Genomic DNA, 144,179 nt, shown 5'->3' on the forward strand with positions numbered 1-144,179 from the left:
TTCTTATAAAGATAAAAGATTTTCAATGAATTAAAAAAACCTGCCTACATATAACCTGACCAGATTTCTAATCCTATTTTAAAACAAAATAATACTTACAGAACATAAATGAAAACAAAATTGTAACCCTAAACAGCTCTCCACCACAGAGAAAACTCTGAAACAATGGGGACAAAAATCGCCAGTACTGGGGCCTCCCTGGTGGTGCAGCTATCCTCAGCCACTACAGCACAAGTTCGATCCCGGGGCAGGGAGCTGACCCACATGGCACAGCAGACCTCTCCTGCTTCACGTGCTGCTCCCCTCAGTCAATCTTCCTGTTCTGTTCCCCTTCCTGTCTCCCTCCTTCCCCCGCACCTCTGGTCTGTACCCCAGTTCTTGTAATGGCCAGTGCCCCATCACGATTACAAAAGATTTAAGGATTAGCCTGTTGCTGCTTCCCAGTTCCATACTGGTATATGCTTAAAGGATGTTGCTGAGTTTTCCAGGCTCCGTATCACAAATTGCCTCAACCAATTCCATTGAATTCAGTGAATAATACTATGGGATGTCAGGACAGCAGGGTATCTTAGAACTCAGTTTTGCTCCTCTTTCTCAGATGAAGCATTCAGGCTTAGCCGAGTCAAGTGACTGTCTTAGGCTGCAGAGTGAGTCAGGTCTCTATCTATGACATATTGGGGTTCGTATAATAAATGGGGAAAGATTATCAGAGAACAGATGAACCCTTCTCAAAACTGTCTATTTGGAACAAGGTGAATTATGAAAAGCGCTAACAAGACAGGAAAACTTGTTGGGCGGAATTCCTTTCCAGGAGAGTTGTTTGTTCCAAGGAATGCCACGATAAGTTTACTACAATGAGAACTCGGGGCCTTGGGACCATTACTAGTGCTGAGGCTATGGGATGTTGCGTGGAACCCTCCTGCACAAGAGGAGAGAATTGTATTTGTTCATTTAAAAAGGAAACATGTACTACATCTTCTTGATCCAGTCATCTATTTTGGGGCATTTGGGAATATTACTCAGCAATCAAAAAAGACAAACTCCTGCAATTTGCAGCAACATGGATGGCGCTGGAAGGGATCATACTCAGCAAAATAAGCCAGAAAGAAAAAGAAAAATATTGGATGGTCTCACTCATAGCAGGAATTTAGAAAACCTAAATAAGGGAGCAGAAAAAAGACTAATTATAATAAAGTAAAAATCAAAATCAACAAGCAACTGTAAACCAGAGACACAATACAGGGGGGACGAGGGAGTAGGATCAAAACAAGGGAGGTGGGAATTGTATGGGGACTATAACCATGACAAAAATGCATACATTGTGCAAAAATGAAAAATGATATAAAAATATGTAAAATAAAATTTTAAAAAAATAAATAAATAAAAATAAAAAGGAAGGGTGGGAAAAGAAGAAATAGATGACAAATGTTGGACATGAAATAAATGTTGATGAGTAGATTGTTTTTGTGAGATCCACAAAATATCATTGAACTCTGTATCCAAGCTGGGTGACTCATAGACTCACTTTTCTCGACTCATCCCCATTTGCCTGGGACTTCCCCAGTTTTAGCAGATATAGTCCCATTTTCAAGGAACTCCTCAGTCCTGGGCAAACCAAACCAGTTAATCACCCTCCAGGCAATATGTGCAATTATGGGAGCTGGAGACCTCATCTGAGATCTGAATTACAAAATAAATTTTAAAAAATCCAAAACACTTTCAAATTTTGCAAAAATTGTCAAGTTTTGCAACAGGTTAAATGAACAAAATAAGAAAGAAACATCTCTTCCCACATCCAAAGAGTCGATATTTTTTTATAAACCACTTCCTAACCCATGACAAAGCTTTAAATTATTTATGAATGTTAGAACTTTAATCAGGAAGCTTCTTTCTTGCCATTCTTGTGCCTGAAAACCAACGATCAGACTCCTGCCCTGCCAATTGTGCAACTCACAAACCTCTGTGATATATGTAAAAAGCACACTATGGACAATGAAAACAAACTACCATCTGTAAGATGGAGATGTTGCTGCCATGCTACTTCCAAGTGTTGAGATTTAAATGAGTTCGTGTGTGTTAAAGCCCTAAACAAATGTTAGTTTCTCTGAGTTTCACTGGGTAGAGCTGTTTGCATTTCTGTTCCATTTTTAGATCATCTGCAAGTCCACTAATGCTGAAAACAGAAGAAGGGTGAATGCAAAAGCTCAGTAATCATAGCACTAAGCCAGGAGCTGCTCCCTTGACCATACAAGATGCCAACTTCTCTCTCTCCTCTTCCCTTGGCCTGACTCTTCTTCCCAAGTATGTAGTTTTCTCTGAAGCAAGAGGAGGACAGATAGTAGCAACCCATATCCTCATTCTGGAGCTGCAGAACTAGAGATACTAAGGACAAAAAGGTGAGAGAACCTGCACATGAGGAAGCAATAAGAAGTCTGCAACCCAGAACAGGGCCCCCAACTGCCTGTACTGGCACCCTGATCTTGGATTCCATCCTCCAAAATTGTGAGGAATAAATTTCTGTTATTGATAAACTGTCCAGTTTGTGGCATTTTAGCAGGCACACACACACACACTATATATATATATATATATATATATATATATATATATATCCCTCACATGGCTGATGGGGCAAAGGATCTTAGTGGAACATCTGTTATAAGGGCTCCAATCCCTGTCTGAAGATTCAGCCTTTATGATCTAGTCATCACCTAAAGAACCACCTCCAAATACTATTACCTTAGGGGAGATAAACACACACACACACACACACACACACACACCTCTTCTCAGGTAATTTCAATGTATAGCCAGGATCAAGACCCCTGCATTTAGCTTATATGTGGTACAATGGATCTCAGACTGGATGGTTCTGAGGCAATTAGAATGCAAAGCACACACTAAGGAAGGTCGCTGTAGTGGTTTAGAGCAGAGGCTTTGGTATCAAGAGACCTAGGATGGAATTCCAGCCCTTTCCCTGTGTAATCAGACAAATTACTTGAGTTTCTATTTTCCTTAAACATAAATTGGACTTCCAATTAAATGAGTGGAGAAAGTACTTGTAAAGTGTTCGACATTGCAGAACAAGGCACAGAATAAATAGTAAAAAACTGTCTTAGCTTACTATCACTAATCCTCTGTGATACACAACACTCAAGGAGGTCATCTCTAAGGTGCCAGCCAGTGCCAACTCTGTGATAGAGTATTGTGTAAAACAGGCATTGGGAAACTTTTTCTCTAAAGGAGCAGATACTGAATATTTTAGTCTTTGTCAGCCAGATGGTCTCTGTCACAACTACTAGACTCTGCCATCAAAATGTAAAAGCAACTGTAATCAATATACAACTGAATGCAAGTGACTGGTGTTCCAATAAAACTTTATTGATAGAAACCAGTATTGGGGCCAAATTTGGCACTGGGAAATAATTTATAGTACCTTGATGTAAAGGATAAAAGGAGAATATAACTTTTCCCCACTCTGTTCTGCAATCAGAGTAAATAAAAAAGTATGTCTTCTCCTATGTACAATTTAGAATATACTTCTTCCCAATACTAAACTTTTACATAATGTTCCTGTGGTAACATTTTTCAGATATGGCCATAAGAAATCTCCTATTACTCATGCTCTTCTTAAATAAACTTTGACCTTTTTTGCGCAGGCAGTAGGATCATGTTTTCTCCCTTTAATTCTGAGCAAATTTATGACTACACACCATGTTACTTTTGAGGGCTAGGTCATAAAAGGTTAAACAACTTCCATCCTGTTCTCTTGAGACTCTTACATTTATAACCCAGACACCATGCAATGAGGAAGCCCAAGTCACCCTCTGGAATGACCCATATGGAGCAAAACTGGCAATCAGCACCTAATATCCAGTCCCATGTATACACCATCTTGAAAGTAGATCTCCTAATAGTGGATGAGCCACCTAAACTGGGTAGTGCAGAGAAGATATGTTCCTGTTGAGCCCTGCCTGGGTTGAAGATTCATGAGCAAAGTAAGTGTATATGTGACTGCTTTTTTTATTTTTTTAGCCATAAGTTTGGAAAGGTGTGTTATGAACCAATAGAAAAATTTGGGCACTGAGGATAGAAAAACTATATGTGGTATTGGTTTTAAAATTGGACAAAATTGCAGAAAACTACAGGATGTTAAGAGAGTGTTAGTGTAAGCCTAAAGGAACTCAAGGAGGCTATTAGGAATAAAAGTGAATAAAATGTTATTTGAAGCTGCAAGAAGATTTTCCTATTATGTTGTAGCAAAAAAAAAAAAATGACAATTTGGTCATTTGGTGTAGCATGATCAGTCGGAAATGTACTCAGTAAGCTAAGGGGATTTCCAAGAAGAATATTAGAAAAGCCATCTTGCTTCTCACTGTCTGTGATAATATTTGACAGGAGAGAAATGAGCTATGAACAAACTGTTACGTATAAATGAGCCAGGATTTGAAGAGTTTGGAAATAAAACTTTGCCTCTTCCTAGCCTCTCCAAGATTTTCAAATCTATAAATGGCTTCAAGGCACAGATGATCAAACACAGGGTGTGACTTTCAATCCCTTTGTTAACACTTCAGAAATATTTAAGATGCCACCCAAGTCCCTTCCAGATAAAAGGACTTCTAAGAATCTGAAGGGCCTATATCATAGACCCTCTCCTTTACATAATAGAGTTCCAAGAATCATAAGTGTGATGTCCTTCAAGAGGCTCACAGATAGCCAACAATTAAGAGCCTGTTTCAAATAGGTTTGTGGGTGTAACTTTTGTCTAATGTGTAAACAATATAATTCATAGACAACTCACAATGTTTTTAAGATTTTTTTTTTTCCTAGTGGAAGCACTGCTAATTCAGCTAGAAGAAACACAGACTATACACAATTATAAGAGACATTTGCACTGGAATGTGGACAAAGAAAATATTTGATTGCAAACATGGACTACAGTGTATGGAAGAAAAAGAATAATTGAGAGGATGGAACCAAGAGTCAGAGGGTAAAACCAAAAGCTTTAGCAAAACATTTTCTAGGAATAATGTCAAGGCCTATAAAGGAACTAACAATATGCTTCTGGGTGGACCACAGAATTGTTATAGCCCCAAAATAGTTGTGACTTTCTTATTTTTCTTCTCTTTGAATGGCAGGAGATTGTTCAATGCCTGACCTACATTTTAATGTATGTAAGGAGGGCAGATAACTTACTTCTTTAGTCACTGTCTTCAGAATGCTACTGTACATTTGACTGACTGTACCATTTGAACGGTCCTGCCAATTGACTGTACACAATAACATAATGGGATGAGATTTGGAGATCTGGAAACAGAGGTATGAGAACATTTTTCATGAAGGATTGATGTGAATTATTGGTAGGTAGATTATGGAAGATTTTATTTTCCAAAAATAGTCATAAGAGTAGCTCTGATCTCACATGTTCTTACAATGTAGCATAACACGCCTCTGTCAAAATGTGGTCCTCTGACTTCTGAGGCCAGGTCATAACAATGATACCACCTCTGTCTTTTTGGAGTGCCCATCATAGTAATACAGACACCATGCTCTGGGCAAATCCAAACCTCTTTTGTGCTTTTGTGAAGATGTCTATATTGGAATTGTCAGTTATCTAAGTGAGCCGTCTTAGAAGAGGAGCTTCCAAACTTCTAATCTTCTATAATCTACCTACCAATAATTCACATTCCTCCTTAATAAAAAAATGTCCTGACACCATGTACAGTAGAGATGAACTGTACTCACTGAAACCTACCCAAATTTCAGACTTGGGACATAAATAAATGATTGTTGGTTTTTTGAAACTTTTAAGTTTCAGAGTGGCTTGTAATATAACCATAGGTAGCTGGAACTCTAAGCAAGTGGTGAAGCTCACATTTGTGCACAGACATTCCAACTCTAAGACCACATCTGCAGTTGATACAAGGTCCAGATCCCCCTTCAGGACTGAAAGGCACAGTCCTTCAAATTCTGGGCGTGTTGCCCACCAACAACTCTCAGCTTTCAGGCCTCTACAGCAATTGCCGTTGACTGACGAGAGACACTTTGCCCAATGTCATGACTGCTTCCATTCTCCAAAGTCTGATTGATGATAGCACATTAAACTTCAGCATCCCTACCCCAATTTGATCAACTCTGAAGGAGTATCTCAACTTCAGAACTCTCTGTGGGATCAAATAAGGCCTTTCTGCTGCTGCACAAAATTCAACTTCTCTTTTATCCCCATTATGCTCCCTTCACATTTTCTATAGGTGCTGATTCTAAGAGACCTCCCTATAGATTTCTGAATGCAAATCTCTATTTCAGAATCTTCTTTTCAGGAAACCCAATCTGCACCTCGATTATTGTTAAAATAGTAAGAATAGACTGAGAAATATACAAAGGCAGTAAACTGGAGGCTTCAAGCAGACACACCCGATATGACTAGGATAAAGTTAATGTATGTAAACAAGTTTTATTGAATGCCTACTGTGTGGGAATATAAAGGTAAGAAACTGTCTTTATCTTGAAAAGTTTACCATCTAATAAAGTAGATAGACCAGAAAAAACAAAATCATTATAGTCTAACAAGTAGTATGCTATAAAAGAATTCTAACAGAGTCATAAGCCAGGGGACTAAGAAAAGTCTCTCTGAGCTTAGAAATATAGGAGAACATTAGCAAAATATAAGGAGTGAAAAGAATTGCTGAAAATACAAAAGGATGACTATGGTAATTGATGTGGTCAGAAAAAGTTGGCAGGGCCTGAGCCACGAAAGGCTTTGAGGATCCTGATTAGTGGAATGTATTTTACTTTATAGGAAAACAGGGCTCCACTGAAGAGTTTCAAGAAATGGATCATCAGAATTATATCCACATTCTGCAAAGATCACGATGGCCGCATCTTGGAAGATCATTTAAAAAGTGACAAGACTAGAGACAGGGAGAGCATTTAGGGCTGATGTTGCAATAATTCAGAAGAAAAATTATGATTTTTTAAAATTGTTAGTCAATGGTGCCAATTAAGAGAAATGTACCTCTTCCCCAACTTCCTGCCAAAGATTAAGCCATCTAATCTGGGCAGTCTATACTAAATGTGGTTGTCTGTAATGACTAAATTGAGCAATTAGTTGATTAATCCTCTCCTTCATGGAGAGGCTAGGAAAGCAGAAGAAACAGCTTTATAAGGGCAAATTAGTTCCTCTGTCCCCCAGCACTCCCAAAAAAGTACCAGTTCCTCAAAATGAAGATCTATGTTAATTAGACGATTCTGTGACACACCACTGCCCGGCCAAATGTTGAGACATTCCAGGCAACCGTCCGGAGTAGTTTCCCTACCCAACAGAGTCCTGACCACTTCAGGGACTTTCCTCAAGGATGAGAACATTTCTACTGGCAATGTTTTATTAAGAATGTCGACTCTGGAGTCAACAGAATTTATTTGGTAGAATTTATTTGCTATTTGTGTTTGTCTTAAAAAAACATTCATCAGCCACCATTTCTTTGGACCACCAGAAACCAGAGATCTGTGAAACATGCAAAAGGAAAGAAGTCTGGAGAAAGCCACTTTCATCATCGGCCTGGATTGGAGTAATCCCAACCTTTGAGTATCTAAGATCTTTCAAAAATTTCTGGAATCTTTTAGGGTTCAATGATCTTGGGATTAGAAATTGGGGAATGGAAGCAGGAGGAAAAATTTCTGTTTTGTCTTATTAACAGTCTACCCACACATACACACAACTCCCCTAATTCACTTAAATTTTTAATTTCCTCTCTTCTTGAATCTTTCTGGTTTAAGAAGTACATATTATAGCTTTATTACTGACAAAACAATATAGGCTAAATAGTACAATAAATTATAGTTAAAAAATGCCTTCCTTTTTACTTGTCTGGTTTTTTCTAGTTTGTAATTTCCATGCCAGAGAGGAATCACTGTTTTTAGTTGATTCTTTAACAATTATATATATAATTTTTATATGTGGTGTTACTATTCAAAACATTATGCAACTTCATTTTTTAACTTAATATATGTTGGAGATCTTTATTAATACAAATAGAATCTTATTTATTTAGTAGTCACATAGAATTCCAATAAAAGGTTATGACAAAATTTACCTAACAAATCTCCTACTGATAGACATTGAGATTTGCTACTATAAATAATTCTTCCATGAATACCTTTGTGTGTATGTGTGTATTTGTGCAGATGTGTGTATTAGCCAAGTGTGTAAATTTATAGAAGTGGAATTACTGCAATGGAAGAGTATATGAATTTAAGATAATGCCAAATCAGGATTGTAGTTTTGCTCCTGATTCCCCAGTATATCCATTACTCCTTCACTCATAGCTTCCTACTCTAAGCACATGTGCCTCTTTGCTTGTGGCATTTCTCTGGCTATAAGAGTGTGCTTTGTCCATTCACAAGGTAGCCCAGACACACTGTGATGTGAACATACGCCTAATGACAAATTGGAATTGATGTGTGAATACCCACTTTCTTCTTCCTTTGTTGGGGGACAATTCAATATAGTCTCTCAGAGGTCTCTGACAGAACTGAATCTCAGCTATCTGCGATGGACAAGTCTTTTATTGGCTTCCTTCCTGTTCTTATGTCACGTTCCCATCTCTTAGCAGTGCTACTTGAGATCGCCTCCTAAATCACCCTCAAATCATTGTCCCAGGGTTGACGTTTAAGAAAATGCAATCAAAAAAGATTGTAATCATTGGCACATCTCCCAACAATGTCTCTTCCTATCCCTGCCTCCATTCCATCCCTACCCTAACTCACCATCAGTTTTATTGATTATTCATTCATTTATTCATTTATCCATTCATTTAAAAAATACTTGCTGAACATTTTCTCTAGGTCAGACACATTGCTGGCCCCTAGGTATAAAGCAGAGCACTGAAGAAGAGACCTCCCCATTACCTACACTCTTTCCCCTTTAAATTGACAGCTAAACTTCTTTTAAGGAAATTTGAATCCACTATTTTTCAACAGTTGAAGCAAAAGCATTTAAAATTCATAATCTTGGGCCTCCCCGGTGGCGCAGCGGTTGAGCGCTGGGTTGCGAAGCTGCTCACAGCCTCTGCATCGCCGGTTCGATCCCCGGCTGCTCTCCAGCCACCGGAGGAGGGTTCCACATGGCCCGCAGACCTCTCCTGCCGCCCGCTGCTCCCCTCAGCAGTGTACTTCGGTCCTTCTGCCTGCTCTGCTCCCCGCTCTGGCTCTGGTGAATTCTCTCACCCTCCTGCGCTTCTGACTGTACCCGTGCATGTATAAACAAACAAACAAGTAAATAAATAAATAAATAAATAAATAAATAAATAAATAAATAAAACATGCCTCTATTAAAAAAAAATAAAATAAAATTCATAATCTTGACTAAAGCAACTCATGAGTAAAGGATTCCAACAATGTATAATCAACATCAAGACTCATTATCAATCCTGCCCATTTTGCTAAAGGATGGAGCCGAAAAGGATGTGTGAGACCAATTAGTAAGTCAAGGGGACCTTGGGAAAAAAAGATATTCTTTGGAGACTTCACCTGCGGATCTAGACTAGGGCCTGGTCCAGAATGGAGAAACTGCACCAAGCAACTTGGTTATGAGGCTGCAAATATTCTATGTTCATGATTTATGAGCATGTTTTTTCAGACTGCCTGTTTTTATAAACTCTATTCCCAGAGTGCTAATTAACGGAGGTAGTATTGTTCTTAAAAGGGCGAAAAGGAAGGTCACTCCTACCCTGAATAATCCCTTTAGAAGCCTTCTCTGCTTCTAAGCCAGGGTTGCCAGGCTTTGCTGCAAAACAGTCCTTCCAATGCGTGATGATGGAATCCAGTCACAATTGGGCTGGTGATTCTCTGAATAAAACTTATGCTTGTCTAGGCCAGCTTTCTCCCATTCTTCTCAGCAGCTGTTAATAACTTCCTCCTTTCTCTTTACAACCCTGCTCTTCTACTTTTTCTCTTGTGTTATGCATACAATCCTGTTTTGTATTTTGAGGGAAAAAAAAATTGGGCAAGCCAAACATGAGCAGGTCCTCCATCCACAACCTCACCTCATCTGCCCATCCATCCCTTGCTCTGGGTTACTGACCCCTCCTCATGAGGACCTCACTTGGTCCCCTCCAATTCTCTACTCTAGAGCTTACCTCCTATACGCCTACATCTGCAACTTCTTAAGACTTCACCACAACCCTTTGTCTTCAGTACATAAATATTCCTAAATTGCTGTCATTTTTTAATTTAAAAACTTTTCTTGTCACTCCCTATAACCTCTTTACCTAGTTTCATCACAATATTCTCCACATTATTTCTGGAAAGATTTTGTATTTCAACACAATGCTGAGAGTTGACTTGATGTTTGTGTTAAAAAAAAAATCAAATGTAAAGCTATTAAGCCTGATTATGTGTCTTCTTCAACCACATTTGAAATGTTCAAGTGCAGGTATGAAGCTGACAAGAGATTCAGATCTTGGGTTTTCTTGACAGACATCATGGGAAGAAAGATGTACACATATACATAACAAGAGGATAGATGAATGTAATGGGTCATGGATGTTAAATTGGGTAAAGAGAAAAGCAAAGGCATGTGGGGATATTAGAGAAATATGGTGGAATCAAAGAACTAGAGATCCCAATGGGGGCAAAGAATGGCTAGATGAGGACTACTGAAAGAAGTGAGCTAGAAAGACAGAAAATTTATGCACAAAGTAGGTTATTTGGAAATTTTGGAGGCAATTCATTTAACAATGTCTAGAGTATGAACATGGAGGCTAACTGCTGAGGTGGAACCGAGGAATAGATGACTTGATGCAAAGATGTCAAGGTCAAGTTATCACATGGCTCATCCACATGGATGATGAAATCCTTAAGAATGATGACAATGGAGTTCCAAGAAAGGACTATGATGAAAGAAATGGAAGAATCCACACAATAAATATTCAGTTAATGAAAGGAAATTACCAGGAAGACTATGGGCAGAGGCAACAAGTGGTAGAGATGCTGGTATATTCTGACAGCTTGTGCTCCAGAGGGCTAGAAGTTGAGTGTTTAGGGAAAACAGAGCAAAATTCTCTAAAAGTACTCAGCTAGCATAAAGTGGGTATCTGTCCATCATCTCCCAATTCTGTTGTGCATGAAATATGAGAAGAAGAAAGAAAGGAGTTCTTAGAGAGGACAGGAAAAAAATAATGTTCTGAAGGGGCAGAAGGGTTTCAGTTAGAAAAAAGGGGGGGAGGGGAAAAGATGAAGTGGGGGATTTTGCTGTTGACAGGTCATGTGTTCCAGAGGGTACAGCAAAAGAGTTTGGAGAAGGAGTATAGAAGATTAAGTTAAGTTAAGGGATGTGCAGAGTTGTAGAGAGTCCCCATGATGAAATGTGTCCTGAAATGTAAAGAGGGATCAAAAGCATAACAGTTCTTGTGGTCTTTTAGAAGAAATTTAGCTCTGACTGTAGCCTCCTTTCTGCAACTAGTATGCAAAGCAATGTTCAATGATGAGGTGAGAAATGTTGGAAGACAACATGGTCTTGCAAAAAGCATGAGAATCTTCCTTATCCTTATATGGAACCTAAAACAATCCCCATTAAGTCCTGGGTGAACCATAACCTTTCTAGGGACTGTTTATGTTTTAAGGGAGGTTGTTTTCTTTAAGTAGATGAAGGGATCTTGAGCCTCTTTATTCTGCCTCTCCTGGCCCATCTTTATGTCTGCTCCCTGCTTCACCTCAGCTAACCATTTGCACAATAACAAAGATAGTATTTCAACTTTCCATCATCAAAATCAGATTAAAAACTAATATATCATGTCATGGCTCTCTGAGTTGTAGCTACAGATAGGACAGAAAGATCAATGTGACCATTTGTGGTTTGAATGAAATTTCAGAATCTGAAATTATTTGGGGTAGTTATTTAGGTTAAATATTTAGATTTGGTGTCCAGTGAGTTTTATTACAGGCATGGTAAACTTTAGAGTAGGTGATTCTTCCTAAGTCTTTACAATCATTCATATTAGCTTGTTTATTTCTAGGCTGATATAAATATGGGAACATCCAAATTAGTTTGAAACAGGTCACCTTGACCTTGATCTAACTTTTCTATGAAGGAAAGGCCATTAGGAAACTCTGCATGCCAATAACACAAAAGTAAGAGATTCCAAATTATACAACCTCATAGGTTAATGGTTAATACTAAATATATTCTAACATCTTAATACTAGTAACATCAATGCTATTTGCACTTTTTATGTAATTGGTCTGTGAAGTAGGTATTGATATCTAATTTTATAGGTAAGTGATGTCCCACACAGTGAATGAATAACTTGCCAAAGGTCACACAGTACTTAGCATTCTGGGATTTTTAACCTCAGTCTGTTTCTACTTGTGATTATAGATAAGAAGACTCGGAGAGAATGCATGACTTGTCCTAGGCCATAGAACTATTTGGTGATTCTTCTGGGACTTCAGCCCAGGTCTTGTCTCAACTTCAGTGAAACCTATTTTGGGGGGACAGTTATTTTCTCTTCCAACATGATGCTTCTCCCTACCACATACACACTGGACCATCTTGATGCTTGGTCCATTTGCCAAAATAACCTGCTTTAAATCTTCCTTTCTTTTAGTATTGCCTCTCTTTTCTGAAGCACACACATCTAAATGAAAGTCTTTTCCTAAGCAAATTCCCACCAATATGCCCAGGAAGTCATCCTATATATTATTTTCTTCTTCTACAAAATTCTGACACCCAGAAAACCTGCAGTAAACCAAAACTGATACTAGATAAAACCAAGGGGTGACCAGTGTCCAAACCGTTAAGGGAAAAAACCCATGTTACCATTCTAGTGGTTAGTGCCACCTGAATGCATGAATGCTAAGTAGTCATACTCTAGTGTACAAAAAGATTTTTTTTCCTTTTTTAAAGATTTAAAGATTTATTTATTTATTTATTTATTTATTTATTTATACAAGCACTGGGTGCAGTCAGAAGTGCGGGAGGGTGAGAGAATTCACCACAGCCAGAGCGGGGAGCAGAACAGGCAGAAGGACCGAAGTACACTGCTGAGGGGAGCAGCGGGCGGCAGGAGAGGTCTGCGCGCCATGTGGGACCCTCCTCTGGTGGCCGGGGAGCAGCCGGGGATCGAACCGGCGCCGCAGAGGCTGCGGGCAGCTTCGCAACCCAGCGCTCAACCGCTGCGCCACCAGGGAAGCCCACAAAAAGATTTTTTTTTTTAAACATTTATTTTTTTTTTTATAGAGGCATGTTATTTATTTATTTATTTGTTTGTTTGTTTGTTTACACATGCACTGGGTACAGTCAGAAGCACGAGAGGGTGAAAGAATTCACCAGAGCCAGAGCCGGGAGCAGAGCAGGCAGAAGGAATGAGTTACACTGCTGAGGGGAGCAGCAGGCGGCAGGAGAGGTCTGCGCGCCATGTGGGACCCTCCTCCGGTGGCCGGGGAGCAGCCGGGGATCCAGCTGGCGCCGCAGAGGCCGCAGGCAGCTTTGCAACCCAGCGCTCAACGGCTGCGCCACCAGGGAGGCCCTAAAAAGATTTTTAATAGAGGGAGAGAGGAGGAGTATGGAAGAGAAGGATTTAAAATACAGACTCCCACAGAAACTCCAAAATCAACCATTCCTTTGTGGGTGCCAGTTCAACCAAATAGCACAAGAGCACAAGTGCCAGGAACCTGAATCCAAGGCACATATTGGCAGAAAGGCTAGGCAGGGGACAAAGAGCTGGGACAGAGAGACGCAAAGTTCCAAATGTATTATACAAATTGAATCCACAAAGGACCAGGATGATGGCTGCCATTATCTCTGAAGGGAGCTAGATCCAAAGCCTAAAGCTTCTAAGAGTAAAGACCAAGATCAGGCTGCCCACATGTCTTCTGTTCCTCTCCCTATTCCCCATACAAATTAGCTGTTGTCATTGCCTCCTCCTTTCTAGCAGCAGCAGTATTTCTGTTCAGGAAGTCCAATTCACTGCATATTGGGAGTTGTAGTCAGATATGGGAGGCACAGAGATGGGATGGAGTTCATAGAGTCACTCACTGACTGGGAAAACCAGGACCACCTGCCTCATTAGTGAATATATATATAGCAAAAATACACCTTTATTCCTTCTTGTTCCCCTGCCCAGTTGGGATCACTGTACCTCATTACTCACATTATCCCTCATCAGAGCTCCCTTTCTCCATTTCAATAAGATATCACATGAATAGACTTGGATCAATACTATACTTCTGATTCTTGTCTGTAAACATGGCACATTAGTCACTGGTGGCAGATATGTGCTTTTGTTGTCCCCCCAAGTCCCCAGAAAAAAATATGCATAGTAATTATTTTAAAAGTTGGATTAGTTTCTTCTACGATGTTGAGTAATAAGACTGGCTCATGAACAGAAACGATGGTTGTGGTTTTCTGTATTTGCTACCCAAGTACTCAGCAGCAAGATAAAAAGATGATATTAATTGGCTTCTCATTAAGGTTGAGGAAAAGTGTGTCCTTCATCTAGAAAGCTATAGATTGACTGTTTTTGAGATTGATTTGGCAGTTTACCAGTTAAACTTTGTCTGCAGAAATTTTTGATTTTCCATGCTTTTTCTCAAGTAGCTATCTATTTGATTTGGGTGCTATAACATAGGACTATAGATTCAATTATTCACTGCCAGTAAACTCAAGTTGCCATAGTTATAATTCAGTTATAGAAGAAGCAGTACCCAGAGCCTTCCTGGTGGCACAAGGGGTTAAGCACCACACTATGAAATAATCCACAGCCTCTGCAGCAGGAGTTCAATCCCCAGCTGGCCAGGGAGAAATCCACATGGCAAGGCAGACCTCTCCTGTCTTGCTTGCTGCTCCCCTCAGCAGTGTACTTCAGTCAATCTGCCTGTTCTGTTCCCCACTCTGTCTCTGGTGAATCCTCTCACCCCCTGCATCTCTGGCCTATACCCCAGCTTTTGTATGCATAAATAAATAAATCTTTAAAAAAAAAAAAAGATAGCAAACTCCTCAAAGCCACAGACCATGTCTTATATTTCTGTGTATCCCTAGAGCACCACCTAAACAACTAGGCACATAGCAGAACTTCTGTAAATGCCCATTACATTCAACTGGACACTGACCTTCTACCTCTCCACAATCAGAAGCTGATCTGATGTGGCAGAGTTCACAAGTCTGACACCCCACAGAAAGAGAATTTGGTTTAGGATGGTATATTCTGAGCTCCTCAACCTTTTTGACCTGGACATTTGGTCTTGGTAAGTGGGTCATGGTGAGGAAGGTGCCGACTGAGATACAAATATCCACAGTGGAGAGTCATCTTCCTCCAGGAAGGCTTTGGAAGACTTACATGTGTTCATTATAATATTGCCAGACAAGTGTGATGGAACTTATCTGACCCATGGTGAATATAGTGAAACCCTTATTTGTAGCATATAGATGAGTTTGATATTATATATATATATTCATTCATTATTTCATTTTTTAATTGTTCTGCATCATTGTTTATATTTAGGAAGTATAGGATCCCCCTTTCTAAAGCTGTTACCACCACCTAAGCACCTAAGCACCCATAGTCCACTACTGGGGCCCATTGGTCTCCCTCCCCATTTTGGGCTGCCTCTGCTTCCCTCCCCTCCCCTTTTGAGTGCTATCATGAGAGGCCACATAGCTCGAGCTGGAAGGGATCATGTAATATATTCTTCATCCATTTGCTTACTCATTTTTCAAGAACATTTAGAGATTTGTTTCTAATCTCTGCATTTTTCAAGTTGTAGAAGTACAATTTCTAATGAGGAGAACAATTGATTGAGCTTGTAATACTAAGCTTATTCTGCCAGCTAAGAGGTTTGAGGCAACTTGAGATTTTCATTTTAATTATTGCTTCTTTTAAGCATGATTACTATAACAGGTAATTTTACATTTTTAAAGAACTACCTTTAGAATCTTATATTTCTAATCTATTTCAGCTTTAAATTATCTACAATCTCTTGAGTCCAGTCTATTTTCTACCTGCACAAAAAATTACTTTGGACTCATGTTGTTTAGTTAAAGCTCACAGCAACCACTTTCCCTTTGTGTTTGCAGGAGGCCTCTTTTCAAAGTGGGTCAGTGCCACAATCTATTACTCCAGGTACTAGATATAAGAATGCAGGAAGGAGAACATAGGCTGAACGTCCAGTTCTTAGCATGTTGCCTGTTGTTCTAGCTTCTAAATGAAGGAATAAGTAAGTATATGAATAAATACTTAGACATACATGCAAGAGAAGGAGGCACAAACATGATCGATATGTCTAGAAACATTTAGATGAGAGATCACCCAATAAAATCATGGCCTCTGAAGGAAAGTGGGGGAAATGAGACAGAAATGGGCTCCTCTTTCTTACGCAAAATCATCCACTGTATCTCAAAGTTAACCCTCACTAAGCCAGACTATTTGGCTATTCCAAGTACAGCTACCCAGCTTTTATTTTCTCTTTTGATCTTATTCTCTTTGAAATTATCTTATTCTTTACTGTTTTGCATGTTTGTTTTTCACCCCACCCAAACATGCATGAGTGGCTACATGTGCATGTACACACACACACACACTCACATATACACAGAGCACACACTTGCTCACTCACAGGCGACTATGTCTCATTTAGCACTATACTTCCAGAATCTGGAATGATATCTATTATGTTGGAAGACTCAGTGTCTATCTGATGAGGGAGTAGATAATGCAAAAAGGAATAAAGAATCAAAATGTCTATTCCTCACCAATGTTGTCTCACACCAAAAATTTACTGAGTCCCTCATATCTGTTCGGAGCTCTGGGTGACAAGGATGAGCATCAAGTAACATCTGTTCCCAAGAAACATAACTCAATCCTTTGTTTCTAGATCTCTATTCTTTAACTGCCTCCTTCCCTCAGTCCACACTCTGATCATGTACCTTTGTTACAGTCTTTAAACCAATGAACAAACCAGCACAATTTAAAAAAAAAATAGCAATTTCCTGCAGGACCTATAACTCCATTTATGAATATACATAAATTAGAATGATTATTTAATCTGTCCCTCTCTCCATGATAAGAGAGGTGCTATATGGTCCTATCATTTTATTTCTAGTGCTTAGCATGTTGCCTATTAGGCTCAATAACCATTATGTGGGTGAAAGAATAAATAAACATATGAATAAATGTCTGCCCACAGACATAAACTCATACAAGAAGACAAGGCCTGTGTAAAGTGATGTGGGTGGTTCTCCAGCTGGTGCAGGGGTTACAAGTGGAAGAGATGACAGGACAATTGAGCAAGGAAAAGTAGGAAATGAGCTAAAATTTTCAGTTAGAACTGGGATGGATTTGGGGATGAAGATAGTTCAGCAGGAACTCAAACCACAAGCAGGGCAAACCATGTCTTACAGTGTCAAAAGTTTTCTAATTTGACCAGAAGTACAGATAAAGTTATATAACATGAGGTATATTTACTTATAAAGGTCAGGTCAGGCTGCATCGTAAAGGGCTTGGGATGTTTCATTGATTCTATAATGATTCCAACACAATGTTGGTGTTATTCAATATATTACCTTCCAAGATGAAGAACTGTGAAGCAGATAGCTGTAGTCTAAAAGTCAAATTACTCTTTTAGAGGACTCTTTAGACATCACTTAGAACTAATTCCTTTTGGAGGAGATTTTGAAATTTAAGCAATGCAACAAATGAAAGCATCTTTTACTGATGGCACAAGACATGAAATAGTCTGATTTTACAAAGGTCATTCAATGATAGTTGAACTGATCTAATCTGCATTTACTTTCCACGCCCCAGACCTTTCCAGCAACGGCTCAGTTTGATGGTAGAAATGAACATGACACTGTGACGCTGAATTAAGAAAGAGCTCAGACAAAAAGGTCCTAGAGTGTTGCCTCTGCTTGCTCTGCCTTTCCTTCTCTTTTTCCCCCCCACCCCACTGCTTTTCACATGTTTGTTTTGTTTTGCTCACATATACTTATTTAACTGGAACTATGGGATTTAGCATTATAATTCCGAACATATCAGATTTCAAGTGCGTCTCTGTCTCAATTACTAAAATCAGACTTCCTGGACAAGGAAAAAGCCTCTACTTTGCTCCCAGCACATGATTGGGACATAATGAACATCTGGAATGTATACTCAGCTTCTTTACATGATTACTGATAGACCCAATCCTGTTGCGTTCTTCCAGAACTATAAAAATGTGTTAACATGGTTACATCACACACTTCAGCTGGTTTGTATAAGACATGATTTTGCCACATGATATTTATTTAAGAAAGTAAATAATAGTCCCTTTCAAATTGACGCTGTAGCTCAGGGCACCCATGTCAACCCAACCCTGGCATTTCCTGCCCATTTTCGGGATTTAACCAAATTGCTTGACACTAAGCCGTGTAAACTTACTCTCCAGGCAACATAGTTTCAAAGTTCCAAGCAAGTAAAGTTTTCTCTAATTTGGGGTGACCCCTGTGCCAGAGTGAGTGGTTGGACTGCCTAACTAATGAGCTGCATCTCCCAGTCATGCATTTTCGAAATGGCTTTCCTTTCACACACACACGTGTACACACACACACACACACACACACCCAATTGTGTAGGATATCAGCATACCACAATGCTGGACTTGGGACATGGTTGCTGCTAAAATTTTTCAAAAGAGGTCAATGGAGATCCTGTGGAACAATTATTTATAAATTGCAAAAACAAAAATATACCACCACTGGGGCAACATGCTATTGTCTGATGAGTCCTAATTGCACTTAATGTCTGTTCTCAGTCCTCTTGCACTGAAAAGATCCCCTTCATTCCGTGGAGTTTTGGGTTGTGTGTGTCTGTTTTGTGTTTGGGTCTTTGGAATGGGTTAGGAAAGGACCGCAAGCGTCTCTTGCCCCACTGAGATTGTCCATGGGGCAACACCTGGCCAATTGTCAGTGGTTTGAAAACACTTGCTTGATCTGCAAAAGCCACAAAAGTAAGTGGGTTGTAAAAGTCCAGATGTTGGGAAGATTCAACCTAGATAGCCTCTTGGGAGAAACAGATGCCCTCACTCAGCAGCTCCAGGCTCTCTCCAAACTTTGCCAATGCTACAATTGCCTCTGGATGCTGTTGCTTTCCAAAGCAGTGGAGTGAGTTTAACAGCCTTGGCACCTTGCAGAGAAGCTAGCCAGTCCAGAATGTGGGATTGCTACCTTGATGGGAACCCAAGCTGGGAAGGAGCCTGCCAGTTGGGTTGGCAGGACTCTAATCCCAGTAAGATCCAAATCTGAAGTCACCATTTTCCTTGTGAAGAATCAGGGATGTAAAACCAGAGAATACTTGATTAAAGGAAACTAGTTCAGCTAGTATTTATTAGCCAGAGAAAGAAGGCAGTGGGATGGGTGGAGTTGGGGTAGGGGTGGAGGTGGGGTGGGGGAAAAAGACACCAAGAATAATGGTGGGGGGGAAGTCCAATGTACTAGTCAGTAAGTATACAATCTGGTTAAATCATTCTACCTTGAATTGCAGGAATTGTGCCTAATCCATCATGAGTTCCATTTGGGAATTGCCAGACAGGAAAAGAACCCTCAAGCTGCATTGAATTTTAGGTTTATTCAGAGAGATTTGCTGCTCCCTATCACAGGACAACCTGTACATATGCTTAACCTTTGGAAGCATAGTCACTAACGACTGAGTTCAATCTAAAGACAGTCTTTAGGACTCTAAGAAGCTGAGATTATTAAGTGGGAAATGTTAAGACCTATGTCTCATCAGAACAAAGTTTATCTAAACCCAAAAAGGATTCAGTAGAATAGAATAGAATTCAGTGCTCAACAAACTATCAAAAGAGAATGTCCATCTACTAAAGATATATAAATTATATTATGACCAACCTGAATTTGAGTCCTTGCAATGTAATTTACCAGCCTGTGACATTAGGCAAACCACTTAACTTCTTGCTGAATTTTCTCTTCAATTATCCAACAAATATTTTTGAGAATCTGGTATGTTTTAGAACTGCACCAAGCTATCTTCAGTGAAAATGGAAATAGGATATCTGTTTCATTAAGATATGTGAAAATTAAATGAGCTCAATATAATAATATGAAATAAAGAATTAAATATGGTGGTACTCAATAATGGTAATGGTTGTCATTATCAACTACCAGCTATATCTTGAGAACCAGTTCAAAAACAGGCACTATGCTGGGAGTTAGTGGTGAATATGTGAAGGGGCCATACCAGGTGATGAAGAAGTTGTGATGGGCATTAGCAGGAGAGGAAGCAGCAGAAGGAAGGTATACCTTCCTTCCCAGGAGACAGTCTTAGATGTGGCCAGGGAACTAATTCCAACACATGGAATTTGAGGAAGATGATGCCAGCCACCAACAGATGCCCATGAGGAAAGACTGGTTAGAAGCCCACACCATGATCCAGGAATCCATCCCTCCAGCCTAGAACAATGCTGGGCAAATTGAAAAGAAGAGACTTAACTTGAAAAACATTTTCAAGGAAAATGAAACAATGAAGGTGAGGTTTGATGCATGGAGATGTCAAATAAATAAGCCAAGATCAATATAATTATAGAGGGTTGGGCCTCCCCAGTAGCATATGGATTAAGTCTCAGTGCTATCATGCTCTAACAGCTGAGTCCTGAGTTTGATCCCCAGCAAGGGAACTAACACACATAGTCACAGCAGACCTCTGCTGTCTTGCCTGCTGCTCCCCTCAGCAGTGTATTTCAGTCAGTCTGCCTGTTCTTCTCCCTACTCTGTCTCTGATGATTCCTCTCATCCCTTGCACCTCTGGCCTATACCCCATTGCTTCTACAAAATAAATAAATAAATCTTTTTTAAAAAAGGAATTTTCCTTATTAAAAAAATAATAATTACAGAGGCTCAAAAGCCAGGAAGTATAAAGAGGGAAATTGAATCACTACAAACATGTGCACACATAAATGCTACATTTCCAGTCAATAAAAAGGATAGGTAGCACCTATCAGTGATTTTTTAAATACTGCTTTGTGAAATGTTTCCTAACTCTAAAAATAAAACCTGTTGAATGCAGAAACTAAAACCACCATTAGAAAAAGCACAAAAGTATTCAGAAGAAAGTTAAAATCACTTGTCATCCTGCCTCACAAAGGGTGACTGTCCCCCTCCCTGTACATACTCAGTATCTGGGCACAGAAGCAACTGGGAAAACTCTCATTTTGCCAAAGGGAGAGACCATCATCCCATCCCAAACATCCTTAGGCCTGAAACTACTTTCCATTGGTCTAAACAGCATTTTTTTTTTTAAATAAGGGGATGAATGCAATTCTTATTATCTAGAGAAATTAAGTACAGCTGTTCATGTGTGTGATTGTGTGCATGTTTGATTAGCAAGCATTTTTTTTCTTCTGCAATTAGGAAAAGACTACTGTTGTTCAGTTTTAGGGAGGAAGGGCCAGTGAGTACACCTTCTGAGAAGCACTGGTGTGAGAGTTAATTATATGTGTTAATGAAACTGGGCCATAGTATCTAGCTATTTGGTCAAACATATTTTTAAATATTTCTGTGTAGGATTTTTTTTTAAAGATTTATTTATTTATTTACACAAGAACTGGGGTACAGTCAGAAGTTCAGGAGGGTGAGAGGATTCCCCAGAGCCAGAGCAGGGAACAGAACAGGCAGACCAACGAAATACACTGCTGAGGGAAGCAGCGGGCACGGCAGGAGAGGTCTGCCATGCCATGTGGGACCCTCGCCAGTGGCCAGGGATCAAACTGGCAGCTTTGCAGCCCAGCGCTCAACCGCTGCGCCACCAGGGAAGGCCCTCTGTGTAGGATTTTTATAATGGCATTAACATTTAAATCAGTAGACTGAAGTAAAACAGATTACTTCTCATAAAGTGGATGGGCCTCATCCAATCAATTGGCCCACATCATTGTGGGCCCACATCATTGTGGGCCAATTCCTCAAAATAGATTAGATGATTGATTGATTGATAGATAGATAATAAATTGATCCTGCCAGTTCTTTTCTCTGGTGGACCCTGGCTAATAAAACTGGGTTTAAGTATTAATTTTGACCTCTGAAAGTAGCTGGGGTATGTGGAAGGGAATAAAATGTGTTGTAGGCATCTCTGCAAGGAACCCATGGCAGACTTTCATCCATGCTCAAGGTCTGTGGTGTGCAGAGGATACGGTACAATATCTAAGATATGTGCTTACCAGATGGACCATGGCCAAGGGTTCCCCTGGATTCTATGACTCCTCTTCCATTAATCGCTCCGACTGTTTGCGCAAGGTGCCCTCACAGGAAGCAGTTTGAGATGTTCGTCAACAATCACCTTTAAGTAAAGAATGGAAGCTGGAGACTGTACTCTGCTCTCAAAGAGCACAATAAATCAGCCTCAATTAACTCACAGGAACAGTGGGTTGTTCTGATAAATCCTTTGCTAGGATGTTCAGGGCTCATCAGAAACAAGAGCTTTTTGCCTGAACCCTTATTGTGGGTTTCATTTCTATTAATCTCCACTACCAAAGTATAAACACGACAATTAAATTTTTCAAAATGGAATCTCTGGCAAGACCAATGAGTAATTAAGCAAACATCACATTCCTCGTCTGGACTGCTCAGATCAACCTGGGTTAGAATGTGACCTGGGTCTGTTGCTGGGTATTTACCTTGAGGCACTAGACCACCGGAGGTGCTAATCACAGACTCAATCACACACAAATCTTGGTCTAGGAGGGAATCATGAGGATGAAGACTGTTCTAGTCTTGTAGGTTTGTGAAGCCCACTGAGGAGCAAAATAAAGAGCCCCCAGGAGCAGGACACAGAGAGTGAGCCTACAGCCTCATCTCCCACATCACCCTGGTGCAGGGAACCTCACTGCTGCGTATGTTTGCCCATGCTCTTCCCTCTGCCTGGAATAGCCTTTACTGTTTTGTTTTGTATTGTTTTGTTTTGTTTTGTTTTGTGTCTAGGAGGTGAACTCAAGTCTAACGACTTACCTCAACTATTTTTTTGTTCTTCCAAGGCATTTTTATATAAGCCAAGCCCTGTAAAAGACTAGAATGAGAGTGAACTTAAAGGGTCTCTGAATTATCAAGAAGCATACTCAGTATATCTGTGTGGTAGCATTTTCTAGATACAGGGTCTTTGTTCCCTGCTTTTTCACTGTGATTAAGTATTTTTCCCTTAACGCACAGTCTTTTTATACAACAGTGATTTGCCATCACCAGACCTTCAAACACTAATTGCACATTTTTGTCATAACATCAGTCCCCTGTCATAGTACTTCCTTATTTAAAATTATGTTTACTAAATAGTTGTTTTTAAGACTTCAGTACATGTATGTTTTAATTATGCTTTTGGATATTTATTTCTAAATCAACATCCCTTGCCCTAAATGGGAGGTCTTCTTAAGAACAAATACCATGAAAACAAAATGATTAAATTCAGAATAAAACCACAGTCTGCAAAGACTTGGGCTTGGGGTCTGCTTTTCCCTTTGTTGCTGACCAGAGATGAGCAAGTGTTGGAGATGCTGAAGACGGGGCTGGCCCCACACAAAGACTCTCCTCGGGTAAATACAGAATGAATGAAAACTCCTCCACTTGTGTGATTCTTTCAAGCTCTGCCCTCAGCGATCCGACCTCTGATGTGGTGGAAAGAGTGGAGAACAGATCCAGGGACTTGAACTTGTTTTTGTGACCCTAAATGTGCTTCATCAAACCTGGTCACTTTTTTTAAGCACTGTTGCCCCCTCCTCTCATTTTTCTTATTTATAAAATGAAGAAGTTGCCCATTTCTCTCCTAAAGTACTTTACTTTTATCATCCTTCATTTTCCAAACTTTTGCTCCATTAACCATAGGCTCTGTACCCACTCCAGGAGGCCAGCATGGAGGAGTCAAGCCAGGAAGAAAACATCTGAGCCCTCATGAAGTTTATGATGGTTTTCTCCCCCTTTTTAAAGCCACGGTGATCGAATGCTTACTTTTATTTCTATCAAAGACATTTTTAAAACTAAAGATAAGTGCAGCTTAAAGTCTACTTGAATCCATAATAATCAAAACTGCATGGTATTGGAACAAGAACAGACACACGGACCAATGGAACTGAATAGAAAATCCAGAAATAAACCCACAGATTTATGGTGGGTTTGACAAAAGGGCAAAGACTATGCATTGGAGCAAAGAAAGTTTGTTCAATAAATGGTGCAGGGAAAACTGGGTCGCTACATGCAAAAGAAAGAAGCTTGACTACCACCCCACACCATGCACAAAAACCAACTCAAAATGGATTAAAGAGCTAGACATAAGACCTGAAACCATAAAATATATAGAAGGAAATATAGGCGAAACACTCCATGATATATGTTACAGGGCAGCCCCAATATTGAACGGGCTGCCTGGCTGTGGGTCCTCACCCGCGCGCTTACAAGGGACTTATGAATACTCCACTACAGGCACACACAAAAGGTTAATAAAAGGTTTATTTACAAGGGAAAAGGAAATAAGGAAAATGTACAACTCAGGGAGAAAATAGGGAAATAAAGTCTTTAATGCGTCCTACCCGATCCGCCGACCTGGAAACCCAAAGGCACTCTCAGAGCTGGCCGGACGCTGCGAGCTGGTGGAGAGCCAAAATGGGGGACCCCTCCAAAGCCCACGTGTCTGGCTTTATACCAACCTGGCTGCTGAACCCCACCCTCAGGTCCCAGCCACCTTCCCTTTGGTGGTGATGGGATTTGGAGTTCCCAGAGTCTTTGGCTTTGGCCTGGGGTGGGGGTGGAGTCCACAAAGCCTGTATGGAATTAGCTTTAGGACATCCTTTTCCCCCTAACATAGACCCCTCAGTAACAACTTTAAAGACACATCACCCAAAGCAGTGATAGTGAAGGCAAAGATAAACAGCTAGGACTGAATCAAATTAAAGAGCTTCTGTACAGCAAAAGAGACAGTAACCAAAGTGACACCCCACCGATTGGGAGACAATTTTTGCACACAACACTGATGATAAAGGACTGATCACCAAAATCTACGAAGAGCTGATGAGACTCAACAAAAACAAAGTAAATAATCCAGTCAAAAAAATGGGCAGAAGAGCCAAAAAGAAACTTCTTCAGAGAGGGAATCCAGCAGGTTTCATCAAGCCCCCTCCCAAGTGTCACACAGGCACGGGTGGCGTGGAAGTGGCTGATTCCCCGAAGCCCACTAGAGGGCGCGCACATTGTGCGAGTCCCAGTGAACGCACGCTTGTGGGTCCTGCCCCAAAGGCTTGCAATCCGAGCCTCCTGTCCCTGCTTTGTACTTTACCCAGGGGCAAAAGAGATGCACCCTCAGCTTCTCTCACTCCAGGCAGTGACTCTTTGTCTGCCGTTATGATGCATTTTCTTGCTCTTCAAACCACAACCGTTTTTGTTTCTGTTTTCAGCATCTGCCCTTTTGACATATTAGAAGGCATCAGACCCAATTTTGATGTTGAAAAGAAGCAGGATGTCTGTAGTGAGAAGTCTGCTTCTCCCTGAGAATGTCTTCCCCAGCTGTAGGGAAAACGTCCCTTTAAGGATTTAGAGCAGGTTGTTTGAGCTAAAGATCTTTCGGAGGAATACTAGTGCCTCACAGCAGATTTCGGAACAGACATCGGTCCCCTGCTCAACACCATGCTAGTTTTGTTTTTATTTTTCTACTGAGATAACACTGATGCACATCACTGTATATAATGCAGAGGTCTAGAGCACACCTCTGCAGCAGCATGGCACCACACCACACCCACCAGGAAGCCCCCACAGACCTCTCCATAGACCCTGGGGCCCCTCTGGCAGCCTCAATTCCACAGTCAGATTTCTAGGGTTTGTTATTGGTTTGGTTTTGAAGCATATTATATTTTTGAGGTCTGGCCTTTTCCTCTGAGTTTTACATTCTAAATTGACAAGCTCTTGAACTAAATGTTACAGAATACACTCCCAGACCACCCTTGCCCACAAATCACGATCTGTAGGATGCCCCCAATGCTTGTCCAACTTCTCCACCTTGTGGGTTGTCCTAGACCCTTAGAACTCACCTTTTGACCACCCGTTCTGAGCTTTTCTTAGGTGTCAGCAGAGCCTTCATGAGCTAAGCTAATATGTCCTAGGGCATGAGGCCATGAATGTACCCTTGTATGGGCCCCTCTGCAGTGGCCATGGAAAGACCGGGAACATGATTTGAACAAAAAAGGGTGGGAACTGGATCTTGTCCATCCCTTTCTGTCAATCTCAATCAAGCGGCCCTTTAAGGAAATAAACACCTTTTCTTTTCCTTTCTTTTTGTTTTTTTTTTTTTTTTTTTTTTTTTTTTTAAGAAAGGTGTCAGAAGTCTTCTGAGGCTGGAGCTTTATGTAAATGCACTACTCAAGAAAAGGGCTTTAGGGGAGAGTTATTTATATCCCATAGTCATTACACATGCAAAAGGTGAAACTGTGAATCTCTGAATTTCCAGGAGTGGATGTTCTCATGATGAGCACATCCTTGCAGAGAGCTATTTTGGTGCCACACAATTCCCATATCTGTCAGATTGTTCCAGGCGGGAGACAACCTAATCATTCAGTAACTTTAGAATGACCTGGTCTCTCTCCACTGGCCCTTCACAGCCTGGGCATCAGATTTACTACCACCTTTACCAGAACTCGGGTAACATGTCCCATTTCTTTGTCTCCCAGGCTGCAACAGGACCCAGTCACTCCCAGGTCTTCATATTATATATTCATGGTCCTTCTTCACGCTGATGCCTGGAACCAACCAGGAACGTGCCCATTTCTCTAGGAATGCTTGCCTTGCCTTATTGCTGGCTCACCCTCCCTAGAAAAACAGACCCTTCTCCACATTGAAATATACAATAACCACCTCAGGAACGTGCTTTTCCTATTGGAAACCGAGAGTTCACAGTGGAATGTTTCCACAGCACAGCTGATGATAATTACGACTCACTGACATTTCAGTTTTCCTTGATTGGGACATAAAAACTGGGACATAAATTAAAACCCAATTATCCTGTAAGGGTAATTGGGGTTATAAAACCAAGTGACTGTGCATTGGTGTGTGGCTATCACAGGAGCACACGTCTGATGGCGCAGCATGAGTTCTGTCTCCAGTGGCCGTCACCTGCAGGGGCTGGGTGAGGTGTTCTGTGCCCAGCATGCGTCCCAAGAGAACATCTGACCTGGGCACAGCCTCGTGGACCTGCGCTGAGCTTCAGGACATCTTGGAAGGATTTCTGGTTAATCAAGTCACAGGTTAAGTGCAGGGGAGGGTGTGGGTTAAAATAAGCCTTGGATAACCTCTGAAATACAGGGGTTACCCCCACACACCTGCAGACGCTTACCTGGCCTTAATGACATGTATCTGTTTATTCTTCTCAGGTCAAATCGTCTCCACCGAAGTTGCCAACCTTGTATTCCAAAGCCCCTCCTAACACAGCCTTTCTCCCCCTTTCTGGAATTTCAAAGGGGTAATATAGTGCACCTTTGAAACTCCAAATTCCCAACTTTTCTTTCTGGAGAGCAAACATTGCTACTAACCACCCAGAAGACTCAGCTAAATTCAACCCCCTTGCAAAAATAACCTGGTTTTCCCTGGAGGACCCTCACCTTGCCAAACAGCTTTCAGGACACAGGACAACATAAAGATCGTGGGACTCTAAACCTGGATAGATATCTAGGGAAAGTGATACGTCTGAGCTGCACTTTTGCAACCTTATTTCATAATCCACCTTTTTATTTACCACCTCGCAAAACCAAAGAGAAACCAGTACAAACTGTATCGATGAAATATCAGATCTTGATTCTCCATGACAAAGGCAAGTATATATTGTAAATAGCAAAACAGCTGGCTTGGACCATATTATCGGCCACTCATCCAGTTGAGGGATTGGAATGACATCATAACCCTTGAGAGGGTACTGCTAGCCAGCTGGTGTTATTTAGAATACACAAAAATTGGAGAAAGAAAATGCACACACTCGTAGGTTGAAGTTATGCAGAAAAAATGTGAACACTGGGAAAATAATTTGCCCCTCGGGTGCCCTTCCCCTGTGGAGGTGACAGGCAGCCTAGCAGAGGAAGGAAGAAAAAGATTTTATTTTATTTTTTCAGTTGGCTTTAAACTCAGCAAAGTCTTTGCCCTGTCGCGGGCAAAAAGCATGAGACAATATCCTAAACGGAGCCAATTGCATGCCGCCTGCCCTTTTTCTAGGTTCTAGGAAATGAGCTCATTCCCTTGCTTGGCAACTAGGACGAGGGGTCGCCCTAGGGCTGTCTTCCAATTTAGTTTGTTCCGGCCATTCCAGGGTTAAATCGCAGGGTCTGCTGGAGACGATCGCGTTTTCTTTTTTTTTTTGTAAATTTTACGTTCGCTTTACCATGTAAAATTGCTCACCCCCTCCCCGTGTATACTCTTTTAATACCGATAAGGTGTGTAAGCAGAGGTGTGTGTGTGTGTCGCGTGTGTGTGTGTGTGTGTACGCGCGCTCGCGCGCGATCGCGCGCGCGCGCGCGCGCGCTTGTCTCCGTGGTCAATAGAAAGTTAATCAAAGAATAGATTCTTATATTCTGTGGCAGCGCCAGCGTTTTAATGTCTGCTAACCCTGTCACTAACGCACATTCTTTTAAGGGAAAAAAATGCTTCTGTGCTCTAGTTTTAAAATGCAAAGGTATGATGTTATTTGTCACCATGCCCAAAAAAGTCCTTACTCGATAACTTTGCCAGAAGAGGGAGAGAGAGAGAAGGCAAATGTTCCCCCAGCTGTTTCCTGTCTACAGTGTCTGTGTTTTGTAGATAAATGTGAGGATTTTCTCTAAATCCCTCTTCTGTTTGCTAAATCTCACTGTCACTGCTAAATTCAGAGCAGATAGAGCCTGCGCAATGGAATAAAGTCCTCAAAATTGAAATGTGACATTGCTCTCAACATCTCCCATCTCTCTGGATTTCTTTTTGCCTCATTATTCCTGCTAACCAATTCATTTCCAGACTTTGCACTTCAGAAGCAATGGGAAAAATCAGCAGTCTTCCAACCCAATTATTTAAGTGCTGCTTTTGTGATTTCTTGAAGGTAAATATTTCTTACTCTTTGAAGTCATTGGGGAATTTTATTTAAATTGTGTATTGTTTGTTTCTGCCTAGGAATGTTATTCACTTTAGAATTTTCATTGTTTCGGAACTGTGAGTTATTTATAAATTGCTGAATATGCATTTCTGTGGGATCTGAAAAAATAGCTCCGGGAGATGGATGCCTTTGCACAGATATCTGTATGAGCAGAAACTATTGCAAGGTACTTGTGATAAATCCTCTACTTCTGCAGGGCTTCAGTGGTGTTATTATAGAAAATTCTTTTAAATCCTCTCTATGGTTAAGGGCTACAGAGCAGGAATACGAACTTTTGGACTTGGGGCTTTTTTTTTTTTTGCAGGTGCAGATGTTTTATTTTTAAGACTATGTCCGTGTGTATGGGCACATGTGTGTGTGTGTGTGTGTGTGTGTGTAAGTTGTCAGGACTTTTATTACAAGGCATGCCTCCTATAAAGAGTTACATTTAGATTATATTAAAGCTTTTAAGTATGATCTTTGGAGCTAAGGTCCCGGAACTCTCTGCACTTAATGCTCAGTTTAGTGAAGTTTAATGTGCTCTTCTGTAAAAGAACTCCTTGACAACTCTTGCTGACCTTGCATATTCGGGGAATTTAAACAAATGCATACTGTATATGGAAAGCGGAAACTTGCTCAGCAACGGCTTGTCCAACTTTTCTCTTTTGAAAAGGACTTTCACGAGCAAAGTTTGGACTCGGGGATGTGTGTTGTAAAACTCAGATTTTATGCTCGGGTGCTGTAAAGTCTCTTTAGGTGAATTTGGCTGCCGCTGTCAATGGACCAACTTCTTGTTTTCAGTCACTGGCCCTAGTTCAAGTTTCCATTCTCAGCAAAATTATATCCTTCCAAACTTGTGTTTTTCCAATTTGCAAGCACTTTTAAGCCGCTGTCACTGACTTTCCTATGCAATTGCCTGAGTGCTCAATTCATAAAGCGTCTCTGCCACTTAGGACTGTGTTCATTCGCTGCTTTCAGATACTCCACCACTAGGATTTTTTCCTAGACAAATAAGTGGCTTGGGAGTTACAGATACATCCCTGTAAAGCACCTGATTTTGCTGCCCTTGAGCTGCCAAGACAGAATGCCGGCTACCTTGCTCTTAAAGGAAATGAAGCCAACAGATGCAAACACATGCGGATTATGTGGTCTAGCAGCTGGGGCTTCGTTTCCCTGTTTAGATGATGGTGAAAGAGGCTGTAGCATGTTATCTTGCATTAATTATAAGTTTGGAAAACTGACTCCAAGTGCACTTTGCATGCTGTGTGTGCTGAACTTTTTAGGAGGCAAGCTAGCTGTAAGTTGTTGCTTTAGCCTGTGCTTGGAGCAGTTAGTGCTTTGAGGGAGCTGTATGGTGTTTGAAATGCAGTTCAGTGAATGAAGGTGTCCTGGCTAGGGTCTGAACTCACATGCTGATTGTACTCTGGGTCTCAAGGTATTTGCAAGTGTTTGAGTCAGAGGGAAGATGATAGAGGGCTGGGGCTTGGGTCACTGTCTGAACTGGCCAAAATGAGCACAAAATGGAAATCGGTGTCTTAATTGGGGGTTGGGGGGTTGGGGGGGGAATAGATTGACTCAAATCCCAGCTGTGCAATTTGTTTGAATGGACAAAAGGCAGTTTACACAGGCCCACAGCATACCTGCCGGGTGTCCAAATGTAACTAGATGCTTTTCATAAACCCCACCCACCAAACAGCACATGTTTTTAAGTCCTCAGTTTCTATTCACATCAGCCTCATAATACCCATCCTGACCTGCTGTAAAAGATCTGGAACAAACAAAAATGGTTACACCTACAGTGAGTATTTTCTTATGACTATTGCCCTCAAATTTTGCTGGGCATTTTCGCTGTAGCCCAGACATCTGGATTCAATTGTTTTTTACTTTTTTAAGATTAAAAAAAAAGAAAGGCCTTTTAAATTTTAGCTATGTGAATGACTTTTTAATGAGTGATCTCAATTTTTTTTCATTTTTTTCACTTTTCTTTCTTTTTAGTTCTCCCTACCTATTCCTTTATTGGATTTTTCCTTTCTCTTGCTTCTATTCTTTTGTATATGGCAAAATAAAAGGCCAGGGGGCAGTGCAGAACATATGGGGCCACTTGTTTTAAGCTTAACTCCTCAGCAAGTTCATTATTGTTTTTTTTTTGTGGGGGGGGACATAATGTGATAAATTCTCTGGTTCTCTCTGGGTGACTGGACTGTTCCATGAATTAAAGGAAAGTGTACTGGAGGTTCTATTAGTCCTAAAACTAGTGCTGATATTTACCTGACAACATAGCTCGGTGGGGAAATGTCTATAAAAAAAAATCTTAAGTTCTTAAATGTTAAAGATTTATATTGTTGAACTTAAATGTGTTGTATCAGGAGTAACTATTAAAAATATAGTTTGGGCATCTAGTAAAGTTCTCAATTCACTAAAGCTAAAAATGAATGACTTTCCCCCTGGATTTCACCAGCACTGAAGAACTCGAGGGCATCTGTAATTGCAGGTGCTTGGCCATCAGCATTACTATAAACTCCACAAAGAAGAAGGAGAAATAGGAATGGATGATGCATATTCTAGCACCCACCTATTGCCAGAGTATGGGGGTATGTTCTGCAAGATCAATCAACTCCAAAGAGCTTGCTCTTTTAAAAAGAGCAATGAAATCAAGTTGGATTGGATTTATTGAAGTTTCCATTGGAGACCCCTACTGTGTATTTCAAAATTGGAAACCCCCACCCAAGATTTATTTTATAATTCTGAAAAGTGAGCACAGAATGACCACTTGGTTCCCACTGGCTTTGGCTTTATTGGGGGTCTTATTAAGCAAATAAGAAATGTTCACCTCCTCTTCTATTTTCTGTCCATTATTTATGATGATTTGCAAATAGAGGATGTTTTTCATCTTCCACTGCTTTACAAACATTAACTAAATATTTACATTATGTTAACCAGAGTCAGGCGCTTGAGGTTTTTCCCCAATTGCTGAGTTGAAGATCTAGCCACAAAAATATGGAAATGATGCAGTGACTTTGCCACTGAGGGAGAGCCAGGGCATTGAGAGTTCATGGAGGGTTAGGGGGTGGCCAGGAAATGACTGAGTCTGTTTCTCTAAAGGTGATGGGGTTGAGTGAACCTGTCACGACTGTGAGGTTCCAAGGAGTGTCTTTTTACAGTGATAGTTTTCCAACTAAAAGATAACTCTGTAACCCTGTCAATAGGATTCCTCACTTAAAAATCCTAGTGGAGACTCCAATGTTGCTGAAAGTACTTGCAGCTGAGAGAGTGAGTCTACTCATCTTGGCAGGTTCCCAAAAGAAACCACATCTTGATGCTACAAGCAGTAATATGGGAAAAGAAAACACCTCCTTAGTGTTGTGTCTCCCCCTTATAGTAAGGGGAGGCTGGAGTCACAGGAAGCCCACCTTGGTCAGGACTGCTAAGTCAAGCCAACCAAGGATCCCTTGGTATATTTTCCTATAAAATGAATACAGTGACACCTAAATCCCTCCAAGAGATGAAGTCAGAATTCCTTAGACTAAAAAAAAACCCAAAAAACCAAAAAAAAACAAAAGACAAACCAAAAAACAGATTTTATAGGATTTTGAACCCAGTGCCCTGTTCATGGAATATACTCTCCATGTGTGTTGATTCGATATTAATCTTGACACCAGGAGCTTTAGAATGTACAAGGAGTCATGTCTACTTAGCATGAGCCAATTGCATTCCTATATCTTCACATTTTTCTTATATCTGTTGTTTTACTTCCACTTGTGGTTGTTTTAACTGCTGGTATTCTCCAGGTAAGAAATCTGTGTGTCTATTTGTCTTTCTCAATCACTCTTTGTCTCTCTATTTCTCTGTCTTTATCTCTCTCTATCCCACTCTTGCTCGCTACTTAAGTGAAGAAAGAAAACAAAACTTGAACACTACATAGTATCTTCACAAGTCCTTTTTTTAGCCAGAGTGAATTCTAACTTGGGGGTGATGTTCTGTTTAATATAATATTCTGGACAATAATGAAATCATATACCATGTGTGGTTGGTCAACCTTAAGGGAATCTAAATTAATAAAACCTGTTTGGCCCCAAGTCTGGACTGAGCACAATTTAACTTTTGATAATGCAAAAGGTTTACCAGAAGCTTGGAATAGTGTGGGGTCCCATTGCAATAACTGCACTGCATCCTTCCTAGCAAATGTTCTAGCCCTTTTGTCTCATTGAACTGAATTGTAATAGAAACCCATCAAAGAGTTCAGGGAGGACTTCTCCAAGGTCCCACAGTCACAGGGGGATTAAGCACAGGTTGACTGAAGTCAAGGTGTGCTCAGGCCACGACACCCCATGGTTTCTCAGGCACTCGGTCACACTGAGTGCAGGGAGCCCCGATGAATGACAGTAATGGAACGTTGGGGATAAATGCACCCCTGTCCCCCCCTGACCCCCTGCCCCCTGACGAGGACCAATGAGGAAACATGACCCTCCTGTTTCTCCGGCAGGTCAAGATGCACAGCGTGTCCTCCTCACACCTCTTCTACCTGGCCCTGTGCTTGCTCACCTTCACCAGCTCCGCCACGGCTGGACCGGAGACACTCTGCGGGGCTGAGCTGGTGGACGCTCTTCAGTTCGTGTGTGGAGACAGGGGCTTTTATTTCAGTAAGTAGCCCTCCCTCTCGCTGCTCTGTGGATTTACAACCGCAGGGAGTGTGTGAATAACTGAATGGCTGCCCGAGCTGGCAGCCATCCTGGGCTGCTGAGATTCCTCACCTTAAAGGAAACAGAGTGTTTCGGCTGGACTGTGGCAGGTTTTGCAGATTTAGGATGGAATTTTCCTCCTTAGCTGTTTGTCTTTTAACTACTTCCTGCTGAGCTTTCCCACAACTATCTACCCTCACCATTTTCACCTTATCAGTGAAAAGAGGGAACAAAATAACCACCTGGGGGACTGAGGTTTTTGTTTCTGAGATCTGGTGGGCTCCTATATGGATCTAGGAAACAGGTAGACCTGTTTTAGGTGCTTGGTTTTTGGAGTGAAAGAGTAAGTTCTCTCCATTCATGAGGACTTGGAAAAAGAATGAGGAGGCACTTGCAGATGGCTCTGCACAATGTGAAATCACCATGAGCAGATGGAAGGTGAACTGCATTCAGAGGCACCCCTCTAAACATATGGGGGTTCTCTTTAAATGCAAACGGAAGTGCCACACCAACTTGGCCTCTATGCCATTTGACCTTGATTTTCTGTTACTTCTTTCTTACTCTGGGGTGCTCCGGGGATGCCTCCATCTGGGAAGGATTTCTGACAAATTCACTTATAAGTAGGTCTCGGGTGATTTAAAAGTCAATGGCCAATAAAAAGTAGACACCAGGCCAATGATTGCAAATAATATCACACCCAGAAGTCAAGGAGTCTACCTCCCAGGCACTTGTCTCATTGTATGTTACAGGATGGTGAGAGTTAAAGCCAGGTGTTCATTCTATGTAATTCTTTGGAATTTTAGAGAGTTCCAGGAAGCTGGCACTCAGGCCTCTGTAAGCATGAATCATTCCTGGAGTTTGTATCATTCAAGCATAGACAGATTACCTCAGTTACCCACTAAGCTTTGATTTGCTCCTATGATGAATCATACACTTCAAGTCTCTGTCATCTTCCCAGGGAAGGGGTGTGTGTGTGTGTGTGTGTGTGTGTGTGTGTGTGTGTGTGTGTGTGTGAGAGAGAGAGAGAGAGAGAGAGAGAGAGAGAGAGAGAGAGAGAGAGAGACTCGGGGGGAAGGGTCTATGGATAGTGGTCTGGGATGGAAAGGGAATATGGGAAGGAACAGGCTGGCATCATCATAGATTTGACAACAAATAACCTTTAAACAACTAGGGACAGAGATTGAGAAGTGCTTTCTACTAATTGAATGGGAAAACTCCCACCCTCTGTTTCCAATCAATGCTTTAATTGGGTGAATTCTTTTATTCTTCTGGCCATAAAGAAACTTTATCCAATTTTCTATTGTAGTGCAATGAATGAGCACATTGGGTGGATTCTTTTCAAATAGCAGACTTGTTTTAACTTTAAAACATCCTGCAAAAGGTAAATGTGTCACATCAATATCACCCAATGATAGGTTGTCATTATTCTTCACTTTGCTGCTTCTGGGTTTGAAAATTAAATAGGTGGTTCTCACTTATTATGCCCAAGAAGATTTTGGGGTTTGCCTTGATAATTCCTTTGTGCAATTTCCTTTGATCTAGTTCACTCAGTAATCACCAAACCTATAAGTGTCTTCTGTTATGTACCTGGGTGAATTATGTACAAGATCACATGTTCCAGGATTTCCATGCACAGAAACTGGAGCCTCCTGTAGGGGGCTGTGATGTTTGCATTGCATGATGAAAAATGAGAAGGAAAAAAAAATCCAGTCTCAAGTAACCATATGAAATGATATAATTCATTATACTTAATTTGGACAATTATGATAAAAACCAATTTCACAGTACTGGAAGGGTCCTTTTATTCAATTATTCTAATGATCAAAGTTTAGCAACTTTTTATTGTCTCAATATATTGAAAGGAGAAATTTATATATGGAAACTCTTGGTATTTACAATATGACTGATAGAAAGTGGATTTATAAAGTATGTATTATTATTGTCATTGGAAATCTATGTTTCATCAATTTTGCCTTATAGAATTCCATGTTTATGTAAATTCTTTGAATGACATAGACCCTCATAGACAAAAGCATTCTGGTTAATTTTCTAGTCAAGTAGACAAACATTGTTGCCCAAGAAAATTTAGCCCCTTTAAATTCTTTAAGTCAAAACATTGATGGCGCATCTGCTATGTGTAAGGCACTGTACTCGGTCTGAATGAGATGCCTAGAGATGAATGAGGTTGACTTTGCCTGGAAGGAACTCACAACTGAGCTATGGTAACCACTCCTGAGTGGAGAAATCCTGTACTGTCAAAAAATTAACAAGGGGGTAAAACAATGGTACTTAATTTTTAAAAAATGAATTAATTAAAAAAAGGAACTCACAATCTGATGAGGAGAGGAAATAAAAAATGCACATAGGTATTATCAATATCTTAAGAGAAAAATAATTCTGAGAGAATAAAGTCCTTTATTCTTTTCCTATTTTGTCTCATTTCTGAAATCACCTAACTAGGATCAACCTTCCCAATGGCATCCTTAATGCCAAAGGCTATATTATTTACCATTGAATCCCAGTATCTCATCCAAAGCCTGGCTGGTATGTAGTGCCTCATACTGGATTGAATTGAATTGAATCCAATTGAATGGGATAGAATTACTTGTTTGTCTTTAAAACCCTAAGAATTACGTTTGTCAAGTACTTTGGACAATTCTCGTCTAATATTTACCCAACTATTTGATAAAACTGTTTTTCTTTTTTCAACTGAATACAATGTATACCAGCAGTGATCTAGACACTGCATCTTCTCTGTCTCCAAGTTACTCTGATGATCTGTTCTGTATCCGAGCCAATTATTCTTAAAGGCATTAAGTGTTGTCAACAAATTTTACTGAGTTTCCTTTATGTCCCCTGAGATTTGCTGTGTGTGAAGAGATCAACTCAAAGCATTTATAGTTTTTGAAATATATTTTAGAGTAAAGCAGTTTTCCCTGCTTCTTCCCTCGCTCAGTTGACTCTGTTATTGTTTTTATCCTTATTTTCAAAGTACATGGTGGCTGACTCAAATAGACTCAAATCTATTTTGAAGGTATGGATTTTTTTAAATGGTAGAAGGCAGTTTCTGATCTTAGTCTGAAATTCAAATATCTAAAAGAAAATTGTCTTTGTATATACCTTTTTAGTCAAGACAGCAAGTTTAACAAGGAGAGGCTTTTTTTTTTTAACCCTTGTGGAGACAGAACTCTTGGGAATAAAATTGTTCCCAATGCTTATTTTGCATAGATTGACCTAAGCTGTAAATTAACTCATATTTCTCTACAAGCCCAAATTTCACAAGAACACAGTAGAATCAAGCTTCTAATCTATTTTTTGAACATCTTCCCAGCATAAATGGAATAGTTCCTCTATAATTAATGCAGCTTCCCCAGACATTTTATGAAATGAAAGTTCCAATGAAGAGCTAATTACTGATTCTTCCCTATACATCATAGCAAGAGAGCCTATCAACCAGTCTTGTGCTTTCATAGTCCTGTGAGAAAAATGGTGGCATAATAGAGGTGGCACTTTGGGGAAGAGCTAGCTATTACCAGACTTATGAGGCCCTCATGGGGGATGGCTTGTTATAACCTCATTTTGCATGAAACATAGCAAGAGGAAGAGTTTCAAGAGAAATAGGAGAAGTTAGGCTCACCATAGATAGAATTTTTGACAGTCATGGTGATTAACCATTTTAACATGTGCTTTAGGGCTTGTGGAATCTCTCTCCTTGGAGATACTTAAAAAATTGATGGACAACCAACCATCTTGGATGGTTCCAATTAAGAGCAACCAAAAGAAAGCAGGTTTCTAGGGTCCTTTTTAGTTTTAAGAGTCTATAAACAGTCCCTTAAATAAACTGTATATGCTTTACCTCAGCGGTCTGGGAAAAAGGAGAAGTAAATCAATTAGAAAAGAAAGTTGGATAGCCTTTCGGCTGTTCCAGATTTATAGCTTTTGTAAAACATAGTTCCTGTGCATAGTTATTGAGAACAGGTCTGGATGAACAAATGGCATTCTTTGTGGGTTTCGTAAAGAGTCGAAGTGAAACTTTGCAATGAATTTCATTGCTTTTGATTGCGGTAACCTTCCTAGATCGAGGTTACTACTATTAACTCAAGCTTCTTTCATTTGAAATACAGTGCTCAGAAAACTGTTCCCAGACCTGTCATTCATTAGCTGTATGGATTTGGCAAGCATTTAAAGTTCCTGGGCTGAAATGTCCTTGTCTATAAAACAAGGGGATTTTGTCAAAGTAAATGACCTCTTCTAACTTTAACAGACTCATAGTCTGAGTTGTAATTAACAAGGATTTGGTGCTATTCAAGGAAGAAGAACCTTGGATTTAAGTAGGGCCCAAGAACATTTAGTCTCCTTTATCTTCTTTACATAGTTTCCGTTCATCCTCAATGACAGAAGATTCCACCTACTCAAAGAAAGAGGAGCCAGCTTCTTTGGGGATTCTTTTTGTTTGTTTGTTTTAAGCTTGGGTTCCAACCTCTCAGGGATGGAATGGAAGCTCAGACATGACCAAAGACACGCAGGCAGTTCAACCATATGAGAACACATGCAAGCACATTGCAAACACATTGCCCTTTCTTTTTGCTGGGGATGACCAACTGACATTTCTCATCTTCAGCACAAGGACAAGCGAATGGGTTAAATTTTCAACTTCCCAGTATTAAATTAGAGGGGACAATTAAGAACTTATAGGTCTCTAAACCTTGAGCAAAACTGATACCTACTGCCTTTGCAATAAATAAGAGAGTGCACAATTTTGACCTTTAAAGATACCTTTACCCAGCATTAGTATTGCTCTGAGTAGGGCTGGGTTTCAGCTGTGCCATTTGCATTTCTTGACTTGGTACCCTTAGCCTGCACTTGCATAACAGCTGGTCAAAATTAGGGGTACAGTCACTGGCTGTGGAAAAGCTTTTCTCTTTGAAACTTACTGGCATATGTGGGATTTGACCTTATGGTCAGGCCTCATTAGCACCACTAAACTAATAGGCTACAGATATTCTTAAAGAAAAACAGAGTTTTTACACTGACCCTAAAAGCTTGCTACTACTCTTTAAATATGCCCCAAAGGACTAGTGTGTGCAACCAAAAAACTGAAGAAAATAATAGCTTCTGTGCAAAATTAGAAAATAATTTGCATTTTTTCTCAACATTTGAATGCTCTTCAAGATGATCTCCTCCCTGATGGAGAAATAAGAAACAGGAGAGCAAAGGGTCCAAGACCATGAACATGGTCTCTACTGCCAAGAATCCAGGGTTTAAATCCCAGCTCTGTAACTCACTTTGTGGGTGGCCTTAAGCAAGTTACTTAACCTCTTTGTTCCTCAATTTCCTCATGTAAAATGGGACCTGCCTCAGAGAATTGGTGTTAAGATTAAATTGAGTTAATATATTAACACACATTAACTTGGAATACCACCTGGCACATAGCACCATCTACATGTTAGTTATATTTATTCTTTTCTGGGATCAGTTTCAGGGTCTAATGTAAAGGTTAAGGTGTCTGAAATATGCCAATAAATTATACACATATTTTCTCTACTTAGGGGCAGCTGATAAAACCTGTTAGAGATAGTAGTTATACCGTAGCATCAGTAATTAGAATAGCTTAGATTTGAATAGCGTTTTTACTTTTTCAAAATCTGTTCATAATAGCTCTCACTTTGTCTTTACCCTCATCTTGGAGGGCAAGAATTATTGCTTCATTGGACAAATGAGGCATGTAAGACACTGTGATTGTTTGACTTACCTCACTAAATGGATCCAGAACTAAAATCAAGGTCTCTTGTCCCCAACAAGCATGTTCATCTGACCATTCACATTATTTAAAGGTGCAAAGAGTTATAGCATAGCATAGAGAGATCTTTCCAAATCCCAGACCTCCTCTAAGAGATAAAGAGCAGGAATCCCTATCCCTGGCTGACTCAACTGATTCTGAACACTTTGAATGAAGGCATGAGAGAGATGTCCATGAAATAACCCTATATTTTGCTTGCTAGAGAAATTCAAAAAGTACTAACAAGTAGAATTAATAAGTACTGATAAGCAGAATTTCCCCAGGCTGCACAAGTAGAATCTCCTTTGATTAGAGGTTGCTATTGTGCAAGTCTTCAAAGAATCTTAGATCCTACTCAGCCAGAACACTGTAGCACGCCTGTGAACTACCAAGATAGCCTGTATAACCAGCATCAAGTTTTCTTCTTCCTCTATCAGCAAAGCACAAATTCTTCATTTCTTACAGCTACTAATTCTATTGGTTTTTCTGAAAGACCAAATCATCCAAGCCAGATAATGTGGACCAAGCATTTTTCTCTGTGTGCAATGAGAGAAGCGGGAAGGGAGCCGTGATCACAATTTACCATAACCCAGAGAGGGAGCCAGGCAGGAAGGGAAGTCCCCATCTTGGCCACGAAAGGAGAACAGGAGCAACCATGGATGCAAGGCTACCAGCTGTGCAGGAATCACTAAACCAGGGGTTTGAAGACACTAGTATTAGAATGTCTCAGAACTCCAGTGACTGGTAGGTTGGGTGTTTTGTATCCAAAAGAGGGTTTTAGTATTCTTCAAATTCTCTGGACCCCCATATACCTTGTTCAGACACCATGTGCCATACCAGCATAACTATCCAGATCCAACTTCATCTCTCTAGCTGCCTTCCCCCCAGACTTCACAGCCCATGTCAAGGAATCAGACACCCTGAAAACAGGGACAAGATCTCTTCCAATGAGATCACTCATCTATCCCAATACTGGCTACAAAGCCTTTGTGCTTTTATGTAGTCAGATATCTTTGACAACCATGGTGGCAAAAAATCATTTTTTGCATTGAGCTGCTGCCCTGGCAGAGTTCCATCCTCCACCTCTCTAAAACATCAGCAAGCTCTTACATCACACAGAATTACTTTTGGTTGCCTCCAAAGTTCAAATTCACAGGCCTTATGAGCTGTTAGACCAAGGAGATGACAACCTAACATTTTGTTTGCCTTTATCTATATATGAGATCGTGTTTAAACTCTAGCAAAGAGCCGTTATTTGACATGCAATTCCTTAACTGCAGTTAGTTGTATGCCTATTTAATGCATTGTTTAGTCTCACATTGGCTAAAGCCACTTAAAGGAGCACTTGGCAAGCTCTGACTTTTCATTCTTGGCATAGCTGCCCCTCTTACTTTCTCACTGAACCTTAAATACCAAGAAAAACCCTTCACTTACTTTACATCTGGCATATTGCTTTATGCAACTAGCCAAAACTTTTGCACGTGGCTCTCTGCATAAGGTAATTAATGGCTTTGCAATATTTGATCAGCAGCAGCACAGACACAAAGAAAAATTGTGCAACCAGCAGAGACCACACAGTCTTTTAAATTAAAACCTTTTGCATTAAATGTTCAGGCGCTCTGCAGGGATAAGAATTTCCATGAAGAAGATGTTAAAAAAATAAAAAGGCATGCTGAAGTCCCTGGGAAGATACCTAAGAACCTGCTGATTGATTAAGTAGACATCTCTCTTCTAGCTCCCCTGAAAACTACCTAATTGTTCAAAGAAAAAAGGAAGCTGCTATGAGCTTGGAAGTCCTTGAAAAATAAGCTGGTAAAACACAAAGAATGAAACTCAGAAAGAAATTACATGTCCAAAGCCACACTGCTAATTAGTGGCAGAGGTGAAAGCAGACACTTGATTCCATTTCTGACAACAATGCAGTAAACTCATCTTTGGCAGCAATGAACCATGCCTAGGTCAAAGTTAGCTGGTATAGTCAATGACCAGGAAAGGCCACCAAACAAGTTCACCCAAAGGTATACAGATTTTAGTGGATCTTTTACTTGAATAAGCTCACCTGAGACTTAAGTTCATATTTTTGTGCCATCACTATAGAAATTTGCACAAACTAAAGTGATTCCCTGTTTCCTATATAATGCACAGTTTTCAGATGTGCTTTGAGCCTTCCAAGTCCACATAACATCATAATTTAGGCTCATTGTGTGTTATATTATTCTGACTCTTTGGTCACTTTCTCCAATGTCAACTTGGGTAGAACCACTTTGGAATGACTTAGCAAAGTTGTGTTCCTGGAAAATCTGAAAAGTTGTTGGATCAGCCTTTATTCTGGACATTTCTCTGACAGCCCCAGGCCAAAAGAAATTTACACTTGATTTTTTTACAGATTCCAACCAAGTACTCCGAACCTCTTTGGACTTTCTTCTTTCTTCTGTGGCCTTTATGAGGTTTTAGGAAGACTGTTGGAGGGGTCCTTTTAAGCTTTGGAAATGTGTTAGTCATAGAGTCAATTCTGTGACTATTGCTGGGAAGATGGTACTACCTCTGTGCCATTTACCCTGATGAAATGGGTGTTTCATCAGAGGCAAGTGATTAAGAAAGTCTGCCTTGAGCCAACCAGCTTGCAGCCAAGTCCTGATTATCTATGAAACTGGGGAAAGGAGCACCGAGAGTTAGAATTCTGGAGTAAACTGATTTCAAACCCCTGTCTTTCTCCTCCTTGGTGTCCCCAGTTACTTTGTGAAACCAAGTGACAAGTTTTTGAAACTTACTTCATACTCATCCTCCCCCACTCACCTTATCCAGGCAATGCCATTAACAACAGGGTTTCTCAACCTCAGCATTATTGACAGTTCAGGCTAGAAATTTTTGTTGGGGGAGGGGGTCTTCCCTGTTCATTGTAGAGGGTTTAGCACCACACTTGGCTTCTACTCTCTAGATGCTGGTTCTCCCAACCTCCCAGTCATGAAAATCAACAATGTCTCCAGTCATTTTGAAATGTCCCCTTTATGAGAACTACTGGACTAGTGAAGGCCCCAGAAAAGGAGCAAGTAGAGAAATAGGACAGCCATGAATGAAAGTAAGGCACAAACTCACTGAGTAGTCAGGAGTATGTGGCCCACTGCCCAGAGTTAGCAATGGCAAGAGTCATTGTGGTTTTGAAAGCTTTTCTCTAAAAATTAAAAAAATGTAGCCTAGGACCTATATGTAACAGGTATTGTGGATATTCCCTTTCTTCTTCTGGCTATGGTGCTTGTTTCTTTTAGTAGCAGTAGTAAGGGAAGGCAGAAATGAGATAGAACAAAATGTGTGCTTAGAAGTTTGCTAGAACAAATGTAAAATAAGCCAATTCTTTGACTATATTTGTGGCTCTTTCCTTCTTGGTCACATAATATGTTCTCAGTTCCTTATGAGTGAAAAACATGGTTAAGACCAGTGTCCACAATTCTTCTCCTCCCTTCTTGTGTCTTTCCTTTCTATGTGTCATCACACTCATTTTGTTCTCAGAAAGAGCCCCACTGGAGAGTAGAAAGAGAATATTAATAGAAAGAGAAGATTAATGAAGAATTACTTTGGAGATCAGATACTCAACATTTGCCTCTCACTAGCTCCCACACTTAACAGCTTCAAAGGAGTCACACCCTTGGGTTTTACATTCCTCATTAGTAAATTAGTAATAAATATATCATTCCTGGGTTGTTTTGAGGTTTGCTATAGAAGTACTTTGGAAATTGAAAGGGTCTTCCATCCATGTCACTTCTGTGCACTGAACTTGTCTTGTCTCTCATCACCATGCACAACTTAGTTTAGGGACTTGACTTTGTCCATTAGACATTGAATCATTCATTCAATGGTTCTTCAATAATTATATTCTAGAGAAGGTAATTTGGCAGTGTTTCTTCCCAACTTACTAAGTTTATAAAGCCTGGTGGTATTTCCTATTCTCATATACTTTTCATTTTGACCACCCAAGAGTTAATGAAGGGATCTTCAGTTTGCTCACTCAGTATCACTGTTTATTTCCTCATTGGCAGAAGCAGAGAAAATGTGGGGTATATCACTTTTCTACACTGAGCTCACTTAAAGAGTCTGTCTCTATGAGGTGGTAAGTTAGTCACTGTAGTATCACAATGTAGGCAGAAGATTCCCTTTCTCCCAAGTCAGCTGTTGATGAGAATCTCAAAAAGCAGCATTCAGCAGAAGGAATGCACTCACTAATCAGAAAAGTATCTTTGTGCTCTCAGATTACCCATCTAAACTGCTTCCTTATCATAGCCTGACTTAGAGGGATTGAATATTTTTGTTTGAGCATGGCTTTGGTGAAATCAAAATTGCAAGTTATATCACCATATAGACTAATATCCATGTGGTCCTTCTATCCCAGTGACTTCACATCCAACAGCAACCAGAGACACAAAATTTTGACATAGCAAAGATACTTTTGAACCACACAATTAAATGCTAGTTACTGCTGCTAGGGATTTTCATCCTCTCTATTTTGATCTCTTTCAGAAAAACAAAATACAAAGAATAGAGATAAGTTTAAAAGATTTTCTTCTGTCCTCCACAGCATCCTGTGTTGGGCACTTGATAAAACTCTTTGACTTGGTGCTGAAAAAGTCATTCCAAAGCTATTTCTCCTGCCAGTCCCCAGAAAGGGGACTTTTTGTTCTCCCCACTGGAGAGCAGAAAGAGAAGATTAATAGAAAGAGAAGATTAATGAAAAATTACTTTGGAGATCAGATATTCAACATTTGCATCTCACTAGCTCTTTCCATTTGCTACTAAAATTGAGGAGATAGAAGAAAATGTCTATTTGAGGGTGTCACCTCTTGGGACCACCCCTCACATTTGACCCAGCGAACACTTCTCCTAGCGCAATAGAAAGCTAATTCAAGTCAACAGGGACGTTTCAAGGACTGTATAGGAATCTTTACAAAGAGATTTCACTTATGGAAGTAGTTTTGAGAACAGAACCTCCACACAATTCCTCTCTTATTTCATCTGAGGTATTTACACTAAAGGGAGCAGTTGTGGGCAAAGGAAGGTCACAATATGACACACACCTGATAAATAAGCTCCAAGGTGTACACAACAGCTGGAGCACCAGCCCCTAGAGGACACTACAAGTGGTTTCTATCTGCCAAGGTATAATTGATGAATGGGAGCACTAGAAAGAACCATATGGAACAATCTGGTCAAGTGCTCTCCTACTTCCCAGATGAGGAAAGTGAGGTCCAGAAAAAAACAGGATGTGCATGAAATCACAAAGCTTGCTGGTGGGAAAGACAGGGCTACCATTCAGTCACCTCACTCTCAGTCCACTGGAAACTTTAAATTTAGTCTTGATAAAGTCAGGTGACAGTAACAGAATACAGAAACTCAGGTGAAACACTGTCACATTCTTCTGTTGTACCACAATAGAGTAGCCTTTGAAAATTCATTCCCTTGACCATGAAATCTTTTTCCCAATTTCAACCACACATCATGGAGTCTCTTTATCCCAGATCTGACTGACCTAGCTGTAGGACTGTGGATCTTCATAGACCTTAGTAGTTTGATGGGTTGAAAGCTTTTTTTTTAAAAAAGTTACTATCTGATTCCTTCAAAAAGAATCTGAATTTGCAGTCATGTCAGCTGTTGACTAGTCCTGCATTTTGTATTGCTTGTTAACCAGGAGCTACCCAAAACAAAAGGTATTATCGATGCATTATTTCTGTCTCCACACATCCCTGACTTGCTAATGTTCCATGAAGGTCTTCCATGAAGAAGCTTAAATTTTCCTACGTATTTTGAGTTTTATGTTTCTTTCCATTAAAGTTTCCAGTCGTTCATAGACATATTTAGTTTGGCAGAAGGTAGTGGTGACTCATGGAATGAAGAAATTTGAAAGCAAAGCTACTGAAAATGGATCTAATTTCTTTTTTTTGAGGGGGGGTGTAATTTGGGAGCAAGCAATTGATAATTTGTCTAATTTTTCCTGGTTTCATCAGCTGCCATACTGCCAAATATTTGTTCCATATGGATGCTTTGTTGTCCCTGCAACATATAACAAATTTCAGCTGCAACTGTATCTAATATGGTCAAAGGGTAAGACTATTGCTGGCTCATTTTCTCATTGCTTTTGCCTGGACACCCACAATCAATGGCTATTGAGTAAAAAAAACAGGATCATATTGAAACCATTTTCAGATTGTTCCTTCCTATGGATTCAACTCTTTCAATGTGAGTTTGTCAAGTACCACAAATGTTCCCCATTAAAGTGATGATTATGTTTTTGGCATAGACATGACTGCCAGCTAACTGCATTCACCTGATAATTCTACTCTCTCAATTTGGTGTAGAGATGTTTTTGGCTCTCTAAAGAGTACTTGTTTTCTGTGGATTCTTGCCTTCCAGTATGGAACAGACATTTGGGGGTAGGTTCTGAGACGATCAATAACATATTCATATAATGGACATAATTTCAGACTTACTTTAAGAGACAATCTGTGGACCCTGAGTAATATGAATTATAGGACTTGTAAAAGGTGGTATTGCCACAAATCTGACTGGAATTTCTGTAAATTATTAGTGGTTTGCACCACAATTATGGAAAGCTCCTTGCTCAGAGAAGCAGAAGAAATTTCAGCAAAATCACACAAAAATACCATGACATGTAAGCTAAAGACATAGAAGTAAAGAAGCGTTTACTTCTGGCTCATTCTGAAGTGGGATCTGGTCACTTAATATCTAAAATCATTTAGTGGGAGACTGGTTTCAATCAATAGAAATGATTTCTATTCCTTCCTAATAAAGCAGCAACAGCAATAATAAAGAACAGAGAAATCTATCTCCTGGAAAAAAACAGATTTAATGACCAAGGAAAGTGTTTCTGTGGTGGAGGGGACCTGGGGGAGAACCAAAATCTCTTGTTTATAGTGGGAAAATTTCATTTAACAGACATTCTAAAAAGACACCTATCAATGTTATTTAGGAGAAATATAGTTTAGTACATAAAGACAGATATAGAGCCTTGACATTCAAAGCAACCTGGGAGTTTTCAAGGGCCCTATTCCTGACCAATTAAATCAAATATGCATCTTTAAATGGATGCTCAGGGGATTTGTCTGCACATTAGGGTTTGAGGAGGCCTGGTGGAAAGAATCACAGGAAGGAACAGGTACATGTTGGTTGTTGATGTTCAATGGTTAAGGAAAGCACATGAATTAGAGCTGGATTTTCACTGAAGATTTGAAAAACACTATTGGGGCCAAACCTGCTTGTGTTTGTGAATAATGTAGGTGCTTGTGGGTTCCTATTGGGCAACTATGACCTATCTGCTATCTACAAATCACAGCAGTGCATTCCCTGACTACCTATGGAGTGTAGCTCATATCACAAGGCAGGCCCATGGATGCCTAGGCCGCTGTTGACCTGATTACCTTACTATTTCTGTGGTGTTCTTGGGATAACTCTGCCTGCAGCAAATATTTCACTAACACAAATGTCTCTTGACATAGGGTCAGTCCCCTTCCCTGTCCCTTGTAAAATTTTGTCTCCCATTCCTATCCCACCCTCTGGACTTTATCCCTTGTACCTCTGCCCTATGATCAGCTGAATTTTCACTGAAGATTTGAAAAACATCGTTGGGGCCAAATCTGCTTGTGTTTGTTAACAATGTATGTGCTAATTCAACTCTGTCAAGTCCTGATTCTCTCAAGTTGGTGGAGCCTTTGGAAGTCTAGAACTGCTCCAAGGCTAACCCCCTGGCCTGACCTTCGGTGAACTGGTAATTGGAACTCCTAATTGCTGTGGCTGCAATTTCCAAACCCATCACTGTGGCCAGGAACTGAGATCCAGTCCTTAAGATCTTGCCAGTTTCTTTTTCAATAGTTACATATTTCAAGAACAGCCAAGAAAGAGTTCTTTAAAAAAGGAAAAAAAATTCTAATTGCATTGAGTGGACAAATGTGTGTTTTACTCATATCAAATTGCTTCCTTTGTCATACTCAGCCAGGTTCTACTATTGTTTCTTATGACTTGAGGAGTTGATTAGTTCCATTAGGGTTTTGATTGGGATTTAAGAGAAATGGTCTTAAGTTGAGAAAAGTGGGTTTCTGTCACATAGGAAGAAGAAAGATAAACTTTTAAAATGCTTTTCAAAGAAACAGCTTGCTTTCCAGTTGAAATCCTTCACTAGACTCATTCTGGAAATCCTCAAGATCTGTGGGCTGAGCCCATCTATGAAAGCCTCAGAATCTTAAATGACATGGTTTCTTCAGAGAGACATTATCCCACAACAGGTCAGGTAAAAGTGAAAATGGCCAGCTTATAACATCTATTCTTTGAATGACACTAGAAAATAAGGAGGGTTTTGAATTAGAGGTAATTGAGGTATCATGAGGTAATTGTAGATTTACTTCAAGCTCTACCACTAAATGACTTGGTCAATTTTGTGATTAATCCGATGGGTCAGTCTCAAAATCTGTTTTATTGGAACAATGACATTAAGGTGAACCAAGACATTCCACTTCTGAAAAGGTATCCAGGAGGAAATTCTCATAGATAGAGTTTCCAGACACATTTTTCTTTAACTGTAAGTACTGCCACCTCTTGGTTATAGTCACCTCAAGAATAAGGTGGTGTTGGACCCAGCCCACCATTACATATTTAATTTGTTTAGAATAATCCACACTGTTTTTCTACTACAGTAACCCTGACTCCTTGGCACTCTACTTGCTGAAAAGAACATGAACAAGATAATCGCTAAGATCTTTTCCAGAATTAGCGTTTACTATTGTTTTGAGGAAATGTCTAAAATCTTTTAAGAAATCCAACTGGACATGGATCTTATTGTTTGTTTCTTTATTTGCATTCTTTTTAATCACTTTTGTTCCATGAAAGTAAAATTATAGCACTAATTTAATTAAAGTACCATCAGCCAGGTACCTGCTCTGTGCTAAGCAATACCCAAGAGGGGATAAAGCTGTGCCTTCAAAAGGGTTTCTTTCACACTAGGGTGTGAGGACCCATGAAATAGCCATCCTATAACCCCAAGCTTGAATCAAATAGGAATGCTTCTTCCCTTAATTATTTCAGGTCATACCATCCATTGAGTGCCTGCAGGTTAGCACAACACTAATCATGAAAGGAATGAATACAACCTCTATGCCCCCTTGAGTAATACTCCTAAGCAGATACTGCAAAATGTGCCAGTTCCTACTTCAAGCTCATGGACATGTTTTGTTTGGTCCACTCAATATATTCTTTTAAGTTTTGAATTATAAAAATCAAGAGATTTTAAATAAAGCAAGTTTTAATAACTTCTCTTGAAAAAAATTGGGTTATCTACCACTTGTGGGCCTACATTCCTAAGGGGCAGCTATTCACTGGAGCCTATATATAAGGTTTGTGCCCCTCCAGCCCACTGCAGAGCCTTACAGGGTTGTATCATTCATCCATGTACCTACCTGGTCTCAACATACATAGATCACACCACACCTGCCCCAGATATGCAGGAGCTCTCTGGATATTAATCATACACCTTTCTCTTTTATTCCATATTCACTTATTTCCTTTCCAACTAACCTCTGGGTACTGGTCTAGCCACTATGGATTCACATGAATAAGACATAAATCTTATCTTTAAATCCATAGCTCTCCTCAAAACAACAACATGGAATTTAAGTATAGAGGTAAGGAGTATTTAAGTATAGAAGTATTGAGGTAGAATTTAAAAGACAATCATATCCTTCTGGTGAAGAAACCAAATCTGAAAACATTTAGAGATCATTGAAGGGATATTTCTTCAAGAGCAAGTGGTGTTTTGGGCCAGTAACTGTGGAAAGCAGGAAAGGCCAGGTTTCCAGCCAATGTAATGGACAAGTTACACAATCACTCAGCGTGTTTTGGACAGCGGAGACCATCAAACCCCGTCTTCAGACAAGCAAGTTGTAGCATTGAGCCTTTTCTGCACCAAGATTCAGAACAGCTGTTACCAATTCACTGGGAGATTACACATGTGTCCTGCCTTCCATTCCCATCACTATTTATGTCCTCCTCATCACTCACCAAAACTATTGCAACAGCGTCTTCAATGATCGCTCTGTGCTCAATAGTACTTGACACCAGCTATCCCACCCCTGAGATTAATCTTTCTAAAGCACAACTCTAATAACTTTATCCCTTTTCGAAACAATTTCAGTGACCCTCCATGGCTAAGTAAATTAAATCCAAACTCCCCAATTTGATAGTAAGGCATTTTGTATAAGGCCTCTATCTAACTTTCCAAGTGTATTCCCACAGTGGAGTTTGCAAACTGGCAGTTGTTAAGTTGCATCCAATTGTCAGAAATATTTTGTTTGGCCAAGACAATGTTTTTGTAAAACTTTGAATTATCTGTCAATATTTACTGAATAACTCTTCCCTCTATCTTGGCACATGCTTTTTACTTTGTTAAAATCCCCACCACTCTCTAGTGTCTCACTCTTCACTCCTTTCATGAGTTACTTGGCTCTGACAGGCCTGCTACATATCCCAATATCCAACCTACATGACTTATTGCCACATGTTTTATTTTTCTGGACTTTCTTTCTGTCCTTCTCTCAAATATCACCTCCTTTATAAAATCTTCTACCAGATGTCAACTTTCTTTTCACGGAATAGCAATATTACTCATACAACACTTGTAATCTATTCTAACTTTTTCGGTGAAAGTTCATGCTTTATAGCATCTGGTTGACTCTAAGCTTCTCAACGATGAGAGTTGTTTTATTAATCTCGGTAAGATCCACAGTACAGACAGTGTTTGCATGGAATTAACTAAGTTATCCATTTTTCGTTGACCTTCCAGGCCTAGATTAGTTATGTGGGCCCATAAGAAGGCAGTAACTCATTTGAAATGCAGACATGGCTTAGTCGGAAGGCACCCCCGTGGACTTTGAGGCATTTTGAAGTAGGGAGTGAGAAAAACTGTATCTAAAAGAAACTACTGAGGGAATTTAGGTAAACAGAACGTGATCCTTTTTGTTGGAAGCTGGCTGTGATCTTCAGATTAAATCACTATTGCATGTCTTACAAGGAGATTCAGCAAGCCCTTTAGTGTCTTCCTTTTATGTTAAAATTGCAGTAATCAATTTAGTCCTGAGGGCCCAGCTGAATTAAGACAGCATCAGCTAGAGCACAAACACCCTGGAAAAAAATGAAACAAAAAGAGTTCTGCACACTACATGTGAGAGTGTCCCTTTCTAAAGTTACTGAATGTCCAGAAAGTCACTCTGGCTAGCAGAAGGGCTGTCAGCAAGTTGCAAGGTTATAGAGTCAAAACTGAGTGGCTCCAGAAATGAACTCAACTTAATGGGTTTGGATCTGAATGACTAGTTATAAAATATGAACCCAAAAGAAGACCGTCACTCTTCTAAAATATAATTCAAGTTCAGCAGCGTTTTAGGACTACCTTGTATTGTTCTAGAAATGAAGAGAAAACTGAAACATGAGGAGACAGCTAATATGAATGAGCACCTAACATGTTGTCAGTGTGTCATTTAAAATCCTGCCTCCCATTACCTTCAATCTGGTTAAGAATGTAACCTGACCCACACGTAGGAACTGTCATCAAAATCAAATGACAGCATTAAAATCAGTAATAATATGGAAAGGTGACATTCCTTTGTTTCCCCAACTCTTCATGGACATGGCAGATCTCAAAACATGTTAAGTTTCCAAATGAATACCAGGAATTTTATCGTCCTCTCTCTTTATGTAGTATTGTGAGGATTTCCACTGATGTTTAAAAGTAAGGTAGAATTTAGTACCTTCAAGCATCTTCTGTCTGCCTCAGGTCCTTGAATAGGTAGTGAGTTGGAGGAGCTTTGTAATCCAACCAAGGTCAAAATGCTATGTGAACAACAGCTTTGACTTTGAGTTGAAGGAAAGTTTGTGAAAGAATCCCTCCTTGTGACACTGCCAGGCCCATCTTTCCAACTCAAGCTCAACGATGCATCCAAATCCTACCTGGAGTCTTTTGCTACCTCTCCACGTAACCCTCTGCCTCCCATAGTTGGTGCTGATGTGGAGAACATCAGCCTCATTGATTCCTTTTCTTTCAGCACAGAAGAATTCCTCAGAATAGAGGTTTTTCTGAATTTAACAGGAATCCAGCAGTCAATGTCTGGGTATATTTGAATATCAATTTTGTGGTCGAAGATACAAAAGGAGGCCTGCAGGTGAGATGAGGGAACCTGAACCTGGCTGATGACACTTGGCTGGTTTGTTGTAAGCTTGGTGCCTTCCAGCAAGTCTCTTACCTATTAAAAAGGGTGCTATCAGGGGCCTCCCTGGAGGTGCAAGGGGTTAAGACGCAGCACTGTGGAGCTATCTGCAGCCACTGCAACATAAGTTTGATCCCCAGCCAGGGAGGTGACCCACATGGCTCGGCAGACCTCTCCTGTCTCGCTTATTGCTCCCTTCAGAAGTATATTTCAGTCAGTCTGCCTGTTCTGCTCCCTACTCTGCCCCAGATGAATCCTCTCACCCCCCTCCACATCTCTGGCCTGTACCTCAGTTCTTGTATGCATAAATAAATCTTTTTTAAAAAATGGATGCTATCAGCCAGAGCTAGCTCCCAAAAGGTATGTCCGATGAGATAATACCTGTGGAGGCATGTCAAAATTCTCAGGAAATCAAGAACAGCTGCACCTTTCTAGATATCATTGGAATGAAGGGTTGTTAGTATTGGAAGGATACTAGACCTGGCACATTCTGAAATTGTGAGTGGGCTCACACACCTTACTCTACATTGTGGGGATCATCATTCCTTTTTGGGGGTCTTGCGTGCTTTCTGTGGACAGGAACTGCAAGGGAAAATGTAAGAGTAGCTATATTATTGGTCAGTGAATTCCACACACCATCATCCCATGAGTAGGGGTAAGAGGTTAATTAAATACATCTCTTGGGCAACAGAAATGAGCGAGGCTGTCCCTGGAATGCTGTTACTTCAAAAAGTAGGCTTTTGTTTCAGGGAAAATCTCCCACAGAGAAACATGGAACACCAAAGAGAACTATAAATAGTACTATCATTTATGTCAATTATAAATAGATTTGTTCCCTTTTGATTAGAAGATTAATGCTAGCTGAAAGTCTGTAGTTGAACAGAAATGAGGGAAAAACTCCTGACAAAATATTATTACATACTATCAGATCTGATACCTTTTCCTTCTTGAGGTATTTTCTCTGATTTTCCCTAAATGAAGACTCTCTTCTTGTTTGAATTTAGAATTCAGGTTTTAGTTTTAGAAGCACATTTGTTCACACTTTATCAGCTCCTCAGGATCTCTCCTTACCTTCTAGATCAGAAAACATACACTCACACACACACACACACACACACACACACACACACACACACGCCCCTTTCTTTAAATGAAATGAGCAGATAAATTAGGTATCAGCATTAGGAATTCCAAAGGGGCAAAACTTGCCCCTCAAAAACTCCCAAGATAGTCAACGTGTCCAGTTCTCCTTTTCATGAAGGAGATTCTTTACAAAACTACTCTGTTCTGTGGCTCCTTAGCAAACGTCTGTTAGTGAGCTAATACCCATCCATGGTGCTTGGTGACCATGGGGTAAGCCAAGCTTCGGCAGAGGAAGGGCCGCATCTCATAGGCCGCACTTGCAGCTACGTGATCACTTGTTCAGGACTTACCCATGGGCGTCTGAGCCCCTTGGGTGTGCTTAGCCCACTCCTCAGCCTCTGCTCAGGTTCATGCCTCATCTCTTTCCAGGATCGGGGCGAGGGGAGGGAGAAATGGCTGCCCATCCAAGCTGCCTTCTAGGTGCATCCTGGTATGGGGGATGTTGGGAATGAAGCAGGCAAGAGGGATTGTGTGACTCTCGCCTGCTAAATTGAGGGGATGGAATATGTCACCAATGTCCACTTACCTTGCCTCCTGGAAGCTCAGCTTCCAGCTACCCCAGACTCAGCATTAAGAAAGAGGCTGCTGATAGAGGTGCTTAGGAAGAGAGGGCAGATGCCACAAGCAGGACCTTTCTGGGAAATCCCTCCCTCACTTGAAATGCCCAATTCTGGTTACACTGTGGTATATTTTAAAAGGAACTTAGCTTGTCAACTCAACTGGAAATTCACTGCCTGACCCTAGATTCAGGGGAGAATTCTGGAAAAACACTAATCGGGGATTTGGAACGCCTGAGGCCCAACACATAAAGAAATATATTGAATACTTTTAAAGACATAAAATTCTTAGAACCGTTGGACAGGTTTCTGTGTGTGAGCTCTCTCTTCCAAGTGGCATTGCTCAATAGCCCAGCTCCCATCAGAAAGTTGACATCATACTGTTGTGTAACCCTTGGCCCCTGCAATGTCACTTTGCTAACGGCACTCGCTGCAGACTCCACCACTGAGAAGCTAAGAAGCTTTAGGTTTTGAGTCAGAATTCTGAGCAGGATCATTCCTGGGAAACCTGAGTCTTTGGTTCTTCTCGAAGTCAAACTACATTTGGATCTTGCTAATTGAGAATGGCAGGGCCAATATGTTCCTCTTTAATCAAAACCCAGGAATGGCTGGTGGGTGATTGGGGCCATATTTTTCCTCCCTTTCACTCCCTCCCCTACATTCTCAGCCAAACTCCTCCAGGAGAGAGAGTGAATGGAAAAAGAAGCTCTTCTTTTGTGTTCAGTGGTAGACCCTCTGCCGAGTACTGTGTTAACAGTGGACTCTGACACCGTGGGATGTGGAAACATGAGCCTGAGATGATCAGTTTGTTCCCAGACTGAAAGATAAACAGAAAATAGGAAAACCTTTTTCCCACTCATTCCTGACTCCCAATCAAATATTTGGGGTCATGTCCAACACCCTGACTCTGCATTTAATGGTGGCCTGATTTTGTTGGCCCACTGATGGAGAATCTGCCATCTGGTTGGTTTACTCCTTTGGCTCTACCTATAAAAGTTTTCAAACTGTTGAGACCCTTTCCCATTCTTAAATAGACTGGCCCAAATGACCTTGGGAGCACCATGATGAGCTCTGAGTCCTGGCTTGTTCACAAAGGTGGCAGTGACCTTCAGATTGAACTAAGTGAAACATTGGTACACAAGGGAGACCAGGTTGATCCCATTCTTACTGTATTGCTGTCATCTTTCAGGGAAATCTAGGAATAGCAGAAGAACAGATCTGCCCTTCCCTCTGGTGCATGCTTCCCTTGGGAGCAAAAAGGGCACTCCCTGACATTCCTCTGACTTCATGAATCACTCCAGAGGGTCCAGAGTTGCTTCAGTAAATGCAAGTTTCAGGACGGGAGCTTCCAAAAATTGACCACAATGCCTGGGAAGCAGGGTGAGAGTACTCAAATTTGTCTGGAAGTCATGCCTGGTGTTTCAGATGGGCCTCGAATGCAGAAGCTTGTGATAGATGGAGAAATTCTGGGCAGAGAAACTAACTTAATGGAAAAGCACCTAGACCGCAGAATATAGGGCGTGTTTGTAGGTACAAAAGATATACAGCCAGTTGCTCAGGCATTCTTCTAGTGGAGAGTAGTGCAAAGTGCAAAAAGATAGAGCAGCATGTGTATTAGAGAATGGTAATAGCACTCGTGTGCACAGCACTGTGCTTAATGCCGCTAAGTAGTGATTCTTTTAATCTTCACAATAAACCTGGGATATAGGTATGATTTTTACCTCACCTGACACGTGAGGCTGCTGAGATGCAGAGAAATGCATAACATGCCTAAAGGCATAAAACTTCTAAGTGAAACAAAACCAGGGTTTTGTTCAGGCAGCTGACCCCAGCACCCATGGTACCTGATAATGTTAAGTGTGTACCGCTTCTATTCTTTATTTTTCCATAACTGTAGGAATACTAGGTGCTCTCTAAGACCTAGCTCCTATAGCCCTTCTTAAGTGAGGCCATTTCCAACTCCATCAGCAGAATTTCTCTTCCTAATTCAGGCTCCTCTTTATACTTACAGGAATGTTTCCCATATTACTTACATTAGAGTTAAGTATGTGCTTATTTGTGAACTTTGTCAAGCCAGAATTAATATCACTTCCCCTTTATGTCTTCAGAACCCGGGATAGTGCTCTGCATGTACAAAATGGTTAATGAACATTGCCTGGGCTGAAGTGAATATTAGAGTCCCTTGGCTGAGACCTGAAGAAATATCCCCTGATCTTACCACATCTCTTTATGAGCAGCTAGGCAAACAAAAAAAAAACTAAGAAATGTTGAGCCCCATGGGAAAGTCCCTACTCCTGAAAACCTACAGCCCATAAAAATTAGTTTGGAAAAGCACAATGTGGACAATCCCAGGCCACAGACCAAGAACACCATTCCAGGTTTAGTCCTGCTTGGCTGCAGAAGAAGGCTGCTTGTTACCATGCTTGTCAAGGCAGAAATGCAGTTCACACGTGGATGAAGTATCTCACCGAGAGCAGTGGGATTCCAGGATTTCTGAAAAGACTCCCTTTATCCTAATAAAGTTCTCAGTTTCTCGACCCCCAAGTCCCAACTCCTGCAGGAGACTCGAAAACACCCAATTTAATTAAAACCTTTTTTTTTTCACATTGAAGTCACAAGTTTTCACAGGGTGCAACGTGTTGCTAACCCAGCAATTTCCAGATTAGACTACTCAGCAAAGCAGTTGCTGTTTTCTTTTTAGGTCCCATGTCCTTAAATTGCTTTGTTCCTTAGATATCTCTGAGGGTCAAGATTATTCTGGCAAATTCCAGTCTAAGCTCTCTCCTTCTTTCACCTAACTCCTTTCTGGCCTTTATCCCGTAAGTGAGATTAGTCAATAGGAAGAGAATGTCTTACCTATTTTTTTAAACAGTATACTTCTAATGTTTGTCATTGGTTATCTCCAAGCTCACGGGGCCAATAACAACAGTAAGCCAGTTAAGTACGTCTTATGGAAGGATATCAAACCAGTATGTGGAATGGTCTATGATTATCTAATTGGCAAGAACAGTATTACATGAGTTAAGCATTGTAGTCCCGGAAAGCTGAGTGCTAAACTGTGATTGGTAATTGCACAGATAGTTACTAAATTATATGTCATGCTCCATAGTAGGTGCTGGGGATATAGTGCTAAGCCAAACTGACAAGATTCCAGCGTTAGGTGCTTAAATTTTAGCCAGAAAGGTAGAGATGGTCAGTGCTATGGATTCCTAGTGCTCTGGAATATTCTGGGAGAACTACCTAATACATTCCCTGAGCTTTCTCTCCTTCCCAGCTACTAGACTATCTCATCAATTTCCCAGCTTCTTCTTCTCACCTTTAATTCTTCTTATTGTCCTTTTCACCATTCATTGTTGCACGCTCAGTGTAATAGCCAATAGTTTTAGATTCCTTGTGGCAAAGAAGCCTCACTGTTAGATGTAGTTGGGGCTGGTGATCATTCCTCTTTTTTACCCCAACCAGCCCAGGGAGGTAACTTAAATTATGTGACTTGTTGGTTTCCATCTGGAGTCAGACTCGTAGTTCCTGTCTGTTTTCCTACAATTGTTGGGACATTCCAGAAATACTAGAATCCCTTGTTTTGGGAAGGTTCTCAATTTGTGAGGTGTTAAGAAAGGGAAACCATAAAATGCCTCTCTGTGCTGGAACCTTGCTTTCGAGTCTCTTGAAGTGCTGACTTCCTAGAAATTACTTTCCACTGCGTAAACAAGCAAATAGAGCGTGGTTGGAAATACTGGCCAGCTCTTAAATTACTTGTTTTAGTGAGAAACACTCAAATGCTTTGTAGAAGAGGAACAATGGTTTCTGGTCCTTGAAGATGAGTCCATAAGGAAGTCTTAAGTTTTGACACAATTCCATTGATAACATAAGAGGCAACTGAACTACCTAGAGGAATCCTGGGAATAGATTAACTAGCTAGGTTTGGGGAATGATTGATCAAATTCCAGATATGAATCTGTGACTCACTTGGTCTGGTATTAGAGAATTTATATTTTGACATTTGCTTGTTTTCTCCCCAGTAACATTTCCAATTTTCTAAAATCATTTGCCTTTTCCCCTCTGACCCTATCAGATTAACCTTCTATAATGAGATTGTCTGAAGTCTCTTTCAAGGTTGAACCTTTAGGATTCTCCTTTTCTAGATCCTAAGTACTGCATTAACACAAATTCAGGAGGTATGCACCTTCTGCTGAAATTCTACCTAAGGTGTTATAAGAGTATTATTAGTATCAGAAAGAATGAATCAAAATTAGATGTATAGATAGAAAGATAGAATATTGACAAATAGCTTGTAAGGCATTCTAAATTATATTTAGTGAGGTAAAGTTGATTTACAACACTGTGCATGTTTTAGGTGTATAGGTTTACATCTCTACAAATGTAATAATAGTGTGTAGATCTTAAGAAAAGGAAATTTTTTAAATAGTAACAGAATCTAAGTGCACCAAATAAGCTTGAAAGCAAATGTGTCCTTTATCTGCCAACACAAAGTAATAACCATAATCTCCAAATCAGCTGGTGCATAACCTTGGCCTTCCAATGGGGGATAGAAAGAAAAGTTCAGAAAAGTAGCATTTTTATCAGGTCTATTTTAGATTTAGATCTATCGGGAATCCATTTTTCTCTGAGTGGAGTATTCCCTGGTAGCTGTGTTTCCATTCATGGGAGAAAGCTGCTGGGGCCATTAGAGCAAGAGCCTTCACAAAGAAATCAGAAAACAGCGCCAAAAGGCAGATAGAGTTCTTGTCGCAGCCAAGAGAGTTCACTTAGCTTTTTGTGCCACTTGCTTACTATTTGCAATGGAGCCATTTCTACGAGAGTTGTGTAAAAAGAAGGAGATTTTCTAGCTTTCAGCAGCAAATGAGTAAACTGGGCCAGTAAAGTATGAAATTTAGTAAAGGAAAGAGTGGTCAAGGGATAATATAAAGTCCTGAGAAAGAAAGCTTCCCCGATAAAGAATCTACTATGTGAAAATCCACACCTCTGAACCAGACATGTTCTGGATGGATTTCTCAGGTCAAAAAAACCATCACTTTATAGAAGCACCTTTTTTAAGTCTCATCACACAACTTCGCATTCAACATGGTTGAGCGCCCCTTTTGGACACATTCTCTCTACTCTAGTGGAAGAAAAGAAAAGCAAAATCAATGAGGTGGAATCCCCTTGGGTCTCTGTGCTTCACTTCTTCTAAGTGGACATAATATGAAAAGATTTAGAAACTCCAGGTAGTCCAGAGAGTAAGCATTTCTGTCAAGAACAGAATTATAGAAAAAGACCATTGAACTCATAAAATTCCTCTGTTGAGAAAGCAATGTCTTCTTCAACGTCTTGTTGGAGAGCCTCCACTGAATTCCCCCAGCGGGAGGGACCACAATGGTAACATAACTCTACTCCCTCCCCTGTTCTGCAGATAAATCCTATAGCAATGGGGTGTGAGACTAATCCATGAGGGGGCCCTCTCTCATGTGTGGAGGTCATCCCTCAATGACACAGCAGAGTTCCCTCTCTAAACCTAAATTGTACCTAATACCTAAATAGCTTAGTCTTTATTCTGCCTTGTGTTATGTCATTTATGAATTATCTCACCCCCCTTTTGAGTCATAAAGTCCATGAAGGTTTTCACTTTGCCTTATCCAACCACTTTCACATATTTCATAACACTTAAGACAGTGTCTTAAATATGGCTGCTGATTAATAGTATTGTTGGCTTTCTAAAGTGACCTGTATTTTAAATTGAGTTACAGCTTAGTTCTGCATGAAGACTATCCAGATTAGAAATTATTTTTTCATCATAGATTTAAGTTTCTTTAAAATTTCCTTAATATTCAATTCATGAAAAGTAAGCCTGACACAAGGTAGACAGTAAATAAGTTTGTTGAATCAAGTTATGAGAGAATAAATCAATGAATGACTACACATGAAGGATGCTCCCCTTTTCAGTTGGAAAAATGCTTTATTCATCTGACCCTAACACTCCTGTTTTGGTCTAGAAATGCTGATACAAAGGTGTCATCATTGTTACTAATCTAATGCTGATGTAACTTGAACTTTCGCTTTGTGTAATCACAGATGTGGGTGAATTTCCTAGAAGAGAACAGTCCCTGAACTTAACTGTTAAATAGACAAAATATAGATTTGGGCCTTTTCCATATTGTCCAGAGCAAGGGATGCCATAATGACAAGCCCCTTCCACCTTACATCACTCCTCCTGCCAGCAGCACCTGCCACAGAATTAGATATACCTCAAGCATGCCTATTTTATGCCTTCTCCTGCTCCATTCATGCACCCTAGGTGATCTGTTACCTTCCTTCCCAGAAGCACTGTGTAAATATATCTTAATTCAATGAAATAAAGCTGTAATAAGGACATTCGGGAAACCAGTAACCTGTGGTTTCAAGAAGTGGTTATCAATAAAATTGATACTTCTCTGCAAGTAACCTAGTTCCAGGATTATATTGACTTAAACAATATGGAAGTTTATTTCTCTCTCAGGTAGAATTCCCAAGAGATGTAGTTCAGGATTATTGAAATATATGCTGACTAGAGCTGTTCTTTTTCACAAAATTCTCAGGGATCCAGGATTCACCATCCTTACATCTACATGGCCCAAAATGGCTACTGGAAAATACCACCTAGTGGGAAGATTCTTTTTTAAAACAAGGGATGCATGTTGGATGTGTTTTAAGGTTGTCTTTAAAGATTCCCAGGAGCTATCATGTGATAGTTTCACTTCTGTTGTATAGAATTTGGCAAATAGTCACATGCAAGGGAGGCTGGGATATACTAGCTGCTGAAAATTAGTGTTCCCATTATTATGAAAAGAGGGAAAGTGGATATTGGTCAATGACTAGGAATCTTTGTCAGAAGGACCATCCTAGAGCTCTTTAAGTTATATCATTTAGGTATTCTCCTATGCACTCAAAATCAAAAGTTTACCTAGTATCAACCAGATCCTGGTAGCATCAACTCACGAGTGGCGTCATCTATAAATGATGTCTTAAGTCCCTGGAAAATGATTTAAGAGGGTCAGTGGTGCCTAGAAGATTGCTTGGCACATAATAGATACTCAGTTAACATTTATTATTATTATAATTCTGCTGCATATAAGATTGGCTCTGCTGTAGGCTTTGGAACAAGATGGGAATGAGGACATTGACAAAGCTCCCAGTGGCCTTATTTCTTGAGTGACTTCATACTTTATCCACTATCCAGATATGTCAGAGCAAATGAGAGGCTGCTCAAGAGAATGTCTATATCCTTAGTTGTTCTCTCTCTGCTGGATAGCATTGAACAAGACAGAAACAATTAATAAACTTCTTATCAGTGTAAGAGATAACAACTAGGATTGTCAGAACTCAAAAATGAGGGAGGCTGGGGTCATGGGCATTTTATAATGCAAGGAGCATTCGTTTTCACTTCATTCTGTCTGTCAGGGTGTTTATCAGGCCAATCAAAGAGATAAATTGTGTGTGTATAAATCAGATGTCACCAAATATTCCACTTTTAGGGGGTCATACTTTTGTACAATAGCTACATAAAATAGCTTGTGACACCTCTCCACATTTCCTTGGAAATCCATGAGCTTCCCAAGAGCTCTGAAGATGTGGGGTACCACACTTCTCCTGAGTTAATCCAATCTAGTCATCTTCCCAAATATTGCCCACACCCAGTTGTCACTCTTGACTCCTGAAACTGCCATCCTTTGTTACCTGCAAACTTTGCCCTAGCTTGTTTAAAAGATGAATCAAGGGGAGGAAAGATATGAAGGCAGGAAAGCCAAGTGTGGCCTGGAATTTTGAGGAACAGAATGGGCATGAAGAGGGAGACCTGAGAGTTATGACGAAGGAAGCAAACACAATAAGCTTACTGCCTGGATAAAGGGGGAAAGTAGAGAGTAGAGGAAATGATTGTCAGATTTGGAGTGTAAGTAAGCAAGAGAACGATGGTGTAGACATGGCCAAATGCAGAGGAGGATTTGACTTTGGTTGACTTTAGTCAATGGCCAAGATGTTGTCTTTGGTATTTAACAAGATGGGGCACATTCAGGGTGATATGACCATAGACAACTTTGGTATTAAAGATATTGAATCATACTGGAGCATTCAGAAGACAATCCCTGTGTCTCATCAATGAAGTTAACTTAAAACTCAGAAAGGCGAGCCCAGAGGAAAAGGTCTGGAAATTTCCTTGTATGGATGATAACTGAAGCACAACCCCTTAGCCCCAACATTAAAGTTTTCATTTATTTTTAAAATAAAAATAAAATTTCCACTTTTGAGTCTCAAAAATACTGAGTATCATCCAATTACACTGAGAATCACAAATGATTTTCATAAAAGACTCATTCCTTTAGACCAGCAACTGAGATTCTGCTGATTAGTATTTTTGTAACTAAAATTTAGAATTACAGAATCATAGTACATTGTGTAGGAATAAGTTTTAAAATATTTCTGGTTCAAATGCCTTGTAATATATGGAGAAATACACCTGCTAGAGTGTGGGTTACCGATCTTTGATCACTCAAGCTGAATAATGCTTCCACATATCTATAATCTACTAGAAGAACTTCTGCTTGTCCTTGCTCATTTTTTCATCTGAAAATGAGTTACCAAATATATGTTTTTAAACTTTCTATCTTCATAAAAAAATGTTTCTCCCAAACATGGGCAACATGTAGACAGTGTAGAACAAGGAGTCAAAAGGTCTAGATTTTAATCCCATACAAAAATAATCAACTCTTTGGCCTGCAGACACTCAAGATCTCAGTTTCCTTGCTTGAACAGCAAAGGGATCTGTCTGAATTAGCTTTGAAATGCCTTGCAGCTCTCATGTTTCTTGATTTTTGGTGGTATCAACTATTTCCAACTAGATCCACATCTTCCAGTCCCACATAAAATGGAGAGCAGGCTCATCCCAGCATTTGGGGAGGCCTATCAGGACAAAAGCAAGCCTCTCTCTGTGGGAGCTGAAGAAGGGAAGCAGCTGAAGCAACACTATCAGTTTCCTTCCCCTTCAGAAGAGAACAATCGAGCTCCTCCCAGGGGAAGTTATTCGGATTTTGACAGTGTGGGGTCTGTCTTATGACGGGAATGGAGGATTACTGTAGAATGGGAGTCCTTAGTGGCCGTGACTCCGAACACAGAATCAAAGATGGAAGGAATGCCAAGAGGTCGTCAGGTCTAGTCCCCTGCCTCTATCTAAGCCTTCCAAGGCAGATGGTGTCATCCAACATTTAAAGATCTCCAGGGCAACTTCCCACAGCACCTTGGGTCCACGTGTTTCTCCCTTACAATCAAGAAATTCTTCCCAATATTTAGATGGAGACACTTTCAATGTAGCACGAGTCTGTTCGCCCTTGTCTCGCCCTTCATAGAGATGAGGAAGAATACCCCATAATAATACTAATCCTTTTTTGACTTGGTGGTGGTGATTAAACCGCCCCTTGGCTTTTTCTTTTGGAGACTAAATCTTAACTCCATTTTCCACCAGTTAATCATTTTTTTCCTTACTCCTATCTGGATCCTTTCCAGCTTCTCCAAATGAGTCTTGAAATAGGAGGATGAAATCTGAGTTTCCACTCTAATTAAAACCACAGCAATGCCAAGTTTTGTAGAAGGATTACTCTCTAGGCTTTAATTTCATAATTCTCCACATACACCCGCCTCATATTACAATTTTGTTACAGTGCTTTCTCACTCACTCAGAGCCCACCGCTATTTTGCTATAGTACTTGTCTCTACCAGTTGGAGTCTGTCTTTGTCCATTTTAAACATCTTCCTGTTTTTAATTCCCTGCCCCCTTTCTAAATTGTTTAAAGGTAACATTGCATTCTAATCTTGCCTTCAAATGTTTGACAATGTTCCCCTTAGTGCAATATGAAAAACACTCTTGTCTATGACTTCATTCCTTAGGGAAGGAATCTTAATTTATACCAATGCTAGAAGGTCCTGAATATCACTCCTTTCTCACAATACTCGCAAACATGGTTTGAGCATGAAAAATAATGCAGGCTACCCCTCTCCATTCATTTATTCAACAAACATCTTTCCAGCCATAGTGATAAACACTGGGGATAGAGCAATTGCTGTTTCTCTATCCATTCAGTACTATGTCCCTATATAGAAAATGTATTCATTAAGCACTTACTCTTTGCAGACCTGTGGTGGGTGTTGGGGTTACAGCAGTGAACAGGACATATAGGTTTGGCTTCATGGATCTCACATTCCAAAGAGGCTAGGGGAGGAGAGAGACAAAGTACAAGTCAACCAAGAAATAAACATTGCCATGTCAAATCTTGATAAATGATTTGAAAGAAACAATGGGAATGATAATCATCGGGGTGGTGGCTCCTTTAGATGAGGAAAACAGGAGAGATCTCTGCAAGGAGATCCTCCAGCTTAGCAGGGTTCTGTTACTCTGAACCAGTCCCCTTCAACAAACCAATCTTCCTCATGGTCCCTTTTCAGAGACCTAGAACTAACTTTTGCTGGGATGTTCATGCTGATAGTGCACTTAGTTAATTATTTACATTTCCAAAAGATTCTTTCATGCTCTTTAATCAAAAGAAGTGATACGTGGAAGGAATTTCAGGATATAGGAACCTTGTTTCCTTAGGGAGTTAATAGGCATTCCTGGAAAACAGGGGTTCAGTGGCCCACTAAGCATGGGTGGAATGGACTTCAGAACCATCAAATAGATTTCTTCGTTACAGAACCTCTCCCAACCTTGAATAGGCTGGTGACCCTGCAAAATGGACAATATTTACAACTGTTTGCTAAGCATTTTCCCTGTGCGCTCCAAAGAACACTCTTTGGAGGATGCTGGATGTCTTGCATCCTTGGGTGTCTTTGAACATTGGGTGACTTTGGCATTTGGAATATGATTCCCAATATGATCCCCAATCACAAGCAGTCATTGTGCAGGCCAACCCTGGAGGGGTCTGAAGGGGGCCATGGAAACAAGAGTAGCTTCTCTTTGAATACAGACCTTCTCTAGCTTCCACAAATTATGGAACCTTTTGAAAAGGTTTTGTGTCTTCATTTCCACTTTCCAGGAAAATCCACAAACATACATAACATGTCACATTATTGGTCTTACACACCTTCTACCAAAACTCATCCACTATCTGGGAGATTTCTAAGGACATGTCTAGTTCTCAAGTTCTAATAAATTTCTTCTCTGGATTATATTAATGTCTTGGTTCATGTTTTTGATTAGCCTATGGGTTTACTGGGACCCAACCAAGTGTTCTGCCCCTTCCCAAGCTTCCTTCAACCTTCGTGGAGTGCAAGGTACAAAAGAGATGCTAATAAGCACCCCTGTATTCACCTCCCTGGGGGGTCCTGTGGTGGCTGCTGTGTGAGAACAGCCACCGAGAGTGAGGAGACCCCCTTAACACAGAAGTACCCATCAACTCTGGGGATACCCAGTTGGCTTCCCAATTAGTGAATGAGGTCATTTTCCCTCTGCTATTTTCCAGAAATAGAAGGCGTGCACTGAAATGACCTAGTGAGGCAATTGGGAGGAAGTGACTAGAAAAGGAATCATTAAAAACCCAACTTTTTAAAGGGAAATGGAAGCAGGGACCTGAAGGAAGGTTATAATTGCCAGCCAGCAGTGGCCCCTGTCCCCTCCCCATGCTCCCGATGTGGATTTCCTGCCTGCGGGGCACCATTTGATTTAAAGCTCTGGGTTGCCTCACACACGCTCAAGAGAAGGGCTGGGACAAGAACTAGAGCATCGCTTGCCCTCTTCCTGCCACTCTGTGTGGAAGCGGTTGGATTAATTAACCCTGTTTCCTCGGCAGGATAGATCCTGACGTGGCCTGAGAAATTTAGACAATTCTGTGTAGGCTGATGACAAGTAGCAAATTAGGTTTTTTCCTTTTGCAAATCTGAATGTCTTCTGGTTTATAGAACCAGCTTGGTTCTACAGGCAATCATTGGCGGTGTGTCTCTTTCACGCTCCTTGAACACGTTTCTAGTGATCCATGAAAGTTTGTTTTGATGCTGTCCTGATAACAGGCCAAAACCCACCCCGCCTGCCTGACTCTTCTGCATTATCCTCGAGGTTATAAAGGGTGGAGGCTTAGAGGAGGTAGATTTGAGTCCTCAGAAGTCAGTCTTCTGAACTAAGTTTTACCACCAAGCAGACTGGCTTGAAAACCCACCAGGCAATTCTGAAAGCCTAAAAATAAAATGAACCTGGTCCTTAGGAAAGCAGCTTTCAATATCAGAGAATGTCTCTGTGTTTCCAGCTTTCCATTGGACTGGGGAATTTAAGGCTCTAATTTCCTTCCCTGTGACCTGGCATGTTATCTTCAGGTGCTAGCTAGAATTCAGAATGACACAGACTGTGCCAATAAAAGAAAATACGCAGGGAAGGGAAAAAGGTCAACATGTGTTTTTTGTTTCAGTTTAGTTTCTTACTTTGGAAGGTTATGATATTTTTTTTCCTCTCTGCAATAAAAATGGTTCTGCTACCAGACTAACATATGGATACCTTTATTAGGCAATTATCAAGAGATGTGAAGCCTTTCTGGAGTTTTGAAAGCCGCCGAGGGCTTTCCCAGACTCCTGTCTTCCTGGCCCTCTCCTCCTGGCTAGCATTCTCCTACTTAATCATAGGTTAGATGCACATGTTGGCAGTCTTCATCACACAGAGGCACCAGCATCATCTGGGAACTTGTTAAAAACGCAAATTTTTGAGTACCCACCTAAGCGCCATTAAAGCAGAAACTTGGGGTGAGGCAGGGAGCCATGGCAGGTGATAGGGATGCAGCCCAAGTTTGAGAACCACGGATATGCATCCTTGTATGGCCACCCACCCCTCGCATGTTCGTCACACCAGCCCTGGCTGCCTCAGGAACCCCTAAGGGTCTATGAATCTGCAATCCTTCCTTTCATGGAAGTTCGGGGCAGACATGTGGATGGAGAAGCTTTACCATTTGACATCAAAGGAACTTCCAGATGAATAAATCACTTAAACTGTCAATTTTCTCATTATAAAATGGAAATCATTTAATCTGCCACATGGAGTTGTTGAAATGGCCAAGGAGAGTGTGAAAGTGGCTTGTGAATTTCCAGGGACTCTGTAGTTAACTCTGGACTTTGCTCTCATCAAAAATGCCAACTTGTGTTACGGACTGTAGGTGTGGGGTGGGGAGGGGTAGGTGATGAAGGTAGGATCAGAGAGAGAACAGGGACTATGCCTCCTTTATCCCCATCTGTATTCTGAACCCTGAGACTAGAAAATAACAGCCCTTCACTAACTGTTGGCTGAATGATGGTTGCCACAAGCATTCAACACTACAAGGACCTTGTGAGGTGGTTACTCTTTCAATCCCCCCTTTCAGATGAGAGCTGAGAGGTTACCTCACTTGCCCATAGCCACATAGATAGAAATGGTGGAACCAGCATCTGAACTCAGGCAAACTGAACTCAGGGGTCTCTGCTCTAAACACCTCCCTACACAGTCTCACAAGTTAATTCATTCATGGGGATGCTGGGACCGCCATGAGCAGTGACATTCTTTTTGTGAGTGTTTGCTCAGTGCTGCACAGTGTGTGAGTGTTTGCTCATGATTTCTAGATGCCTTAACTCACCACAACCCTGTAGAGGTAACTATTAGTTAGGCCACAAGATCTATCATTCCCCCCTTAACAAGAAAGCAACAGACCTACAAAGACTAGCCCCTGATGGTGGCCTTTTTCTTTCCAAAAAAAAAAAGATTTCTTCACTCCACATCTCTCCGGGTACTGTTTGTGCACCTGACCTATTAATCCACTGATCAACGAGCATTTACAAAGTGTCTGATAAATGCCCGGTGCTGTGCTTCTAGACACAGAAAGAAGAGGCACAGCTCCCACCCTTAAGATGCTTGAAGTCAAGTGGGGGAAAAGGGACAGTCCAATAAAGCAAAAAATAAAGGATAATATATTGTTAATATGTAGTTATGATGGACAAAGCAATCGTTTTGCAGCTTCCGAGAGGTTGGTGGGAATGACATCATCAGACAAGAATTCCCACGGGGGCCTGAAAGAAATTTCTCTAGCTAGACTCAGACATCAGTTGCTCTGGGCAGTTGTCACTGACCTGTTCACCTCAGCATCGCTGCACTAGTTCTTTTTAAGGTTGTCATAGTAATCAGAGCTCTAAAGGAATATGACCTTATTCCATATTTGTCTGCCTTGTTTACTTATCCTCAGTGCTGAGAACAGTGTCTAGAACATAGCAGGTAGCCAATAAATATTGGTGATTGGATGACTACAGGTAGCAGAGGAATAAATGCAGTGTCAGGAGGAAGATGTAGTTGGCCAAATTAGGGGTTAGATGGGGAAGCAGATTATCAGGGATATTGCTCCCCAAAAGAAAGGCGAGAGACCAGGTTGCACAGGTGTGAACTATTGCAGAGGACCTGGGTTCAGATGGAACCTGGCATCGGAGCCTTTGCTATTCAAGAAATAACATCCCCACTCCAGGCAGAGGGCTTGGTGCCTTCGTGGTGTCTGTGTTCCTTGACTTTTTCCTCTCCCACCCCAGAGAAGGAAACTCATAGGTACTTTTTAATCTTGAAAATTGAGAATCAGGGTCTCTTGTCACCACTTTCATCTTCCCTGCTTTTTGGGTTTTTTTTCTGCTCAGCAAACCTTTGGATGCCAAACCCAAGTCTTGGTTACATCCCATGTTTCCTTCAGAGGAAACTGCACTAGTAATTGAAAACAGAAATTGGTTCTTTTGTTCTAATTCAGGGGATACAGGTAAGAATTTGTTTGTGCTCCACCTTGGCTGTCTCTTTTCTAACCCTAGAAGGAAATCTGGATATAATTCTCTGTTTTGTCCTCTGGGCTTCCTTTCTGCTCCTTATGAACTTTCATCAAAATTGTCTGATAATATTCTTTGACTCAATAATTCCATTTCTGAGAATTTATTCTGATAAATAATAGAAAATGAATAGAAAGTTAAATGCACAAAGACACTTCTACATTCATTAAAATAAAGATAAAACTGGAAATAGCTTCAGTGTCCAGTGACAGGAAAATGGCTAATCCAACAACTGGTGGCGAATCTACTTAAAATATTCTGTAGCTTTAAATGATAATTATGAAGATCATGTAGCACTGTGGAAAATGTTTGTAATAGAATGTTAAGTGAAAAAATACAATAGTACCTTAAATTTAGGCTGTGACTATAAGTGTGTCAAAACGATGTGTGCATCTGGATGTGAACTGGAAAAAATTAGAACAATGAAGATAATATAATTTGTTGAGATACCAAGATTATGGTTAAAATAACTTTATTTCAATTTCTGCTAAAGTTGTTATATGCTGTGCAATTTAAGAGGTCTGGAAATGGGGTGATCTGGCTGCACGACAAAGCTGACTGGGAAGAATCACAGTGTACTGGGTGACATGTGAGCATCCAATAACCAGCAATGCACCAGACTACAGGATTGCACAGATGTATCTTTCAAGGACAAAAGCTATGCATGGTATTTTTCCTGGAACTCTCCAGAATATATCTAGGTTAAAACTCTGTCTACTGAATGTGCTCAAACCCTGGGGTTGGTGGACTAACTTAGAAGACCTCGCACGTGTCCTTCAGGTGTACAAGCATCAAGTTGCCTTTGAGAATCCCAGGAACAGTATCAACTTCAGAGTTTTCCCTCACCTGGGAATTCTCCTACATTCAAGGTGTCCCAGTGGAGGTGCCTGGCTCTGTGACGTACTAGCAATTTGATTTGAAGCCTCAGTTTCCTCGTATGTGAAGTGGATATGATATGCCTCTTCCATGTAGTTGCTGCAAGATGAAAATGAGTTAAGACTTGAAAAAAAATATTATCTGTAGTTGCTTGATAGAAAGCATTCAACCAAGAGAAGCTATTGGTAATATATTGATGTAAAAAAGCTTCCATTGCTCTAAATGTCAAAGAAATAAATTTAAATATAAAATGAATGGAAGAACGGAATCTCAGGAGATACTTGTATTTAATGGAAGTTTTCAGCCTCACTGCATTATGACTTGGGTCATATGGTATATGGTAGCAACTTCTCACTTACTAGCTAATCAGTAACTCTAGGTTTGAGTCTTCTGGGGTCTTCTTGCTATATAGTGGCATTATCCTGCACTACTGGGTTTAAAGCATGCTAGGGAGCTAAGCATCAGACCAGGTACTATGATCTGAATGGTCACTTGACATTTGAAGAAATGCATAATTTCAGACCAGCTGGAAGAGTAGGAGAAAAAGACTCTGATGATGATGCCATAGATGACTAACCCAGATGGGGGAGACGAGAAAGCTGGGAAGCCAAAAGCCACCGCCAAGGACAAGAGAGGAATTTGGTTTGTAAGAAGAGTGTTAAGACATCAACGGCCTGGAAAGAGAAGTCCAGAGTGATTTGTGGCCTGTTGAGTACCAGGAAGGAAAAAAAAAAAAAGTGGCAAAAGGAGGCACAGATGTCCTGAAGAATGCAAGGAATTTATGACAGTTCATAGTCTGACAGCGGGAAATGCCTGGCGAGGGCAGATCTTGGTGGACTGGGGGAGCACTGGCTCCATGAGAAGATTAAGACTTCTACAGGTGACCTTTATCACATTGTCTTCTTGAACCAGAAGCAATGGAGGCGGAAGACGAGGAGGAGAAGTTTCTTGAAAAGAAAAAGTAATGAATTAGTAAGTCTTCAGAAGAAAACAAAAATGTTTCTAAGTCAAAGGCCCCCCTTTTCCATACCATTCCTTTCTTCAGAAGTCATCAGCAATGACTTAAACTCACATTTCAGAACTGAGGATATGAGTAACTTTCTCCACATTCTCTTGCCAAAGCTCCTATTTGGGGTCCAAAGGTTTCATTCATCTCCTCTCACCCTTCTTATAAAGAAACTCCTACAAGATCCTTAGGGTCATTCTATTCATCAACCTGAAGATGTATACATGCAGCTTTTATACAGACATGTATCCAGCTTTTATACAGATAAGTGTCAAATGGATATGGAGACGACACCCATGCAGAAAGCAGTGGGCTTGAGAGTCTCCTCTCTGTTGTGGGAGGTTTTGTTTGGGATTACAAGAAAGCAAAACCTGCTTGAAGACTGGGAAGAGAGAACAGAGGTTGCCCTGCTGGAAGAGTGTATCTGAAGAGAGAGCATTTAGCCCCTGAACTTGGACCCTCATTTCCTGCTGGGATTAGGACAAAGCTAAATATGCCTCAGGATACCGCATAAGCGGTATCTCCATGCAGTCTCCCAAACCCCGTTCTGAGCCAGAGAGAGCAGCCAGAGGCAAGTGTCAAGGGAAATAAAATGTCCCACAAGCAGTTATACTGATCCATGTTCCTGCATGAAGGAGCCTCCCCCACTGTATGACACGTTAGCCCTCAATTCACTTACTTGTGACAAGACCTACTAATTCTGCATTATAATTGGGTAGACTGGAAGGTGACTTCCAGGGCAACTGTCTCTAGTTCTCAAAAAGGAAATTCATAGCAGTGATTGATTGTCTAGAAGGCCAAGAGTTTGCTGCTCAAGGGGTCCCAGAGTAAGTTATGGGAGTATTCAGGGTATGTTTGCATATGTGAGAAGAAATAAAAATTTAAAGGTTTGATTTCTCCAGCCATTCACACAGGCTGAAAATATTTTTCTTTGCTGAATGTAGTCAAAATAAATAAGAGAGGAGGAGATTTTTCTTGATTGATAATATTTGCTTTAAAGCATTTAATGAAGTTTAGCTATGTGGACATAATATCAGTCCCAGATGGAAAAAGATGAGAACAGGATTTAGCTTGGAGATAAGCTGCAATTTAACCACACCTCTCTCTCTCATTATTCATAGTTCCCTTCTTCAATTCAGAAAAATAACATTTGGGAAAGAGGGGTGACTTTGAGAATTAAGATGGCTAAAAACTAACAAGAGTCAATGACTGCCAAAAGATTACTAAGAAACCTCTTCAATTACCTTTGGATTTGCCTATGAAATTCTAAAATATAATACTTCAGGAAAGCACTGAAAGTTTTTTGGTCATGTTTAAGCAATCAGATGTTAAAGAAAAGGGAGAAAAATTACAGCAGCAAAATTCCATTGGGAAAAAGGCATAAAGGTTGATCTGATGAGTCCAGATTTTAGCTGAAATTTCCTGAAATAATATAATCACTCTCTAAATGAACAATGCATACCTTCTTGGTATTTTAGTGACTATTACTACAAGTAGAACTCCTTATACAGGTTTTTAAATTTTAATAACCTTAACATTAACTTATTTTACCAATAAAGAGGGTGGCATTTCAAAAGCCACATTTGTAATGGTCATCTAATTTAGCCCTCTGGGTAGATGTTGGATACCAATGACAAAGACCAGTCTGGAACCCATTCACATTATTATGAGATGACAAGTAGCTATAGCCAGAATTTTCTAGGGAAATTACGCCTCTTCCCCTCTGGAAGGAATGGAATATCACACAGAGGCTTCATATACCATTGATAGATACCCAGGGAAGTAGTGAAATGAGATGTTGGCCTCCATTGAGCTCCAGAAGTTCAGCCTTCTGGTTGACAGTATGAACAGCCCTCCTAGAGCTGATCACTTATTCACCTTTTGAAGGTGCAGTTTTCTGAAAAATAATAGTAAAAGGCCACAATCAGGGATTTTTAGAAAACCTCTTTTCACACTAACTCTCGTTTCTAAGAGCCCACACAAGTGAGAGCCATTCCTCTTCCTCAAAACCTCCAGAGCTCTGGTTTTCAAAATACAGTTTGATTCTTTCAGCTTTATATAATATAGCTAAATTGAGCTTATTTCAACAGCTCCAACAAATGACTCTCTTATCTTTGGGATCCTTCTAAATTCATACCTGTATTCTGCCATGAACAGTCCCCATAGATGGTCTTGCCCTCTTCCTCCTCAAACCCATCACCATTTTGGATGTATTCCCCAATTTCCCTCCTCACATCCAACACTCTTCCCCCCCCCCTTATATACCTATGGATTTTTATTTATTTTTTTATAAAGTTTAACAAAAGGTTTATTTACAAGGGAAGGGGAATGAGGAAATGTACAACTCTGGGAGAAAAGAGGGAGATAAATTCTTAAATGTGCCCTACCCATTCCACAGACCTGGAATCCCAAATGACCTGCCAAGACCAAACCTGCCTGGCCAAGAGCATGAGCCAACTGTGCCCAACCCCACTAACATGGCTTGTTTTTATTTACAAACAGAGACAATGGCTGCTTAACTCCGCCCTTAGGTCCTTGCAACTTCCCTTTGGGGATCCTGGGATTTGTAGTTCCCAGTGTCTTGATGGATTGGGGTTGGCATCCACAAAGCCTGTATCACATCCAACACTCTTTCCTTGAACTTAGCCTATAACTCTAGTCTTCCTCTAACATTGGACTTGACAAAGAGGAAACTCCTGGTTCTCTCATCAAGTTTCTCCTCACTATATATTTCCCTAGTATTAGGGAGAAGCACGGATCTGTAATGCATACATTATTAATTAAAAAGTAGGTAGCATAACCATTCGGGTAATCCTCTGAGTCATATTGTTAGACGGAGCACTTAATATTAGCCAGGCCTTTGTGTGTCGATAGAAGAAAACTGAATATCGGAGTTTGGGTTGCCTGTGAGTTTACACAAAGGATCGGGGCTGGCGGCCAGCCTTGTTTTCAGTGCACCATATTGCCTTCTTTTCATTCCCTCTGTGCATATGGCACCATGCTAGGTGCTGTGGAAACACTCCCCAGGAACAACACTGTTGACACGCTGGCATGAAAAGGGCATCATGCACAACTCAACTGGCACCAATGTGCGCACCATGTGGTTATTTTTATCTGTAATGCATTCTCCACCTTCTCCCTCCCTCCTTCAATCTGTCACTGACTCTGGCTGTTCCTTTGCTGCAGTAGTGCCAAGCGCTGTCTTTGCTGCTGTGGAGGCTGCCTTCCAACAGTTCACTCCCTGATGCAGGCCCAGATGCCTGTCTTTACAGGGCCTCTACCTCCCTACACTCTCCCTTCAGACCTGCCAGACTGGCCCTGGCAGCCATCACCTCTTCACCTGCCATCCTAGCTGTGTCACACCTACCCCTGGGAAAATCTCCAGATGTGTCCTGAGCAAAACAGAGACCCAAGCAAGGAGAATGACAGGGAGCAGGGCCCCTGAGAACGCAGGGTAGGTGCCAAGTTGCAAAGAAAAGAGAAATGATAGACTTTAGAGTGAAACTAAAAATAAAGAGAATGTGTTTTAATACCCCTTTGGCTGATTCATCTTTTTGTGGTACCAGAAAGAGGGGCATGCCCCTCTATTCACGAGGGCCTTATGTTTTACCTACAAGGGCTCTTTTCCCACATCTGAAAAAGCAGACTAACAATAACGGTGTAACATAGGAGATAATGCTGGTGGCATGACCGCAATCTCCAGGTTGGAGCCAGACTCATCTTACAATTTCTGTCACAGTCTTTCTCAAAAAAAATGAGATAACCGAGGTCCATATACATGATTCCTCAACAGTCCGTCTTACTCTTTCTCTCCTTGTCTGTTTTCATCTGATTCAGGCATAGGTCCAAGATGGAGTAGTGATTAAGTGGGTCTGGTGACATTGTTTACCTGGTGGCTGCTTATTTCCAAAGCATGACAATCGGATCCCTAGTTTTCAGTCATTCCAGGGAGGTAACTCAACCCTAATTCCAAGCCTAACATAGTTTGAGCTTTGCCCTAAGGTCTCTCAGTGAGTAAAAAGGATGCCAATAGCTGTCAATAGATATGGAAGAAAAAGATAAAATAAAGAGGCAAGACATGAAGTGGGGAGAGAGCAGAGAAGCAATGGGGAACCTCCTCTGACCGTGCGCTGGGCCCACTTCCGTATCTTGCCTTGCTCTGAAATAAGAGGGTGAATATTAACACTGAAAGTCCAATTATTTTAACTAGTGGATTATTTGGGAGAAGTGGAAGGTAGTAAAAGGTCAAGATAAGTCTGTTTGCCTTTGCCTTGTTTGACTCAATTGGAGGGTCCATTCTCATAGAGATTACAACTATTCAGGATTGTCTATACAACCCAGAACTTAGATATCCTTTACAAAGGAACAGTTATTCATTTATTTTAATGGAGAACAGTTCTTCCTTATCTAGAGAGGCCATCCCTTTCAGCCAAACTGGAAAGGATGCATTTTTAAAAGTATGAGAGGAAGCTATGCTGCCAGCTCAACTCCACAGTAATAGCAATAGCTATTCTAATAGCTAATGTTTATTGAGAGTCTACTGTGAATTAGACATTGTGCAAAATACTTTAGGAACATCCTCACTTTATCTTCACAACAGTCCTGGGAAATGCTCTTATTATATCCACTCTGCATGTAATGTTCTGAGTCTTAGCAGATTGCATGCCTGATCCAAGGTGAACAGTGAGCAAGTGGAACCCAAGTCTGTCTGACTCCAAAACCTGTGCTTTTAACCATTCATTTCACATCTTTTATTCCATCCACATCCTTCATTGATATGACATCCATCACAGACAGATCATACTAAAACCTGTAATATGTTCAAAATAATCAGTATTATATATGAGAAAATGGTAGCGAACTTAACAAAGCAGACCCAATTCAAACATAAAAATGACCTCTTGGCATTTGATTATCTTTTACCTTAGACATCGATAAACCAAACCATTCCCTTCGGACAACATTTCTGTCCAGCAAAGCATTTCTCTTGCCAAAATATAATTTTGTTGGCTACATCTATCTCCACTAAGCCCTGGAATCAGACCTAAGCTAGTAAATTGTGCTGTCCTGGCAAGATGCTCGTCCTCCAGGGCATTGTATCAGGCTAAAGTAATCCATCACGTTACTTCCCACTCTGTCGGCCCATTTCTCCAAAGAATCCTAAAACGGTAATGTTTCTGCTCTGAATCTCTAGTTTTCCTGCCCTTCAGTCTTACAGTTAAGCTCCCTGGCCTTGGAGGCTACAGCAGACTGAATAGCACTCTATTCATACCTGCCCTTGAGCTGGGGTTTCCAAAAGAATGGAGGGTTTAAAGAAAGGGGCAGCCCACAGAATTATGCTTTTAGAACCAGAGATACACAAACATTGACTTGATTGGGTAATGGGAAGACTTTGGCCTTTTGGATTGTGGGGATTTAGTAGCTGAGAAAGAGTTGCTGAATTGTCAGGGGTGGTGGTGGTAGGTCAAACAGGGCCATGATTCCTAGAAAAGATGACCTCGTCCAATTGAGAAGTAGTGGGACCAGCAAACACTGGCAATTAAAAATTAACACAGGCCAAAGTGAAATCGATGCCTCAATTTGATAGATTTTCAAGAAAAGCTTATGACAAGCAGTTCATAGAAAAGAGGACATTTTTCTCAGTGTTCATTTTTACAGATGCCAAAGGTCAATCCTACATGGAAAAATCTTTCTGCAGAAAGGCAGAAATGTTCAACTTCCACTAGAAACATAAGGCAGGTCATAAGTATATATTTTAGAAAATCCTAATTTCAAAGTGTTTAACAATAACTTTGATATCCTGATGGAAAACCACTTAATTCCCTGCCATGTGTTTGAGTATGTGTGTGTATATGTGCAGGTTATTCTAAGTGCATACCGATATGACTTGTTTATAGTTGTGAATATATCTTTCCATAGTTTTACTAAGTATGTAACTTTAATTCAAGTGTGATTTCCATAGAATTTTGTAAAGGTAAAATATTGACCCATACAAAGGTTTTATATTAGATGTAAATCCTATGAATTCAGGAAATATTAACCATTTGATGTATTTAATTTGGGGTCTGAATAATAGTCTTATCACAATTCTCCTTATATTAGGAATTCATGGGGAAAATCCAGTGTTTCATTTGAAGGCATAAAATGTGTTGGGAAGACTGAAAAGTGACTCTCACTTTTGAACTCTTTTCACAAATGAAAAGAGCACTTAAAATAGTAAAATAATGACAACTTTAAGATTACTCACATTTTTCCCAACTTTCCTGCTAGTGTCTCATGCAAAATTATGTCAACTGAGTGAATTTTTACTAGATAGGGTAACCCATGAAGCAATGTTGCCCTAAGAAACTAACACATTCCCAAGTATTCTAAATTATCAGCATGTCTGGAGATTTGGGATAAATACTTGGTATAAGAAACCTCATTTTCTAACTTTTATATTTAACTGTAATCATTGACTGTGTCATCAATCCTTAATAAAAGTTCAATACAGATTAGATCCTTAACAGTTAATAGTCCCATTTGTGTTTCCTATCAGTCACATAATTGTGAATTTTCTAGAAATAGTTCTCAAAATCCAACTTGAAATGTCTTACTTCTTATTTCCTGTTTTCAAAACAGGATCAACTTTAGACACTCCTCCTGTTAGCAATTTCTAGAGAATAGTTTTATTACATGGAACCTAAAGAGTAACAAGTGGTTGTTTGCAGAACTGGGTATTTCCCTATTTGGAAAATGTTTGCATTTTTCTTTATTTGCATACTGTTTCTTCACATCAATGTGTCATTTTCCCAGTGATAGAGTTAATATAATTAAAACTTTCTCATTCATCAAGAGGGGAAGTTCCAAAGGAAATTAATGTTGAATACAATGTCCCAATCACTTTTCTAGAAACCTATAAGAAACACAAGTTTCTGCAGCACCAAGAGAGATAATGACATTTTTACTGGTGATGAACGACCTGAGGTCTTTGCTCTCGAAGTGATAAGCCCAGTCAAATCACAGCATTACACCTTCCCCTTCAGAAATGGAGAATGAGCTGCTTGCCTCTATGACAAAATGTAAGGCTCAGCAATTGTTGTGGTTTTGATGATGCCACAGTTCTGCCCCAAACCTAGCAAGTTTGCCCTGAAGATTATTGAATTACTCCACTGACCATGCATTATTTAAAGGGAAGTGCTATTATTACAGAAGTCAACAGTTTAACCATTGGAATTCCATCTGTTGGCCCACTTTCAAAATACAATAGTGTGATGTGACGATACATGATATCTGACCATAGAGGAATCAAGTCCTAGGGTAGCTGACAACCAACTTGTCTGTCAAGCAAGACCTGGTCAGCAGGTTCTAAGGAAATATTACTAACAAAATAAATATATAAATTTCCAATGTCCAAATTTTGTCAGCAAGAAAAAAATCTGTGGAATTTCATACATAGCTATTGATTCTAATAGTTGAGCAAATATATTGATATTTCATAATGCCAGTACCACTAACTATGGGTCTATAGCTAGTTGTAGAAAGGACTATCACAGTCACCTGTGATTATTTTTTGTTTGTTTGTTTGTTTGTTTGTTTTGGGTAGTTTTGACTGAAGAAAATGTTTTGAGCATCTTGGGGGACTTAAATATTAGAAAACAATGTTTTACTTTCTAAGTTAGAAAATACTTGAACTTCGTTCTTCAAAGCAATCTAAGTGACTTCTAACCATACTGAATATTTGGCCTAGAGGACTTTCCTCCTCTATTTCATCACTTTTTGCAGAATCTTTGGAATAGAAAGGACCCTAGCAGTCCACACTGTGTTCAGCACAAGACTATGCTCCTAGAGACTCTGAGAGTTGTTCAAACAACCTTTATTTAACCCCTTCTGTTAATGTAAATTTCATTATCTTTAAAAGAAGTCTGCCCCATTTTTTTTAACACCTTTGAGGTTAAATTGTTAGAAACATTTTTCTGATATTAATGCAGTGTTTTTTCCCTTTCACCTATCAATTCTGATTCTGCCCACTAGAACAGGATTACATGGTGCCTACTGATGTTTTAAAGGCAAGGATGGAAAAATTGATTAAAATTAGTTATAGAGACAATAGTTGCAATTGAAAGGTCATTAAAAATTGCTATTTTTCTCAAAATTGATACTGGACTAAGTTATTTTACTGCCTTTCTAGTAAGTCACATTGTATCAGCCTTCTTATTTTAACCCACAGAAAACAAGGGTCTTTATTCTGGTTTTAGACAAAAAGGTAGTAGGAGGCACTTAAAAGGAGCTAAACTTTGACCCTCAACTGTAGCACATGGTGTAAATGATTTTTTTGTTAAATATCTTGGTGTAGAACAAGGAAGTAGCTATAGAAAACTTCAACTAATGAGTTAAATTTTAAAAGGCAATAGGTAAACACACACACATAGGGAATATAAATAATTAGTCCATTTTAAACATAATGAATAGACAAAGAAAATCATCTCTCCAGAATTAGCCAGCCAGAGATAGCTACTATTTGCACTTATGGCAAAATGTTTAAGTGTATGGAACACAATTTTAACCACATTAAAAAAAAAAAAAAGATTGAAGATAAGGTAAAGGTACTTTATGGAACTTTACAGAAATGTCCTAAATTTCTCTGTCCCTAAATTCATTAATCTATAGACTAATAAAGCACAGCTGTTTTGTAGACTGCACTCAGTTAAATTCTGAACTCATCGAAGAGAAGTGACAAATCGGTTGCCTAGTACAGGCTATTATTTGTTGCTGAATTGATGATTATTTTCAACTTCACAGAGGAAATAGACCTTTCATGAATTTCATGACTGTTGTCATCAAGCAGGGGACATGCACTATATACAACATTTTCTTCATTTTCTGCCATTCCAAGATGAAGATCGATTTCTACATCCAGTAGCAGGAGCCTCTGCATTTATAGGGCCTCAGAAGGAAGATTACTTTCAAGATGTTAGAAATGGAAATGCCAAATAGGTCCTAGAATAGCCAAGCCTATTCTTCTCTACCATCAATCCATAAGTATGAATTTGTTTCTGAGTTAGCCAAGTTTGAAGGTTTCTGGACCCCTTCCCCCCAAATACCAAATTATTACTCCCGAGTCAACAAACAAACCCTAACTATGTCTCATTAAGAAATTTGTAGCTTCAACAAAGAACAATCGTTACCTGTGGCAGATGACAGGGAAAACTAATCTCAAAGCAGGCCTAGTCATCTTCTTCCTCCCTACACCAAAAGAAAACCAAAATGTATTGACTACTCTTGACTGGCTGATTCCTTTGGCCTCTTGAAAGAGCCACTTAACAAAAAACATATAGAAGTCCCTTCAGGATTGAGAAGAACCATGTAAGCCCATTTGTGCCTTTCCTCTAATTTATAGTCCCAGAAAAGATTATAAGAACAAAAAAACAAAAACATTCTTTACATTGCCCAAGAGACCAACAGAGTCTCAGCTGGCCAGGGTCCGGCTGGCAAGTAGAAGCATGTCTTGTGCACTAGTCAATCCTCCAATGGCAAGTGAAAACACTGTTGAGGCTCAGATGGGGCCAGCTGCCCATCCCTCCCAAATGCCTTAGCCTTGAAGAGCCCTCAGGGTTTGCCCAAAGCAAAAGGAGGAGACCCACCCAGAGAGACCACAAAGGAATCCTCACTGGGTTACTGCTCCCAGCTGTCTTAAGAATGACAAGAAACCTACCTTGTGGGGAGGAAACATACTCCACGTTCCTGTGCCAAGCATCAGGAAAACATTTGGAATCTTCCAGAATGCCATGAACAGTCTGGCCCTTGGAACAGAGAGGCTGCCAAACTAGTTTGGTAGCAGGCCATTAACATGAACCTTATATTCTGAACTACATGGGGAGTTTGACTTTCAAAACTTTAGCCTTAAGTATGGTGTTGGTGTTGCTGCTATGTGAACATAAAACATTTTATTTAATGCATAATGCTGTCTTCTTGTGTCAGGATTTAAGGTTGAATACATGTCAGATTGATAACAATTCTTCTGAGTCACAGTTCATGAATTTTCTTCCATGAAGCCTGTACATCAGTAGAGAAGACCTAGATCACCCACCTCCAAAGGGAGGTCAGGGTGGTAAAAGAAGGCCAAGATCCAGTCCCCGTGACTCTTCCCAAAATCAAGAGTTTCACTTGTGTTTGTTTTATACATTGGTGTGTATAAGCAAGATTTGATTTAACAAAAAGTTTACAAATATTTTGGATTCAAGTTTCCTGTAAGCTTGTTTTGCCTGATTTTTTAATTCTAGAGCCAAGAAAAGTGTGTCCAAATCAAAACAAAACAAAATAAAACTAAACCAAAATGTACTTGCCAAGTAAAGAGGTCTAATTGTTTGCAAATATCAAAAAACTTTTTTGATTTCTGGTGTTCCTTCTGGACAAGCAGAATGGAATTGATGGCTCTGGTTGCTCTAGGGCTATAGGAGAGGGCACCTCCCACATTGGTACTGTCATCCCTTCCCGGTTCCAAGGCTTCCAGATGTAATCAGCGGTGATGCTGTCTGACCATATACGATGAACATACATGATCCTGGAAGAGGGTATTCGGAGGAAGGGAACCAATTCTTATTTGGATCAACAGATGAATCTCAGTTTCTACACTAGAAAACAAGGAACCCTTTCCAGATTTAAATCTATGTAATGCTCAATCTAGAGTCACAGGGAAAGCAATAAGCCAACTAGCCAACCTTTGAGTCACCTTGCGCGTCAAAACTACAGAGTTGTTAAAAAGATTAGGAAAACTGAGAATTTGACCTTCTTTTAACTAATATTCCTAGCAGACTCCCAACTATGTCAGTACATAAAGAACTAGGATTGAGCATAGGACTGAGAACTTGAGGAAAATGAATACAGTTAAAGTGCTTGGTGAGTCAGTTAGTGCTAACAGGTGTTGTATAGACGCCAGGAGACATGCTAGAATCTAGAAGGATCTATGGGAACAGGAATTATTGGAGAAGCTTCAAGAAGAGGTGGAGACAAGGGAGTATGGGGAAGTGGACTGGGTGTGGGGAGAGGAGAGTCTTCAGGAGCTGAGTGGAGATGTGAAGGTAGCAGAAGCTGCTCTAAAGCCAGTCGCTCTGCGTTTGCTCTGTGCAGACAAGCCCACGGGGTACGGGTCCAGCAGTCGGAGGACGCCCCAGACAGGCATCGTGGATGAGTGCTGCTTCCGGAGCTGTGACCTGAGAAGGCTGGAGATGTACTGCGCACCCCTCAAACCTGCCAAGGCGGCCCGCTCCGTCCGTGCCCAGCGTCACACCGACATGCCCAAGGCTCAGAAGGTAAGTCACCCCACTGGGAACCAGACACCCTCGAGAGACATGTATCTTATATTGTGGGTGAACCAAACACACATTATGCCCTTTAGTCTCCCCAGTTTATAGGTCAAAAAGCTCCAGTCTCATCTTAGATGACCTTCCCTTTGGTCATTTCTCATTGCAAAATCTCTTCCGCTGCTCTGGAGGACCTGATAACCAGAAGACGGAGGACTAAGTATGAGTCTTCTAAATATGAGTTCCTCCCTCACCAGCTGAGAGCCCTCAGTCAAATAACGTAAACTATCTCAGCCTTTGCTTCATGTAACATGGAAAATGATAATATCTACTACATCCGCCCATTGTAAAAATTAAGGTCACGCATATTACATTGCTTTTCAGTGCCTGCACCATGTAACTGTTGGACAAATGTTAATGTTTGTCACCACTGTAATTAATAACAAAGCATGTAATCTTTCAAGTCCTGGTATTCTCCAAAGGTGCAAAGAAAAACCTACTCTAAAATGGGAACTATTTGAAATTCACATCCAGTGTCCAACATAATTTAAAGAAAAAATTAAAAATACACATTTCTATTTGGCTCTAAAAACACCTAGAAATTTCTAATGATCAAAATCTGCAGGTGTCTTTTCTAAGAGCTAGACTTTAAACAAGCCTTAAAGATACTGTCTCCACCATCTGTAGGGCTTACATCATCTGATACACATTAGTTACTTGATAAATTTGTGTTGAATGAATGAGTAAGTGCATGAGTGGAAAAAAAATAAATGTCTGGCCAAATTTTAGTCATTAATTAGAAAGAATGAGAACTAAAGAGAAGGTAAAGGAGAAGAAAGGAAACAATCAAGAATGAGTAGAGAAGAAAAAATTCTCATTTAAGTTTCCTTGGGGATTTTTGGCAGAAAAAAAACAACTGTGGTTTTAATCTTTGGAGGCAAAACCAGCACTGTGCAGAGAGTACAAATAAGAGACAAAGCCCTTCATAATGTGACCTTTGCTGTCTGCCTGGTCCCTGACCACAGCTGAAGCTGGAGGTGGATGGGGGTGGGCAGGGGGTGGGGGAGGAGCTTAGCAAAGAGGTGATCCCAGAGAACCACCTGGAGTGATGGGCAGGAACTGGCACAACGTGGTGCACAGAGAACAGTAGCTGATGAGTGAGTCAGGGAGCAAGGACCACGGAGGGGACTTGTCGGTGAATGTGGCTGAAAAGTGTGCTTAAAGGGGTGAAGGCAGGTTAATTCTTTCTCTTCCCAGGTGACCTCTCCATTATTAGTTGGGGAGGGGAGGTGGGGGTCAGACATGAGTCCCGCAGTTCTGGAATGTTGAGTCTAGTGACTGAGGTCCAGGTTCCTCTCCAACACCAATCTTGTCTCCCGCATCCTACGGAGCCCGGGCTTCTGGGCTGACGCAGAGACTCTGTCTTCCGGGACACCGAGGGAACCGCTTGTTCTCAATGCAATTATTTTTGTGATGTTTGCAGTATCAGCCCCCATCCACCAACAAGAAAACGAAGTCTCAGAGGAGAAGGAAAGGTGGGCCACAGGAACACCCAGGAGGGGAAGAGATGGAGGGACGGAAGCAAGTCAGCAGATCAAAGGAAAGAAGAAAGAGCAGAGGAGCTAGAAATTCTGAACCCAGAGGCAAAAAAGGACAATGGAGGAGAGAAGGACTAAGCAGACAGAGGCAAGGACCATGAGAGAAAAGGACACAGCGATAAAGAAAATTGGGAAGTGGCTAGAGGAAATGAAGAAAAATAGGCCTGGGGGGTTAGATAATGCGTGTGATGCAAGGAGAAGGCGGTTCCGGTTGTAGGATGTGGCTAAGAAACATGGAAAACAAAACTGTCAAGGCCAAGAAAGTCCAAAGAAAGAAAGTGGCAAGAATGAAAAATGAATAAAAATGATTAAAGGGGCAAATAAGACAGAGTATTCTCTTCCCTCCAAAACTCATTAAATAAGAATCATAGCTAAAAAATTAAGATTGAAATCAGGCCTTCCTTTTACATACATTTTTAAATGTTTTGTGACTCTATTATAGGAGAATTGCCCATGTCAATACATGTCCAGAGTTAAATATTAGCCCAAAATTCTCAGGAAGATTGAATTGTGTCATAACAATTCCCAGATTTTTCTTCCTTTTCTTAGTCAAGTCCAGGTTCAGGCCAAAGGGCATTCAGTATTTGCCTAAATGCCTGTGTGTGTGAGCCTGTGAGGAAACCTATGAGAAGAGGTCACTGACTCCTTTTTATTTATTTATTTTTGCACTTTGGAATCAGATTTAAAGGAGGTATTAGTTTGCTAAGGCTGCCATAACAAAGTACCACAGACTGGAGGGCTTACACAGAAATTTATTTGCACGCACTCCTGGTGGCTGGAGGTCCAAGATCAAGATGTCGGCAGGGCTGGCTCCTCCAGAGGGCTGTGAGGGAGGGTCTTTTCCAGGCCTCACATCTTGGTTTGTAAGTTGCCCTCTCCTCCCTATGTCTTCACATTGCCTTCCCTCTCTGCATACCTGGATGCCCAAATCTCTTCCTCTTACAAGGACACCTGTCATACTGGAGGTCCTTATAAGACATCCCTCCATAAAAACCCACCTTTGTGACCTCATTTTATCTTAAAAACCCTGTCCCAAATACAGTCACAATTTGAGGTACTGATAGTTAGGGCTTCTTTCAACACATGAAGGGGATGGGGGTCAGGGGGACACAATGGAGCCACTTACAGAAGACTTCTGGTGTCCATTTCTTATTCCATTCTCTCTCTCTCTCTCTCTCTCTCTCGTACATACACACACATGTACATTTTTAGATCTGAAATCCTGTGAGTTTTTGCTGCATAGAAATACTATAACCATGTTATATTAGAGCTGCAAAAGGCCTCAGAAATCATTTGGCTCAATCCTTTCATTTTAAAGGTAAGGATCCTAAGATCCAGATGGGTAAAGATGTGTTTAAATTTTACGCAGCCCTCCTTCTGGCCAGCAGAGAACAAAACATCATCAACAGGGACAAAGAAAGTTCCAAAAGGAAAAGATGGAGCAAAAATGGTCCTATGAAGTCTCATATATTTAACATTTTCCCACCGGGAAGAAAGGCATGAATGAGAACAAAAGTCCTGGATGACCCCCAGGCTAAATAAAGCTATGTAAGATCACAAAATTTAGGTCTTAGAGATCTTATGCATCAGCTTCTTTGATTTAATTGCTTGGGCAAGCATCTTCATAGATGATGAAGCAAAATATCTGAAGATCATCCAAATTGTAAATTATGAGAGCTGAGAGTAGGTTCAAAGAAAAGTGCACGGCCAAGCTAATGATGACATGGGCTAAGAAGATTACTAAACCAAGAACTGAAGTATTTCAACCAAGTATCCAACTTTGAAAACATTTATGGTAAAAGGGAGACTTCTTTCTCCTGGGTCCTTCATGCCCTTGCCTGGTTTTCTGTTTCAGGGTTACCCTTCCTCCGTGGTTCACTGAAAATCCAGGATATAAAATAATATAACATAAAGGATGAAATACTCAACCCAAGAGAAAAAGTTCCCATCAGAATCATGTCTCAGTCCCAGATGGGAGCCAAGCACTGCTGCTGTGGTTGCAATAGATCCTGGCTTATCAAAGCGAACAAAAGTCTAGGCTGGCATCTTGGCGCACCTGGTCAGCTAACTTATTTGGGAAATGCTGACTTTTGCTAAGACATCCATGCTAGGACCAGCCTGTAGTCAGGTCAATACCTACTGCAAGCACCACATGAAAGTAGCCTACAAACACAGATGGCTCTTCAAAGGACCACAGTTCAGCAGAGAAATGGATGGTTCAGGTTCTATGGAAAGATTCCTTCAAGATTTCTCTTCTGTCTTCCATTGATGACTGAGTAAATGTCAATTACACATCAAGCCTTTGGATAATCTTTAATTATATCCAATGATAAAGTTAATTTAAGAAGGAAGGCAAAGACTTAAAAAGAAGAAAAAGGCAATAGAAATTTGTAGTTAAAGGATGCTTAACTCCCAGAGTCTGAATTAAAACAAACTTCTTTTCAGAATGGTGTTATCAACTCAAAAGCAATTATCTTGAGTGCCTACATGTGATTTCTGAACAATATGACTAAGGAAATAGGAATAATTGTCTTTGTATGGCCTCTTTCCTAGTATCAATACTAAGCACTGAGTGATACCTGGCATATGATGCTACAAGGAGGAATGGATGGAGGGATGGATGGATGGATGGATGGATGGATGGAAAAATGGATGGATGGACAAATGAGTGAAATAGATAAGTGAATAGTAGTAGTAATTAAACCATAAAAATAAGTAGCACTACTGAAATGAATTTATTTCTCTTATCCATTAATATAGGGAAGGCAAAAGAATCACACCTACACAAGTCTTACATGTTACAGTTTATGTCTCTAGACTAAATTGAAAGAGTTCAAGGGCCTACTACTAAAAGTGGCAACTGATTTAGCACTTTATAGTAAACGTTATTTACCTATAGTTACCCACTGAACTTCCTTAAAATAGTGAGATAATTAATCATAACTTAAAATTCTACTGTTTTAACTGTTTCTTTTAGGGCAAATTGATGATGATATGTAAAGTGAATGGAAATACATAAAGAATCATTATCCTAAAATAAAATTGTTGAAAAATATTTTTTATTGAATGCCTACAATGTGCAAATCTCTGAACTAAGCATGTACAAAAATTATAAAGATTGAAGAGGCAATAAGACAGAAGGGTTAAGAATATAGAATCTAGGGCCAGAAAGCCTGGGTTCAAATCCTGGCCTTCCCACTTACAAGCTGTGTGGCCTCATGCAAATCATATAACCTCCCTGTGTTTCCATTTCATCATCTGTCGAATTAGGGTAATAATTGAAACTACCTCATATAGTTACTATGGGAATTTATTGAGATAATATGTATTTGTGTATATCAATGTGTATATATATATACATATATAACATGTGTTTATACATGTTATACTCCCCGTGTATATATATAATAGTGCTTTATTATGCTTAAAATGATACCTGGTAGATAGTAAGCACTACTAAAATTTTAGTTGATATTATTTTAGCTAGTTCTGAAAATTAAAGCCATCTAAAAAAGAAATGGATCTCTCAAGTGGAAGTGGATTTCATGTCACCAGAAACTTCAAGCCCAGTTCTGCCAGCGCTTTTCAGTGACATGATAATAGGATTTCAAGAATTTGACAGGAAAACTCAGTGACACGAGAACTTTTCCAACTCAGAAAGTCCCATTTCTATGAATAATTCCAACCTACATGGTAGCCTTCCTCTCTCACGTGAAGAACTATTAATTTTTATTTTGAGGTCATAGAATGAGCTTTCAGAAAACCACCATTTTTCTCAACCAGTTAAAATCAAATGTAATATGTGTTTTCATTTCATGGTGCCTAGGGAAACTTTAATTGCAGCCTGAACTCCAGCTCTCGCTAGTTTTAAGTAAAATTGCCAAAATAAATAGAAATGTGGGATATTTCCGGGCTCACACAGCATCCGGGATACTTCAGCTTCGAGGGCTGCCAATCTAGTGACTTTCACAAGCATTTGATCTTCTTTCAAACATCTCAAAACAAACAAAACCTCATACAGCTTCTAATGTGTGTACTGTTAGGTTGTAAAGATGGAAAAGAAGGGAAAGAAGTGAGGTCCCCAAAGCCCCTACTCTCTGTCTCCTGAACACTTCCTTCCCACCAATCACCATCAGGAAACAATGTCTTAATAAGTAATAATTTTTGCAGTTTCTCAAGCCCATTAGGATCTGTGGGAAGGATGAGGCTTATTCTGTGTACTTGCTCATGTGAAGGGAATAGGATGTTTTGTAATAGTTACTTGATAACATGGAGTTAATTTTTAATCCAAAAGAAAAAAATGAGTCTGAAATTAAAATGGAAGTCTTTGGTAGTAATGAAAAGATAAATCATTTTAGATGATGCAGAATGGCCTTTCCTGACATTTGGAATATGCACCATAGAATAGCTTGAGTTTTATACATGCCCATTTAAAGTTGAGCTGCTGATTCCTTTGAAAATCAGAGATAATATTTATTGACCAAAGCAGAACAAATCCACTTTTAAAGAAGGACCAGTTGAGATTAGCAAAGATGCTTTAGTGGTCATTAATCTTCTGAAATTGCAAAGTCAAAATCAGCTTCTCCTTCTTTAATGGACTTACTGATATCTGAACCCTATCATTGATGCCTGCATATTTGGAGTTCTTCTTTAACGACTTTAGATGATGCTACTTCATTTTTATCTAACAGCCAAAAAAAAAGATGATTTAGAAATATAAATATATGCTTAAACTTGAGAAGAAAAACATTGACTTGATAACACTAGGACTAGGGCTTTATGAATTCATGTCTGGTACTTCTAGAGAACAGCTAAGATTTCTTACCATTCTAGGAACTCAATGATAGCTCAGAAAAGTTGCTAGAAAAGTAACAAGAGTTAGAAAATATTTTTAGAAAATCCCCATCTTTACTGTATTAACTAATTTGGTTATGGTTTTATGATGCATTGGCCAGGTATTAATTCTTTTGAAAAAGTAGAGTCTTGATAGAAATAAGGATACTAACATTGCATCCAACTAAGTTTAATTCTAAGTGTCTTTCATTACTATCTGTAATTCACTATAGCAAGTAGTTTTTAAGTTTTTTCTTTTGTGTGTGTGCATATGTACACATGTGTTTGTATGCTATCATTGCTTCACCCACTAAGAATTTGGGAGAAAGGGTGGTGAGTGATTTTCCAAAATTACAGGGACATAGGGTTACCCAACTATTCTTTGAGTAAATGAAAATTCTTTTGTAAAAGCTAATCATCATTCAAAGGACTCAACTGCATGATTCCTTTGTCTCCCAAAGGCTCAGGTTCTAGTTCTAAATATTATTCAAGAAAAGAAGGGAGGTCCATTGAAGGGGCATAAAGAAGTTGATTTTTTTCTCTATTGTACCACCCAAGGGTCCAGAGACTTCAACCACTTCCATTCTGAGCTGTAGAGACCAGCTTTGTAAATCAAAAACCAGTAGCTTTCAAGTACAACCAATTTGTAACATTAGAGACTTTCAAGTCTAATTTTCAACTCAGCACAATCAAAAGTCAGTGCTGTCTTCCAGCATCCCATGTAGATTATTGGCAAAGACTATCCAATGCCTTTTCTCCACTTTCTCCTTCCTCAAGCTTACTCCTGTAACATCCTCTATTCACCCTGCCAGACAATTTTATTCCCATTGCATCAGATAAATATATATATATTTATTTGATAAGGTCTATGTCATTCTCTTTCTAGAAAAAAAATATGAAAGTGGCTTATTATTATAAGTTTAATTCTTGCTCCTCTAACTGACATTGTCAGAGTTTCCATTGGAAGGTGGGATATTAAAAGCAAGACCTATGATAGACTGAGCATGATGATAACTCTTCTCTTTGGTAAAATTATCCCAAAGTTCCCTATGAGAGACTACAAAATTTTACATTGAACCCAAACTAGTCAAATAACCTAGGCTTCCAAGCTGGGATACATATACCAAAAGTTTTTGTAAAAATTCTGTGTAAAATATATAAACACTTGCATGGGGCTTTCTAGCTGGCCAACTCCAAGAGGTCAAGTAATCAAAGACCAACCTGCCCTGCCATCTGTGAAAATATGATGTGCTATTTTCACAGCTGTAGATAACGATTATGGAAAGACAAAAATTCCAAGTGATTAGGAGAAAGACCATGGCAGGTTGGGGGCTGGGTAAAGACCCCTCATCAGTTGACAGCTGAAGACTTGGGAACACAGAATATTTATGTCATAGTGTTTGTGTGGTGTGCTTACATAGTTTATGAGGCAAAACAGGACTAGAAGAACCAAAAAGTATAAATGAATTGATAAATACAGAATACTATCATTGTGATTTTTTTTCCTTATTGGATATTGGAAGCTAGTGTGTCTCTGCAAATAACAGTATTTGTTTCCTTCTTCAAAAAAATGCTAGAATGGAGGTAGATGTGCTCTTGGCACAAGGCAATAATTCTGATTTTTAGAACTGTATACACACATGAATTGTTCTTGTGCCACTTTCTGTCTTGGAAAAGCACTGGCTGGCAACCTGTGTGTTTATTCTTGTATGCTGAACCCTGCCATCAACCTCAAACAGATGCAAATCACTTTAACTTGTCATAACGTTATTTTGTTCATCTTAAAAGTTCAGAAGAGTATTGCAAACTTCCAAAATTTCTCTCAATTCAGTGAGGAGGAAAATTTAGAACACAGCATTCAAATGTTCTGCCCAGATTTGTCACACACACAAAGAACAAGTCGAAAGGGAAACACCCTTTCCTACTAATCCCGTAAACTCATCACTCACGCATTGAAATGACACTGGAAGGTAAAAACCCAGGCCTCTCATCACCCCAGAACACTGTAGTGTGAATTACTGCACACACTAGTTTAAGTACTCTCACCTAAGTTGTATGTCAGATGAAACAATAGCATTTTAGAGGCTTATGAGAATAAAAAAAAAAACACAAAACAATCAATCCAGTTTTTAGTAAGAGTGTGCTGAATCTTTAGCACGTATCAGTGAAATTAACAGAATCTGGAAGTTCACTTTTCTAAATACCACAACAGCTGAACCTTTCAGCAATTCCACAACCAGCTCCCTCTGGGAAAAATAGTGTGCATGATTTTTTTTTTTTAATTTAAAAATGTAACATAAACACAAACAGCAAACTAAGCAAGCTGCCCAGAAAACCAAGAATCTTAGCAGCCCTGAACCCTGAAGTATTTCACAACACCCCTCAAAACCTGTAAAGGCGACATAAATCCCTCTTCCCTGTGAGGGAGAATATCCTTCAGCATTTGGTTTTCTTTACTCTCCCATGGTTTTAAACCATTTTGGTAGTGACTTCTTATGTCATGGGCAGAGATATTAAAATAGAGTCAGTAGTAGCCTTTGAAGAGTAAGAAAATTGCTAAATCAGGACAATCTTCAACTAATGATGGAACAAATACAAGTTCCCTAATTCCTGGAGATTCTTAGGGATATACCACTCTCCAGCAAAAAAAAAGGGGGGTATACATCAACTATCCCAGCATGCAATGGAGCTCTAGAAACCTGTACATAGCCACTTTTTCTGTAGCCAGACAGGGCAACACCTTAGTATGAGGTGTTTTAAGAACAGTAAGTACAGATAGAGGGGCAGGGGATAGGGGTGTCAGCAAATCACCTCTTTTAATCTTCACCATAAGTCTATCGGGTAAATACTACAATTATCTCCATGAAACAGGCTAGAAAATTTACACTCATTATGACTAAATGCCCAGCCAACATCTTGCTCTAACAAGAAGCCAGAACGAATCCAAACTTAAGATGGACTCAGTGTGTTGCCATGCACTGCTCTGTCCCGCATTTTTTTCTTTATTATTATTTTATTTTATTTTATTTTATATAATTCTTGCATCATTTTCATCTTTGCACAATGTATGCATTTTCATTTTGGTTATATTCCCCATACAATTGCACCCCACCCCCTTATTTTGACTCTAGTCCTTCCTCTCCCTGCCCCTCCCTCCCATCCCCACCCCGTAGTGTGTCTCTGGTTTATAGTTGCTTGTTGATTTTGATTTTTACTTTGTATTGATTAGTCTTTTTCCTGGTCTTTTATTTAAGTTTTCTAAATTTCTGCTATGAGTGAGACCATCCGGTATTTTTCTTTTTCTTTCTGACATATTTTGTTGAGCATGATCCCCTCTTTACTGCCCCACTAGCTGACAACTGTAAACCCTGCGAAGAAGGAGCTCTAAGCTATTTATTGGTCATTATGCAAAGGACAGCAGGAAATAGGAAGCAGTGCAAGACTTGCGGCCGACCTAAGCTTTCTGCCACCATTCCTGCAGGACATTTAAATCAATTTTACAAGCAGTTTCTAATGTGCTGCTTTTTGCAAAGCACCATGCATGTGGGAGGGTGCAGAGGTGCAGAAACCAGGCTACCTGCTCTCCAGAAGCTGACTTTATAGTGGTGGAACAAATATGCACAAAATTTACCCTATAGCATATCAGTGCTCTAACGAAAGTAGACCCAACGTGGACTCAACAGCACAGAATTCAGAACAGACTGACCTTGCTAACAATCAAGTTCACAAAATCAAGTTCACAAGGGCTCTCAAAACAGTCAATTCTTGTACACACTGTGGAAACCTCTCCGTGCCCTGTGAGTGTGTGAGGGTGAGCACCTGCAGCACGAATGATGTTCTCCCACCCTGTCATCTTCCAGAAGAGGAAGCTGAGAAGGAAAGAGCAAAGCGGCACTTGTGGAAGGTGCCACAGTTCCTTGTGGGGACTGGGATCCAAGCCAAGTGTACCAGCCGAGGTCCTCCAAGAGGCAGAGAGGAGAGTAGGTTACGTGAGCAAGGATTCTATTAGGGGAAATGCTTGCGTGAAAGAATGTAGGAAAGAAAGGGTGGGGAAGTCTGGGCAAGCTGTGAGAATACAACGTCAGGCCAACGATGGTGGAGGACTCTGGGTGCTCTGTGGTAGGAAAACTATGGTGACCACACCTGAGGGAGGAAAACCTAGACTGGAAAAACCAGCAAGTATATAAAATAATTGACTTTATTAATTTAAAAAAAGAAAGAAAAGGAAAAGGAAATTCTGGCAAGAAATTTAAGAAAGTGAAAGGGAGAGGAAGAGATGGTGGGGAGAAGCCTGCTAGACTGCTGACAGGCTGAGGAGGATTCAGCAAAGCCATTGAGGTGAGTCCTCAGAGGGCAGTGAAGGAGTCTAGTCTTTCCCAGAAATGGGTCTGCCTCAGTTTCCCTGCTGCAACCAGTCTTGCACCTGGCAGACAGCTGTGTCCTGAACCCCTTCACTATGGCCGGAGGGGAGCATCATCATGGGGAAAATGACCATTCCCACCATAACCAGAACTAGAAGGTAGGGCAAGATAGTTTGCAGGAAAAACAAAGACAAGAAGCTAGACAGACCAACACTGTGTCCGATCTACCTACCTCTCTCTTAGGCAAAGAACCAGCCCCTCCGACTGGAGCAGGTGCACAAGTCTCTCCAGAGACACACCTTGTCTTTTGGTTTTAAAAGTCACATCCCAAAGCTCACGTAGATCACAACACAATGCTTGGCTCCCCAAGGTAAAAGGCCAATCTAACTCTCCTAAAATGTGAACTGATAATTCTCTGAAGGAGAGATATCAACATTGATAATTGAGATGTCTAAATCTCCTCCACAGCCAGTCCAGAAAATTAGCGAGAACACATCCTTTTCAACAGGTAAAGAACTGACACCTGCATCATCTCTCCTATCAGCCACTGTTCTTCACTCCCCCACCCCATTTTGCACTCTAAGGCTGCTACTGTACTGTGGTGGACAATATTTTCCCCACATTTTTATAGGGTGCCAGACTTCTCTGAGCCCTTATATCACACAATACTTAACTTGTTTGGAGTGGGTGGGAGTGGAAACTTAGTCTGTTGAAAACATCACTGCTTCCTGCCTGAAATTTAAAGAGTCTATTTTCATCCTTCCTTTAGATTCTCTCAGGCCAAATCTCATAAAGATAAAGGGGAGAAAAGAAAGGCTTATAATATCTATAGGATTAGCTGAGTATTGGGCTGCTAGATTTCTAGCAATGACCATAGAGTGGGGTGCAGCTCATGCTGGGGCTAAGGGAGAGCACCCAGTCCCTAGTCTAGAGGCTTGCCTAATGCTCTAAATTAGATCTACCACCATCTGGGATCAGGGGAGGCTTGTGACATTATCAATTATAGTTATTCGAACAAGATTTGGACATTGAGTCACCCAATATTGTTTACCATTTGGGAGGCAGTAAGGGCAGAATGACTAACTGGGGAGTTCCAGAATCAGAACCAACTGGTATAGCTCCCCAGCAAAATCATGACTCCACTGCAAGAAATTAGGCAAGTTGCTTGGATTTTCTAGCCTTCTGATTTGTTAAAAGTAAAATGAGCAAGACATTAAGATACATCTCCAAGTGAACCATGAGGATGAAACAAGAAAACATATGCAGTTAACCTAAGTAACACTGTGCCCAGTACATCATGTGAAACTTCCAAGTGATGAGATAGTTATTTTATAAAAATAATTGTTTTATTGTGGTCCCGGGTCTATCAATTTGTTGCTTGTTCCTTTGTGACCTCAAGCAAGTCACTAAATCTTAGCGAGACTCAGATTGTCTGAGACAGATGCGTAAGACATCGCTTCATAAGGTAGTTGTGTGGATTTGGGAAGATGACTGTGTGAAGTGTGTGCACGTGTTCATCAAGACTATTATCATTGCCATTGTTATTAGCTCTCAGTGATCTTATTAATCAAGAAGTTTGTGGATAGCTTTGGAAAACCAGGAGTTAAAATGAGAGTCAGGAGATAACAAGAGAATGTGAATGAATCCTTTATGTATGTATGGTATGAATTGTGTGATAATATAAATCAAAGTTAAATCTTTCTCAATGATCAGTTGGCAAACCCTCCAGAGGATCCATTTCCTCAGCCGACCCGGGGAAGCGAGAGGATAGACATTTTTTATAATACTCTTACCTTCCCTGGTGTCAATAGAAAACAGTATTTACTCACTACTGTTTTCCTTTCAGAAATCTGTCTAGTTGCATACTAGGAACAGTTTTAGCTGGTTTGTTTGTCTTGGACAAGCTGTTGAAGTGAAAAGTTTTTGCTTGGCTGAATGTGGGACAGTTTCATAACCCTTCGAGAAGTGCATTGCAGGTGGGTGCCAGCCCAGGGGCTGCTCCTGCATGCCTCCACTTGCCACCCATTGTCAAGGGCCTCCAGCGTAATTAAATTAAGACAATGAGCAAAGTAACAGATGCAACAGAGACCAAACCCCTGAGTGCTTTTGTTTTGTCACTGTCATTGTGTGCAACAAAGAAGTCACATGTGAGAGCCTGGGAAGAGAGCCAAATGCAAACCAGACGACACCCCAGCTGGTTTTGAATGGCCTCCACCTTAGCGTGTGTGCACGGGAGCCGTGTTATGCAGAGCAGCCTGGGCTTTTACTCATTTCGTTTCTGCCCCTGACTCTGCAGCAGTGCTGAGACAGACCCAGCAGAAAGAGGACAGAGGATGCCTCTGCGCAGACCCTACACTTTATACCTCTGCTCTGAGAGTAAAGAAAATAGAAGATTTCTGTTGGGGACAAAGGATAAGTTCTATGTGGTCGGCCAATCTAACTCAATCCTTTTTGCTATAGCCCTTATGAATTTGAAGAGAGAAGCATAGGAGATACCTGAAATTTTTTCTTCTGGAAATTTGAGATTAATTGGGTTTGAGAAGAGAACTAGAAATTAAACACTTATGTGACTTCTTAAAAATGTGTCACCATTTCATTCTTAAGTATTTTCCTAGTTTAAAAATTACCCTGATTCTAAAAAAACCTTCTTTTTCTAGCTGGAATGCTACTTAAACAGAAAAAAAAAAAACCTCAAAACTTTCTCAGTGTGTTTTTATACTTCTTAGTTAACGTGGCTAGAAATTTTGCAGAGAGGCGGTATCCTTCATAACACCCATTAGGGAACCTTGATGGACACTCTCATCAACAGGGTCAGTTGAGAAATGAAATGTTTCAAGGAAATTAGTGACCTTATTGTACATGTCACCCCATGATCTTTGGGGCGAAGTACCAAGATCTTAAACAGATGGTATTTCAAGCTATGCTACAAATTTCTGATTTCTTTCCACCAGCTTTTTCCAGGGGCACTAAGCAAGATGTTTTAATAAAACTTTTTTTTTTTTTACAATAATGCCCTTTTCCTTCTATTAAGTCCATACAGGATATTGACTGTCCATTCCTAAAAGTGCTAACGAGCTTTTATGAAGGACTTAGTGATACTATTCCAGGTAGAACTGCAAAACACAAATAAGAAAATACATGTACTATTTCTGTTACAGGGCAACCCCAAAGTGAACTGGGTTGGCCTAACTGTGGGTCCTCACTCACACACTTAAAAGGGACTTATAATGAGACTTAACTGCAGGTACACACAAAAGGGTAATAAAGGGTTTATTTACAAAAAGGAGAAATGAAGAAATGAATAACTCAGGGAGAAAGAGAGAGAAAAATTGGTGAATGTGTCCTACCATTTCCACTAAGCTGGAACCCCAATAGCCCGCTGAAATTGAAAAACTTTCAGGGGACCCCAAGGCCTACATGTTTTGTTACATACCAAGCCTGGATCCTTAACTCCATCCTCAGTTCCCAGCAATCCTTCCTTCAGTGGTGATGACATTTTGGATCTTTAGTCCTTGGTGTCTTGGATTGCTTTGGTCTGGAGTGGGGGGTAGGGTCCATAAAACCTATTTGTGGAGTTTGTTCAGGACATCCTTTCCCCCCAACATTTCCAGGAATTGTCGTTGAGTCCACCCCAACGTCTCAACCTCTTTAGGTCTAGGGTCTTAGTGATCTCTAAGGTCCATAAAACCCCATCAAGTTAATGTTTTCTTCCTTCTTTTTAGGAAGTGCATTTGAAGAACGCAAGTAGAGGGAGTGCAGGAAACAAGACCTACAGAATGTAGGAAGACCTTTCTGAAGAGTGAAGAATGACATGCCACCGGCAGGACCCTTTGCTCTGCACGAGTTACCTGTTAAACACCAGAAGACCTACCAAAAAATAAGATTGATAACATTTCAAAAGAAAGATGGGCATTCCCCCCAATGAAATACGCAAGTAAACATTCCAACCTTGTCTTTAGGAGTGATTGTTAAAAGTTTTGCACCTTGCAAAAATGGTCCTGGAGTTGGTAGATTGCTGTTGATCCTTTATCAATAATGTTCTATAGAGAAAAAAATATACATATGTATATAGATATAGGCATCTATATACATATATATGTATTAGTCCCTGCCTCTCAAAAGCCACAAATGCATGGGTATTGTAGAGATCCAGTTGCACTAAATTTGTCTCTGAATCTTGCCTGCTGGAGCCATTCATTCAGCAGCCTTGTATGAGTGGTTTGTTAATTTTTTTATTTGCACTTCCTTCTACACAATACAGGCTATTGTTTAACAGTGTCTGATAACCTTGTTTATCTCTCCCACCACTGCCATCCTCTCTCACCTCCATCACTTTTATATTTGCCAAATTTGGCCTCCTCCATAGCAGTGGCAAGCAAAGTAGCACACCAGTTTTTAACCCACAAGACTCCATCATGGCATTTGTACCAAATATAAGTAGGCCCATTTATTTTAGACACAAAGCTTTATTTTTCCACATCTTGCCAAAAAAAAAAAAAAATGCAAATAGTTGCAACTTTGAGGCCAATCATTTTCGGGCTTATGTTTTAAGCACAGAAAGTCTCAAATTCTCAAGGGTTCTTTCAAATGATGAGTTTTTGTGCAACCTGATTAGTGACTTCTCTGTTTATTTTTTCCATATAGAGCACTATGTAAATTTAGCATACTACAGGATATATCAAACAGTATGTAAAATTCTGTTTTTTAGTACAATGGTGCTATTTTGTAGTTTGTTATATGAAAGAGTCTGGTCAAAACGGTAAAAGGTGAAAGCAAAACAAAAGAGGAAGCCTGGAGCCAAAGATGACACAGAGGGGAAGGTACTGAGAATCCATCCACTTGGGAAAGAAGGCTACGTTCCCCCATGATGCCTTTCAAGAGAAACTTAAGACATGACGATGTCTACAGGTGCAAATTTGGTGAGTCCAGAGGAGTAGAAAAGGGGAAGGCTAGGAATCTTCACAGTCCTGGTTTCTTTCTCTTGCTGAGGAAACAAACATCTGCCAGCCTGGCCGTGGACTCACTACTGTGTGATCTTGGGCAAGTCACTTCACCTCTCTGTGCCTCAGTTTCCTCATCTGCAAAATGGAGGCAATATGCCATCTACCTACCTCAAAGGGGTGGTATGAGGATTAAAAAGATGAAGTCTAGCTTTTTATCCTGGGTTGCTATGAGAGTTCAAGGTCAGAGCCCTTGAGTTGCTGAGATGCAAAGGAGTTCTATAAACACACCCTCCACAGCACAGCTACAGAACTGATCAGTCAAATGGCCCTGGCATGCTAATTCTTGTCAGAGCAGATGCCCAACCAACTACCCAACTAACCCGCTGGTAAGAGTTAACAGGTCAACTCTCTTTTAAAACACTTTTGAAAGTAAGTCAGAAACATTTGATGTACAATTTGATTTTGAATTCTGCCTTCAGATTCATGAATACAAAGTAAAAAGAGAGAAAAGGCAGGAATAAAGGAGGGGGAAAAAAGATTTCTACACACAAGAGTGATTAAATTACACCATTTGTTAGCACTGACCAACTCTTCCTGGCAGTTACTAGGAATCTTGTAATACTTCTTTTAATATTATAAATGATAATCTATTCCTTTGAAAACACCTATTCCTTCTGTAAGGTTATCTTAAAAAAAAAAGTTCTAACTTTTAAAATGCTGAAATAATATCTAATAAAAAGTCACAAAATTACCTTCTTAAATGAATTTTACTCTTATCTGGGCTGTATATACATAAACATATTATTTTTTTAATTTTTTGTTAAAATACACTTGACTAGAGTTGCTAGTTGAGCGGCAAAATTTTCCCTCATGTCCACTTGGGAGAGTGGTGTCTTGCCCTCTGCGGATGAAGGGTCGTCTTACCCGTTCAAATGACAATTGATATCAAGAGCAGCCAGTGGTGAGATGGGCTCATGGTGGCCCTAAAAATGCTTCCTGTCTCCAAATCAAGATTTTATTAGAACAATGAGTCACCCACCATTCAGATGATTTTATCTGCCTTCGCACCCCAGGCTTGATTATTTTATACAAATTTTATCTCTTTCATTCTTGGAAAGTGTATAGGAAACAAAAGAAAAGCAAAAATGACACCTTTAGCTTTCATCCCACCGCCTCTCTTTAAGATTCAGAGACCAGGGGGTTGGGGAAGAGCAACTTCCTGGATCTACAAACACAGACAAAAGGAAGATCTCATTTAGTGGGGTACCCCTGCTCAGTCATTAGGCATTCTATGTACAACATTGAATTGGGCCCCTTCAGCATGCTCAATGCTGTTCTAATCCCTGTCTCCCAAAGGGGTTCTGTTGAAAGGAGATATTGGACCCCTCTGATTTTTATTTCTTTCTCCTGGTGAGTATCTTTTAAAGTCACTGACTCCTTGCCACACTTTACATGCAATCTTCTACAGATGCAGGAGTTCCAGATGTTGTTGGATATGGTAACTCTAAGAGTGTCTATGGCTTATTTCATTTACTTAAAAATTCTACTCATAGCCAAAATGCCCCAGTAAGGAAAACTTCCATATGCAAAATCACATTGTCTTTCTTAACTTTTTCCAACACATGATCCCCAACTGGATCAATCATAAATCAACTAATTAAAAATTAACAAATTATACGAACCAACTATCTTCTTTTCAAGTACATTGAAACAAGAAAGCAAATTGATATGCATTCCAAAATTCAGCTGACTCTTATAGCAAAATGAGCAGGATTGACAAAATGATGCCTACAGCAAAATGACCCAGGATTGACAGCCAGGAGCATCTGTAAGCTCACAACTTGAAACCTTATAAGTTTTGCTTTAGAGTTTTAAAATGAGGGTATTTCAAAATGTTTGTAAAAGAAGTGTAAATATTGGTAAGAAAGAGATTTCAGCTCATCAGCTTATTTCCACCTGAACTGACAATATGGAATAATTCCCCAACTAATATCCTAATATTATTTGAACAATTTAAAATGAGGGGACTTCACTGAAGGAGTGGAGTCCTAATGCATCTTTCTACCAGAAACAGCTCCTCTGGATATAAAGAAAACTCTCCCCAAACCCACCCTACACACACACATACACACACACACACACACACACACACACACACACAGAGTCAAATTCACACTCTTCTGAGAGTCCACCAGAAACTGAGAAAAAAAATCACTTCTTTGAAAAATCTTATTAAAGAAATAAAAAGCCTGGCCTCCCTTGAGAATTCTTCCCCTCCGTAGAATGTCAATATTTGTGTAGATAAAACTAACTCATGCACTGTGGCTTCAGAGCTTCTATAACTAGGTTTTGCACTTGGGAGAACGCTTAAAATGGAAGATGTAGCACATTTTGCTTTCCCATTTATTGTTTGGCCAGCTATGCCAATGTGGTGCTATTGTTTCTTTAAGAAAGTACTTGACTAAAAAAAAAAAAAGAAAAAAAGAAAAAAAGAAAGCATAGACATATTTTTTTAAAGTATGAAAACAACAAATCTATAGATAGATGGCTTAATAAAATAGCATTAGGTCTAGCCACCACTACCTTTCAACATTTTATCACTCACCAGTAGCATCCTGTCCACCAAATTATGAGTTGGGGGGTGCAGGGGCAGAAGATGGAAATTTTTTTAACGTTTGAAGGTTGCATTAATTTGTTGGCTCTCAAACTCAGCAAAATTAGCAATATATTATCTGATCTGTACACCTTGATCAAGAGCACGGAACAGCAATGGAAAAAAAAAAAAAACTCATCAGCAAATGGCAGAAGAAAAAGATCATTACATTACTGATTTTTTGTGCTCTCTGCCCTAAGACAGATATTCAGCAAATGGAGAAAAAAAAAAACAAAAAGGAAAAAAATACACAGATTCACCTGCTAAAAACAGCTTCTGCCACACCCTCCTTGAGTAATTCTTTGGCATTTACTGGTTTATACAGATAGTCTCCCTTCATCTAAACATCTCAAAGAGCAGAAGCTCTCATAAAAAGCAATCACTGATCTCACTGGTAAATGCTGAAAAGTATTTCCTTATGAGATGGGGGTTATCTACTGATAAGGAAAGAGAAGAATTTATGAGAAATTGTTGAAAGAGATGGCTAACAATCTGTGAAGATATTTTTGTTTTGTTCTTTGTTTTTTTTTTCCGTTTTTTACTTTATACAGTCTTTATGAATATCTTAATGTTCAAAAATGACTTGGTTCTTTCTTCTTTTTATATTGGAATGAGGGATGATAAGTTAAATCCACATAGACTCTTTAAAACTATAGGCTAGATAGAAATGTATGTTTGACTTGTTGAAGCTATAATCAGACTATTTAAAATGTTTTTGCTATTTTTAATCTTAAAAGATTGTACTAATTTATTAGAAACAGATCCTGTTTGACTCTTGTGATAAGAAAGAGAATTCCCACTCAAATCACCTGGACTTCCCCATCAGGATGTTTTCAAAAGACAAATTTGATTTTTACATCATTATGTCATCATTTATCTCAAAATTTTAAAATAGAAGAATTGTGATTCTTTATGCCTCACTCCTGCAATAATCAAAAATCCAGAATCTGAGGGGGCAAAAAAAAAAAAAAAGAGGAAAATTTTGTTGATTCTTTGTTTTGGATTTATTTGTTTGTTTTCAATGCTAGTGTTTAATCATATAGTACATATTTGCTTATCGCTATTTTAATATCCTAAAAGACCTTCCTGTTAGGTATTAGAAACTGATACATAGAATACTTTTTTGTGTGTGATTTATATTTAAAAAAAATAAAGGAGATGAAAAGATTGTCTGAAGCTTTAAGTGCGTATGGTACAGGATAAAGATATCAATTTAAATACCCCAGTGGTGTCTGGAGTGAAAGATTTTTTTTTTTTTTTTAAGGAAACCTCTCATAGATAATACAGAGGTCCAGGGGATTTTTGAAATTGTCTTTCTTCCTCCCAGTCTCTATTCATTTAGTATCTGGCTCAAAATTTTACATAGGACTGACCAAGCTGAAGCTCTAGATATGAGACCACTGTAAGGGCCATTCACATGTTTTCTCTTAATTTATGAGTCCACATGATGTTAACATGGTCCCACTTTCTCCCCATTCTTCAGCTGTCATTGATATGGCCTTTCAAGGAAAAGAATTTTAATTTGAAAAAGAACACAAAAGTCCAAATGTTACTGCCCAACTGAAATTTGAGTTAAGATGAAGATAGTTTCTTTTACTTAACCCCGCTGAGACCTGTCACCTTCAAAACAACCTTTCACAATCCTTAGAATCTGTTTTTTTATTAATTGCCCAGGCTACTCTATCCTAAAATTAAATATTATTCATTCTCTTTTACCCAAAATGCTCTGATGTTAAAGTAGGAAATTCTAAAATCCCTCCCAAGACACCCACTTACCCTTCTCACCCACCCATAGCAAAGTCACTTCTGTTAATCCCTTAATCTGATTCTGTTTGGATATTTATCTTGTACCTGCTGCTAAACACACTGCAAGAGGGATTCTCAGACCTCAAGCCAGTCATCTACTCACATCTCTTATCATGTCTGTATATTATTACAATGTCTATTCATAATATCAAAAAACTTTCCAACATCATGCAGCTTGTATTCAGTTTACATAAAGGTCCCAAAGACTCTGTCTGATGTCTCTTTGCTAAGAGTTAATGAACTACAAGAAGTGGGATTACATCATGTGTTTTGCTCTATATGTTTTCGTCGCACTTACAGGCCAAGTGTGACAAAGGAACTTACAGACACTGAATTAATTTTCCCTACCACTTTGAAATCAGAAAATAATGATTGGCCATTCATTATGTCTTAGTTCAGAAGCATAATTTTTATTAAATTAACTCTGATTGTATTTGAAATTATTATTCAATCCATTTATGGCAGAGAAATATCAATCCTAATGACTTCTAAAAATGTAACTAACTGAATCATTATCTTACATTTACTGTTTAATAAGCATATTTTGAAAATGTATGGTTAAAGCATCATAATAAAATGATATATCTTTCTTTAGTAATTACATTAAAATCGATCATGTTTGATTAATTGGTTCTTTTGATTGATTCTTTTGGACGTCGTTGTAATGTGTCATTCCTGAAGAATTCTATTGTTAAACAGCACTTTCATTAATTAAGCTCACTGCAACAAATAAACATGAAATCTTACCTCTCAAAAATGAAACTAACATATACCAGAATGGAGATATCTTATGGCATTTATAGATTATATTTAAAAATACATTTGTTTCAGAGAACTTCTACAAACTAAGAGATGTATGAATTGTATAACATATGCATTAACAATAAAGCAGGTTTAAGTAACTGACCCCATTCTCTCAAGCCCAACAGCAAGTTACAATCCAAGACACAAAGCATTTGGGGAAAAATGTTCTATCATAGAGGGTACATAATGTACAAGTAGTAATCACTTCCATCTATCATACAGGGTACATAATGTACAAGTAGCAATCACCTCCATCCCATAGCCAACGATTTTATAAGAATGTGATCTCTCAGCATTAAGTTTCTGCTCCAATAAACCTTTCTGATTATGGCACGAATTGAATAGATACCATGAAAATTGAGCTCAGAGCATTTGCAGATGCACAAAGTGACAATATTAGTAACCTTGTTGTTCCCTTTTGATGTTTAAAAGCATCTCATTCTATTTTCCTTTTATGTTTAATTTTCCTGGTTGTTTTTTTTTTTTAAACCCTCCATGAGCTTTTTGGAAAGTCACCCAAAAGTGAAAACGGTCACAAATTTTATGCTTTGCTTTAAGGAAATAATAATTACCTTCTCTTCATCATTTTCCCACATGCAACTCACCATCATTTCCAACTGGGCTCCCTCAAAGACTTCTGTGGTCTCCTTTGGGCTAACATTTCTCAGGCCTCCTCCTCTTGTTTGCGTTTAACACCTCATACGTCCTGTGGCCTGGCTCTTCTGTCTGTGTGGCTTCTCTCTCCTCGCCACTCCGGACACTCATTTTCATTCACGTTTGGTTAATTAATCTAAGTACCGTCTCTCACAGAAGGTTTAGTGGATGATAAAGTGGGAGTCAATTAAGCATACAAAAAACAGCTGCCAATTCATGCCAAACATCACTGGTACTAAAATCCACCAGGGAATTTCTAGCTGCTACTTCTGTCATCTTAATAAAACCCTTCCCTCTTGTCTACAACCTCCCCCAGGAACCACTTCTAAACTAACCCTTCAGCTTCTCCCTTAAAACAAACTTGCTAGAAACCAATTCTATTCTTTTGCAGGGCAGACTTCCTCCAACACAGCTTTGCCCAGGATGGGGATGGGGACAAGGTCTGCTCACCTTTTATTATTGAATATATCTAAAATGTGTTTTTTTTCCCCAAAACAAAAGAGAAATTCTGGTGCTAAAAGGAATTCTGCCTTTCTTCAAGGTCATCTAGGTCAAATTACAGCCTTTTTTAAAAAGTACTATTTTTCCCCTTCCTATAAGATATGTATCATTAACGATCACCATCACCCCAACAACAACAATGGTGAATATTTGCTGAGTATTTACTACAGGTCAGTAACTGCCAAGTAGTTTACCTAAATTATTTCATTAGTCCTCATAAAAATCCAGGAGTTGGCCACTATTTTAGGACCCATTTTACAAATGAAGGAATAGATGCTCAAAAACACTATTTAACTCACCGATGGTTATAGGCAGGCAGGGCAAGTTCCAACCTGGGCCTGAGGATACAAAACCTGCATTTTTTTCTACTTTACCAATCATAGTCCAATCAAGACATAAGAATAACTCCTTATTTTGACTGATGCAATTTTGTTCCAATTTAGTTTTACATGCTACAGGCAGAAACACAGCTAACTCTACCTTTGAGTTTAACATTATTCATGCAGATAAGCACATTTGTCCAACCAGCACATATCCAACTGGCCGTTCCACATTCCCCACGGCCATGCACCCACTTGCTTACACTGCAATGTCAGTTCTTGAGAGCCCTTCTCATAGTGTACATAACATCAGCCACCTCAGGACACTACAGGGACACAGGGGTTATCTTGGGTCCTGATACCATCCAGGAATAAACCATTTCCAAGCCAGTAAAACTAGAGGCTGATCATAAAGACTCTTTCCAGAAGCCCTGGAAAAAATTCACTGATTTTTCTCTTGGCAGCTTATCAAAAGTCAGTATGGTCTCAAGGCTCCCAGAGACAAAATGTGGACTCACAACCCAAAATTTCATGAGTCCCATATTCTGGTAGTCCCTACTCTTCAAAAGTGCCTCAGTTAGCACATGCTAGTGGATTCCAATAGCTACAGTGCTGGCTCCAGAGGGCATTTTGGAAAATTGTTGGGAGCTGTGGGATTGTCACTACAATTGAAGAGGGTATTACTGGCATTTATTAGGCACAGGTAAGGGCTCCAAACATTTTTTTCAGGTGATGAACCTACTTATAATTTACAACTCCAATTTATTTATAAACAAAAAAAAAATTGCATGATTTTAATATAGGCTGAAGTTTCTGAGGAAGCAATTACTACATTATTCAAGGGGAAGTTTGTAGTTTATATTGTCAGGAACTTTAGCAGGTCTGAGCCACTGTTTAGGAAAACACCAGTGGGGAAGCTGACCATCACCTGAATCTCTCCACTCATCACCTGTGTCAGTCAACTTCAGCTGTCACGTTCATGGCTCTCTGCAGAGGACTCAGTATCTGACCATTTCATTATGTTTTTAATAGAGTTGTGCTAAGTACATCTATCTTATCCGGCATGTTATTTTATTTTAATAGAATAGTTCTCATTTTATATTACAGTTCAGGCATTATTTTGATTTTTGTTGAAATTATGTACATCAGTATTAACTACAAATTTCACTTTGGGAGGGACACTAAATGGTTTATCACAAAATATTTGCTGATGAGGTTGAATCAATTATGAAATTGGGCTCGACACAATTATGAAATTCCCCGGGTCATTATGGCAGGTGGATGGCCTTCCCCACCCTCTCTCAGACATCCTAGAAGGTAAAGCTGAGAGGGAAGCTAGTGCCTTCCTCACCTGTTTATAGCTAGAGATTAAACCTCTTTGGGAGCCAATAAAGGATAATGGTTATAGTGACTACAACATCTGGTTTCTAATTGTTCTTTCCTTCACCCTGTGAAGGAATGAGATGATTTTGAAAAGAATAAAGCAATTACTAAAAACAAAAACAGATGTAAATTGCATTTGAGACAATTACAGCAGTACAGCAGAAGTCAAATTTGACCTTGAACTTCACATAAGGTAGGAAATGTGGCCTGAAAGGGAGTGTTCTCTTTTTAATAGTTACAAGCGGAAAAGTTACAAATTGAGAAACTGTCCTATAATTTCTTAGCTTTACCTGGCCTATTTACTCAGCGGTCCTTGCTTCGCCCTCAACCTCCTCCCAAAGACACAGTGAGGAGAATCTCTCTCTCCAAATGGAAAAGGGGTGTGGGGTCATATTCACTATTCATCCCAGCCCATAAAGATGGAACTGTCCATCCCAACTTCAAATCTGAGCATGGGAGGGGGCGTAGATAGAAAATGAGTGTTCCTTTGGAGAGAGGAGACAGCAGCCAGAGAGAAAAAACAATACAATGATACCCAGAATTGTGCACCTCCACTTCATTTGACCCAGAAGTTCTATTTCAGTCATCCCTATAGAGCCTAAAATACTCAAAGATCAGTTTAAGACAAGACTAAAATTTTCTCCTTATTTTTTCTGCCACCCTCTGCTACAAAGTTCATTCAGAAAGAGAGACTCTCCTGACATCTGTAGACATCACTGTCATCGTCAAAGGTACAGTGAAATAATTTCATACATATTTATGCCAGAATGTACTGGTTGCTCACAGCTTGCGCTCATATCTATTTCCCACCATTCCCTTTCATCTTCCCTTTTTTCACAAGTTAATACAGTTCTCAGTATCTGTCTTCTCTAGTTTCTGGGACAGGTTGGCTAATAGGAGACACTGACAAAGAATGGAGGGTAAGACGATGGAGGAAGCCAGGTTGTTTTCTCTCTTCTCTTTCTGCTTCAAGTAGCATCTTTAGCAGTAATTCTAATTCTTCCCTCCATGCTCTTTGCTCCCTAACCTAAGCATCAGCTTGCCCCCAGTCAGCCCGAATCCATCCAGATGGCTTTTCTCAAATGGGAGCACCACCTTCTCTCTGTATCTCTCTAGTCCCTGCTTTCCTGATGTTATAAATCTCTGGGTTGATTCTCCTCTTTTATTTGATGACCCATCTCTCCCAACCCCTTCATTAGATACACTCTGATTAAAATACTAGAATGGCTTCTGCTCCCCTAACATGTACACAGGAATAGCTCAGTGATGAGAAGCATGAGCACTGAAATGAGGTGGCTGAGGGTTTGTTTCTGGCTCTCCACTTCTAACTAGGTGCTTTGGACCAACTGAAATAAATTCTGGGAGGCTGAATTTCCTCTTTCATAAAATTGTAATAATAATAATATTAATAACAACAACAACATAAGATGACAAAATCTTCATTTGACTGAAAGGGCATGAAAAAGTCATCAACATCATATCATTAAAGTGGTTCCTCAAGTGAATCTGCCATATGACTCAGTGAATTAACTCCTAGGAATCTACCCAAAGAAAACAAAAACACTAATTCAAAAGGAAACTGCACTCTGATGTTTAATGCAGCACTATTTAAAGCGGAATTCATGTTAGCAACATGGCATGGCTATAATCTCAGAATAAATGGCAGCTTCTTAAATTGAATGTATTCATTTCATGGGAAACTCATCACATTGTTTTAATTTATTATCATATTTTCATTCTCTCTATGACTAGATGAAAGTACTGGCACAGTCCAGTTCCCATCTGGTAATCAGCTCTCGTTTGGTGCAGCTCCTGGCATTTATATGATTATTTTAATTATCCCTACTTTATTGGTATTATGAGGAATGAGAGCATTATTAAAGATCTGAGATAACCACGATAGAATTCTCTCCATTGGTTCTGTCACACCCTTTTCTATGTATACACTAGCCCGTGGCTTCAACTTTTCTGACATTTATCAAATAACCACCTTTTTTCCTTCAGTTTGATTCTGATGTTGCAAAATCCAGTGTTTGAAACTGAAAACCCTTGTACCACCAGGCAAAAGAAAAATTTCAAATCTAGGATGAAGAGGTTATGGTATATACACTCCATGGAAAACTACTTAGGTATGACAAAAGGTAAAATCTTCTCTTTGGCAAAACCATGGATTAGTCTCAGCAAAAGAAGTCAGAAAGTAAAAGACAATTACTGCACAGCCTCTCTCATACATGGAATATAAAGAACCAAAACAAATGAACTAACAAATCATGATTAGAACTTAGGTGAGGGGGGAATTGGGACTCATACACGGAGTTGAAGATGTATCCCTGAAATTTAGAGAGTTTGCTAAATTGCTAAAAATGTCAATTAAAATTAAAAAAAATTCAAGTCTAGCATCTTCTTACCCTGTAACTATGAGCCTTTCTTTCTTCACCCCAGCCAGGCCTACCCAACAGAGCTACAAACATGTCATACAATGATTTTTAATTATTTACATGATATTTTCAGATTGCCTCTATATAAGAACGAAATAATTACTCTAATAATCAATGTAATGAAGTAACTGCAAATTAATCAATTGTTTGTCATTATGCACAAACTAAACACCAAGAATATTTCAACAAGTCTTAGTAGAGTCACCAGCACACAACTTCAGTTATTCTGCCTTTTATTTTTAGTCACATTTTTTTCCAAACCTTATTCTTCTAAGTCATTCTTAGCAACTTATTAAATGATATTTGATGGTCTGGTCTCTTACTCCTCCGGTTTTTAAATTTTCCATAATGTCAAAGAATAGAAATAGCCCTGATGTGGGAACTACAGATTCCCTAAAAGAAAAGTGAACCTATTTTCAAGTCCTTCTAAGCTGTGAGGATTTATTTTGAATGGTTCAATATGTGTGTAACATTATTCCAAATCCTCTTTGGGGTTGCTCCTGCAGGACCCAGGGGTGTATCAGTCAACTGGAAAAGCAATTTGAGAATCTCTAGGATTGATTTTTGAAAATGCAGTATCCACAGAAACAGATGCAATCCCAGCAAATGCTGGCAACTCTGTCCCTTTGTTGAAGCTGCCTTCTGTGCATTTGCCCAAGGACTGTTCTGTGGACACCAATACTCTTAAACACAGCACATTCTATGCTGTATCCTTGTATGACCATTTCACAAGAACTCTGAGTGTAACTTGTATTTCCCAGCCAGGGTATGCCGCAAGTTAAAGTAGTTTGATAAGAAAAATCTGTCAATGAAAGCTTTGCTTAGAGAATCTCTAGACATGTTCATGCTTTTCAGGGTTTATTTGTATAATATTATCAAGCCAATTCTCAATGTCAAACTGATAGCACTCCAACTGTGTAATAATAACAATAATAACAACAATAACAACAGCAACAACGGATGACAAAATCTTCATTTGCCTAAAAGGACATTTAAAAAGTCATCAACATCATATCATTAAAAATGTTTCCTCAAATAAATCTGCCATATGATTCAGTGATATTTAGATATCTATATCAAGGTGTCTACCTATAAGCAGACACTTGCACTGAAGAACCATACATTCCTGGATCATCAGGAGGCCAGGAGGCCATTTAACCTAAAATATAAATGAATGTGGGAAAACAGATGTGGGCAGCCATGTGCAACGGCCATGATGTTGTCTGATCTCTGTCCCACAAACTGAGGGAGGAATGTAGACCAAAAAAGAAGCAACCCAGATGAACCCACTAAGAGCCACACTTTTCAGTAGTTTTAATGGACTACACACAACCTCTCACAACCTCTCACACTTTCTCACTGGGTCCCCTTGAGACCAATTCTGTACAGTTTAAAGACAAGTAGACAGGATTAGGGGTGAATTCTGTGAACCCCGGAACACAATTTTCCTCTCCATGAAACCAACTGGCCCTTCTAGGGATCAAATCCATGACCTTGAGCTTGTTAGCACTCTGTTCCAACCATGCCCAAAACAAATATAGGTTTGAAGCCAGGGAGGGGAGCTTCAAACCACACAGAAGAATGTAATCAACAGAGCCACAGGAAACACATAAAGTAAACACTTTCTATATAGGCAAAAAGAACAGAAGATTTGGAACGAGGCTATGTTCTCTGAATCCCTTAGTCATCTGAAGGTTTACTGGAAATTTCCACTTGGATATCTTCCATCATTTTGACTTCAAACCATTTTGCTCTCTCAGTCCCCACCCCTGAAAGGAATTCACCATTTGGAATGTCCGATCTATGGCACCATCCTTCAGTCAACCAAGTTCAAAACCATGGAGTTGTCCTTAGCAACATGTTTGACCATTCAATGCACATTTAGTCCAAAACTTAATCCATTGAGGTCCTTAGTCAGATAGCTCTCCTATCTCTTCCTGCCTATCCCTAAAGCTATCCCCATAGTCCAGTCCTCATCACCTTCTGGATTGCTGCAACCATTGCCTACCAGCTGTCCTCTCTTCATTTTATACAACTTTCATATTCCTTTTTAAAATTTCTGCTTAGCACACCTCAAAAACTTCAGTGGCTACTATTCCAAATTTATCTTACATTTTCCCAATATATATTACAATTAAACTATCCACATGCATCATCCCTTTCCTTTCTGACATTCAAAAGCTAGTCATCATTTAAGACAGAGCCCATATTCTAATTGTCTTTCTAGGTCACTTTAAACCCTATGAATCTTTCCCTTGAACTCCTGGTGCCCTTATTATCAACACTGTTCATTAAAACTCTAATTCTGTAATAATCTATCATTATTTAATTTTTCCTCTATGGAACATGTGTTTATCAGTCATATTGTAAATTCTCTGCAAGTAGAGATTTGGTTTTATTCTACAGTATTTATTAAATTCTAATGTGTGAGAGATACTATTTGAGGAATACAGTCATAAATAAAAAAGATTTATAGTAAGAGATAGACAATAAGTAAGTACATGACTAATACACTTGAAAATAGTAGAGAAAAAGACCATATGCAAAAACACAAATTGAGTCACTGCTCATGAAGTTACCTCTTTTCTGAAATAAGGTCGTTTAATGAGGAATTCAAACCTTTACCAAATGAATTGCTAGCCTAGTCTGTCTTCAGTTGCCTCCTCTTCTAGCATCCACTTCTTTACAAATTCCTACAAATTCCATCCTATCACCTATTGTCCTCTTACATATAGATGTCAGACTGATGGCTCGCCTCTGAAATGCATTATTTCATTATCTACTGCCAAACAATCACCTCCACCCAGAATTATACTGTCCAATATAGCAGCAATTAAACCCTCAATGACTTAGCACAAATAAAGAATATATAATATGTTTATATTAACTGTATGTGGGAAGGATATTTTACAACTTAGTAAATCACATTGTTAAAATTAATTCATTGGTTCCTTTTTACTTTTTCTAATGTGACTACTAGAAAAAGCTTACATTTTGGCTCTCATTATATTTCTATGTGACAGTACAGACCTAAAAGAGCTATCGACCATTCAATGTGTATCAAGCACTTACTGCACAGCACGCAGAATTATACTTGTAAACTAACTTCTAGTACTGCCAGTGTTTCAACTTGGTGAAGCTAAACTGAATGTGCCCTTTGTCCTACCAAGGCTTTACCAGTTGGCTTTCCTATTTCTGTCACGACTCTGTTGCAACTTTCTAGAGTTAGGAAGTCAGACATCTTTACCTTTTCTCACAAGTCATCATTTGGCAAATTTCCTGTCATTTCCTCTGTAGCATTGTCTCCATTTCCTCCCTCCTTTCTACTCTCACACCACTGTCCCTGACATCTCTCAAATGACAATTTATGGGGTCTCGGCATCCACTGTCCTCATTCCAGTCTAGCCTGTATGCTGCTGCCATTTTGGTCTTCTTACTCCATCACACTAACTCCAGAACCAGAGATCTGTACAATCAAAGAGACATTGGGAATCTTTGCAGAATTCCTTCTAAATAATGAGATGACTAGATGAGGTCTATGGAGGGAGTACTGCCTGTCTTCCACTAACTATTAAGTATCTCGTGTGCATGCTTACATTTAATCATCCCAAAAATGCATGACAGAGATATTATTAGTTTTCCCGTTTTGCAGCTGGAAGCCCCAAGGCCCAGGGACATTGAGTAACATGCCCCAAGACAAAACACTGGTTGTGAGCTCAGGTCTATTTGACCCCAGATTCCCTCCTCTTAATCCCTATGTATTATTATCAAGGTGAATTAGAAAAATCTCTATAATTCTGTTCCCCAAAACTTTCTATTCTCTGCAGGTCAGGAAATTATGCCACTTTTACCCAGTGGCTCAGGAACAAAAATGTGATTCATTTCTTTCACTCATCCTGCAAGTCGAATCCACCAGCTCTTACAAATATTCCCCAAATCCAGCTTTCCCAGTACCTTCATGCATGCATCTCTATCATAGGCCTTTTCATCATTCACTTTAAATTCTGATTTCTTTCCTTACTTCTGGAATGAGTTGAATTATGTCCCTTAAAAATATAGTCACATGCCTCCCTGATGACCTAGGGGTTAAGTCTCAGCACTAACATCACTGCAGTCTGAGTTCAATCCCTGGCCAGGTTACTAACCCACATCTGGCACAGCAAACCTCTCCTGCCTTGCCCACTGCTCCCCTTAGCAGGGTATTTCAGTAAATCTGCCTGCTCTACTCCCCACTCAGTCTCTGGTGAATCCTCTCAGCCCCTCACACCTCTGACCTATACCCCAGTTCTTTTACACATGCACATACAAAAAAATAATGTATACATTCAATAAGATACATTCAATTCCTAACCTCCTGGTATCTACAAATGTGACCTTACTTAGAAATACTCTTGCAGATGTGATGATTTAAGACTCCACTTTTGAATCATCCTGGATCTAAGATGGGTACTAAATCCAGTGACTGGTGTCTTTCTTAGAGAAAGAAAGAGATTTGAACACAGACATACATAAGGCCATGTGAAGGTGGAGGCAGAAACAAGAGCTATGCTGCTTCAAGTCAAGGAACACCAGCAACCCCAGAGCTGGAAGAAGCAAGGAAAGACCGCAACCCTGCTAGCACCTTGATTTTGGAGTTCTGACCTCCAGAACTGTGAAAGAATAAATTTGCATTGTTTAAAGCCATGTCATTTATTTCTATCTGAAGACATGGAACTTCAAATGAGGAAAGTACTGCCTATCTTTACCCCATCTGAAGATGCTTCAACCCCCAACACATAGACATATTCTTGACTGTCTTCCTCGGGACTCCAAACTGAACTTGTGGTTTGCTTCAATCTTTAACTTGCTGTTCTTTGGCTTTGCCAGAAAAATGACTCATTGCTTGCACAATAGAGGTTTAACTTTGGACCCACCTATAAGAACACCTCAGGAATTGGACAGAACTGTTTAATTAGACCGATACATTCTCAGAAATGAGAGAATATTTCCTATTCTATGAAATAACTGAACAACTGAACATCTGAATTGGGGGATTTCTTGAGGAGTTACAGAGATAAGACTGTAGGGGGGGAATATGTCACCCTAAGACATCACTTTGGCAAGAGGTTTATTTCAGAGAGTAGCTCTGAGGACTGGGTGGAAACTGCTTTTGATGTTTATATTTAAAATTCTCTGTTAGTGTCTTTTCCAGGAAGACCTAGTCCCATTATCTTTTTTCTCTGCGGAAGACAGAATTAACTTTATTTTCACCAGTAAATGCCTTAATTGACTACCCCAACTTCTCCCAGGCTCCCTGGTACCTCAGCACAGTGTTGAAGGTAGGGAGTATCTTTCTCTCTCTGTGTGTTCTATCTCATGTCACTCCCCTTATAAATAAACCTTTTTTGTATTTCTCTCTGCATGTCTGCTTTTAGGTCTCTTAGGTCAGCAGGTAAGAACTCACAACCCTGGTCACCCCCATTTCCTGTGGGGTTGCCCTGTAACAAACGCTGCAGATACCATCAGTGTCCACCGTCAGGAGAACAGTTAAATAACTGTGAATATATTCACATATGCATAATGTGTAAGCAATACCAAAAGAAGTATGTTTAATGAAAGTGATTGGTGGTGCATACATACATACATACATACATACACACAGAGGAAGGAAGGAGAGGAAGTAGGTAGGGAGGTAATTTAGAGCAAAGGAACACATGAGAACACTGAAGACAGGTTGTAGAAAGAAGGATGGAAGTCCCTGGACTAAACCCAGAGGAATTCCATTACACAAAGTTTGAGTAAGGATGGGGGTTTTGAGAAGTTGTATTCTTTTTTTTTTAAATATATTTTTTAAGATTTATTTATTTATTTATACACGCACTGGGTACAGTCAGAAGCGCGGAAAGGTGAGAGAATTCACCAGAGCCAGAGCGGGGAACAGAACAGGCAGACTGACGAAGTACACTGCTGAGGGGAGCAGCGGGCATGGCAGGAGAGGTCTGAGCGCCATGTGGGACCCTCGCCCGGCGGCCGGGGATTGAACCAGCACTGCAGAGGCTGCGCACAGCTTCACAACCCAGTGCCACTGGAGAGGCCCTGAGAAGTTGTATTCTTAAAGGTAGGTTACTGAGTCAAGATGACAAAGTATTACAAGGAGACTGTTAGTATCCTGTTACGATGAAAGGTGATAAAATGCGTACTGAGTTACTTTGGCAACATCACAAATACTGATGACTTTCCCTGAGTGGCTTAGAGACTGGAGAGCAAACACTATGTTCAGGGTGAAGTGAAGAATGAATGAGAGGTGAGGAAATGAGGAAACAGATGCAGAAAACTTTTGACAAAAATGGATCAGAGAAACAGGGGGATGTGGAGTCCAAGAGTTATTTTTATTGGAAGATACTGGAGTGTATATGCTAACAGAAATGACCCACTAAAAAGGTAAAGATTAAATATTAAAGAAAAGTAAAAGCATAAACTTGAAGAACAAATTTCTTGAGAAGATAGGATGGGATAAGATCTAGAACCTTGCAAATAAAAAGTTTTTGATAGGAGAAATGGTTATTCCTCTGTGATAACCATGCTGTCAGTGATAATAATGATTTAAAAAAAAAAAAAAAGGTGTGACAACAGGTAGGTTTATAAACCTGAAGCAAAAAATGAGGGAATGCCTTCAAGGATTCAAGGCAACCATTACAAGTGAGGGCAATGAGAGGCAGGGAGGTGGAAGTTTCAGGTGGATATAAAAGACATAAAATGCTCATCGTGGTCACTAGGAAGACAATCTTAGTAGAAAAAATGTTTTGGTGGAAATGTCTCTTTGAGGTTGAGGATAATAACTATGTAATGATACCAAAATGAACATTTGCCTCTGAGGCTATGGCTTGAATATACTAGAAGCTGGTGAAAGTCTTGATTAAAAACAGCACTAGATTTATGTTTTAGTTCTTTCAACTTTCAATAAACCACTTATGGTCAATCTAAAAGTGTGCTTTCTATCCGGCATTTATCTTTTGAGATCAGAGAATTACTTGAAGGATTATTGCTTAGAGCTGCTTTGTGAAAATTATCCTGGATGCTTTTTCATCACTTAAGTGAGCAGTGTTCTTTTTATAAAAACAAAATGAACTGAGAAGCAATATGTATAAAAAGATTGTCTTTGATGCTTTTCTTTCCCTTATTCCTATAGCCACCTGTAGCCATCCAGTCTTCCAATCCTGCCTCCTGGGTCCTTCTCCAATATGTCATCTGCCTCCATATCCACCACTATCACTCTAGCCCTGCACATCAGTGGGACAAAATCTAGCTGCATATAAGCTGCCCAACCTGGCTCAAATCTACTAGAAATTGGGACCCCGAAATACCCATTTTTGGTAAGTTCCCCAAATCAGACTTTTTCAATCAACATCTGCTCACATTTGGAATCTACTCCAACATGTGCAGCATGTATTGTGCTCTTCCCTGACTTTGGGAAGATGCACCACCCTCTAACAGAGAAACAAATCCAAGGTTGTGAAAGAGGATTTCCGTTTCCGAACTAATAAATTATCCTTAAAGATGACTTCTTGAGTCTAAAGTATACAAGGCCATTTTATGTGTAAAAATGAATGTTTGTGAAATGCAAAATGAATGGATAAGGGTTGTGCCTAAGGAGGGTAGGAGGAGATGTTGCATTCGGTTGTAGACTAGAAGATTTGACAAGAACTTTGCATACCCCGTGTTCAAGAACTGCCAGGGTGAACAAACACCCAAGGCCAAGGAAAAGTTGTGTAAGAGGAAAACTTAAAGAGGAGTATGAAGTTTGGAATGAGGCACATATGATATAAAATGTCATTTATTCTTTTCTAATCACAACTCAGTTTAATGAGGAGATTTGGCAGGGAGGGGGCTCTGGTTGGAATAAAGATACTCTATTAACCAAAGAAGCCAGTGAAGATTACGTAGTCAAATAAACTGTACTGGCCTTTCCTAATTTACCAGCTGTTTCCTTTCTGTTGAATGGAAATAGAAGAATTAAACCTTCTAAACTCAATATGAAAATAATTCCTTCGGACTCCAGAGAGCATGATCAGGATCTTACGAGAGAAACTATTTAGCGGTGACTTAACAATGCACCCCCAGAATACAAATTCGAGGGACCAGACATGGAATGTTCATCAGTCTTTCTAATGACATTCACAGAGTTATTTTTATGCTTAATCAAATGAGTCTCAGACAGCTTTTGAATATGGAAAGGATGATACACAAATATTTGTGCCAATTTCTGGTTATGCACTTTGCTTAAAAATTGACTTGGACTAGCTGAAATTTTGGCGGAAGGGTTTTCTTGGTGAGAATACAATAAAATATGTGGGTATTTTGTGTGAGTTGGGGAAGGTGTCACTTCACTTTGGGTCCCAAGGTTGTAAAAGGCCAGTTAAGTGACAAAGTGACAAATTCTCATTATACTATTTAACGAGATTTTATCGATTACGTGCTGAAATAGGCAATTTCCGTGATCATTTCCTTGATGGGGAATACACTGAAATCCTCTATTCGAAGTATGATAATAAATGACTCAAAACATAAAAAATTAAAGTATGTTCCTGTAATTTGTAGAAATACAAATTTATGATAAAATATAATTTAGAACTAAAAAAGACATAAGAAATCATCTAACTCAAGACATTTATTTCACAAATAAGGAAACTGTCAGACTTAGTTCAAAATTAGCACCTAAGAATTGATTGGATTTGTGGTAGTACTACCATTTGGTACAAGTAAGAAACTTGCTTCATTTTCCGTACATATTATGGACTAGACATAAGAGCAGGGCTCCCCTAATTATTACCCATAGAGAGTTGGAATTTTCCTCAAAGTCATTGTCTTTGTGTCTTTCCCATAATATGCTGGTTTCTAGGAAATAGCTGATGGAATAAAGCAAAGATGGGAAGGAAGACCCCAGTAAAATCTTACCAAAACTAATTCATTTTTCAAGAGAAAAAAAAATCATTTTTTCCTTGGCTAAAGTAATTTGGTTTGGCTTTCCACATGACCCAAATTCACCAGATAATTACCAGTTCTCTGTTTCTCTTCGTGCCTTTTTGGTCTGGCCTTTGAATCCTGAGTGTACCCACAGTCCAACAGATTAACTGAAAATTTCCCCTGACATTATTAAACTCATATAGCATGCATTTTATAGCCTGCTGCAGGACCCCAGATTGCCAGTGCTAGAAATCCACTCAGGAGACTAGCCTGTGCTTCCACATCAGAGAACGGGACAGAAGTTACTGGAAGAAACTTGTAGGGGTTACAAATTCCATATAGTCCTATTCTCTCTGATGAAACATTTTATTCCCAGAACATTGCACATGCCTTTGGAGAGGATTCAATCCACATGCTTGAAATAATATACAAATGAATGAATATAAAGTCAAAGGAATAATTCCAAAAATGTGAGATTGTAAAAATGTAACTTCACTCTTGGTTATCGTAAAAAGCTGCCAGAGGTCAACAACCTGTACTACACATTACTCTACCATACACCAGATATTGGTCTAACTATGTCCTTCACCACCATTAACTCACATAATCACTACAAACCCATGTGGCAGATAATGTGATTATGTCACCTGGCAGATGAGGAATCAAGGTATTGAGAGATTCATAAATTTCCTCAAAGTTTCCCAGCTGATATGGAGAGAGAACCAGGGAGCCATTGGTATGGATATCAAGACCATACTCTTAATCACTACACTCTGCCAACTCCTAAAATTAAAAGTAAACCTAAATAAAGAAGATGGTTGATGTTCCCAGAGTGAGTGCAAGAGCTTCCCCTCCACACTGCAGCTGCCTTCCAGAAACGATGCCTGTGTTTCATGGAATTTATCAGTGTTCTTAGCCCTCAAGAAGAAGAATATGGGGCCTCCCTGGTGGCACAAGGGGTTAAGACACAACCTATGTAGCTGTCCGCAGCCACTGCCGCATGAGTTCGATCCCCAGCCAGGGATCTACCCACATGGCGCAGCAGACCTCTCCTGACTTGCCCGCTGCTCCCCTCAGCAGTGTATTTCAGTCAGTTTCCCTGTTCTGTTCCTCACTCTTCTCTGGTGAATCTCTCACCCCCAGACCCCCGCACCACTGGCTTACACCTCAGTTCTTGTGTGCATAAATAAATAAATCTTTTTAAAAAGAAGAAGAATATTTGAAAAGGTCATATAGAGCTTAACAAAATCTTGGGCGTGATGATGGGGTATCACTTCTACTGAGAGTTCATGGGTGCCATGAAGATAGCTGTTTGTAGAATGTCCTCAACAGAAATGGCTGAGAGGAAAAGCTAACATGTCCCCTCCTCTACATGGCATTGCAAGTCTGTAGAGTGTGCCCACCTTTCAGCCCCCCAGCATCCCTTGTGTAGTCCCTTCTGTTCAGGCTGCTCCTCCCAATCCTCAGCCCACAAGCTCTCCCCTAACAAGCTGACCACCACCTGCTATCCCAGAGAGGGGTGTATAACCTGGCTCTTGCCCTATTCTCTCTGGCACCTAATTTTATGTCATAGACTCTATGGCCTTCTTCCTTTAAGGACTTTCCCTTTGGATTCTCAAGGGCTCTTTCTTCTCTTAACAAAACCTGGCCCTTATAAATCAAAAGGTCTATACTTCTGTTGTGGTCTACAAGAACCTATTTTATTAGCTTCTTCCTTTTTGATTTATAGATTTAACTCTCCTCCTCAAAGCAATACAGATGCCTTTATCCAGACAGGGAAGAAATGCTGAAACAAGGAGAGAGGTATTTTAAAAACAAAAATAAAAACCTCCCCTCTATGGCAGTCAACTACAGGCCACTCAGTTGAAGAAATCACCAAAGCTTAATAATTTACCTCATTGAAATGTTTTGTTTTATTTACCTTTGCTTTGTTTTGCCTCCTCTCCAAACCCATGTAAGCAGTTCTTAGACATGGCCCATTTTGCTCCAGAATGGAAAAGAGATTTGGGTCTTAGCTTTTGTCCTAAGTCTTCCATTAACTTGTTGCGAAGCTTGAGCTGGCCACTTCCTTGCCCTGGTGACCTGTCCTGGTTGTACAATCACCGGAACAACCATTTCACTCACTGTTTATGAGGGAATTACTGTGGGCCAGACCTCTCTGGAAGGTGCCCAAGCATTGCCTCTCTTGACCTCACACAAATCCCAAAGGCAATGAAAGTATTTTTATCCCCATTTTACAGATAAGACAGTTGATGCTTATCATCCACGGGTGGTGTTTAATCCAGAATTCTAACCCAGGTCTCTGAACTTTGAAACCCTTTCTACTCTACAACTGGAGTACTAAGATTAGGGGTGTGTGTGTGTGTGTGTGTGTGTGTGTGTGTGACTACAGAGCTGTTGAGTCGATCAAGTTATGAATATGTTATGTTAGTGGGCATATTCAAAGTCTGAAGTATAAACACATCTATACACAACACCAGAAAGGGAATACCTTATTGTCACCCCAGTCAAGGGGCAGAGCCATGGAGATATCCTCGTCCAAGAAGATCTGGGCAGCAAATGTGAGTGAACAAGCAAATTCCCTTTGGTTGACCAATCTGGGTTGATTACGTTGATGGGACAATTTCTCACCCTGCTAAGACAAGACCAGAGTTGCAACATCTTTTAAAAGGGCAAGACAGAGACCACAAGCATTCTGGCAAAATTCTGGTTTGCAGTGGCCTCTCAAGCTGACTTATTTTGCTGAAATGATAAGGATCCCAGGCAGGCTCTCTTGACAGGAAACGCCAGGCCAAGTGCTGGGACAGAGGCTAAAAGGGAAATGGACAATGAACCATATGCAGTCTCCTGTATCCCTGACACAGCAAAACACACTCTTTGCTCTGGATGGTGAAGTTGTTTTCCCACTGTGCGCGTGGGAGAGAGATGACGCATTCGGTGACAGTAACTGCGAACAGGTGGGGGGAAAAACAAGGGTCACTTCCAAGAGGTCTGTTAAAACTTTCCCTTTTCAAAGTCTGAGGAAATAATAATGTGACTGCCCAGATGAAAATCTATCTGTTGCTATGCATTCAGTGTACACCTTGCTTATCCACCCAAAAGTCTCAATTAAAATCACAGCTGTTATTTGTGTATTGGGTTCAGACACTCTCCATGGTCGTGGCAAAGGAACAAAGGAAAATACCTTTATTGGTTGTTACACCTGCAACTAGGATGAATGGTGACTGATGCCAGCTGCATTCATATTGTATCTGGAATAATAATAATGCCTTTCATCTGCAGGAGCTTTCAGTTTATAAAGTCCTTTTATGTGCATTTCATGCATTTGTTAAAATTAAAGATGGTGCCTCCCATACAGAAAACAATACAAAAAATTCCTTTTTTTTAAAATGAGCTTCTGCAGCACATAGAGGACCAAAAATTTGTGTGTGTGGGGGGGGTCTAAATGTGTTCATTTCATAGTAATAGCACCCCAAGCTTTCCCATTCACCAAGTTTCTTCTCCATCCTAACAACAATAACATACACATGCACACTCACAAAAAATCCTTTTTTCTGTTTTTAATTGGGATTTTTTTTTTTTGCTTATTGATTTATAGGAGTCCCTTCTGTATTCCTGATGTAAATTATTTGTCAGATATGTGATTGGAACTATTTTCCTACTGTTTGAGTCTGTGACTCCTACACTGTTTGTACAACTTGAGAGTTACATAAAATTGCTAGTTATTCTTTAACCCAAATTCTTTATTCACAAATGAGGGGAAAAGGCCCAAGGAGAAGTTTACATAGTACTGATTCATATTAGAACCCAAATCTTCTGCCTTTTTTCTCCTGAGCTATAGTTAATATTCTATACTGGTGAGTTCTTTTTCTTTTTCTTTTTTTAAGATTTATGTATTTATTTATACAAGAACCGGGGTACAGGCCAGATGTGCGGGAGGGTGAGAGGATTCACCAGAGACAGAGCGGGGAACAGAACAGGCAGATTGATGAAATACATTGCTGAGGAGAGCAGTGGGCAAGGCAGGAGAGGTCTGTTCACCATGTGGGACCCTCGCCGGCTGGCACTTAACCGCCTGTGCCACCAGGGGAGGCCCTATACTGGAGAGTTCTTAAGTTTGTGGTAGCCATGAATGTGATAGAGTGACACAATTCACATATAGCAATTCCTTAAAATCTACTGACACGTAACAATGTGGATGATAGATGACTCTCGAACATAATATTGGTTATTAATCACAACACTATCACATAATATTGATAATGAATCACAATACTTTGTGATTCCACTCATAAAAAGCTCAAAACTAGGCAAAACAAACCTATGGTGATAGAAATTAAACATTTATCACTTGGGAGAGCATAGTGACTAGAAGGCAGAAGGAGCTTTCTCTGAACATTGAAATGTTCTATATCTTGACATGGAGGTAGTTGCATGAATGGATACATACATAAAAAATTCATCAAGTTTACCAACAGATACAAGAAAAGATGTATATGTCTCTTGCATTAGGGAAATGTAAAACAAAACCACAATAAGACTTTACCTCACATTAGTTCAAATGGCTACTATCAAAAAGTCTAGAAATAATGTGTTGGCTGTAGCTAGAGAAAAAGGAACACTTGTATACTGTTAGTGAGGATATGAATTGGTGCAACCACTCTGAAAAGCATATGGACATTCCTCACAAAATTAAAAATAGAGCTACCATATGATCCAATAATACCATTTCTGGATTTTTATGAAAAGATGATGAGGACACTAATTTGAAAAGATGTTCTATGGTCCATTGCAGCTCTGCTTAAAATAACAAAGATAAGGAAAACAACTCAAGTGTCCTTGATTGTGGAATCAAGGATAAATTAAGAAAATTTCTCTCTCTCTCTCTCTCTCTCTCTCTCTCTCACACACACACACACACACACACACACACTATTCATCAATTAAAAAAAGATAAAATCTTGTTGTTTTTGACACATGGATGGACCTTGAGGGAATTATACTCAGTAAAATGTCAAAAAGAGAAAGACAAAAAAAGAGAAGACAAATACCATATGATTTCACTGATTTGTGGACTATAAATAAAAGCAAAAATAATCAAACAAACACAACAAAAACAAACAAAACTTTAGACTCTGACAACAGAATGGTGGTTACTGGAGGGGAAGGTGAGAGGAGGGAGTAGCTTGGTTGTGAATGGACTAGTGGTGGGTATAGTATGAAATATACAGATGCTGAGATGAGAATTTGTACACGTGAAACCTATGGAGTATTATAAACTAATGTTACCACAATAAAAAGACACTTGTACACTTAAGATTTGTGTATTTTACTGTATGTAAGTGGTACATCAGGAGAAAACAAAGAGGAAAAACAAAGCAAAGTAGATTTAACTATTTCTCATTAATTTGATGGATATTGAGCAAAGACTATAATTCTGGCCCTCAAATGATTTTTAATCTGAATTATTCTTTTTGGCTGACTTTCACTATTACACAAACCACAAAGTTGCCAAATATCTACTTCTTTGAATAGTCTGGCTCTGCCTTGAACAAGCTGTGGTTTGGGCTAATTGACCTTCAAAGTCACTCTTAGGTCCAAATTTCTGGGATTTTTTGAAAAACAGAGGCCAAAATATATATAATCTCTGAGTGGGAAGCAACATCAGAAGTTGTCTGGTTCTTGTCTGTTATTTTGTAGGAAAGAAGAGTGAACTTGGGAATGGAAACAACTTATGCAAGGTTGTCCCAATAGTAATTTTGTACAACTCCAGACTTCATCTCAACCCAGTTCAACAAACAACCTTTGAGTGCCTGCTATGTGCCAGGCACCAAGTGAGAAACTACTTTGGGTTCCCAGGTTCCAGAAAACCACAGCCAAAGGCACCATTGCATTGCTTTGCAAAAGAAGCCCTGAGCTCATTTCCCACATCTTAGTCAGAAAATACCAGCAGACAAGGTCAGAAGACTTCAAGAGGAAGCAAGAAAAAGGTCAAAGTACCAAGTACATACGTCCTTTCCTGTGCCACAAAGACACCCAGATCTTTTCTCACTCCAGGATACTGGTTCCAAGACTCAAAATCATGATCATAGCAAGCAACAGAAGCTACTATATGAAATTTCTGATCAATAACCTAATACCATATGAAGTTAAAATTCCCTGCCTTATAAATTTCTTCTTCCTTTCTGGTGAAACAGATTTTTCAGCAAAGTTCTTTTCTTCATCAGTTGACTTAGCGAACATGAAGAACTAACGGCTGTAGTCTTCTTGCGAAGTGGTGTAGAAACCAAGTACAACAAATATAAAATGGATCACTCGAAAGCAAAACATGACTGTTGACCATTGTAATGACTTAATACCATGGACACAGGCTCAGAGAGAAAGACTCAGAAAACATGAATCTGCCTTAATTCTGCCACTAGCCATGTGAACTTTTCCCCTCTAGAAAGCTTCTTCCCTTTTCTGAATCTCTGATTCTTCATTTTCAAATTGAAGGTGTTGAACCAAAAAAATCACCCACATTTTTCTCAGTTCTAAGATTTGGCAATGGCTGAGAGTCACGAGCTCATTCATAAACTTCACTCTGGTGGGGCTTTTCATTCTGGTAGGAGAAGATAAAAGAAAGGGGCTTTAAGAAGAGAGACTTTAGGGCCTCCCTGGTGGTGCAGGCGGTTGAGTGCCGCACTGTGAAGCTGTCCGCAGCCTCTACAGCATGGGTTCGATCCCGGCCGGCTGGCGAGAATCCCACATGGCACAACAGATCTCTCCTGTCTCGCCCGCTGCTCCCCTCAGCAGTGTCTTCGGTTCATCTGCCTGTTCTGCTCCCTGCTCTGTCTCTGGTGAATCCTCTCACACTCCCTCATATCTGGCCTGTACCCCGGTTCTTGTATAAATAAATAAATCTTTAAAAAAAAAAAAAAGAAGAGAGACTTTATTAAGGTCTAAATGACTAGCTTCTAGGTAGGGCCCTAAGGTGTCTCCACACTAGCCTTCTGACCTGCTCTCCTTCCCCTTCACACCTGTACTCAGGAAATAGCTGCTTCTAACTTGATAAAGTTGATCCACTAACTCCCAGAGCCTAAACCTAGGGCAGTGACTGGTTGTTTTCCAGTATTTTCTCCATTTCCATCTTTCTCTCTATTATGTCATTGTGGTCCTTCCTAGAACTTCTCTGAGTCTAATTTAGACTATGTGAATGTGTCACCCCCACCACCAATCTCCCTACCTCCTCGCCACCTTGAAGTATTATACGGCTCAGAAATTACCTGGGCTACAACTTTGTCACAGTATAGGTGCCCTTTGTAACTCTGAAGAAAACAAAGGGAATACTGAGTGCCTGGGTGCTGGGAAAAACACTTATCCTAAGGGCACTACTGAGCTGCTTTATGCAGAAAAGTGTCCAGGAGAAACTACCTTCCCCCAGCACAAAAGGTGTGGAAACTAGATTGGGCTATTTCCCCACAAGACCGTTCCATTAGACCTAGGTAGAAATGTGAGCTGGTTGGAACCGCCTCTCTCATTCTCTAGCACATAAAGTCAAAACCAAACTCCCCAGTCTGGGACCTAAACCCCTTCATGAATGTCTCGCATCTCCATCATGATTTGGAGTAGTTCTCCATGTGCCTGATTCCCCTTCTTGAATGTGATGCTCTGCTTCTGTGGTTCTCAAATTGGGTGCAGTAGTTCTCTGCATTGAAATCACCAGGGGAGCTTGAAAAATCCAGATGCTCAGGCCACACTCCGGATCCATTAAATGAAAATCTCTGAGGTGAGACTCAGGCATCAGTGTTTCATGAAGCCACCCCCACCCAGGTGATTATAGTGAATCAAGCAGGGTACCAGTGCTTTGACTGGCTTAGGTGTCACCGGAGGCTTGTTAAAAATAAAGATTGCTTAGGTCCAGTGCCTGAGATTCTAAACCAAGAACCATGCGATGGAGACCTTAAATGTGTATTTTCAATACAAGCTGGAGGCTGATGACCTAGAAGGCCTGGGGACCCACGGGGGGAAATGCTTCTCTTGGCCCACCAGGCTACTCAGTCTATGTTGTCTGAGCCCAGAGAACACTCTCTCTTTCCTTCATGTCGGTTTGGTTTTGCTCTCTTCCTGGAATCCCTCCTCTCCCCCTGACCCGTAAGAGAACTTTCAATCACCTTCCAAGTATAAACTCTTCTCTGTGACTTCCCTGACCCTTCCCAGGAGGAATTAATCAGTCACTCCCCATATGAGTTTTCATAGTGCTGTGTGCATGGTTCTGTTAAAGCATTTGTCACACAGTATTATGGCTGTTATTTTATGTGTGTTACACCCTTTAAACTGTATTTTCCTTTTTTTCATCTTGCCATACCTAGCAAAGTGCATATAACGAATCAGTAAATGTCTATAAATTAAATGAAGTTGTCTCTGACGTTGGTCATCATATTCAATATCCATCCCCCTCATGTGTGACAAGACTACAGCAGCTTGTATGGGGTGGGTGACAAGGACAGAGAGGAGGGTTGGCCTCACCAGTGCAAGGTAAGAAACTGCCAGCCTGATGACCAGGGGTAGGGCATGACTTCTCCAACACAGGAGGCAATCAAAACAGATTCAGTTTTGTTTCCTGCCGATAAGAACAAGGGAAATACATAGGGTGGTCTTTGACAGAAGCAGAAGTTCAGGTACATAGATGTAGTAAATGATCCTAAGAATAAGTGAGGACACCTATTAATTTAATTATGATGAAACAGACACTAGGGCAAAAACACAAACCTACAATCTGAATCTCCATAAGACATGCTGAGAATCTGAAAGTTTAACAAGACCCACAGGTGATCCTTATGCCCGTCATGTTTATGATATGGTCATCACCTGGCTAACCAACTTCAAGAGAGGCTGGGAGGGGGTAGAAAAAGGTTTTAATGCAAACAAAAGCTATCATTCCCAGGCACCTACAGACCAATGCTTGATGCACTAAGTCCATATTTCATGGGAGATGAGGGAAGTTTGAAGTTTGAGGAACAATGCTTGAGAAATAGTCCCAAGATGCCAATTCTGACTTTTAAAGAACCCATATGGTAAGCTGCCCCAGCCAAGTTGCTGTTCTTCCTACTATCCTACCTCTATGAAGCCCGAAGTCAGGTCAGGCTGAGTAGAACATGAGGGACATTGCAGAGAGTAACCAGAACTGAGAAATACTTTAGAAATTAAGGCACACAGAGAGGGTAGCAAAATAAATCAGAACACAAGCAAAGGTCAGCCCTGTCTCTCCCAAACTATAACAATGTAAAGTTGTGATTCTGATCTTGTTTTGAACTCTATGAAATGCAAGGACTATAGGGATGTCATTACCCAGATTTAGCCACACTACAGTTTTAAGGTGCAGTCTCCCAGACTGCCTTCACTTCTGACACCGACTGCAAGTCTGGGGGATTCCAGAAAGATTCACAGAACTCATTGAAAGTGATTATACAGACAGCCATGATTTATTACAGGAAAGATTAGAAAGAGCAAAAGAAAAAGACACATAGGACAGAGTTTGGGACGGTTCTGTTAAATAACAAAACTCCTAATGAGTTAATTTTGAAGATCTTGGCTTTATTAAACAATTCATGAATCAGGCAGTATCCAATCTAGTAAAAAGAAGAGGGGGGGGAACCTATGCAAAATGAAAGGTTTTTATAGGCAAAAAGAGGACTAGACAAGGGAAGAGGGAATTATATCAAGCTTAGATAAGCTACCTGTGGGAAATGGAAAAATGTCTGGTGGTAGATTATCTCATCCTTTGAGGAATGGAAAAAGTTACTTCATTGGTGCTGACCAGAAAATTCCACACTGACCAACCAGTTAAGACATTCCTGGGGAAGGTTGAAACCACAGCAAGATTAGGTATTAAGTCAGGTTAGGTATTAAGTCTTGGTGGGCTTAAGCACAAACACCTCCATTTTGGTACTCTCATTTTGTTTTTAACAATCCCTCTCTCTGATCAAAGTCTCAGCTAGACTGAAATATGTGATCAGAATTTAAGGCGTTGGTACCATTCTCAGCTACTGCTTTGAACTACTCACAGTTTTTATTGTTGCTTTGTAAGGATTCCGTAGATCCTAATGGTTTTGCTCAGTCATAGGTCACAGTTTCAGGTTCACAATCTGTAAGCCGGTCATTATCTTCCCTTGTTTTCTGATATTCCAGTCTTAGGGAGATGATTTTCTTAGTGGTTAATGGCTGTAAACACCCATTTAACAGTCTTGAGAGAATACAATGCACCAGGGTGTTGTTATGATTATAATAAGCAGGATAATTCCTAATGTTTGGATTGCACTTCAAAGCCATGATCTTAAAGACTTAAACCAACCAAAATCAAATAAACCAAAGAAAGACCCATTGAAGGAGTTACCCTTTCACCAAGTGACTCTTCAGTGATCTTGCGTAACTTAAGTTTCAATTTCCTAACCCAGGTACAACAGCCAGTGTTGGCCACAGCCAACTCTTCCTTGCTCTCCTAATGATACAGGGCAGCAAGGGGCACTAAAACTGGCCGAGGACACTGCCCAAATAGTTTACCGGTCACTGTCTGAGTTCTTCACCCACTCACACAATTGCAAGACTACTCGGGCTCAGGGACCAACAGCAGTGGGATTTATTTAACAAACCAGAGAAAAACAAAGAGTTACTGAGGCCAAAAATGGCCTTCACCTCACCTGAAGCAGAGTCCGATGTTTTTCAGTCTTAAACAAAGCAGCTAAGTTAGTGTCTTCCCAGCCCTGAGGACACAGAGCTCCTCTCCTGAACAATAGACCACATATCCAAGATGGCATCTTCCCACCTCTGCTGACCTGGAGCACGCAGCAGCCAGACTCTAGGCCAGATTCCAACTCACAAAGACAGCAGAAGACACAACAGGAGATGCTCCCGGAGATGCCGGGATGCCCCAGTGCAGCAACAGACAAACGACATTCAAAACAGCAGCTGCAGCAGCTGAACAACCAAACAAATGGCCACACTCATTCAGTTTAGTGAGGCGCCCTGCTCAGGCTCCAGATCCAGGTCTTTGCCTTCTCTGCCAGGCTGTAACCACAGCAAAACCAGAACAGTTTCAGTCCTCAGCTACTTGCAAAGCCTCTGAACTTTTCGTCTCTGTGGTTGGCTGCTGGAGGCCTCCACCTTCAGAGGCCTACAACAGCCTTTTGGAAGGTCAGTGTGGTGGGGGCCGAAATCCACTGCTGGAAGATTCAAATTTGCTGAATTCTCAAGACTGAATCAATCCGTACCCCCTTCTGCAATCCCTTACATTAATTATCAGTTGCTCCACCTCCAAAATGCAATACTGTTTAGCATTTTCTATGGGGCTATCTATCCTCACCAGCAACTACCTCCAAGGGACACCACCTGTAACAGTCTATGGCTTCAGCCACCGGTTACACTAAGAGATAACAAAGACTGTCCTTTTCAAGAAAAACTTTGCTAGAGAGTCTGAAGGCCTTTGCTAAGCAGCTATTATCTTCACAACAGAATCAGCAATGTCTTTGAGAGTTAAAGAGAAGTTTCTAATCATATACTCATTTTTATTTAATTCTGACGAGGGAAGTAGTGACTTGAAGAAGATACCTTCTGAATCCTGAAGTGGGGTCTTTCTAATACATCCATGTAAGTTTCTAACATAATGGACAGATCAGAATTTTTAATGACAAATCAATCGATCTGAAAGGTTACCGCCTTAGCAATGATTTGGGTGATACTGGTGAAGGTATTATCTTTTCAGGAAGGAAAGAGAAGGAGTTATAGTATAAAGTCTTAGGAGAGCTGTTCGTCTCTCTATGCCATCCACTTCTAAGGAGGAATCTCCTTGAGTCAACTTAATTTTAAATTCCCAACTGGTGTACAAACGGTTCCTTGTCTGTATGACTCAAGATTCAAGTCCTAAAGCTTGGTTAACATCAAGGCAATAAAGAGGGCCTGGTATAATCCTTTCCAAGGAGAATTAAGGCAGACTTGTTCTTAGTGATCCCATGAAAAAAGAGTGGGAGAAATTGAAAACATTATTTTGGAGAGTTGTAACCAGATATTAAAGGAAATTAGAAGAATTCAGGATCATGTCCAGTTTACAAGTATCCAAAAAAACCTCAAAGACAACAGGGTTAGGACTTAATATCTACAATGGTGCAAGCATAATTTTTCTCTCTACAATTATCTCCTTTTTTTTTCACACTAAGACTAGTCTGTTTGCATAAAACTTGGCCTGATAATTTACATAAATGAAGATCTTTTAAAGATTATTTTGCTAGAACTTTTTGAAGCCTGTTAAGACCAAAAAGCTAAGCCAAAGAGTCAACATCAGATTTTATCTGTAGTACCTATTGTCTGAGTGGTTTTCTCTCTCAAATATGACATTTTTAAAATATATTTTTCCATCATTTTTCATTTTTGCATAATGTATGCATTTTTATCTTGGTTATAGTATGGGGACTATAATCAAATATGACATTTTAATCAAAGCTGTGATAATATAACTATGCTTCTAACGTTGCATTACAGGGAGAAAAGATTTTTTACTGAATTTATGCAAAGAAATATATTGCCATGAAAACAAGAATACTTGTTAAGAATTTCCAAATTCCGGGCCTCCCCTGGCGGCGCAGCAGTTGAACGCTGGGCTGTGAAGCTGCCCATCAGCCTCTGCAGCACCGGTTCAATCCCTGCACACTGGCAAGGGTCCCACATGGCGCGCAGACCTCTCCTGCCGCCCGCTGCTCTCCTCAGCAGTGTATTTCATCAGTCTGCCTGTTCTGTTCCCCACTCTGGCTCTGGTGAATTCTCTCACCCTCCCGTGCTTCTGACTGTACCCAGTGCTTGTATAAATAAATAAATAAATCTTAAAAAAAAAAAAAGAATTTCCAAATTCCAGGGGCTTCTCTGGTGACTCAGGGGTTAAAGTCTCAGCGCTATCAAGCTATTTCCAGCTACTGCAGTACAAGTTCTATCCCTGGCCAGGGAGGTGACCCACATGGCACAGCAGACCTCTCCTGTCTGGCATGCTGCTCCCCTCAGCAGTGTATTTCAGCATATCCACCTGTTCTGCTCCCCACTCTATCTCTGGTGAATCCTCTGACCACCACCACCCCCCCACCTCTGGCTTACACCCCAGTTTTTGTATGCATAAATAAATAAAATTTAAAAAACATAAAAAAGAATTTCCAAATTCCAGAGGAAACTGATAGGGAGGAAAAGTAAATGTTTGATCATCATTAAGTTACAATTTACCCAGTTGCTGTAATTGTAGATAAAGTAGGAGAAAAGGTCTTCTTAAATTCAATTCAGTTTTAGAGTACTCGTCAAAGTCCTTCCAGTGAAACCCTCTGAAGATGAAACACATTTACAAAAGTAGTCAGAGTAAAACAATAACTACCCATGAATGACAAAATACTTTAAATGCCTATTGGCAGACTAGAAATACATTTACATTTGTTAAAAGTATCATCTTCCCTGTGGCATTACATATGTTTACTAGTAAAGTCTAATATCTTAAGTTTTTCAGTAAAAGTAAGTCAAAAGTAGGTAAACTTACATTCAGTAATTAATCTTTAAATATTTTATCCCATTTGGAAATAATCTAGATATTTTATTACTGTCCATCATTTAATTTTAGCAAACTCAAAAGTTTTGCTACCAAAACTATCTAAGGATATAACAAAAATATTGCTGGAATTTTCACCTAGAAATTTTAATACCCTTTGTATCTATTTAAATCATTTACTTCAACTAATTATGTCTATATTACCCATAAAAACATGAATATCAGATAAAGTAAGTCATTATTTTAAGGTATTTTTCTTGTTAGATAACAAGAGCTTATTTTGGTTAAGTTTGAATAAAAGTATCCTACTTAATCTTTTATCTGCAAACACATACCTGTTTTAAATTAACCCAACAAATGGAAGGCAGCTTTCATTTACCAAAAATGATCTCAGATCACGTTACCTTGAAAAAACACTTGAGTTACTTTTGATTATTTTTTTGAGTTTTAGAAATAGATTTATATGCACTTATAAGTTAAATAAAACTAATTTACAAACTAATTTTGGTAATACCATCCAGAAATACAAAAAGATAACATGATTATAACATAAGACACAGAACACTTAGACACAGAGATTTTATACTTTTTATTTGAAATATTTTTCATGAATCAGGTAAAATATAAGACTCACTAGTTTATAAAAGAACAGCTGGATTCAAATTTCATTTCTGGCAACTGGAAAGTTATAGTTTCTGTGCACAGATAGATAAGTTCAATATCTGAGAAGAGACTGTCCTGCCATTTGTATTTATCCTTAATGAGTCAAAACAAGGGAACCTCTGATTGGTACTTGAGATTACAAACAGGCCCCCTGTTTTGTTGTTTCTTATCTCCCTGAAGTTTGCATTTTAATGGGATGGATCAAATAGGAATTTTCCCCCAGAAAGTCTTTGAATTATTTCCTAAAGCCAGAATTTTATAATACCTAAAAGATGAATAGGACTTGCATTTTTGGTTTTGCAAAGTGGATTTTTTTTCTTTTTCCTCTTTTTCCTCTTTTTTTTTAGCCTAATTGAGAGGATAAAAAATATTCCTATCAGGCTCTAAATATCACCTTCTACCTGGACCAAATTTCTGACCATGGAGTTATTATATTTAATATAATCCTTTTAAATATCTTGTAAGGTTTCAACTGGGACAAACAGAAACTATTTATGGCATTACACAACTCTGGGAACCCAAATCTAGTGCCACTCATAAAGATTAATATTTAATAGTCTGGATTTGAAAAGGAAGATACAATGTGAAGTTTCATTTTTTATATTTCTACCAGGTACTACAGATTGAGGTTCAGGAAGGTCACCTTTCCTGTTTTTCCAGGATTCCATCTGCAGGCTCTCAGTAAGTTTAATGTAGATATTGTAGTTCCAGCATTTGCCAGGATTCGGCCAGGTTTTTTTTTTTTTTTTAATCAAGTTTAATTTCCCCTATGGCTGTTTAAGGGAATTACTTATAGCATTTTACTAGGGAATCTCTCAGAATCCCATCATCTCTGGGAGGGGCCCAATTGAGGGGGGGGTTCTCTTTTGATGACAGACATGGGAGTGTCTTTTAGCTGCCACTAACTGGGCAAACTTTGGTCTGCATCTATGTAATCTCTTCAGAGTGGAGTGACAATTCAGACAGGATTACTAGATTGAGGACTTAAAGGAAAATAGGTGGAGCAGTAGAAGTCTCATGTTTTAAAGTCTCTTGTGTAGGTACCCTTTATATCTTCAATTTTTTTCATTAGCTTTCTTGCAATGAATCTTTCAAATGAGGCTATCTGGGAATCTTGAAGTCTTTTGGAAGCTCATACCAGTTAGAATAGGCATCCCATCTGTTCTTTGAATTTGGGAGCCCTTACTTTCAAGTACACTTGTTTTTAATGATCGTGTTTAACTGGAATGGTCCCCATAATGGCCATTGTCATTCTAAGTTGCTTTTAGTAAAATGTTGTCATTTGGTTAGATAATGAAAGCTTCCAGGACTACAGTTTTTAGACACGAAATAAGAAGGTATGCCGGAAGGTGGCGTGCTTGACTCTTTGGAATGTAAAGAACTCATTCCTTTTTAGTTATGCCTTGTGTACACAAAACAGACCCAAAAAAAAGTCCAAAAAAACAGACCAAAATGCACCTTCTCCAGCAGCAACCAAAGGATGTTATTGCAGACTAGCCAAGAGAAGACTTTGTATGCATCTCCAACAATCCCCAGTGTGAAACTCCAAACTGGGGAAAGTGTTGAACCAACAGACCTCAACCCTGGGGGCTGCAGACTCAGAACTCCACAGGCAATGGGGAACTGCACACTACCACCAACAGCCCCACATGGGTCTTTGGACAGAATTAAGAGCTGAGGATTTTCACTCAATAATCTGGAAATTGTGGTCTTAAACTAGGGGCTTGGCTCTGGGTGGAACCATCTACTCATTCAATTGGCTGTAGGAAGAAGCGTCACCAGCACTATTGGCTCCAGGCAAAATCACCTATCAGCTCAACTGGCAACAGGCAAAGTCTTCCATGGAATTCAAAGGGGTTTGCAGGAGCCACACCTGAACAGTCAGAAGTTCACTTTGGATAATACCACTGCCACCAAATCTTAAATAACAAAAATCCAACCAAGTTGGCCCCTGTGGCTATCACCTGTGGCCTTGACCTTGTTCATGTAGACGGTGTATGGGTGTGGGGCACACGGGCCTGACTATGGACACCTAAGCATGGGTGTGTGTGCATGTACAAGTGTGCACACCTGAGCCTAGAGGTCAGGGCTGTAAGGGCGGCATCACTCAGAAAGGAGAGGAAAAGTGGCAACCACAAGAGGAAGAGAATACGAAAGAATGCCAGAGAGAGCCCTGGCAGATAGAGATTGGCAGGGGGCTGAAGTTGCTGTCTCCCTGCTGGCTTGTTTCCCCTGCTTGCCATTAAAACCTGTGAAAATGATGCCAATGGCTCCAAAAGTCTTATTCAAATAGCTAGAACCGACAGTGAACCTACCCAGCCTGGGGTGGTAGCAAAACACCTACTACCTATGGGGAATAGAAAGGGGTCTTGTGGCAGATTAGCCTTCCATTCCTTTGGGGAATAAAGGGGCTGATAATTGGTGCTGACCAGAAAATTCCATTCTGACAGTTAAGACTACATTCCTCGGGGAGGCTGAAACAAAGTTAGGTGTTAAGTTTGGTGTACACAAGTGCCTCCATTTGGGGACTGTCATTTTCTTTTTAGTAGTTCCTAGTTGTCCACAAGATGTATTACTCTCCCAGCATGACAATATGAGCAGAGTATTGCCAGCTGGGGAAACAACCTCAGTATGCAGATATTTTACTGGGCTCCATCATATAGATATGATTGATTGATCGCTTACTCCAGTGTCATTTCCCCTCCCCTGGAGGTTGGACTGGAAGAGGTCTAAGGGTGACAGGTTGCCCTAGGGTGACAGGATATGGTCTTTGCCAAATGGAATTAATGCTTATGGCATCAAAACTGGATTTTCTGTGTAGCTATTGGACGCTCAGCCACATTACAGAGTTATGAGACTAATCCAAGAATAGATTAGAACTAGTATAGCTTTATTGAAAGTTTAGAATAAAGGTAAAGACATTCAAACATATACAAACTAAATATAATAACATATTTCAGCAAAAACTTCAATTAGGAATCAATTTTTTAAATCTGTCAATTGTTTGTTGTTGTTGAAGAGAATATCTACTATTGTGGCAAGCACTATCCTAGGTATTAAGTCACTATTTTGGAGAACATTATAGAAATATGAGACACAATCAAGGAACCCAGAAAGTATAAGCAAGTTGAGGAACATAATTCAGACAAATGAAATAACAAGTTTTCAAACAGAATACAGTAGGCATGTCAAACTCTCCAATACTGATGATCACTAATAAGCGAGAGATGTTGGTGATGGAAATATATGAGCTAGTAATTATTTGGAAGCAGAAAAGAGTTTGAAATGCCACTGGAATAGAATGCAATATACAATTGTGGATTTAAATGTGAGGCAGAAATTATACCTCATAAATGAGTTCATAGGGAAAACCAGTGAAACCTGGAGGAGCAGTAGGAATTTCTGAACAAAGCTTGAAGCAGCTGGATGGTTTGGACAGACCTGTACCAGCTCCTATACCAACATTTCCCAGAGACCAGGGTATATTAAATGTAATTGTGAAAGGCGGTGGCCCATTTTCTCATCTCAGCCCCTGGATCCAAGCTTTCTGAAATAACTTGTACCATATAGCAAATATGGGTAGATATAAAACCCATCTTTAAGATGGCACCCTAGCCTTTTAAGATATTGACTTCAAGTTACCACCAGAACTGACTCTTTAGTCATTCCACAGTTTTAAAAGCCAGTGGTTTTCGGGACAACATATGATAACACCATGAACTTCCATGAGCATCAGACCATTGACTTTCTTTCCTAAAATGTGAGTTTCCTGGTGAGAAGCAATATTGAGCAGGATTCTGGGATAGTGAACAAGACTTTCAGAATATCCACAGATGTTAATGACTTTTGCAGGAGTACGGACGAAAAGGGAAAAAATCCAAATCCAAAGGGCATTTTAGCAAGGACGTATTACTTCTCCTGCCAATGTGCCAACTATGATAAACCTGCCACCATTTAAGGATTGGTCTCCTTGGAGTGGTATCAGTCAGGACGGTCAGGATGGGGTTACTCGAGTTGGCAAAGTGGTGATGCTGGGAAAATCTGAGTGAAGGCCGCCATGCCCCGCTGAGCACCACTGGCACAGTTGAGGACAAAAACCTATGACTGCCTTTCAAAGGGTAGATCATATTGATCTGCTAATTGTTTCAGGAGGCCTTTTGGTGAATACTGACATGGAATTCAGATGTGGGCCCATTCTGAGAGCATATCAGATTAAAGTGAGAATGGCCACACCTGAATGTATGTTTTTGTGGCTCAGAAAACACTGGGCATAGTTATCATTTCTATGGCTATTATTTAATTATAAGCATCAGAAATACATTTTTAATTATGTAACAAAAAAAGATATTGGGTAACACAAAATCTGTAAGAAAGCCAGCAAATAAGGCTTGGCTGCTACACATTCATGATTGTGTTGAGAATTGTGCTGCAGAACCTGGATAGTGACAACCCACTGTCACCACCACTAATGCTGGATGTCGCTGGACATTGCTGATGACCCTACAGCCATGGCTTCCCCCAGAAATTTGATGTAGCTACTGATTACTCTAATGGATCTGTGTGGATCTTTGATGGTCTGTATCCCCAGCTTGTTTTTCTTTTTGTATTTGTTTTATTTAAAGGCTCATCTCCAATCACGAAGTCGAGAAGGGTAACAGAGTGTTTAGAATAAACCAAGAGGAAAATGGATGATGAACTAAAAGCAGTTTTTCAACCCCAAAAGAAATTCATGTAATCAGTGGGCAGAGGACAAGAATAGTCTTAAGAAGCTTTACTAATGTTTATATAGGTAGATCACTAAGAAACGACATCATGTCTCCTTCATAAGATCAAAAGTTCAAAAAAGATAAAAGACCAAAGGGGTAATTGAAATCCAGGATAAGTGCAGTGAAACCTAAGAACTGAAAGGCACCATTGCCTGGATTCCTAGGATATGGCCTGGGAGACTGCAACCTCACACTCATGTGGGTCTGCTAATCCTAGGCAGCCTGTCTGGCCACCATTTTTTTTACCTATGGTTCTGTATTCCTATATGAGGTCAGAATTGCCCAGTCAATCAGTTATAGGAGCCCAATCCTACAAAGTGCCTTCAAATCAAACAAGAGCACAAAACTGGATCACGCTGGGAAGGCTACGCATCATGAGGTATGACCGGGAAGGCCCAGGGGGCCGAGGACCCATGTATAACAAGGGACCCCAGAAGCTGGTCAGTGGAAGGCCTTGTTGATAAAATTAAAACCACTGCTGGAGAACTAGAGCTTGACCTCAATTATAATACCAAGTCATCAAGCAGATGAGAAGTGCCTGGAGGGCAGACTCACAACCCCTGATACTATAGATGTCAACAGCTTTTCTAGTTTCCCTCCTCCCTTTTCTTTTGTCCCCCTTCCCCTTACAATTGATGCTATATGATTATTCTATCAATAAAAAGGTCAGGATTTGGGGCCTCCCTGGCGCAGGCAGTTGAGCAATGCGATGTGAAGCTGTCCGCAGCCTCTGCAGTGCGGGTTTGATCTCAGCCGGCCTGGGATACCCACATGGTGCAGCAGACCTCTCCTGTCTCGCCCGCTGCTCCCCTCAGCAGTGTTTTTCAGTCAATCTGCCTGTTCTGTTCCCCACTCTGTCTCTTGTGAATCCTCTCACCCTCCCGTACATCTGGCCTGTACCCTGGTTCTTGAATAAATAAATAAATCTTTAAAAAAAAAAAAAAAAAGGTCGGGATCTTGCTTTTCAGCAGCATCCTGCATCCTGCATCTTGCTCCACAACTTCCGTTTGTCAGTGCAGGGTTGTCAACACAATACACTCAGGTTCAACAGGAAGGTAAAATAGCAATGACTGAGGGAGGTTCGGTGATGGGTTTAGTCAGCGAAACAGACATCACCTGAGGCATTTCCAATGGAAACAGTCTATACAGGAATTGGTATATAGGCAATGAAAGAGCTAAAAGGACAAAGGATGGTGAAGCAACTCAGATATTAGCAAGAGCAAAAAGCCACTATCCCCCTAGGGCTGAGGGGATACTGGGAGGATGTGGCATTACCAGAGTCAGAAACTGAAGCCTTTGAGAATTAGCCTTCGGGGTCACTCCATAGGCACTGGGAACACAAATGATGGGGTTGACCAGCAGGAGCTGAAACTGCATAACCAAACAAAAGTAGCAAGTGCTGGAAACACTTCCTTCATCTGAAGGAAACAGGAGGAGAAATACTCTGATTCAGTCTCCTACCAGTTCTTCCATTGACCAACCCCACTTGAAAGCCAGTTGGCAAGGGAACCTGGGAAATGTAGTTCCCTATGATAGAGCTGGGGGAGCTCTTCAAGGAGTACTCCAGAAACTGCTAGAGTCAGTCCATGGAATGCAAACCTCTGAGACTGAGATCTCTGAATCACGGCAGCTTAAGCATCAGCCCTGCAAACCTGGGGAGGTCGTGGTCAGACTGGAGGTACTCGGTCTCTCCTGAGCCTCATGAGTCATCATGAGAAGATGAGTCATCTTACAGTCACACTTGGGTGACAGCTAGTGATTATGTTATAACCTGTGGCTAGAACAGTAATGCAATGCTGTTTGTGAGGCGGTGTGGTTGAGGGTCAGGAAAGCACACTAAATGTGTCTCCTGTTAGAATTTGTAAGTTCCTGAGAAACCACACTCAGCAAATGCCTTTATTTGGTATTATCCCTAGCCTTTGCTGAGACCTACTTTCTTTAAATTGATCTCAGTAAAGTATAACTCATAAAATAAATGTGTGCTGGTACCCATACCCCAGTTCTCATACCAAGTCCTCTTTGATACCTATAGAGGGTTAGTGGCTTAGTCCCTCAGGCAGCCAGTCTGCCAAGAAGAGGTCTGCAGGAGGGAGATGATGTACAGTGGACTGTCCCTTTCTAGTGTGTATTTGAACACTTAGGAGAAAACTTGTATCTTTGGAGCCATCTTTGAGATTGTCACACAAAGTTCATTTGCTTTTCTCTGGGCGAGATCCCCCAAGCTTACTGGGACAAAGAAAACATATTGGATGCCAGCATTTGGTGAGAAGAAGAGAAATATTTATTGGAGGACTGTTCTATGCCAGGTGTAATGTTGGGACTTTTGAAATGTACCATTGCATCAGCTCATCAGACTCCCTTATGCAGTAGTGATTATACTACATTTTATAGATGAGAAAACCGAAACTTAGGTAAGATAGTTTTTTATATAACTAATGAGTGGAGAACCAAAGTTTGAGTTAATAGTATCCAAGGCCATCTTCCCTGAAAACGTTTGAAAAGATCCCCTCTCCAACCACCCAGAAGGAGAGAGGCAAGGCAAGGTATCCCCACCCAAACTGGAGGAATCTAAGTACCTTGAGATTCAATCAGATTGAACTCGAGTGGGAGCCATAAAGATCACATGGGAAAACTTGGTAGGCATTCGTGACACAATTGACAGAGGATTCTGGAGACTTGTCCAGCATTGGCTGCTTTCCAAACTCTTCCTGTGTCTGCTTTCCTGTATCAGTGACCCCTGATGTAGCCTGAACAAATAATGTTTCAGCAAATTATGCAACATCATGCAAGAGCAACCTACTTAGTCTGATGAGTTTTACCAGAGTTCTCTGGTCTGAGGGTCGGGGGAAAGGATGGAAGGATTACCCCCATTTGCACTCAGTTCCCCTGAAGTCTTTCTCCACCTCCTCTCACCTCTGCCTCAGTTTCTGGAGTCATCTCCCTCCCGCTATCTGTTGGGCACCAACTCTGGACAAGGCACTAATTTACTACCTCTGAGGGAACTGTAGGGTCTTGGCTTCTAGAGTTGAAGTTTAATGTCATAACTACTGGTAAGTTCAGCTCAAATTCAATGCTTCTCACCCTTGCATTCACTTATTCAGTAAAAGAATGCTTTAAAAATGTGAAACAAGCCCTTCCTGGCATGGCCTGTCACCTTAGCTTGCAAGCCTTCTCTGGGGGGCTCCTCACTTGGGGACTCAGCTTCTTTCTCCTTTTAGATAGCTTGTCCCACTGCCTTCTTCCAGCCTTAAGTTAAGCTGTTGTCTTATGAAAAGGGTTAAGGCAGGGATAGAGGGCTGGGGGAGGGTGGAGGGGCAGGCCTTGCTCTTTTGGTCCCTAGAGAAAGTGGGTTCTTTCCTGTTATCTATCTCCTCCCTCCAGCCCGTAACCTAGGTCCTTTGAGAGGATGTCCTTTTTCCTGTCTCTGTACTAAACAAACTGGGATTCTCTCTGGCTGCTGCTCCCGAGGGCTTTGTCTGCTACCCAGCCTTAATTCTGTATCCTCTGATCTCTTCTTCCTGGCTCAGTTTTGCTTCCCTTCCTCCAAATCCCAGACTGGCTTTTTCTGCTCTCTACTCTTTGCAGTTCCCTGATGGCCCTCAGGCTATTGTCCCAAGAACCCACCGTCTTCCCCCGTCATCATCCTTCCTACAAACAACCTTGGCATTGCCTGTTCACATCTGACATAGGTCCTACCCTTTTCCTCCATCCTGGACAATGCCATTTTCCTTGCACATGACTGTCCACACCTTCTCTTCAATATCTGCATTTTAAAGCAATAGTCCCCGATCACAACACACTAGTAAAAGAAGATTGTACTTTTACATTTTAATAAAATATTATTTTTCACACCCACTTTTCTTTTCATGCCTATTTTTTCAGGGGGCAGTGAAGTCTTGCCTAGAGTATGCCCTGGCAAATATGCACAGCAAATCAGAAATACTCCCCAAAATATGTTCATGTGAACTTTTTGGGTATAATGTTAAAGTCCATATGTATCTCACAAGTTCCTCTCCATCCCTCTCTTCAATCTCTAGAAGACCTTAAAACACTTTTTTATCAAAAACCTCCTTAATATCTTGAGGAAATTTTCCTTATATATTACTGGTTTTGTTTGCCCTACACAGGGCAAGTCTATTAAAAGGCAGTTTTATTTTGTCCAGTGTCAAAGGTATAAAAAAAAAAGTACTTCAGAATGAGAAAGAAGCATGCAACTCTAAGTCAAATAGAATTCTTGAATAACTTCAAGGAATGATGGAGAAGGACAAGCCAGAGAAAGTTGAGGCAGAATGAACTGATTTTCTTGTAGATGGATTTCTTGCTAAGCCAGAGAAACGTTGGTAGTATCAGTTTCCACATGTATCACAAAAATCAAGCCAGGACTAAAGCTGCTCTGAGGAAAGCTAGTGACCAGGGAGCAAGGCATTTCATGGAAACAGAATTTTAGAGCTTGAAGGAACTTTAAAAATCAATCATTCAAACAATTAGACTGTAAAAAGATAGTGCCCATAAAGTCAGTCTCAGATGAACTGGATAAGAGAATGAAAGCTGACATTTATTAAAGAAAGAACAGTGTGAGATGTACTCTCTTAATAATTGCTTAAGTGTAAAATCCATTATTGTTAACATCAAGGACAATGTGGAACAGCAGATCTCTAGAGCTTCTACAACTCTGAAACTTTATGACCATTGATTAGTAACTCCTTATTCTCTCTCCTCCCTTTGGAGGATTACAAAGTGGTCTCCTAAGTGGGTTTTTTTAAAGTTTTTTTTTAAAGATTTCATTTTTACATAGAAGAACTGGGGTACAGGCCAGAGGTACAGGGGATGAGAGGATACAGCAGAGACAGAGTGGGGAGCAGAACAGGTAGACCCACTGAAATACACTGCTGAAGGGAGCAGAAGGTGAGACAGGAGAGGTCTGCTGCACCATGTGGGTCAGATCCCTGCACAGGGATAGAACTCGCACTGCAGTAGCTGTCATCAGCCTCATAGTGCTGAGACTTAACCCCTTGTGTCACCAGGGAGGCCTTCCTGAGTGTTTTTTATACATGATTTTATTTCACCTCTCAACAACCCTGTGAGTTACATACTCCTATTAATCTTCAGTTAAAACATTGTGATGCAGAGAGATGGAGTAGATCATTCAGGTCTTTGAGAGAGAAGCAGCAGGGTTTATAGTCTAAAGGAGGCTGCCAAGTAAACGATGGACCTCTTCACCGTGCATCTAATCAGCACAAGTCTGGTGGAGCCAAACTTCTGTTTCAACCACTTTCATTAAAGAGAATAAAACAGACATTTAAGAAAGACTTTTGGGTTTCTGTTTTCTGGATGGATGGTGCCTGTTATCAGTTAGAATAATCGAAGTTGTGCTAGAGTAACAAACAATCCCCAAGTCTCAACGTCTTCTAACAACAAACGCGTATTTCTGACTCATGCTATATTGGATCAGTAGAGAATTTGGCTTCACATTTTCATCATTTGGAACTCAGGCTGGCAGAGCCTTCACCTCTGGCATGTGACTTGTCACTACAGTTGGAGCAACGTGAGCACTGGTCCTAGAGACTTCTATCATAAATTCTGTTCGCATCTAGTTGACCAAAGAAAAGTAAGTGGTTACACTGTAATTTCAAGATGTGGGGAAATGCAATGTAACTAGAAGAATGCTTGCTGATACATTATATGAAGTAAGAGCATTGCTGAAGGAGGAAGTACAGAAATATTGATGAACAGTCTCAATGCCAGCCGTGGTATCAAACTCACGAAGTTCCCTGGTGAGCTCACTTAACTCTGGCTGGGTTGACTACCCCTCATTCCATCATTTAAATTTGTTTATGTACTTTGTGAACAAGTCTAACTCCAAATTATTTACTACCACTGTTGCTTTCAAAGCACTAAATATACTTTTCCTCAAGTACAAAATACCATAGGCAACATTTCAGAACAAATTAATGAGACCAAGATTTGAATAAAACTAAATAAAATCTGTATCCCAACTAATTAACCAAAACATTGAAACTACATGACATGAGATAATATATGCAGAAATTGCTAACATGTCGCCAGGCACAAAGCAAAGCACTTAATAATTGTTAGCTTCCTTAAATACATCAGACTCTAATTAATCTTTCTTCAAGGGATACATCTATCTCACAATCTGCCAAAGATTATTGAAAGCTAGCAAACCCTGTGCTGCTTCTAATACTGATTACCAGACACACAGCATGTTATAAAATTCTAAGACAAAAATGAATGACCTTGGGAGATACTATCACAAAGTTATTCCCCAGGGAAAAAATGTTGAAGAGAAATTAGTTCTCTGGGCCACAGTTATTCTTACATGAGCTAAATCTTTTGAACTGTAGCTCTCTTCTGAGTAACTAGAATAGTTTTCAAACATTTCTGACATGTGATGATTATCATCACCTCTCTCTTTGTTATACAATTATTCTTCAGCTCAGGATGCTGGAGGTAAATGCAGGTAGAGGACAACCGAGGTTTGTTTTCTCAGGAAGAAAGACTAAAACCACAATTGGAGCAGTGGAATTTTCTCTTAACAGTTGTAAAGAAAGATATGGGTGTCCAAAGGCAAAATGCAGAAAAACCCATAAAAAAGTGAACCATGGTAATCAGAACTGTAAATCTTAACGGAAATCCATGGTATGAGAGCAATTCTCTTTGAGAATTTCAAAAACAAACAAGGGCGATGCCAATCACATCATCCTGCTCATCCCCTTTCTGTTTAAAACCAGGGTCAAAGGAATGCCAGCCTACCAGAAAAAAGAATGGATTGTTTAAAAAACTGATCTCACTCATGATGAAGACACTTTGATGATAGACGATCTCCCCAATTTTACCTTACTTGACCCCAGACATGAATACCTCCAGTTGAGATCTTGCTTCTTCATTTTGCAATATGAAGAAATGCTTGCTGGGGGAACTTTCTAGCCGGATACCCTTGAATGCACTTCCTGATGAAGTGGGAGATGCACCAGCTGCCACTACAGATGCTGAAAGAACTGGGAACAAGTGAAGCTGATTGTAATAATATGTTTCACAAGACTGGAGGAGCTATGGTAGTGGAGAGCCCCAGTTCAGTGGGGAGGCACCATCCAGCTAAACAAAGGCCACAGCAAAATTTGCCCAATTACTCTGACAAAACTATGAGGATCACTTGCTAATGCTATATCGCACAGGAGAGCTACAGACTCTTTCTTAAAAAGAAGAAACAGTAGCAAAGTTTCTTGTTCCTAGAGATCATGATTGGCAATTTAAGTAAGCTGTATAGGCTGTGATTTCAGAGTCATGAAGAAGGCTCTCAGCCAAGATATATATTATTTTCCTACTTGCAAATGCTTTAATTTTCATCATTACTGATGTGTTTCTTTGATCTAAGTCACATTCTGTTGTTAAAATAAAATTCAGGCTACAGTAAATCAGCATGAAACATTTACATCCTACTATGAAGTAATTAATGTATTAGAGTCCTATCCCAGAAATTTGTCAACATCTCCTAGCAGCAAAACAGGGAGCAGGGAGAAAGAAAAATTAGAGGGTTCTATTAATGAGAGGGATTCTGTAGCATACATGAACAGATTACTTTAGACTTAAAATTCAGAGGTTGGAGTTATATTTCTGGAAATAGGATAGGAAAGCAGATGGGAAAGGCAAAGGTAAGATGAAATTTTATTCTTTCATGTCAATGATTTTGTTTGTTTCAATAAATTGATTGAGTCTTTGCAAAAATGGGATATTTGAAGGCTGAGATATACTAATCTTAAGGTGAAGTCCTGAAAACTATCACTTTGTTCATCTTTTTTTACTGCTTGTAACTGTCTTTTCACTGCCTAGATAACCACCTGGCACAGGGTGGATAATTATTTTTTTTCATGAGTGAATAAAACTACAGTTTCACATTCAAATAAACAACATTCCCTTCAGTGTTACCTATCATACCAGAGGTTGTGTACTTATTCCATTTTCCCTTTATTGCTCAAAACATGTCCAGACACTGTCCTGAGAATTGCCTAAGCAAGTGTCAAAGTTATTTTTAAATCATCAGCGGTGTCAAGTCATGCCCACTGGTGAGTTATTTGTTTGTTTGTTTTCTTAATAAATCATTTCGTTACATGTCCATGAACAGATAAATTTCCAAGCCAAGTCTATTTTTCAATAAAAAATGAGATATAATTTTATTAAAAATATTTGGCCAACTTTATAGTGTGGCATGAACAAATCTAAAAGCAAGTTCCAATTACGCCACAAAAGTTCTAAGCAATGGTAGCATTGTTGGATCTACTGGCCAGCCCTCCCAAGTGGCTCCTTTGAAAGTTAAGACTTAATTAAATATCTAAATTTTAGCCTGTTTGCTATTAAGAAAACAAATGAATACTCAAAAAATAGTCAAATCATACTCTGTCATCATCTATGACTCATTATGCATGTTGTGAAAAAGGTAAGTTTTGAAAT

General features: G+C 40.0%; 1 protein-coding gene across 4 annotated transcripts; it reads left to right on the forward strand.

The window, feature by feature from the left end:
- Nucleotides 1–28,723: 28,723 nt before the first annotated feature.
- IGF1 (insulin like growth factor 1) lies at nt 28,724–102,258 on the forward strand. 4 transcript variants are annotated; one of them, XM_037513763.2, is made up of 5 exons: nt 28,724–29,063; nt 33,580–33,736; nt 81,320–81,501; nt 82,976–83,027; nt 96,007–102,258. In XM_037513763.2, the coding sequence occupies exons 1-5, from the start codon at nt 29,001–29,003 to the stop codon at nt 96,030–96,032; spliced, it is 480 nt and encodes a 159-aa protein (XP_037369660.1). In that variant the 5' UTR covers nt 28,724–29,000; the 3' UTR covers nt 96,033–102,258. The 4 variants fall into 4 exon arrangements, with proteins under 4 accessions (XP_037369660.1, XP_037369661.1, XP_037369662.1 ...); XM_037513765.2 differs by lacking the exon at nt 28,724–29,063 and adding an exon at nt 30,668–30,894; XM_037513764.2 differs by lacking the exon at nt 82,976–83,027 and having other exon boundaries at nt 28,729–29,063.
- Nucleotides 102,259–144,179: the final 41,921 nt, after the last annotated feature.

Source organism: Talpa occidentalis, unplaced genomic scaffold, assembly GCF_014898055.3.
Source record: "Talpa occidentalis isolate TD23 unplaced genomic scaffold, MPIMG_talOcc4v2.1 talOcc4.16, whole genome shotgun sequence".
NCBI classification, from domain to species: Eukaryota; Metazoa; Chordata; class Mammalia; order Eulipotyphla; family Talpidae; genus Talpa; species Talpa occidentalis.

Excerpts from the sequence above, each read along its gene's own strand:
- IGF1 (XM_037513763.2), top strand. The coding sequence starts at position 29,001 with ATGGGAAAAATCAGCAGTCTTCCAACCCAATTATTTAAGTGCTGCTTT. Across the intron at positions 33,737-81,319 it reads AGACAGGGGCTTTTATTTCA|ACAAGCCCACGGGGTACGGG; the intron begins GTAAGTAGCCCT and ends TGCTCTGTGCAG. Across the intron at positions 83,028-96,006 it reads GTCTCAGAGGAGAAGGAAAG|GAAGTGCATTTGAAGAACGC; the intron begins GTGGGCCACAGG and ends CCTTCTTTTTAG.